Source organism: Canis aureus, chromosome X (assembly GCF_053574225.1).
Source record: "Canis aureus isolate CA01 chromosome X, VMU_Caureus_v.1.0, whole genome shotgun sequence".
Lineage (NCBI taxonomy): Eukaryota > Metazoa > Chordata > Mammalia > Carnivora > Canidae > Canis > Canis aureus.
Genome location: NC_135649.1, coordinates 16,364,827 through 16,502,169, shown reverse-complemented (window position 1 = coordinate 16,502,169; position 137,343 = coordinate 16,364,827). Strand labels below are relative to the sequence as shown.

General features: G+C 42.2%; 2 protein-coding genes and 1 long non-coding RNA gene across 4 annotated transcripts in view; 2 read left to right on the top strand and 1 right to left on the bottom strand.

Annotated features, from left to right (window-relative positions):
- LOC144307597 (uncharacterized) overlaps positions 1–4,269 on the top strand; it is a 7,367-nt gene extending 3,098 nt beyond the window's left edge. For both annotated transcript variants that reach the window (XR_013374410.1, XR_013374411.1), the window contains exons 3-4: positions 1–1,651; positions 2,044–4,269. The exon at positions 1–1,651 is cut by the window's left edge. This is a non-coding gene — a long non-coding RNA (uncharacterized LOC144307597). The remainder of the gene's footprint in view (positions 1,652–2,043) is intronic.
- A 19,209-nt stretch (positions 4,270–23,478) lies between these two features.
- On the top strand, positions 23,479–100,315 carry LOC144307895 (transmembrane 9 superfamily member 2-like). The gene is made up of 17 exons (XM_077887967.1): positions 23,479–23,834; positions 26,529–26,596; positions 28,321–28,414; positions 32,360–32,487; positions 32,912–33,041; positions 46,092–46,219; positions 51,781–51,892; positions 63,790–63,869; positions 67,205–67,310; positions 68,404–68,536; positions 69,559–69,678; positions 70,074–70,131; positions 79,319–79,478; positions 83,357–83,505; positions 85,505–85,616; positions 88,208–88,379; positions 100,126–100,315. The coding sequence occupies exons 1-17, from the start codon at positions 23,643–23,645 to the stop codon at positions 100,191–100,193; spliced, it is 2,010 nt and encodes a 669-aa protein (XP_077744093.1). The 5' UTR covers positions 23,479–23,642; the 3' UTR covers positions 100,194–100,315.
- Positions 100,316–104,053: 3,738 nt separating this feature from the next.
- GPR101 (G protein-coupled receptor 101) lies at positions 104,054–111,741 on the bottom strand. The gene has a single exon (XM_077888095.1). It carries the CDS (start codon positions 111,703–111,705, stop codon positions 110,191–110,193), a length of 1,515 nt encoding a protein of 504 aa, XP_077744221.1. The 5' UTR covers positions 111,706–111,741; the 3' UTR covers positions 104,054–110,190.
- Positions 111,742–137,343: the final 25,602 nt, after the last annotated feature.

Sequence of the window (137,343 nt, the reverse complement as noted above, 5' to 3'; positions counted from 1 at the left end):
GAAGACATGGGTGAGTTCCGTGCCAAGCACCTTCATTTGACCTTATTGCAATATGTGGATGATATCCTGTTGGTGGCGGAGGACCAGGACACTTGCCTGTGAGGCACCAAGGACTTATTCCAGACAATAGCAGCTCTAGGATACTGGGCCTCAGCTAAAAAAAGCCCAGATCTGCAGAGCAGAGGTGAGCTACCTAGGGTACAAATTAAAGGATGGACAGAGGTGGTTGATGGATGTATGGAAGGAAACCGTCCTAAGGATCCCACAGCTGCAAACCGTCCTCCAGGTACGTGAATTCCTGGGGTCAGCAGGGTTCTGTTGATTATGGATTCCAGGTTTTGCCGAGATGGCCAGACCCCTCTATGAGGCTACCAGGCACCAGCAAAATTTTGAATGGACAGAGGCCATGAACACAGCCTTTAATGACCTTAAACAGGCCTTGCTGTCTGCCCTGGCTCTCGGGTTGCCCGACCTAACCAAGCCCTTCTACCTGTATGTGGATGAGAAAGACAAGGTGGCAAAAGGGGTCTTTGTCCAGTACATAGGTCCCTGGAAGAGACCCATAGCCTATCTTTCCAAAAAGCTGGACATGGTGGCTGCTGGGTGGCCCCCATGTTTAAAAATTATTGCCGTGGTGGCCACTATGGTCAAGGACGCAGACAAGCTGACCATGGGGCAAGAACTGTATGTTACCACATGCTATTGAAGGGGTACTCAAACAGCCCCCAGACCGCTGGATCAGCAATGCTCATCTGACCCATTATCAGAGCCTACTGCTAAACCCCACCAGAATTTTATTCAAGCCACCGACAACCCTGAATCCGGCAACACTACTCCCTAACCCAGACTGAGACCCCCCTCTGCATGACTGTCAAGAAATTTGGGCACAGGTGCACAGAATCAGAGCTGATCTCCAGGACCAGCCACTGCTGAACGTGGATGCCACCTGGTATATGGACGGCAGCAGTTTTGTCCAAGAAGGAATCAGATAGGTGGGGGCAGCCATAACCACGGAAATGGAGACCATCTGGGCAGAGCCATTGGCAGCCAGAACATCGGCTCAATGGGCAGAACTGATCGCACTGGCCAAGGTGCTAACCATGGGAGAAGGTAAATGAATAAACATTTACACCAACAGCAGGTACGCCTTTGCCACCGCTCATATCCACGGAGCCCTTTACAGAGAGAAAGGGTTTCTGACAGCAGAAGGAAAGACTATTAAAAACAAAACAGAGATCCTTGAACTCCTGAGGGCCCTCTGGCTGCCCAAGGCACTAGCTACCATCCATTGTCTGGGACACCAAAAAGCAGATACACTAGTAGCTAGGGAAAACTGGCTAGCCAATTCAAAAGCAAAGGAGGCAGCCCTTTCAGTGACCCAGATCTTAACAACCACACTACCCGATCCGGGGGCACCGACCCTGCTGGACACCCCCAACTATACTGATGCTGACTTACACTGGATCAAACGCTTGCCTATGACCCAATGCTTGCGTGGCTGATGGAGAGCCGCAGACTCCAGCATCATCCTGCCAGAGGAACTAGGATGGCGAGTCCTATACAAAATGCATCGGAGTACAGAGGTGTTCCCCACCAAGCACGAAACAGTGCAAATGGTGACCAAAAAGCTGCTGGAGGACATTCTACCAAGGTATGGATTTCTTTCCAGGTCAGATCTGACAATGGACAAGGGTTCATTTCTAAGGTAACACAGGGAGTAGCACAAATACTGGAGGGGGGGGGGAAGGGGGCAGATAGGAAATTACATTGTGCTTACAGACCCCAGAGCTCAGGTCAAGTAGAAAGGATGAATAGGACATTAAAAGAGACCTTAACTAAATTAGCCTTGGAGACTGGCGGGGACTGGGTGACTCTCCTCCCCTTTGCCCTATATAGGGTGAGGAATTCACCATATAAGATGGGACTGACTCCCTACGAAATCATGTTTGGTATACCCCCACCTATCATTCCTACCCTGAAACCCAAGGTGCTTGCTGAGTTCAATGACCAACAACTTATTTTCTCCCTCCAAATGTTACAAAGAGCCCATGAGCAGGTATGGCCTAAGCTGAGGGCCCTCTCTATGAGACTGGGCTGCCCCCGGACCCCCATCGATATCGACCATGCAATTGGGTGTACATGCGGAGACACCAACAGCAGATGCTCCAACTTTGCTGGAAAGGACCCTACATTGTGATCCTGACTATGCCCACTGCTCTCAAGGTCGACGGAATAACTCCCTGGGTCCACTACACCCACATCCGGCTAGCTGATCCACACACCATACTCAAGAACTTTGTTCCAGAATGGAAGAGTCAGCCCGACAAGGACAATCTGTGTCAGGCCAGGGGCTCTGCATAGGCACTCCTCCACGCCACTACTAGTGGCTTTTGTCAGGGACCGGGTTACCAGATTCTGTGCGTTACACAGCCTGTAAACAGTACTGGGTATCATCTACCGCCCCAAAACAGTTGGTGGGCCTGTTCCAAGGGATTAAATCCCTGCGCTCACGGACAGGTTATAAACAGAACTGGGGGCTTCTGTGTGCTGGTTCAACTACTCCCTAGAATCATCTCAATGGATGGACCGGGTACCCACGGGTGAAATCCCATCTCTGTTGTCACCATCGCTACCCTGCTAGGAATTAGTTTGGCTGGCATAGGAACAGGTATTGCTTCACTGGCCACCCAAGCTTCCCACTGCAAAGGTCAGGGAAGGACTGGCTAGGCAAAAACAAGAGCGAGAGCAGCAACAGGGGCGGTTCGAATCCTGGCTCGATCATTCTCCCTGGCTAATTACCTTGTTGCCCTCCCTAGCTGGCCCCCTCATCCTCCTCCTCCTCCTTCTGAAGGCAACAATACCAACCACTGAACTTTCAGGACCCATGATTGGGTCCTGCATTGGGTTCCTCTGAAAAGGGGGGAATGTGGGACCCAAGAAATTCAGAAAGTGTCCCCCACCCCTGGTCCCTACATAAGCACAGACTTGATCCCAGGACCCTGGTATTATGACCTGAGCCAAAGGCAGAGACTCAACCAACCACTGAGCCACCCAGGTGCCCCAAGGGTCAGGTTTTTATGCAGATTTAAGTCATTACCTTCTCCATTAATAAGAATTTCTAGCGATTTAGAGACATCCTTTTCCTGGTACACAGTGGGAGACACCCTAATGAATGGAGATTCCCTTATAAATGTTAATATGTCTGGGCCCCTGGGTGGCTCAGCCGGTTAACTGTCTGACTCATGATTTGGGTTCAGGTCATGATCTTAAGGATCCTGAGATCGAGCCTCACATCGGGCTCTGTGCTCAGTCTGGAGTCTGCTTGTCCCTCTCCCTCTGCTCCTCCCCCCATCCCACCCCTGCTCTCTCTATCTCTACCATAAGTAAACAAAAGACTTTAAAAATAAAAATAAATGTTAATGTGTCTCACAAAAAGGCAACTTCTACTTGGGTTTTTATTTTATTTTTTTATTTTAAAGATTTATTTGTTTATTCATGAGACACACAGAGAGAGAGAGAGAGAGAGAGAGAGAGGCAGGCAGAGACACAGGCAGAGGGAGAAGCAGGCTCCTTACAGGGAGCCCGATGCGGAACTTGATCCCGGATCCTAGAATCACGCCCTGAGCCAAAGGCAGATGCTCAACCTCTGAGCCACCCAGGCATCCCCTACTTGGGTTTTTAGAACTTCTCTTGACTTTGCAGTTCTTAAAAAATAATCATCTTAAAATAACCCTTTTGCCAAAGAGGCCTATTTTGAGGTGGCAAATTCTGCTCCTTCGCCTTCTTTTTTTTTCTTTTTTTTTAACGATTTTATTTATTTATTCATGAGAGAGAGAGAGAAGAGAAGAGACATAGAAAGAGAGAGAAGCAGGCTCCATGCAGGAAGCTGTGTGGAACTCAATCCCAGTACATCAGGATCATGCTGTAAGCTGAAGACAGACGCTTAACCGCTGAGCTACCCAGGTGTCCCTGCTCCTTCACCTTCTACTTGGACTGAAATCAACAGGCTTGAGCAGAGGAGTGATTTACCTGTCTTGCCTCATAACAGTATCACATTGGTCACTCTGTCCAGAATACACTGTAGGGAACAAGAGTGAGAACAGGGACCAGTGAGAAGACTATTGTGATAATGCCTGGGATGAAGGGGACAGCAGTGGAGGTGGTGAGAAGTTATTATGTTCTAGATATACTTTGAAGATTGAAGCAAAAGGACTTTCTGACACAAAATCCAGATGGCATGAATAAAAAGACTGATTCATCTGAATATAAGGGCATTCATTCATTCTCAAATGTCTGACAGGCTCATTCTTTTCCAGTAGGTCTTTAAATATTAGAGTTTTTTCCCTCTTATTGCAGGATCCTCTCACCTTTTCATTCTGTCCTCTCTCCTTAGGTAATGGTATCCATTCCCAGAGTGTCCACTACAATAAATATCCTTATGACTCTGGATTTATATTTCCATGCCAGATCTCTCACTTGAGCTCCTCAACCTGCACATCCAACTTCCTGTCACACATTACCACTTGGCTGCCTCAGGTTCATTAATTCATTCCCTGGCTGAATATTTATCAGATACCTACTATGCATTAGTCACCAAGATTGGGACTTGCATTGTTGGGGAGGAAAAAATCTCTGTTCTTCAAGGTTTTTCTGGATGGTTTAAGAATTAAATTGACACGAGACATATTAACAGGAGAAAATCTAATTTAATTATGTCCCTACAGGGAATCCACTAAAAGAAAAAAAAGAGAGAGAGAGAGAGAGATTCCAAAGACAGGAAAAGGGAAGTAGGTATGTCATTCTAGACTAAGGAGAAGGCTATAGGGGTCTGGGATTTCAAAGGGAAGGCAGGCAGTTCACAAGATGAAAAAGAGCAAATGTTTGGTAAACAAGTGTTTGCCAGGCTATACAGAATCAATGGGGCACAGAATTCTAACAGGCTTCACTAAGTTCCTCTCTGTCTCCACCTAGTTCTGAGTTCTAGTATAGTCACCTATGGTGATAGCTCCTTTCCTGGAGCAGGTCCTCTATTTAGATTCTTTTTTTTTTAAGATTTATTTATTTATTTATGATAGACATAGAGAGAGAGGCAGAGACACAGGAGGAGGGAGAAGCAGGCTCCATGCCAAGGAGCCCGACGCGGGACTCGATCCCGGGACCCCAGGATCGCGCCCTGGGCCAAAGGCAGGCGCTAAACCACTGAGCCACCCAGGGATCCCCTTATTTAGATTATTTTAAGCAGTTAAGGGGCCAATAGAAAAAACTTCCTAAGTCCTCTGGTTTTTAAAAATTATTTAGGATCCCTGAGTGGCTCAGTGGTTTAGTGCTTGCCTTCAGCCTAGGGCATGATTCTGGAGTCCTGGGATCAAGTCCCATGTTGGGGTCCCTGCAGGAGCCTGCTTCTCCCTCTGCCTGTATCTCTACCTCTCTCTGTGTGTGTGCCTCTCATGAATAAATGGGTAGAATCTTTTAAAAAAATAAAAATAAAAACAAAAATAAAAATTATTTTTTAAAAAAGATTTTATTTATTCATTTGAGATGAGAGAGGGAGAACAAGGAGGGAGTATGTACAGAGAGAGAGGGAGAAGCAGACTCTCTGCTGAGCAAGAAGCCTGACATGGGGCTCCATTCTAGGACCCTGAGATCATAACCTGAGCTGAAGGCAGATGTTTAAGTGACTGAGCCACTAGGCACCCTGAGTCTTCTGTTTTTGTTTTTTAATAATCAGCACCTGGCTGGCTCAGTCAGTAGACCATGCGACTCTTGATCTTAGGGTCATGAGTTCAAGCCCCATGTCAGGCATACTTTTTTACTTAAAAAATAAAAATCATCAGCCTAAAGTAACCCATATGCCAGAGAGACACATTTTGGAGTGGCACATTTTGCTTCCCTACAGTATACAGTGGTGAATAAAATGGACTTTGTCCCTGCCCTCATGAAACTTATATTTTAGTTGCAGAGTGTGTGTGTGTGTGTGTGTGAGAGAGAGAGAGAGAGAGAGAGAATGAGAGATATAAAATAGACAAAATAGTGAAAACCACTATGAAGAAAACAGTTGTAGTGAGAGAGAATTTTTTGAAAAATACATGTGTGCAAGGGGTGGAAACCTACTTACTATAGCCAGGGAAGATCTCTCTGAGGAAATGACATGGAAGCTGAGTGTTCTTAACGGTGAGAAACAACCACCCATAGGAAGAACTGTTGGAAGAACATTCTAGATAGCAGCAACAGCATGTGCAAAGGCCCTATGGAGGAAAAGAATTTGATGTGTTTGAAGAACTTAAATGAAGCCCCTTTGGAAAATGGAGATTAAGGAAAATGATGACAAGTGATGTAGTTGGAAGATTGGGAAAGTGTCAGATCATCCAGGACCTTGCAAGTCATGCCTAAGATTTGGGGGGGGGGTTATGTTAAGTACAATAGGAAGCCACCAGAGGACTTCAGTCCAGAAGAAAAACTTGAGCTGATTTGTAGTTTTGAAAGATCACTCTAGCAGCTGAGGAGAGAATGAGTTATAAAGGGGCGAGCACACAGGCTGGAAAACCACTTGGGAGTTTAAGGCAGTATTCAGAGTGGCATAGGACACAGCGTACGCTGGGGTAGTGGTTGAGGAGATAGAGAAACATGGGTAGATCAGAAAGATGGTTAGGAAGCTGAAACAATGCAGAATAGCCTACCTGAGTACTAGACCCTGATGCTAAAATGCTTGGTTTGAAGCCAGGCTTTGCCGTGTCCAAACTGTGTGAATTTGGACCAATTACTAATTTCTCTGTACCTCGGTGTCTTCATTTACAAAATGAATATAGGGCAGCCTCGGTGGCTCAGCGATTTAGCGCCGCCTTCAGCCCAGGGCGTGATCCCGGAGACCCGGGATTGAGTCCCAGATCAGGCTCCCTGCATGGGGCCTGCTTCTCCCTCTGCCTGTGTCTCTGCCTTTCTCTCTGTGTCTCTCATGAATAACTAAATAAAATCTTTTAAAAAATAGCACTTATGAAAATAGCACTTATAAAAATAGCACTTATAAAAAGTGTCAGAATTAAATGAATTTAATATATACAATACATTTATAACATTTCCTAGGGAATGGTAAACATTATATTGAGTGTTAACTATTGACATTGTGATGATTGGCGGGAGGAATCCACGGTGATGCCATGTTTCTAGCATGAGATACTGGATGTCTTTTTGAGACACTAAGGTGGCAAAACCCATCTTGGGTGAAACCAATAATTTACTTTCCCCATATCTACTGGGAAAAGTGACACAATCCGGTCAGTTATAAAATTCCTGATTGCAGACCTCAAGTGATACTTCAGTATTGCCCAGTAATTTTACTACATATCTTTAGCCAATTAACTATCCTACCTACTGATCATTTTCTTTAGAACATTCTCCACTCTTTTTTTTTAAGATTTTATTTATTTATTCATGATAGTCACAGAGAGAGAGAGAGAGAGAGAGAGAGGCAGAGACACAGGCAGAGGGAGAAGCAGGCTCCATGCACCGGGAGCCCGACGTGGGATTCGATCCTGGGTCTCCAGGATCGCGCCCTGGGCCAAAGGCAGGCGCCAAACCACTGCGCCACCCAGGGATCCCCTATTCTCCACTCTTATCTAACCTCCTAACCCAGCACTACTTCCCTCCTGTCCCAACCTTAACAATATTTGACATCGGGGGGCCTGGATGGCTCAATTGGTTAGGTGTCTGTCTTTTGCTCTGGTGGTGGTCCCAGGCTCTTTGTTTGGCAGAGGGGCCTGCTTCTCCCTCTCCCTCTGCCTCCACCCACTTATGTTCTCTCTCTCTCTCTCAAATTAATATATAAAATATATTTTTTAAACAAAACATTATTTGACCTCAACAATTTTTTGTTGATTTTTTGAAGATTTATTTATTTGAGAGAGAGTATGCATGTGCTTGCTGACGAGTGGGGGGAGGGGCATAGGGAAAGAATCTCATGCTGACTCCCAACCCAGCATGGAGCCCCACGCAGGGATTGATCCCATGACCCTGAGATCATGACTGAGAGCTGGTGGCTCAGCCAACTGAGCCACCCAGGTGCCCCAATATCTGACCTCAATTCTTCTTTTGTAGACGAAATAGAAGGCAGTAAATGAGAAACTCCTCATCTTTTGGTTACCAATCATGCGTATCTCTACATCTCGACCCATCCTACCTTCCTTCCCTCCTGCTAAGTAGGATAGAAGCTCCCACAGAGTAGTTAGCCTCCACCCCCAATAGCCCCATTGACAAGGGCTGGGAACTTGTTAGAAATGCAAATTTGCAGACTCCACCTCCAGACTTGCAGAATCCCAAACTGGTGGAGGAAGGGGCAGCAATCAGTGTTTTGACAAGCTCTCCAGGGAACTCTGCTGCACAACAAAGTCAGGGAACCAATGTAATGAAAGAATAGTGGCTCTTCTCATTTAATAAGGCCAGTTCTTCTGCCTGTGTTTTGGACAATGTCCTCCCCTGCTTTCTTGGGGATTTTATGTCATTAATTCTTCTTCTTCTTTTCTTGTGTACATTCAACCATTCCTCAACTGGACCTTTCTCCTGCACATTAAAACATGCACCAGCCTTTCTCATATAGAAAACCCCCACTGGGGTGTGTGGCTGGTTCAGTTAGTGGAGAATGTTTACTCTTGATCTCAGAGTTGTGAGTTCAAGCCCCACATTGAGCATAGAGGTCACTTTTTTAAAAAAATAAAAGACCCCCCCCCACTCAGTCTTTCATTCTGTTCTGGCTACCACTTGATAATTTTCCTCCTCTCCACAGCCAAACATCTTGAAAGAATTGAGCGGGTGGGACAGTGGGTCGTCAGTAGTCGTGTGAGACTCCCATTGCTGGTGGGAAGAAAACTTGGTACAGTCATTTGGGAAGGGAGTTTGGTAGTATCTATGAAAATATTGAAAGGGCAAGCAGTGTCTATGAAAATTTATTTTTTTAAAAAAGTATTTATTTATTCATGAGAGGCACAGAGAAAGGCATAGACAGAGGCAGAGGGAGAAGCAGGCTCCCGGGGATCCCTGGGTGGCTCAGCGGTTTTGCGCCTGCCTTTGGCCCGGGGCGCGGTCCTGGAGTCCTGGGATGGAGTCCCGCGTCGGGCTCCTTGGCATGGAGCCTGCTTCTCCCTCCTCCTGTGTCTCTGCCTCTCTCTCTCTCTCTCTATGTCTATCATAAATAAATAAAAATAAATCTTAAAAAAAAAAGAAGCAGGCTCCCTATGGGGAGCTTGATGCGGGACTCAATCCCAGGACCCGCGGATCATGTCCTGAGCAGAAGGCAGATGCTCAACGTTGCACTGAGCCACCCAGGCGCCCCTCTATGAAAATTTAAATGAACATACCCTTCTTGTTGCCTTCTCTCCCCAGGCCATTGCATATATGGAGTTTTTTTTGTGCAGAATTGTTAGTGACTGGGGAAAAAGGTGGAAACAACTTAAATGACTATCAACAGAGGAATGCTGAATAAATAATGATATACTCGTAGTATGTGATATCGGTAGCACATCTATTAAAACACTGAAGTTGGGACGCCTGGGTGGCTCTGCGGTTGAGCATCTGCCTTCCGCCCGGGGTGTGATTCTGGAGTCCAGGGATGGAGTCCCACATGGGGACTGGATGGAGCTCCCTGCATGGAGCCTGCTTCTCTCCCTGCCTAGGTCTCTGCCTCTCTGTGTCTCTCATGAATAAATAAATAAAAATCTTTTTAAAGTAATACTGAAGTACATCATTCTATACATCATGTTATACTATATGTAAAATAGGTACATGTAAAATATGCATAAGTATATGCGTGTATGTATATGCTTGTACATATGTAAAATTATACTACAGATAACAATAACATGTTAATACATAGAAAGGACAAATACCCACCATTTGCTTCAACGTGGATGGAACTGGAGGGTATTATGCTGAGTGAAGTAAGTCAGTCGGAGAAGGACAAACATTATATGTTCTCATTCATTTGGGGAATATAAATAATAGTGAAAGGGAATATAAGGGAAGGGAGAAGAAATGTGTGGGAAATATCAGAAAGGGAGACAGAACGTAAAGACTGCTAACTCTGGGAAACGAACTAGGGGTGGTAGAAGGGGAGGAGGGCAGGGGGTGGGAGTGAATGGGTGACGGGCACTGGGGGTTATTCTGTATGTTAGTAAATTGAACACCAATAAAAAATAAATTAAAAAAAAAAAAAAAAAAAAGAAAGGCCAGGGAGGACATACCAAACAATTAACAATGGTTACCTCTGGAAGGTGGGGAATACCAGAATTGGTGGCAGTGGTCAGAGGATTTTAGTCTTCTCTGTAATGTTCTAATTTTGATACAGGAGAAATATATTTCTGTATCACTTATGCAATTAAAAGTTAATCAAATTAAAGAAAGAGTTGTCTCTAGCAACTACCTTCATTTCATCACCTGTTACTCAATGCTCAATCTGCTCCAATCTGGCTTATGTCCTGATAATTTTCCCTCAGATAGCTCTCTCTCATATCTGTGTCACCAAATCAAAAAGATAAGATGTTGCCTGCTATTTTATTTGGCCTTTTTTGTTCTTGACCACTTTTTCCTTGAAACACTCTCTTTCCTTGGCTTCCAAGCCCTTTTATATTTAACATCACACAGTTCTGGTTTCCACCTACCTCTTTGTCTGCTCCTTCTCTAGCAACTCTGCAGCTTATCACTTTCTACTAGATCACAAATTGTTGATATTTTTCAAAGACTGGCCCTAGATCCTCTTCTGCTCTCATTCTGTACTCTCCTATTATGTGATTTCTTTCTATCATCCATAAGCCATCAATTTCCAAATTTGTGGCTGGAAATTTCCATTCCAGAACTATATATGCATGCTTGAAGTCTCCTTTTGTGAAATCTTGTCATTTGCAAAGATGTAATGGAGCTAGGGGGTATTATGCTAAGCAAAATAAGTCAGTCAGAGAAAGACAAATACCATAGGATTTCACTCAGATGTGAAATTTAAGAAACAAAACAGATGAACATAGGGGAAAGGAAGGAAAAATAAAATGAGATAAAAAAAGAGAGGAAGGCAAACCATAAGAGACTCAACTATAGAGAACAGACTGGGAATTGCTAGAGGAGAGGTGGGAGGGGAGATGGGGTAACTGGGTGAATGGATATTAAGGAGGGCACTTGATGTAATGAGCAACTATATGCAACTATATGAATTACTAAATTTTACCTCTGAAACTAATCATACACTATGTTAACTAAATTGAATTTAATAATAAAAAATTATTAAATAATAAAAAAGAAATCTCCATTTGTAACTCTCAGGGTCTCCTCAGAATATAACAGTTACAAAAAAAAACAACCCTCCTGATCTCTCTCTGTCACCCCAAAACCTGGTCCTCTTCCAATGCCATGCCTCAGTGAATGGCTCCACCATACAGTCACTTGTGCAAGTCAGCAGCCTATGAATCAGCATGACACTTCCCTCTCCCTCTAATCCCTGATATAATCCATCAATCATCAAATCCTATCGGTTTTAACTTCTAAATATTTCATTATGTCCTTGGTTAACACTAAGTTAATGCTCTAGTCAAGAGGTTCCTCTTTTTAAAATTTTTATTTATTTATGATAGTCACACACAGAGAGAGAGGCAGAGACATAAGCAGGCTTCATGCACCGGGAGCCCAATGCAGGACTCGATCCAGAGTCCCCAAGATCACGCCCTGGGCCAAAGGCAGGCGCTAAACCCCTGCGCCACCCAGGGATCCCTAGTCAAGAGGTTCCTAACGTTTGTTTTGAGAACTCTGGGGGGATCCGGACACATATCTGGTGCTTAAAAGAAGGTGAAAATTTTGCATAATACCAAGATATTATGTGCCTCTTTCTTTCTCTCTTTCTTTCTTTCTTTCTTTCTTTCTTTCTTTCTTTCTTTCTTTCATTTGTATTTATTCTATGCATAATTTACTCCCGGGCCATAAGTTTTTGTTTCTTAGTTTCTTCTGGGATATCTTTTACTTCTGTGCAATCTCCTCTTCTGGTTTAGGAACAATCTGCTCTTTTTCAGTAAGAATCATCTCAATGTGGCAGGGAGAGCTTATGTATGGATTAATCCAGCCATGAGCCCTGTAAATTCTACGTCACATCTTGGGGGCTTTGTTCACCTGGATGTGCTCAATGACCAGAGAATCTACATCTAAACCCTTAAGTTCAGCATTACTCTCTGCATTTTTAAGCATATGTAGTAAAAATTCAGCACTCTTCTTGGGCCACCAACCCTGTGTCCAGCCCCACGGTTTGGCCTGCGCACATCTACCAACTCCACCATTGTAGCCACGGAATGGCACACACTGCTTCTGCAAGGTGACATCTTTAAGATACTTGGGTGGCTTTTTGGATATGCATACCCTTGATGGCCTGGGCAGGTTCACACATGTTCTTAATATGAAAACGAATATTTGAACCTCTCGATTTGCATGATTTTGTAGTTTTCTGGGTCCAGCAAGTAGCAAACAATTTTCGGAGGTCACCTCAGGCCACTTGGGGGAAGAGTATTATATACCTTTTTCATTCTTATTCTCTTTTGAATATGCAGTAATCCAGAGGCTATGTGACAGGTGATATCACAACAAATTGAATGCAGAAGTAAGTAGGAGAATCTGGCTATCTTCCATTAAACCAAACATTAAAGAGATTTTCAAAAATGAAATACAATACCACTTTTCTCACTACTTTCTTTTGTTTTAGAGAATATATGGTTTTTTAAGAACCACTAGGCAATAGTACAGTCAACCCTAATATTTGCGTAAAACCATAAAACCCAAAAGAGCCAAAGCATTCTTGAGAAAAAAAAAACAAAGCTAGAGACCTCATGCTCCCTGATTTCAAAGGATACTATAGAGCTACAGTAATCAAAACAGTATGGTATTGGCATAAAAACAGACACTTAGATCAATGGAACAAAATAGAGAGCCCAGAAATAAGCCCAAATATATGTGGTCAATTAATTTATGACAAGGGAGCCAAGAATATAAAATGAGGAAAAGACGGTGTTTTCATTAAATGGTGTTGGGAAAACTGAACAGTCACATGCAAAAGAATAAAAGTAGATCACTATTTTACATCATACACAAAAATTAACTCAAAGTGGATCAAAGATTTGAATGTAAGATTTGAAACCATGAAAAAAAAAAAAGATTTGAAACCATGAAACTCTTAGAAGAAAACATAGGCAGTAAGCTCCTTGGCATTGGTCTTGGCAATGATTTTTTGCACCTGACATGAGAAACAAAGGCAACAAAAGCAAAAATAAATAGAACTCGAACTAAAACGCTTTTACAGAGCAAAAAACAAAACAAGACAGAAACCATCAACAAAATGAAAAGGAAACCTACTGAATGAGAGAAAATATTTGCAATTCATATATATATGATAAGGGACTAATATTTAAAATATATAAAGAACTCATGTAACTTAATAGCAAAAAAAAAACATCACAAAACCCCTCAAATAATCTGATTAAAAATTGGCAGAGGACTTGAACAGACATTTTCCAAAGAAGATATACAAATAGACAACAGACACATGAAACGATGTTCAATACAACTCATCACCAGGGAAATGCAAATCAAAACCAAATGAGATACCATCCTATACCTGTTAGGATGGGTACTATAAAAAAAAAAAACAAGAAGTAATAAGTGTGGGCAATGATATGGAGAAAAGGGAACCCTCGTACACTGTTGGTGGAAATGTAAGTTGGTGCAGCCACTGTGGAAAACAGTATAGAGGTCCCTCAAAAAAATTAAAAGTAGAACGACCATATGATCTAGCAATTCTGTTTCTAGGTGTTTATCCAAAGGAAATGAAAACACTAATTTGAAAAGATATAGCCCCCCTCCAGTATTCATTGAAGCATTATTCACAATAACCAAGATACAAAAGCAACCTAAATATCCATCAATGATAAAGAAAATGTGGTATAATGTATACAACGGAATATTATTCAGCCTTAATAAAGAAGGAAATCTTGCCATTTGTAACAACATGGATGATCTTGAGGGCATTATGCTAAGTGAAATAAGTCTGACAGGAAAGACAAATACCATATGATCTCACTTGTATGTGGAATGCAAAACAAAAATCAACAACAACAAAAAACAAACACAACAAAAGGCAATAACAAAAAAAAGCTCATGAGTACAGAGTACATATTAGTGGTTGCCAGAGTTGGCGATGTAGGGGTGGGTAAAATGGGTGTAGGGGGTTAAAAGTACAAATGTGTAGCTATAAAATTAAAAAGTCATGGGGATGTAACTTAAGCATGGTGACTATAGGTAATACTGTATTATATACTTGAAAGTTGCTAAGAGAGTACATCTTAAAATTTTTCATCATAAGAAAAAAATTTGTTGTGGGGCGGCTGGCTGGCTCCGTTGGTGGACCATGTAACTCTTAATCTTGGGGTTGTGAGTTCGAGCCCCATGGTGGGTGTGGAGATTACTTAAAATCTTTAAAAAGATAAAAAAAAATTAGTAACTATGTGTGGTGATGGATGTTGACCAGATTTATTTTTGTCATCATTTTGCAATGATTTCTGTAATACAGGGATATATGTGTCCTTTGATAACAAGTTGACAGTGCAAAAATATGATTCTTGGTCAAAAACTAAAACTAGGGATGCCTGGGTGACTCAGTGGTTAAGCGCCTCCCGTCAGCTCAGGGTGTGATCCTGGAGTCCTAGAACGTCGGGCTCCCTGCATGGAGCCTGCTTCTCTCTCTGCCTGTGTCTTTGCCTCTCTCTCTCTCTCTGTCTTTTATGAATAAATAAATAAAATCTTTTTAAAAAACCCTAAAACTATTCCCTTTCCCAGAGTATATAAATTACAAGAGCAATTACTCAGATGGGGAGCCTACCCTTCAAAGTGTTATACCTGTGAAGTCAAGCTCCTTTAATGGCTGCCTTGCTATATGAAAGTGGTAGGTGTGGATGGAAAGAGAAGATCCAGAGTTAACAATTGAATCAGTGCAGGGGTTGGGGGAGCAGGCAGGACTGTAATACAGTGTGAAAGTGACAAATCAGAAGTGTACATAGAATACAATGGGAACATATTCAAGGGACACTCGATCCAACTCTGTGTGTGGGGATGTGAGGGAGTGGGATATGTGCAGTGTAGGGGGTTGTCAGGGAACATAAACTGGGAAAATTAACTTCCAAATTATGAGCTGAAATACAGGATTTCAGCCAGACTGGGGCACTTGGGTGGCTCAGTGGTTGAGTGTCTATCTTCGGCTCAGGTCATGATCCCAGGGCAGAGGAGCCCAATGCGGACTTGATCCCAGCACCCCGGATCATTACCCGAGCCAAAGGCAGAAGCTGAACCGCTGAGCCACCCAGGCGCCCCAATAAATAAAATCTTAAAAAAAAAAGATTTCAGCCAGGCAAAAGATAAGAGAGGGGGTGAGCATCAGCAGAGCATACTAGAGTAAGGAACACCAAGGATCAATTTGTTCAGAGGCTAGGGAGAATGGTGTCTTCATGTAACTAAAAGTGATTCTCTGGAGCAGGATCAGAATGATTGTGGGAGTAGAGCCCCATCCACGCCCCTAGCTTGATGCTGGAGAGGTGTGTGTTGGGAACTGGGGGTTAGGCGGAGCAGGCCTTGTTAAGCAAAATTTGGACTTGACCCTTAGGACAATGGAGAGCCAGTAGGAGAGTTTCTCAATTTTTTACTTTGAGATAATTTTAGATTTACAGAAATACTGCAAAAATAGTACACAGAGGTCTCATATACCCTTGGCTGAGCTTCACTTAATGTGAACATCATACATAACTATAGTACAATAATCAAAGGAAGAAATTAACACCAGTATAATGGTATTAAGTAAACTAAGACTCTATTAGGCTTTCACCAAATTTCTTTTTCTATACCCGGGTCCAATCTAGGGCCCCTGCATTACGTTGATTTGTGCAGCAAAGGATTTTTTAATTTTAATTTTTTAGAAGTAATTTCTAGAGGTGCCTGGGTGGCTCAGTTGGTTGAGCGTCTGCCTCTGGCTTAGGTCATGATCTCGGATCAAGCCCTGCATTGGGCTTCGTGCTCAGCGGGGTGTCTCTCTCTCCCACTGCCCCTCTTGTCCTTGTGCTCGAGTTCTCTCTCTCACTTGCTCACTCTCTCTTTCAAGTAAATAAATAAAATCTTTTAAAAAATAATCTCTACACCCAATGTTGGGCTCAAACTCATGATCCTGGGATCAAGAGTAGGATGCTCTACCAACTGAGCCGGCCAGGCACCCCAGTACAGCAAGGAATTTAAGGGGAGGACCTGATAAATAATTAGATTTACACTATCAGTTTGAAAGAAATCTGTTTAGATTTTGGGGAACTGGGAAGGAAAAAGTAAGTCAAGGCAGGAGGCCCAAGGGATAAGCTAGACTGACTCTGACAGCACACTAAGAAAGGTGTAATGTGGTCTCTGGAGCTGGCACCATGGCCTACCATGGCACATTAGTTCTTTTTTTGATGTTCCAATATGCTTATTTAGAAACATGGCTTAAGTAGAGCATGATTTCACTGGATCACAGTACTCCTTTGTTCCACTACTTAATTTTGGTATGTACACATTGGAGTGAACTGGAAAGAGGATGGGAACTGTCACTTGGATGTCTTTAACTCCAAATGGTTAGAACTGTGGGGAAAATATTAACTATTAAAGACAAACTATTAAAGACCTAATAGTTGTATTCATCTGTTTTGCACATTTTCTTTTTTTTTCTTAAAGATTTTATTTTTTTATTTGAGAGAAAGAGAGAGAGAGAGAGAGAATGGGCTGAGTAGGAAGCCCGTCATGGGTCTTGATCCCAGAACCCTGAGAACATGACCTGAGTCAAAGGCAGATGCTTAACTGACTGAGCCAGTCAGCCGCCCTATTTTACACATTTTCTTTGCTTTTTTAAAAAACATTTTATTTATTCATGAGAGACACAGAGAGAGGCAGAGACAGAGGGAGAAGCAGGTTCCATGCAGGGAGCCTGATGTGGGACTTGATCCTAGGACCACGGGATCACACCCTGAGCTGAAGGCAGATGCTCAACCGCTGAACCACCCAGGCGTCCCTACATTTTCTTTATTGCAACCTGAAGCATCCACTTTGGGGAAGTGCCATTCCTCTCCCTTTCACACTTGTTTGAGTGACACTGCATATCACAAGTTTCATGGTGAAATCTCTCTGTGCACCATTGTCAAGGATAGCTCCTAACTTCAGGTTCACCTGCTTCACTCAATCTTTTACTTGCTTCTTTCATAGTTGATGTAACTGGAAATTTGACAGCTATATCATAAAATGATTTTATTTCCTTTGTATTGCCACTGTGCACTCCCTTTTAATACCATTGTATTTCAGAACTAAATTAGATTTCAGGGGACCTGTTTCCTACCCTTGACTTGGTCTTCTATTAGCTGTGTGACCTTGGACTAGCAAACCAACTACTCTTGGCCTCTGTTCCCTCACATAAAATAACTACCCTGCCTACCTCACATGGGCACTGGGAGGATCACGTACAAAGGTGGATAGGCAGGCAGCCTGGGTGGCTCAGCGGTTTAGTGCTGCCTTTGGCCCAGGGCCTGTTCCTGGAGACTTGGGATCGAGTCCCATGTCAGACTCCCTGCATGGAGCCTGCTTCTCCCTCTGCTTGTATCTCTGCCTCTCTCTCTCTCTCTCTCTCTCTGTCTCTCATGAATAAATAAATAAAATCTTTAAAAAAGGTGGATAGGCAAGAACTGTGTAAAATTTACTACTACATAAATAAAGGGGGGATTATCTTGGTTATCAACATTCTCATCTTTGGATTGCATCCTCTTTTGACTTCTAAATGAGGTAAAATATAGAAAAATCCCTGTGGGGGAGCCTGGGTGGCTCAGTCAGTTAAGCACCTGCCTTTGGCTGGTTATGATCCCAGGATCCTGGGAGCCAGCCCTGCATGGGGCTCCCTGCTCAGCAGAGGGGTCTGCTTCTCCTTCTCCCTCTGCCTGCTGCTCCCCCTGATTGTGTTCTCTCTCTCTCTCTCTCTCTCTCTCTCTGTCAAATAAAGAAAGAAAGAAAAGAAAACGAAAAAAAGAAAAATCCCTGCTACAGTGTAAGTTACATGGCTTTCATTCTTCCATCTTTTCATTTATTTGAATCAATGTATTCTGCTTTTGGGGCAGCAAAATTTGACACTCCAAAATGCATGTCTTTAGCATGTGGATTATTTTAGGTTGATTCTTGTTGTTCTTTTCAAAAATTTTTAAAAATAATTTATTTATTTATTTGAGAGAGAGAGAGAGAGAGCACAGAAAGGAGAGGGAGAAGCAGGGTCCCTGCTGAACAGGGAGTCTGATGAAGGGCTCAATCTCAGAACCTTGGGATCATGACCTGAGCAGAAGGCAGATGCTTAATGGACTGAGCCACCCAGGCTCTCCCTTCTTTTTCTTCTCTCTCTCTCTCTTTATAATTGAGCTTTTTAAAAAAGATTTTTAATTTATTCATGAGACAGACAGACAGACACACACACACACACACACACAAAGAGGCAGAGGCAGAGACATAGGCAGAGGGAGCAGCAGGCTCCATGTAGGGAACCCTATGTAGAACTTGATCCCAGGACTCCGGGATCACGCCCTGAGCTGAAGGCAGACGCTCAACCGCCTAGCCACCCAGGCGTCCTACCCTCTTCTTTTCTTTTTTTTTTTTTAAATTTTTATTTATTTATGATAGTCACAGAGAGAGAGAGAGGCAGAGACATAGGCAGAGGGAGAAGCAGGCTCCATGCACCGGGAGCCCGACGTGGGATTCGATCCCGAGTCTCCAGGATCGCGCCCTGGACCAAAGGCAGGCGCCAAACCACTGCGCCACCCAGGGATCCCCTACCCTCTTCTTTTCAAAAAAATTTTAAAAGTTTTATGTGTTCATGGGGTTTGAACTCAGGACCCTGAGATCAAGAGGCACATACTCTTCCATCTGAGCCAGCCAGGTGTCCTAGGAAGTTTTTCTTCTTTTTCTTTTTACCTTCCCCTTAACCACCTAAAAGAATCTTGGGGCACCTGGGTGGCTCAGTCAGTTAAGTGTCTGACTAGGTTTCAGCTCAGGCCATGATCTCAGGGTCATGATATAGAGCCCTGTGTGTTGGGCTCTTTACTGGGCATGGAACCTGCTTAAGATTATCTTTCCCTCTCCCTCTTCACCCCTACAAAAGAATCTAGATAGAGGACCTGTTCTAGAAAGGGAGCTATAGCCACAGATAATTATAGTATAACATAATCTAGGTGTGGAAGACAGAGAGGAACTTGGCAAAGTCTGTTAAAATTCTTTTCTGTGTCATTGTTTCTGTATAGCCTGGCAAATGTTTGCTTACAAAACATTTACTCTTTTTCAATTTCTTGTGAATTGGGTGGCTTCCTTTTGAAGCTCCAGGCCCCTACTCCCTTCTCCTTCATTCAGAATGACAAATATACGTCATTTTTTCTTGTTTTGTTTTTGAAATCTCTCATGTTTTTGTGGATTCCCCATATGTATGTAATGTAATTAAATAAGATTTTTCTCCTGTTAATCTGTTTTATGTCAGTGTAATTCTAAGACCAGTGAAAAGAAACTTGAAGGGTAGGGGCACTTGGGTGGCTTAGTCAGTTGTGCGTCTGCCTTTGACTCTGCTCCAGTTGTGGTCTCAGGGTCCTGGGATTGATCCCTGAGTTGGGCTCTCTGCTTGGCATAGAGTCTGCTTCTCCCTCTCTCCCTCTCTGTCAAATAAGTAAATAAAAAATCTTAAAGAAAAAAAAGAATCTTGAAGGGTAGAGAAAACATTTTCTTATCCCGTATGCTCCTATCAAGTGTCTGGGTCCATGTTAGGAATATGAAGACAAAAAAAAAAAAAAAAAGGATCCTGTGCTTAAGAAGCCAACTTTCAGTAGAGGGAGAGAGACAAGGAGGCAAATAAAATGAATAATGTATTCTTCACTTTCCACTAAAATATTCCTAATGAAGGGGAAACCCATGTCTCCCTGGAGTTCGGGGCATAGACTACATTAAGAAATTAATTTCTTTGATCTTTTTCTATTTTAAAAGTTTTTGTTTTAATTCCAGTTAACAGAGTGTAATATGAATTTCAGGTGTACAACATAGTGATTCAACACTGTCACACAACACTTGGTACTCATCACAACAGGTGCCCTCCTTCATCCCCATCACCTGTTTCACTCAAACCCCCTTCTTATAACCATCAGTTTGTTCTCTATAGTTAAGCCTCTGTTTCTTGGTTTGCCTCTCTCTCTCTTGAATTGTATCTTTTAAAAGCCTTGCAAATTTTGCACTCCATACCACAATATAGCATCATGTGCTTTGTTGCTGCCTTTTTCCGCCCCCCTCATTATCAAACCAAGTGAGGTTTATTCTGGAAATGCATGACTGATTCAATATTTAAATATCAATGTAATGCATCATATTAATAGTCTTAGTAAGAAATACTGCCAAAACATTGGATAAAGTTCAATATCCAGTCATGATAAAAACGCTCAGTGAACTAGGAAAAGAAAGGAAATTCCTTAACATGATAAAGGGACAAATATAAAAAGCCTATAGCTCTTACCATACTGCATTCAGTTAAAGACTGAATGCTTTCTCCTTGAGATGGAGAACAGATATGGATGTCTCCTCGTACTTCTATTCAATATCCTATTGGAAATCCTATTTAGTGCAAGGCAAGAAAAAGAAATAAAAGGCATAGGGACTCGAAAGGAAGAAATAAAACTATCTCTAGTTACAGGTGGCAGTCAGGCCTCTGGAAGAGGTCTTCGAATTGGCACATGGGGGCGGGGAGCCTTGGAGTTGGGCAAAGCCAGGCCTGCCTAGTGAATGGTTTGCACAAGGCTGCCCTGGGGCTTCTGTATCTTAGGGGTGGTGAGGGTGGGGAGCAGAAGACAACTCCTAGAGTGCAGGCAGCACAGAGAATCCAGCAGAATGAGCCACTTTCATTTCAGGCCCAGCAGGTGGTTGGAGCTGTCGAGGATCACACTGTGGGGACACCAGGAGGGCTGCATCTTATTGCTGAGAATGGGGACGTAGCCCTCGGTGATGCTTCATTTCTTGAGTTTAACAGACAGGGCCCTGCAGGGAGCTTTAATGGAAGACCTCAGAGCCACAGTCGGAGCTGTAGATGAGGATGATGATGAGGGAAAAAAGGATCACGAATAGGCTGACTGCTGCTCTTTCCTGCTTCACTGTCTCTGGCGTCTGCGGAGGGGAGGGGGCCGGCGTCCCGTAGGTGAGCTGGGTGGCACACCGGCCCCGGCGGGGAGCGGGGAAGCGGGGGGTGGGGTGGGGGGGTGGGAGGGGGGGTGGCACCATCTCCCGCGGTTCCCTCACGAGGCGAGCCGCCTTCTCTCGCTCAGTAGGGAGCCCAGTCCCGCCGCGTACCCGCTCGCGGGGGGCTTTAGCGCAGCCGCTAGATGCCCCGGCCCAGGCCGAGGAGGCTGGCGTAACATCCCGTTTATTTTAACACGTACCCTTTTTCCATCCAAAGGCTACCAGAAAGGGGTAGAAATGCAGTGGTGAAGCGCAAGATTTTTATACACGCTCTGGTTCCTTCAAATCGTGACCACCCTACCGCTTCTCGGCTGCCCTTTCCCGTTCCTCTTCACAAACGTGGTGCCCCTTCTGATCACCTTATCCGGTTTTCTAAATCTTTACAAGGGCTGCTCCAGTCCGTGTAGTCAAGTTCGTTCTCCCTTCTCGCACAACGCTGCGAACTCTGATCACTGGTACATTTTCTCCTACAACGTTTCCTGCCTCTCTAGTCCCAAGAGTTCACTCGCTAAATTCTGCAGGCCTCTGCTAACCACCAGCCCTCTCTGCCTTTGTTCTGCCTGCATTTGCCGCCCGCCAATCACCAGAGGACGTAGACCTCTGCGAGTGAGAGACCCTGGACACGCTGGCGAAGCGCAGTGATCTCAGGAAACAAGTGACCTCTTGTTCTCCAAAGCTCTTGACAGACAAGGAGGAAAAATGATCGGCTCTTCTACTATATTTGTTGGATGATACCTACAATACTGTCTAGATCCAAATACAAGCACTTTGCATTACAGGACAGCACAAGGAGCAGAAATTGAGGTCCATGACGATTCTTACAGAGGTCGAAAAACAAGATCCCTGCCGCTAAGAGAAAGAAAATTTTCTTTCAAAGACTAAGAGCCACCCTTCCCTCACCCTCTCTCTTCTTTGGTCTTTTACCCTTCCATCCTCCTTCCTCAGACCTGCGCTGTCCAATAGAAATACAGTGCCAGTGAACTGTAAACTTGTGGAATCACTGTTGGACACCTGGAATCGATGTAATATTGTGTGTCTACCATACTTCAACAAAGATATTTAGGATCAGTCCATCTGGCATTCTCCAGAATGTGATTATTGTGGGGGGCTTTTTCTTTTTGTGTGTGTGTGGTTTTCTTTCTTACGGTGATTTTTAAGATTTTTCAGATTATCATTGAATCATAATATAATAAACATATTCTGCTGAAATCATGAATGTAAAATAAAGGTTGTGTCTCCCAGATAGGAATGATGCCAGAACTTATTTTACATTGAGCGATACATGTATCATCACAGACAGCATAAAAATATTGAATAGCTGAACTGGTTCATTTGTATGGCTGCATTGCTTTGTTTTCCTGTATTATTTTTGCAGCATCTATTTATATTAAAGTTGCCTTGACAGATAAAAAAAGAAATATGATGCAAGCCACATGTCATTTTAAATGTTCTGCCAGCCACATTTTATTTTTGTTTATTTATTTTTAAGTAGGCTACAGGCAGTACATGGGGTTTGAACTCACGACCCTGACATCAAGAGGCTCATGCTCTTGAGCCAGTCAGGAGCCCCATGCAGCCACACTTTAAAAAGAAACAGTTGAACTAAATTTTAATAGTGTTTTATTTAACGCAACTGACTCCAAATATTATCATTTCGACATGCAATCAGTATAAAAACGCAGAGGTTTGCGTTCTTTTATCCATGCTGTCTGTGATACTGGGTGTGCATTTGACACTTAACGGAACATCAGTTTCGGACTGGCTGCATTTCAAGCGCCTAATACCCACCATAATGGACAGCCTGGCCCCGGAATTTCCCCCTCTCCCCCCTTCTTGTCCCACTACCTGGCAGGGAGAAGTGAGGATGGTGGGGGGCGGCTAACACTGCTACTTTGGGACTGTGGCAAACTCGGGGAGGGCACGACAGCCTATGATGCTGTGATGTTGCGATTATGAGACCTCTCAGCCAGTCTATCCTGTCCCCCTCGCCCCCGCCCCCGCTTCGAGAGTCACCTCCAGTCGCGGGAAAGTGCCCGGCTGCGGGTGGGGCACTGGGGGGGGCAGTCTGGGAGGTAAGGTGGAGGGTGGGCTGGGGGAGACTCCGCGGGGAACCGTACGCATGCGTACTGCGTGAGCTCAGAAACAGCCTGGCGTCCTAGCAACGGGTTCCAGGCCACCGTCTCGCCGCAATAACTGGCTTTCCCCAGAGTTCTAGTCCCACTAGTGGTCTCGGCTCGTCCCGGTACGCAGCTCTTCCTTATCGTTTCCTTTTCTCTCCTCTACTGGTTCGATCTCGCCTGTAGTGTGTGTCCCCGAGCCCTGAGCCGGCTCCTCAAATGAGTACTCGTGGTTCCCAAATGGGAACCAACCCTTGCCGCCTCAGGCTCGCCCTCCCAGGGCTGAGGTGGCTCCTGGGGTTGGGCCTGTTTCTGGGGCTTCAGGCCGTCCGCAGCGAGGCCTTCTACCTCCCCGGGTTGGCTCCAGTTAACTTCTGCGAGGCGGCGGCCGGAAAGAATGCAGCCTGCAAGGTGAGGACCAGTGGAAGGCAGTGATATATGAGGGGAGGGGTTCAGATAAGGGTATGGGGCACACCGGGGGAGACCATAGTCGCGAGCTCTTTGCCTCTGACCCAGAACGCCAAAGCCCTCTCTATGACTGGGTGTCTCAATGTCGCTATCTTTGAGCCTCGCACTTGGAGGATCCGGACCTCTCTTTTTCCCAGATTCTCTTTCCCTCCCTTTTGGCTCCTCCCTTTAGTCTCCGTTCGTCCAACTCCCGCTCAGCTCTTCCTCCGTCCTAACTCCTCCTTTCCCCCCAGCATAAAAGTTCTCTTGGCTCTCTCCCTTTCATCTCAGCTTTTCCTCTTCTCCCTCTTGGCTCCGCCCCCCTCCCTCCCTTCCCCTAGGCCCCTCCCCTCCCCTCCCTCCCTTCCCTTGCAGCCCCTCCCCTCCCTCTCGGCCCCGCCCCTCCCTCTAGGCTCCGCCCCATCTCTCTCCACCCCTCCGTCCCTCACTTCCATCACAGCCCCTCCCCTCCCTCTTGGCCACGCCCCCGTATCTCGGCCCCGCCCCTCATTCCTCCCTTCCCCTACACCCCGCCCCTCCTTCTAAGATTCCCCTCTGGGCCCTGCCCCTCCTGCCTGACTCCACCCTTCTTCCTCTTCCCTCTGGGCACGCCCTCTCTTGCTTCCTTCTAGAAGTGCTCCTTCTCCACCGCCCTTAGGTCCTTTTGTTCCGCCTTCCTCTGAGCTCCTCCCTCACCTCTCTCCCTATGGGCTGCTTCTCCATCTCTTTTAGCTCCTCTTCCTCTGTCGCAGCTCCGTACCTTCCCACGCCTTGGCTCTTTCCTCTCCCTGTCTTCTTCCCTTTCCTATTGTCCCCCATGTACTCTCTCCCTTTCAGGACTCACAAACTCACTGTGGTCTTTTTTTTTTTTTCTTTCCGTTTTTATTTAAATTCCAGCTAGTTCACATACAGTGTTTTATTAGTTTCAGTTGTACAATTTAGTTATCCACAGTTCCATGCAAAGACTTGGAGCTCATCACAGGTGCACTCCTTAATCCCCATCGGCTATTTCACTCATTCTCTCACCTACCTCACTGTAGTCTTAGTTACATCCCCACCATGTTTCTGTCACTCCTCACTCCTTCGGTCTCACGCTTTTTACCTCCTTAATTCTTATTAATGCACTTTGTCTCCCCTGGGCCCTTTACCTGCAAACACCAAGATATTATTTACCGCTCAGACTTGTGAGAATAAAACGAGACAATGTTTTGAAAAGCACAATTACACCTAGTGCTTAGTAAGATTTAAATAAATGGTAACTATCATCAGTATTAGATTTTTTTAGACAGAGATTTCTTTTTTTCTTTAAAGTTTATTTAACTCATCTCTACACTCAATTGCAGCTCCATCTCAAGACTCCAAGATCAGGAGTCACACGTTCCTCCCACTGAAGCTGCCAGGTGTCCCTAGGCGAAGATTTTCTCTTTTTTTAAGATTTTATTTATTTATTCATGAGAGACACACAGAGAGGGGCAAAGACAAAGGCAGAGGGAGAAGCACGCTCCATGAAGGAAGCTCAATGTGGGACTCAATCCTGGGAATCTGAGATCACACCCTGAGCCAAAGGCAGACACTCAACCTCTGAGCCAGCCAGGTGTCCCTTTATCTCATGTATTACCAAGTTCATAGTCAGATTTTCCTAGCTATCCCTGAAATAACTAAACTAGAATCCAATCTAGGACCAGGAATTGCATCTCTTTATTATAGTCTGGGGTTCTTATAAAAGAGATCAGTCTGTTTTTCCTGTGCAATGGGCCTTCTCCAGGGCTTGTCTCTTTGCTGCCTTGTGATAGCATTTAGATTGATTTAATAGTTAAAATTTTAAAAAAATAGTTAAACTTGAAGTCTTTGAAAAGTAATTTGAAATATATGTCAGTCTAGGGCAACCTGGGTGGCTCAGTGGTTTAGCTCTGCCTTCAGCCCAGGGTGTGATCCTGGAGAGCCGGATAGAGTCCCACAACAGGCTCCCTGCATGGAGCCTGCTTCTCCTTCTGCCTGTGTCTCTGCCTCTCTCTCTCTCTTTCTGTGTCTCTCATGAATAAATAAAAAATCTTAAAAAAAAGAAATATATATCAGTCTACAAAAATGTTCATCCTCCTGATTTTAATGATCTCACTTAGAATCATATACAAGGTTAGAGACAGATAAGAGATTTTTCTCTGTGAATGTCTCAACTACCTGGGTTTTTTAGTCACATAGTAACCCTCCCTGAAGAGCACCGATATTACCAGGTTTTCATGTGTCCTGCTAGGGACTTCATGAATAAATGAACAACTATGTGTTTATATTATTCTTTTCCTCTTTTTCTTTTTTACACAAATGGGAGCATACTGTTCTCATCTTCATGTGCCTTTATCATTTAACAATATAGCTTAGAGATCAATTTATATTATTGTGTAAAGAACATCCTTGTTCTTTTTTAAAAAAAATATCTTATTTGTTTATTCATGAAAGAGAGAGAGAGAGAGACAGAGAGAGAGAGAGAGGCAGAGACACAGGCAGAGGGAGAAGCAGGCTCCATGCAGGGAACCCGATGTGGGACTTGATCCCAAGACTCTGGGAACATGCCCTGAGCCGAAGGTAGACTCTCAACCGCTGAGCCACCCAGACATCCCTTTATTTTGTATTATTAATGAGTGCTTTCTTTTCTTTTTGTAGTCATCCATACCACTATTTGTAAATAGATTGGATTCAGCAGAATCTGTTCTACCTTATGAATATAATACGTAAGTTATAAGTATTATAATTATATCTGATATAATTGATATAATTTTGGTTATATCATAATTCCAATATTATTGTGTTAAAATGTGTTTTACGTTTTTAAAGACAGTGAATGAAAGCCCCAGATATACTAAGAAACATGGTGGTAATTTTATAATAAGAGTAACAGGAACAAAACGATTAGGATAAAAAGCTTTCAGAGTGAGACAAATGCTTAAAAATTTAGGAAGTTGCTATACTTGATTATTCTAAGAGAAGCAAATTAGAAATTTACTACATTTTGGGCTTTAAGAAATCATTGTGGAGTTGTAGTTTTTTTCTAAAACATGGGATATGAAGGTTTATACTAATGTTTTTAATGGATGCAAGTGCTTAGTTTAGTGGTGAGCCAGTATCACATCATCAAGATCAATATCAAGCATTTGAGAATAACAACAAACAATGTACTTTTTCAAAAAATAATTGTAGCTCCCCTTGGTATTACTTTATTTCCTAAATAAACAGAAGTAAAATCAGATCTAATTTCCATTAAAATACTAGGTTTAGGGATCCCTGGGTGGCGCAGCGGTTCGGCGCCTGCCTTTGGCCCAGGGCGCGATCCTGGAGATCCGGGATCGAATCCCACGTCGGGCTCCCGGTGCATGGAGCCTGCTTCTCCCTCTGCCTGTGTCTCTGCCTCTCTCTCTCTCTCTGTGGTGTGACTATCATAAATAAATAAAAATTAAAAAAAAAATTAAAAAAAATACTAGGTTTAAATGTAGGGTGTTAGCATGAGCATTTAAAATATTACACGAGCCTACCATTGCTTTTTATCTTCTACCATTTTATTTTTTATTTTTTAAGATTTATTTATTTATTTATTTATTCACGAGACACAGCGAAAGAGAGGCAGAGACACAGGCAGAGGGAGAAGCAGGCTCCATGCTGGGAGCCTGATGTGGGACTTGATCCCGGGTCTTCAGGATCACGCCCTGGGCCGAAGGCAGGCACTAAACCGCTGAGCCACCCAGGGATCCTCACTTCTACCATTTTATATTCAATTTTATATATTGACATTTACTTAGAGGTAGTTGTAATTCTTTTCATGTAGTAACCGTTTGATTTGTGTGTGAATCTGTGGGCATGTATTTGAGGAGGGATTATGTTGTTAAGTTCCCCTTTGATCTGAACTAATAATAGCAGTTTCTAATCTCAGGTTAGAAGTAGTACAGATTTGAAACTGCTCTTTGCTTATTTTTATGTTATTTGAAGTTTAACCCTGAAAATACTGTTCGTTTTTTTTAAAGATTTGATTACCTACATTACAAGCATCAAGTACCATGAGCTATTTATTTATTTATTTATTTATCCATTCATGAGACACACACACAGAGAGAGAGAGAGAGAGAGAGGCAGAGATACAGGCAGAGGAAGAAGCAGGCTCCATGCAGGGAGCCCGACATGGGAGTCGATCCCGGGACTCCAGGATTGCACCCTCAGCAGAAGGCAGGCACTAAACTGCTAAGCCACCCAGGGATCCCTACCATGAGCATTTTAAATAATGAATTCATAGCTATAAGAGGTTAAACAATTTAAAAAGGAATCTATAATGAGGTCTTTAAATCATAATTAGACACTTTCTGGGTCATGTTTTTAGAAGTATCTACCATTAATGGTGAAGAGGCTTGACAAATTACAAAGATAGATTTGCTGATTTTTTTTAACCTTACCTAAACTTCTCCTTTAGCTTTGACTTCTGTCAAGCATCCGGAAAGAGAAACCCTTCTGAAAATCTTGGACAAGTACTATTTGGAGAACGAATAACATCATCTCCCTATAAGGTTATTCAGCGGATCTTATTAAATATTATTTTAAATTGAATCTTTTTTTCAAATTTTTTTTATTTTTTATTTATTCATGAGAGACACACACACACACAGAGAGAGAGAGAGAGAGAGAGAGAGAGAGAGAGAAGCAGAGACACAGGCAGAGGGAGAAGCAGGCCCCATGCAGGGAGCCCGATGTGGAACTCCAATCTTTTCAAAACTGGCTACTTAAAGTTGTTGCAGAGTCTTTGTTTTCAAAAGAGGTAGAAGAAAAGGAAAGATAGGTTGTGGTGTTGCCAGAAGAATTCATGAAAATGTGCTCTTGAAATTCTCTGCAGTAGGTAGTGGTTCCAGATAAAGATTTTGCCTTTCAAATTTTATTTTTGCTTTATAAAGAAAAAAAAGTTTACTTTATTGTTCCTGCATATTTTGGGTATGGTGGTATAAGCACATGTCATTGGACTGTCATTGGCTATTGATTTTACCTTCAATATCTTAATAGATATGAGGATAGAGTAAGAATGTTTTCATAAGCAGTATGATTATGAAGGCATTAACTTTTTCCTTCTTTTTTCCAAATTCATTGAAATCTACTTGAAGTACAAAAAACTGCACATATTGAAAGTATATGCTTAAAAAAAAGAAAATATATGCTTTAGGGGAGGCTGGCTGGCTCAGTCCGAGGAGCATGTGCCTCTTGGTCTTGGGGTCATGAGATTGAGCCCATCATGGGGTGTAGAGATTACTTAAACTAAACAAAAAGAAGAAAGTATATAGTTCAGTCAATTTTAATTTATGTATACACTTGGGAGACCATCAGGCTTTAGGTTCTTTTTTTTTTAAAGATTAAAAAAAATTTTTTTAAATTTATGATAGTCACACAGAGAGAGAGAGAGAGAGAGAGGCAGAGACACAGGCAGAGGGAGAAGCAGGCTCCATGCACCGGGAGCCTGACGTGGGATTCGATCCCGGGTCTCTAGGATCGTGCCTTGCCAAAGGCAGGCGCCAAAACGCTGCACCACCCAGGGATCCCCAAAAAAGATTTGGTTATTTATGATAGACATAGGGAGAGAGAGAGGGAGGCAGAGACACAGGAGGAGGGAGAAGCATGCCGGGAGCCCAACGCAGGACTCGATCCCGGGACTCCAGGATCGCGCCCTGGGCCAAAGGCAGGCCCTAAACCGCTGAGCCACCCAGGGATCCCCAGGGTTTAGGTTCTTTTAAAATTATTTATTTTGAAATAATTCTAGATTCACAGGAAGCTACCAAAAAACCATGAACAGGGAGCTGTCATTCATTGTACCCTGTGCCCAAGTTTGCCCAATGATAGCCATCTTGCATGACTGCAGTACGATGGCAAAACCGAGGAATAGGCATTGGTACAGTGCGCAGAGCTTATTCAGATTTCACTAGTTTTACCTGTACTCACTGGTGTGTGTATGTCTGTGTGTGTGTATGTCTGTGTGCATGTGTGTGTGAGAGAGAGAATGAGGGAGAGAGAGAGTGGGGGAGGGGTAGAGGTAGAAAATATTCAAGCAGACTTCCTGCTGAGTGCAGAGCCTGACAACAGGGCTCGATCTCCCAACCCTGATATCATGACTTGAGCAGAAACCAAGAGGCTGAGACTTAACCAACTGAGCCACCCAGGTGCCCCTGTCTCCTCTTTCCCCCATTTTATATTTGGATTGTTTGTCCCTTTACTATTGAGTTTTCAGAATTCCTTATATATCTGAGGTGTGATTCCTTTGTTGCAACAGTAGCATGCAAATTGTTTTTTTCCAGTCTGTAGCTTGTGTTTTCATCATCCTTTTTTTAAAAAATATTTTATTCATTTATTCATGACACACACACACACACACACACACACACACACACAGAGGCAGAGACACAGGCAGAGGGAGAAGCAGGCTCCACGCAGGGAGCCCGATGTGGGACTCGATCTGGGGACTCCAGGATCACGCCCTGGGCCGAAGGCTGCGCCAAACCGCTGAGCCACCCGGGCTGTCCTTCATCATCCTTTTAAAAAAGATTTTATTTATTTATTCATGAGAGACATAGAGAGAGGCAGAGACCTAGGGGAGCCTGATGCCAGACTCAATCCCAGGACCCCAGGACCATGCTCCGAGCCAAAGGCAGAAACTCAATCACTGAGCCACCCAGATGTCCTGCATCATCTTTTTTTTTTTTTTTTAAGATTTTATGTTTGGGGCACCTGGGCTCCCCACTCAGCATTGAGTCTTCTTTTCCTTCTCCCTCTGTCCCTACCCCTGCTCATGCTCTCTCTTGTCTCTCTCTCTCAAATAAATAAAATATTAATTTTTTTTTGTTTTTAACTAATCTCTATACCCAATGTGGGGCTCAAACTCATGATTCTTTTTTTTTTTAATTTTTTATTTATTTATGATAGTCACAGAGAGAGAGAGAGAGGCAGAGACACAGGCAGAGGGAGAAGCAGGCTCCATGCACCGGGAGCCCGACGTGGGATTTGATCCCGGGTCTCCAGGATCGTGCCCTGGGCCAAAGGCAGGCGCCAAACCGCTGCGCCACCCAGGGATCCCCTCAAACTCATGATTCTGATATTAAGAGTAGTATGCTCTACCAACTGAACCAGCCGAGCAGCCCCATATTTTCATCTTAAGTCTTTCACAGAGCAAACATTAATTTTTATAAGGTCCAATAATTAAGTTTTCTTTTTATGGATTGAGTTTTTGGTGTCAACTCTAAGGAGATGTCATAGCCTTTAGGTTTTAAAATTTTTCTTTCATGTTTTCTTCTAAAACTTTATAGTTTTAAGTCTGTATATATTTAAGTCTGTGATCTATTTTGCGGTATTTTGTGCAAGGTATGAGGTTTGGATGGAAATTACAGGTTTTGTTTTTGGTTTTGATTTTCAGGGTCTTTTGTCTTAAATGTGCAGTTGCTTTAGCACTACCTGTTGAAAAGACTCTCTATCCTTCTTCCGCTGAATTGCTTTTGCACCTTCGTCAAAAAATCACACGGACATAGTTGTGTAGACCTATTCTGGGTTCTCCACTGATCTATTCCTTTGCTCTGTGTGTCAGGCATTAGCTGTTTGATAATTAAAGTAGCACAAAATACTCCCATGCAGTACCATTGTCCTAATAGATAAGTGAACTTTTTCAAGAAATGCTGTTCCTTGGAATGAAGAAACATGATGGTATTTAAAAAAAAAGAAAGAAAACAGTGTTCTTCTCAGTTGCCAAGAAGAAACTTTTTGGTTGATATTTGTATGATTCAGGCTATGAGGTGATAACTGTAACTATTTTTCATAGTTTCTTTTTGCTCATTATTTCCTGATTGATAACAGTGCTCCTTTACCCTGATAATCCCCCATAGCTAGACTTGTATATGAGAGGTTTCATAGTAAAAGTATCAAATATTTTATTATCACTTCTTTGGTAACAGCTCTATTGAGAGACATTCATATGGCAAATAATTCATCCACTTAAAGTGTCCAATTTTTTAAAGTAAGCTCTACAGCCAAGATGGGGCTTAAACTCACAGCCCTGGGATCCAGAATTACATCCTCTATTGACAGAGACAGCCAGGCGCCCCTTAAAATGTCCAATTTAATGTTTTTTAGTATAATCAGTGTTGTGTGATCATCACTACAAGGGATTTTATTTCTACTTTTAAGTAAAGGGTTCTATATATATCAAGGTGCTTTTAGGAAGCTACAGTGGATATTATATCTCACCTTATATGTTCTTGAAGAAGGCAAATTCTTCTGCTTAGTGGTAAAAGCATATTATGTGTGTGCATGTGTGTAGTATAATCATTTCAGATATAAATGGAAATTCAAAGGAGATAGTATTGAGGATGATGGTACACTGAAGTCTCTGAGGGAAAGTTTTATCTATAAGATAAAGTGCTTATTTTGTGATACTTGTTTCATAAAATTTACTCAAATCTTTTACTCTTTTAATACTTTCTTAACAGTTCTCTTTTAACAAAACGGAAACATGTAGAAAAGTTTGTGTAAAATCCTATGATACAGAAAATGACAACCACATGAGAAAGCTGGCTTTTTTGAAGAAAGGAATGCAGCTAAATTATCAACATCACTGGTAGGTTTGAGATAACACTGAGATAACATGACTTAATTTTTGAAGTCTTTTCCGAAGTAGTTTTGTTTTTTATAAAGAAGTAGTTTTAATAGATACTTGAAATGGTATACTATTCTTTGTGACTTTTTTTAAAAGATTTTATTTATTTATTCATGATAGTCACACAGAGAGAGACAGAGAGGCAGAGACACAGGCAGAGGGAGAAGCAGGCTCCATGCAGGGAGCCCGATGTGGGATTCGATCCCGGGTCTCCAGGATCGTGCCCCGGGCCAAAGGCAGGCGCCAAACCGCTGCGCCACCCAGGGATCCCTATTCTTTGTGACTTTGACTTAAAATTTGAACTTTAATATATGCCAGAAGATATTGGTACTGCTTGGTGTGAAATGGTTGTTAAATCTTTTATTTTTAAAATATTTATACTTAGGATTATTGATAATATGCCAGTAATATGGTGTCAGGATGTTGAGGATGGAAGAAAGTACTGCTCACCGGGATTCCCGATAGGATGTTTTATTACCAAAACGGGTGTATCGAAAGATGCTTGCATTATCCATGTAAGTGTTGAGAACTTGCTATAGAAATATAAGAATGTTGCTTCACTTATAATTTGCTTTCTATTATTGTCACTTAGCCAACATTAATGGGATACCTACCATTTTCTAAGTTTTGTGCTAGGTGTTGGGAATACAAACTCAAGTACACATGGTCTTTGCCCTCTAGAAGTTCACAGTCCTAAGGAGACAGACCTGTAGACAAATCAGTACAATAAAATATTCTATGATAGGAGACTACAGACAAGGAGGATATAATGGAGAGAATGAAAAAGTATTTGTGAAATAAATGGATGGGTGAGCATTTATAGTAGGGGAAATCAGTGTGATCAAGAATTTGGAAATCTGAACCAGGATGCTATGATTGGGGGACTGTGAGGAGCCGAGCATGTCTGTGGTATAAGGTTTAGGGTTTGGGAGATACAGCTAGAAATGAAGCTGAAACAGAGAGTAGTAGGCAGCAGCCAGGTCATGGAGGGAGGTCCTCTGTGCTGTGGTAAGGGAAATCGTATTGAATGCCTGTTATGTGCCAGGAGCAATGTTATATTACTTTATACAGTGACTAATTTAATCCTTAGAACAGCGCTATTGCTAGGATCTACTGCTGCCATTTTACGGATGATGAAACTCAGTCTCCGAGAGGTTGTGACATGACTAGAGGCATACAGCTAGTTAAGGGGCAGCAGTAGGACTCCAACTCAGATCTTTTTAGCTTGGCAGTCCCAATCTCATTGTTTTGCCTTGTGTTATCAAACAGTCTCCCCCTGGGCGCTAGACTAACAGGAGTGTCTTGGGGTTGTCATGGAGGATGACTAAAAGGCTGAGTGGCCATGAAAGAGCTCAACCAGGAAAGCATTGCTTTTAATCTGTTTTATGTGTGGAGACTCGATGCAGGTCAGCGATGGGGACAAAGTAGACGGGAGAAGGAATAGTATAGGATGACTGCCCAGTTTCTGGCTTGGTTATCTAACTGATGGTACCCTTAGCTATTTCTTTCCAGAGAAAAGGGCAATACTTCTTAAATTTCAGTCATTTATGCACTGTCATCTTGGCGATTTTTGCCAAATCTGAGGCACCTTATATTATTATTTATTAAAAATTTTTGTGTCTATTTTTAGTAATCTCTACACCCACATTGGGGCTTCAACTCTTGACCCCAAGATCAAGAGTCATATGCTCTTCTGACTGAGCCAGCCAGGTGCCCCTGAATTGTTTTTTTAAAGATTTTTATTTTTAAGTAATCTCTATACCCAAAGTGGGACTCAAACTTGCAACCTTGAGATCAAGAGTCACGTGCTCTACCAACTGAGCCAGCCCAAGGCCCATTATTTATCTATTTTTGATAATCCATAACAAATTTACTTAGAAAGGAAACTATAATATCCCAGAAAATATAGGTTTAGTGTACTGCTTATATTTTTTTGTTCACTTTCAAATATGTAGATATAAAAGTAGAGTAGAATATAGTTTTTCACCTGCTACCTAAAATCATCTCATCTATCCCCAGTGATATGTATTCTTCACAATAGGAAACATTGAGATAGGGCATATGGGAGGAGAAGCAGCAAACAACTGCTTAATTGGCAATTGATAATTCTTTTAAAGTAAGGGAGAAGGGGTACCCGGCTGGCTCAGGTCATGAGTTCAAGTCCCATGTGGGATGTAGAAATTGCTTAAATAACTAAATAAACTTAAAAAATAAAGTAAAAGAGAATTGGCAGAAGAGAGGAGTTAATGAATAAGAAATTTTGATTAATATAGTCTGTGTTTGATAGCATATATGAAAGTGGGTTCTTTGGGATGATGTAAAAACCACATCTTTGAAGACCAAGTCTGTGAAGAATAAATGGACCAATAGAATTAAAGAGCTATAGTTGGGGATCCCTGGGTGGCGCAGCTGTTTGGCGCCTGCCTTTGGCCCAGGGCGCGATCCTGGAGACCCGGGATTGAATCCCACGTTGGGCTCCCGGTGCATGGAGCCTGCTTCTCCCTCTGCCTATGTCTCTGCCTCTCTCTCTCTCTGTATGACTATCATAAATAAATAAAAATTAAAAAAAATAAAGAGCTATAGTTGGCCAGGGTAGCAGTGACTTTTATCAAAATTTAGGGATCCCTGGGTGGCGCAGCGGTTTGGCGCCTGCCTTTGGCCCAGGGCGCGGTTCTGGAGTCCTGGGATCAAGTCCCACATCGGGCTCCCTGTATGGAGCCTGCTTCTCTCTCTGCCTGTGTCTCTGCCTCTCTCTCTCTCTGTGTGTCTCTATGAATGAATGAATAAAATCTTTAAAAAAAATTTATACATTCACATTGTGCAACCACCTCCAACATGGTTACAAAATACATGTTTATAAAAACCTCATACTAGGGGATCCCTGGGTGGCTCAGTGGTTTAGCGCCTGCCTTCGGCCCAGGGCGTGATCCTGGAGTCCCGGGATCAAGTCCCACAACAGGCTCCCTGCATGGAGCCTGCTTCTCCCTCTGCCTGTGTCTCTGCCTCTTTCTCTCTCTCTAGGTCTCTCATGAATAAATAAATAAAATATTAAAAAAAACCTCATACAACCCAGAGGTATAAAGAGTACAAAGTGAGAATCTCTCCATAATCCACCTCAATTTTAATAGATTCTTTTTATGGATATGTAATTTCTTAATCTAAGTGGGATTATTTTATATACATACGTAAATAATATATGTATATATTTATTTCTGTAATCTACTTCTTTGTTTTAGAAGTTCATAATGAATTTTTTTCCGTGGTCAGTATCTATCTACCTATCTATTCATATATAGATGGAATACAAGAACAAGAAAGTGCTTATGCTTTTTAGCAGTTTCACAATATTTCATTGTGTGGATGGAACATAATAATTTTTTAAAGGTTCTCTTTTTATTTATTTTTAAAAGTTAATTCACTGGGAGACCTGGGTAGTTTAGTCAGTTAAGTGGCCAGCTCTTGATTTTGATTCAGGTCATGATCTCAGGGTGGTGAGATCAAGCCCATTATCAGTCTCTGTGCTCAGTGGGGAGTTGGAGCCTGCTTGAGATTCTCTCCTTCTCCTGCCCCCTCCTCTATTTATTTATAAATAAATAAATCTTTTAAAATAGTTTATTTTTAAGTAATTTCTACACCCAACGTGGGGCTTGAATTCATGACCCTGAGATCAAGAGTTGAGCGTTCTTCCAACTGAGCCAGTCAGGTGTCCCAGTTTTTTTTCAAGATTTTGTTTATTTATTCATGAGAGAGACAGAGAGAAAGGGAGAGGCAGAGACACAGGTAGAGGGAGAAGCAGGCCCCACACAGGGAGCCCGATGTGGGACTCGATCCCGGGTCTCCAGGATCAGGCCCTGGGCCGAAGGCAGTGCTAAACCGCTGAGCCACTGGGGCTGCCCCAGGTGCCCCAGTTTTTTCATTTTTTGGTAAATATTGAGCCAGCCTCTGGAATGTAATTTTTATCCACTTCATCATGATTAGGTGTTTTCAATTTTTGTTATTTTTTTGTATATTTTTTAATGGGGTTTGGTTTGCCAACATATAGCATAACTCCCAGTGCTCATCCCATCAAGTGCCCCCCTCAGTGCCTGTCACCCAGTCATCCTATCCCCCCGCCCACCTCCCCTTCCACTACCCCTTGTTCGTTTCCCAGAGTTAGGAGTCTCTCATGTTCTGTCTCCCTCTCTGATATTTCCCACTCATTTTCTCTCCTTTCTCCTTTAATCCCTTTCACTATTTTTTATATTCCTTGAATAAATGAAACCATATAATGTTTGTTATTTAATAATGCTGCAGTGAACATTGATTTTTTATTTTTAAAAGCTGTTTTCTTTCTTTAAGATTTTATTTATTTATTAGAGAGAGAGCATGCAGGAGCAGGAGGAGGAGCAGAGGCAGACTCCCCACTGAGCAAGGAGCCTGACGTGAGGCTCAATCCCAGGACCCTGGGACCTGACCTGAGCTGAAGGCAGATGCTTATCTGACTGAGCCAGCCAGGGGCCCCTATTTTATTTTTTTTTAGTTAAAATATAGTTGATACACAATGTTATGTTGGTTTTAACATTGTTTTTTCTCCTTGAGTCTTATCTGTAAAATGGGAATAAGAGTAGTATATACCACATAGGGTTGTTGTGAGGATAGATAGGATGTTACTTATAAAGTGCTTAGAGGGGCACCTGGGTGGCTCAGTGGGTTAAGGGTCTGACTTCAGGGCAGGATCTCAGGGTCCTGGGATCAAGTCCCAGTCGCTCCACGCTCAGTGGCGAGTCTGCTTCTCCCTTTGCACCTCCCTCTACTCCTCTGCCCACTCCCTCCTCTCCTCTACTCCTGCTTTCTCTGTCTCTCAAATAAAAAAATAAAATCTTAAAAAAATGAAGTGCTTGGAGCTGTGTCTAAATATAGTGGGCACTCAATGAATGGTAGTTATTGTTGTACAACCATCTGTATACTCTTGTCTAATTATTATCTTAGGATAAGTTTATGTAAGGGTAATTGCTGAGTCAAAGGATATGGACTTAAAAAAAAGCCTTTTTGCTGTGAAATACAGATATGGAAAACCACATAGAACAGATATAAAGTATGATGAATTATTACAAGGGGGAACACCTTTGTCAACCTCAAGCGGGTCAGGAAGTAGAATGTGGCCAGCCACTCAGAAGGTATCCCTACCCATTTACAATATCCTTTTCCTAAAGTAACCACTATTCTAACTTTTATCCTAATCACTTCCTTAAGTTTCTTTTGTAGTTTTAGACACTATAGGCTAGACTTGAATATATCATATATCTTTTTAAATCTTTTACTATGAGCAATTTCAAACATGTAGAAAAGCTTTATTCATTATATAATGGATACTCATATACCCAGCACCTAGATTCTACCATGAGCATTTAAATTATTTTAGAATTTTATTTATTTAAGTAATCTGTACACTCAACGTGGGGCTCATACTCATGACCCCAAGATCAAGAGTCGCATGCTCTTTCAACTGAACCAGCCAGGTGCCCCCAATTAGCATTTTAAAGTAGTTGATTTATCACACTTCTATCCATTTGTCCCTGTGTCTTTCATCCAAACAGTGCTGCATGTTCTCTTTTATTTCTTGCAAATTGTCAGATGGATCCAGTGGCTTGATCAGATTCAGGTTTGATGGCTTTGGTGAAATAAGGTAGTGATACGTTCTTTCATCAAGAGGTGAATGATGTGTCCTTTTGAACAAATAGATTTATTATTATTATTATATTTAAGATTTTATTTATTTATTTGAGAGAGAGAGATGAAGGGAGCGGGACAGAGGGAGGAGTAGAAGGAGAGGGAGAAGCAGACTCCATGCTGAGTGTGGAGTCTGGCATGGGGCTCAATCCACGACCCTGAGACCATGACCTGAGCTGAAACCAAGAGTTGCACCCTTAACCAACTGAGCCGCCCAGGGTCCCCCCAAAATAGATTTATTATTTAGATCAGTTATAAGTTCAAAGAAAAATTGAGAGGCGGATACAGAGATTTCCCATTGATCCCTTGCCCCCACACATGCATAGCCCCCCTCCATGATCAACATCATTTACCAGATTGTGATACATTTGTTATATTGATAAGCCTTTATTCCTATACCGTTATCACCGAGAGAGCAGTTTTCAGTAGAGTTCACTCTTGTTGGTGTACATTTCAGGGGTTTAGACAACTGTATAATGACGTGTATCTACTGTTACATTATAATACTGAGTAGTTTCACTGCCCTACAAAGCTTCTGTGTTCTGCCTTCTGCCCATTCATCCCTCCCTCCCCAACCTTGATGTCTTTTTGTCTCTCTTTTTGTTGTGACACATGGATTCATGAATTCTTTTTTTAATTTTTATTTTTTTGATATATTTTATTTAAATTCAATTTACCAACATACAGCATAGGGTTGCAGAAGGCCAGGAGGATCCATGAATTCTTTAGAGGTTGTGTCCACTGGTAATGTCTGTCCAGCGCCCTCTACTGACAACATTTCATTCAATGCCTTCTTGCAAAGGAAACATTTTTAAAGGGCCTAGGTAATTTTCATAGAGGTGGAAACAATGAATTTGGAGAGGAGAGGCAGTAAGTCAATGACTGGCACACTTTATACTCATGTAGTGATGAATGCTGGGATGAAAGAGCCCTCTGCATAGCTCCAGAAAGCTCTGTGCAGCTCTCTTCTTTCTGGTAGTCTACCCCACACCATCTCACCCCTGGGTGTCCCTGGACTGTGAACTTTGTCTCTTCCATTCCAGAATACTGCAGGGATCTGCTTGGGTACCCTTTCCTTGCACCGAAGCCTTGAAATTCTCCGTGGGAAGTCAGCATGAATCAATAGTCTGGCTCCCCTTATTTGTTACCTTTCTCTTGGTGATCAGTCTCTCTCTCTCTCTCTCTCTCTCTCTCTCTCTCTCTCTAAGATTTGTTTATTCATTTGAGAGTGAGAGAGAGCACAAGAGAGAGGGGAGGGGCAGAGGGAGGGAGAGAAAATCCCAAGCAGACTCCCCACTGAGCTCAGAGCCCAGTGTGGGAGGCTCAATCCCACGACTCCGAGATCATCAACTAAGCCCAAACCAAGAGTCGATCACTCAACCAACTGAGCCACCCAGGTACCCCAGTGATCAATCTCTTAATGTTCTTTGTTGTCTGAGGTTTAAAAACTGTTGTTTTCATGTATTTTATGCATTTTTTAGTTGTTTAAAGTGAAAGGATAAATCTGGTCTTGCATTAGCCTATCATGTCAGGAGGAGGAAGTCTAACTCCCTTGCTTTCTTTTTGCCTACATTCCCTTGGTGTAGCTTTGCCTGTCCCTTCCTAACTTTTCAGAACCTCTTTGTGTTAGGTGTGTCTTTTGTATACAACATATTGTTGAGTTTTGCTCTGTGGTATCTTCTGAAAGCCCCTTCTTCTTAATAGATGAGTTAAGCCCATTTACATTTACTGATATGACATTTGGTCTCACTTCTGTTATTTTATCATTTATTATTTTTATATTGCACATTTTATTGATTCTAAAACTCATGTTTTCCCATATTTTAACATTTTTGAAATCAGGATGTGTCCCTTTCAGTTGATGGCTTGTCAAAGTTTAATTGGCAATGTTTTTTCTCAGCAGTGCATAAAATAATGTCTTAAAAATTTATTTGAGATAGAGAGAGAGAGAGAGTAAATGGGGAAGGGATAGGGACAGAGGCAAAGGGAGAGAGAGCTCCAAGTAGACTCCCTGCTGAGAGTGGAGCCAAGCTTGGGGCTTGATCCCACGACCCTGAGATCATGACCTGAGCCAAAACCAAGAGTCAGATGTTTAAGTGACTACACCACCCAGGTGCCCCTAAAATAATGCTTTATAATTAGTGGCATTTTAGATTCCATGAAATGGAATGATTACTTACCTCTTTCTTTAGAAGAGCTCATGGAGTTTCATGATTATGTGTCTAGTTATAGATTTTTGTTTTGCTTTGTTTTTAATCTTTGTAATTTTTTGAGTTTCTTGGATTGGTGCCTCTTATCAGTTCTGGAATTCTCAGCCATTGTCAGATACTTTCTCCTTTCCTTTTTAGACTCCAATTAAAGCTGTGTTAAATGTTTTTATTTTTCTCCTCCATGCCTCTTAATCTCCCTTCTGTATTTTCCATTTTTTTCTGTGCTGTGTTCTGGCCTATCTTCTAGTCTATAATTTCTTTTCTTCACTTGTCTCTTCCCGTATAAACATAGACATTGAGGGCACTTGTGACGAACACCGAGCATTTTATGTAAGTGATGAGTCAATAAATTCTACTTCTGAACTAATATTATACTTTATGTTAACTAGAATTTATTTATTTATTTATTTTTAAAAGTTTTATTTATTTATTCATGAGAGACACAGAGAGAGAGAGATGGGGACATAGACAGAGGGATCCCAGGACCCGTGATCATGACCTGAGCCAAAGGCAGATGCTCAACCACTGAACTACCCAGGCGTCCCACTAACTAGAATTTAAATAAAAACTAGACAAGAGAAAAAATGTGTTAATACGGTAACATTCATATCAACCCTATTGAGATTTTGTTCTCACGTTTTCTTTTTTTTAAAAAAATATTTTATTTATTTATGAGAGTCACAGAGAGAGAGAGAGAGAGAGAGAGAGAAGCAGAGGTACAGGCAGAGGGAGAAGCAAGCTCCATGCAGGGAGCCTGATGTGGGACTTGATCCTAGGACTCCAGGATCATGCCCTGGGCTGAAGGCGGGTACTAAACCTCTGAGCCACCCAGGGATCCCTGTTCTCACATTTTCAACCCCTTTGCCATGGTGTCTGATAATCAATTTATAAGTTATTTCATTCATAAACATACCTCGAAAATCCTGAAAAAACAAACCGATAGGCATTTAATTTTCTAAAAGATTTTTATTTATTGAAGAGAGAGACAGAAAGAGTAGCAGGCAGAGAGAAAGGGAGAAGCAGGCCCCCTGCCAAGCAGGGAGTCTGATGCGGGACTCCATCTCAGGACCCCAGGACCATGACCTGAGCCGAAGGCAGAGCCCAACCATCTGAGCCACCCAGGCACCCAGGCATTGAATTTTTAATTTCAATGATTAATTTTCTAATTTCTGCAAGTTTTATTTTGTTCTTTTGCAAATTTGCTAAGTCATGATTTAATACTTTTCTATTTCATACACATGCTGTCATGGCTGTATTTTACTTCTTTTCAGTTTAGTAAATGTAGTTAATTTTAAATCTGCTTTTAATGGGGTTCCTGGGTGGCTCTGTCAGTTAGGTGTCTGACTCTTGATTTTGGCTCAGGTCTTGGTCTCAGGCTTGTGGAATGGAGCCCCAAGTTGAGCTCCATGCCAGGCTCCATGCTGAGTGTGGAGCCAGCTTGGGATTCTCTCTCTCCCTGCCCGTCTTCACCCCCACCCAAGTAAATAAGTAAGTAAATAAATATATTTAAATCTGCTTCTGATTATTCCTGGATCTGAAATTTTTGCAAGTTTGTTTCTGCTGGTTCTTGCTCTCGATGCCCCTTTTCCTTGTGTGCTTCATTATTTTGACTGCACATACATGATTCTTAAAAATTGTGGCGGGGCGCCTGGGGGTCTTAGTTGGTTAAGCGACTGACTCTTGATTTTGGCTCAGGTCATGATCTCAGTGTAGTGAGATGGAGCCTTGCATTGGGCTCTGTGCTGAGGGTGGAGCCTGTTCTAGATTCTCTCTCTCTCTCTCTCTCTTTCTTTTTCCCTCTGCCCCTCACCCCACCCCCCAAAGTGTGTGTGGAGTTTCTTTGAATCTTAGGATCAAAGTCCTTTCCTCCAGAGAAGATTTTCATTTACTTGTGCAAAGCATCTTTGGAAAATACCAGTCTGGGACCACCTTAAAGCAAATTCACAACTTGAATTTCCTGGGGCCCCTTAGGTGATGGGAATCCAAACTACAAATCTCTGTTAGGGCTGGCTTGTGGCCACAAATGTTCAAGGACAGTTCCCCCACTCCTCTTTTCTTTTTTTTTTTTCCCCACTCCTCTTTTCTGTTTATCATCAAGGCCATCTTCCCTACAGTCCTTTGGGAGTGTGGAGAAGGCTTACTTCTGGCTCATCTTTACCCTGAGGGTATTGGTTTGTGAGGAGTGGGTGGTCTCAGCTTAACGTGCAGAGGGTCTCATATTAGCTTTCTCACCTGGGAGGGCCCTCCCAGAGTCCTCTCCTCTTTATCTAATGAGGCTACCCAAACCTAAGTTCAAGTTTGCCCAGAACAGCAGGTGTCCTTAGGGCAAAAGCTGCATCTGTGCTCCCTCACCCAGCTTACCTCTCTGGCTTCTTGCTTTCCTCCAGAAATTTGGCAAATAGAATTTGGCATGATAGTTCCTTACTTTCACTTATTTTTATGTCTTGTTTTTGTCTTTAATTTAAAAGACTATTTTTTAGAGCAGAATTAGGTTCATAGCAAAATTAAGAGGAAATGTACAGAGAGTTCCCATATACCCCTGCCCTCATATGTACGCAACCTCCTCCATTATCAACCTCCATTACCAGGGTGATACATTTTTTTTAAGATTCTATTTATTTATTCATGAGAGACACACAAAGAGAGGCAGAGACATAGGCAGAGGGAGAAGCTGGCTGGCTTCTGGCAGGGAGGCCAATGCAGAACTTGATCCCAGACCCTGGGATCACACCCTGAGCAGAAGGCAGAGGCTCAACTGCTGAGCCACCTAGGGTGGTACATTTTATTTTATTTCTTAAACTTTTTAAAAATATTTTATTTTTAAGATTTAATTTATTTATTTGAGAGAGAGAGAGAGAGAGAGAAAGAGAGAGAGAATGAGCTAGGGGAGGAGCAGAGGGAGAGGAATAAGTAGGCTTTGTGGTGAGCAGGGAGCCCAACTCAGGGCCCGATCTCCCCACACTGAGAGTAGGGCCAAAGGCAGGCACTAAACCGCTGAGCCACCCGGGCTGCCCATTTTTATTCATTTTTTAAAAAGATTTTTATTTGAGATAGAGAGAGAAGCAGGCTCCATGCAGGGCCCCTGACGCGGGACTCAATCCCGGGACTCCAGGATCACGCCCTGGACCAAAGGCAGACGCTAAACCACTGAGCCACCCAGGGATCCCTGAGAGTTGATTTTTAAAGAGCATGAGTAGGAGGAGGGGAGAGGGAGAAGCAGACTCCCTGTTGAGAAAGGAGCCCAAGGTGGGACTTGATCCCAGGACTCCCCGATCATGACCTGAGTCAAAGGCAGATGCTTAACTGACTGAGCCACCCAGGTGCTCTTAAAGCATAATTTTAACATCTAGTAGGAAGGAAACTAACATCTGATGATCTTCTTATTCTGTGCCAGGTGTTGTGCTAGTTCTTTCCCTATAATTTCTCACTTAATCCACTTAACAATTTTATGAAGTAAGTGATGGTACCCCATTTTAAGAAAACTAAAGCCAAGAAAGACTGGCATACAAAAGACTATATGTGGCAAAATCTGAATTGCATTCCAATGTTTTTTATCCAAATTCTGTTCTCTTTGCAACATACCAAACTACCTCTTGTATTATTTGAGCCCCTGCAGGATATTAGCTCTTAGGGCATAATTAAGAAGTGCCTGGTACATAATAGAAGTTCAAAAATATTTGCTGAATGAATGAATGAAGCAAAGTTCCTAACCTTGTGATCTACTGGAGAACACAATTGACTAGGGGATGTAAACATGGAAATACACTGACTACAATGTGGTCAGTGACTGAGCTATGAGCTGAGTGCTATGAGAGCACAGAATAAAGAATTCTTTGTAGTCATGTAGCTGACTCTGGAGAGACAAGCAGCATCCAGATCCTAAAGGGCCTTGTTACCACTTTACCTACCATATTGGGTGCTTTATGCCCAAGAATGGTTGAGATGCTTTCCATGGGTTGATTTAATCCTTACAGCAGCCATTAACATAAGTACTGTTATGATCTCTACATTATAGATGTAGAAACTGAGGCACCGAGAGGGTAAGCAACTTGGTCACACAGGCTAGTACATGCCATACCTGAGCTTTCAGCTTGACTGTGGAGACCACATCCTTAATCACTCTGCTGGGCTGCTTCTAATAGTATATGTCATGGACATCCAATACATGATATACTCTATATTAGTATCTGCAAATCTTGCTGCATTTTATTTCTCTATATGATCACACCATGTTTCATTTAACTATGTTGATAGTCTTGGTGGTTTCTAGCTCTTTGCGATTATGGACAGCACTGCAGTGAGCAGCACTTACTCTCCACCCCAAGCTGATTGTGACATTCCCCCATAGGATCGCTCTCACCTTCTTCTCTATCCATTGTACTAAAGGATCTCTAAAATTCCTTCAAGGCCATCACCTTTAATTCTGGAATTCGCAGAGCCATAATTCTTAATCTAGAAGTCCTGCATATTGTAGATTACTCAATGTGGTAATTGACAAGGTTCATTTGGCCTCCTTTTCTGAAGATTGAAGGGCCTGGGTAATGTAATAGCTAATATTATTGAAGGTTTCCTATGCCAAGCACTGCACTGAATACACACATTGTTCTATTTAATCCTCAACAATTCTATGACCAATCCTATTATGCTCCCCAAATTTTTTAGTTAAAATTTTTTATAAGTAATCTTTACACCCAATGTGGGGTTCAAACTCATGATCCTGAGATCAGGAGTCACATCCTATACCAACTGGACCAGCCAGGCACCCTTATTGTTCCCATTTTTAAAAAGAGGAAACTGAGACTCAAAGAAGTTAAATGACTTGTCTGTGGTCATATAGCTAGTAAACGCTGTCTGATTGCAAAGCTCATATTGCAAAGCCCTTTGTTTTTGCTAGGGCTGTGCTAAAAACACACTACAAAATGGGTAGCTTAAAACAACAGAAGTTTGGGGCGCTTGAGTGGCTCAGTCCACTAAGTGTCCGACTGGCTCAGATCATGATTTCAGGGTCCTGGGTTCCAGCCCTGTGCCAGTTCCCTGCTCAATGGGAGTCTGCTTAAGATTCTCTCTCTCTGACAAGGGGTGGTGGAAGAGGAGGTGGGTTTGGGGTGACTGGGTGATGGGCACTGAGGGGGGCACTTGATGGGATGAGCACTGGGTGTTATGCTATATGTTGGCAAATCGAATCCCAATAAAAAATATACAAAAAAAAGATTCTCTCTTTCTTCTCCCTCTGCCCTTTCCCCCACTGTGTGCACTTGCATGCTCTCTCTCTCTGAAGTAAATAAAATCTCTCTCTCTGAAGTAAATAAAATCTTAAAGAAAAAAATCCAGAAATTTATTGTCTCACAGTTCTGGAAGCCAGAAGTCCAAGATCAAGGTATAGGCAGAGTTGGTTCCTTCTGAGGGTTCCAAGGGAGAATTGGTGGCTGCCAGAGGGGAGGGGAGTGGGGGATGCAAAATAGGTGAAGGGGATTAAGAGGTACAAACTGCCAGTTATAAAATAAATAAGTTATGAAGATAAAAAGCATAGAGAATATAACCAATAATATTATAGTAGATCTCATTTTGATTCAATGGTCAGATTTTATATTTTTTAGTTTCTTGGAAAAGTTCAAACTTCTTTAAAATTTCCATTTCTTTTTGCAGTCTGACTTCAACAAGAGTAATACTTTCTACCTCTTCAACCACATTGATATTACTATTACATATCACAAAGAAAGTGAAAGAAATTGGGGTGTTGTAAGATTGGTTGCTGCTAGACTTGACCCCCAAAGGTAATTATAGAATATCTTTTTAATTAGCTCCTTTAATTTAAAAATTAATTCAGAATGTAGAAGTTCTCAACTAGAATTTTCATTTTTAGGATACACGTGTAATGTAACCTCAGACATACAGTTTGAAAAATCAAACAGGCAATTTATTCTCTTCTACCTATAGTTAGCATTTGAATACCATGCAGTGTGAGGAAGAATTGGTAGATCTAGAAGGGAATAGACTTATTGAGGGCATCCTGACACTCTTTTCCTTGCTGCCATATGACAAAGAGCTCAGATTTAGATTTGTGTTTCATCAGAGGACAGGTCTATTACTGGAGTCTGTTAGGCAGGTATCAGCTGAGTTTAAGGAAGAATCTACTAACAGAATTCTCTAGCAGTTAAATAAGCAATCTCAAGAATTAGTGAGTACCTTATCCCTGGACATTTATAGAAAGAGCCTGGATGGCCCAGCTATTGGAGAGTTTATAATTAAGCATCCATTATAGTGTGTGGTCACTAGTAAGTAAATGCTGAATGAATTTAATGGACAATCAGCATTGGACAAGAGACTAGATAGGTGACCATTAATGTTCCAACTAAGATCCTTTGAAACTCTTCAATTAGAGTTAGAACTCTTCAGTTAAGACAGAGAGGGGAACATAGCACACAATGTATAAAATCATGGTCCATTATGGGAAAAATATTATAAAACCTCAAGTACTAAGATAGAGGAAAGAAGTTATTCCTTGAAACTTATGTGAGTATATTAAAGAAGGCACATGTATAGTTTTCTGAACTATAGGAAAGGAATTTCTAACTGAGGGAATTAGGAAATTTGGATTTTATTCTCATCTCTCCTGGTTCCATTTTGCAAGCCAACCCTAAGTTCATAGAAATGAATCAGATTTCATTGTTTTTAAGGCTAATGCCCTATTTGACTTCAGCCAAGTTTGTTCTGTCTGTCACAGATGGTTCCCAAAGGGAGAGATTAGAGACTGTATTGCACCAAGCTTTTTGACCATGAGTAGGTTAACTTGATGTGTCGTAGGCTTAATTTCCTCATCGGTGAAAGGATAGAACTGAATTAGGAGTTTAGAATATGGACCCTGATGTATCAAACTCTGGAAATTTTTATGCATATTTTATGTGTATTTTTCTAGGCAAAAGTGCCTATGGATTTCATTAAATAGACCCCAAGTGGTGAGGAACACTGGTACTTTCCAACTCCGGTTTGTCTTAGAAAAAGGATATTCTTTTCAAGTTAATGTCTATATTAAGCATTTTGAAGATTATTTACCTTCACAAGGTGTTACACTTAGGAAGTGAAAGAAGAATTAAAGGAATCAGGACATATTTGTGAACAATAGGGAATAAAGATAGCTGCCAAGAGAGGCCAGGAAATACTAGTCATTGTCAAAGGCAATCCCCCATGTGTATGTCAGACATACACAATGTCAGAATGTCAGGATGATGGACTGCGAGGTCCAACTCAGGATGGCTGCTCATATTCAAAATCATTAGGTAGTAAACAGGCAAAGTATGATCATCCAAGAAGCTAGTCTCATCAGCTATATGAAAATCAAACTTAAGCTTTACAGTTATATCTCATATTGTCAGATTCAGGTGAAAAAGCCAAGAAAGTAATTTTTAGACTTGTATTTATTCTACACTGCCCATAGTAACAGTTTATGTATGCATGCAATAAAACTTTTATCTAATCATTGTAAAGGTCATTTATGTGGGTCTCTTGAGAACAAGGACTATGCTATATAATTCTTTTTTTTTTTTTTTTTTAGAATTAGGCAATCTGCTCAAGGTCATAAGTGAGTTAGGCCTAATGGCATTCTAGGCCTACAGTCTTGTGTTTTCTGTTAGGGACTGTACCTAGCTAATTTCCCTGATGGTTACCATTGTTGATAATTTCTTTTCCCTAAAATTACTTGCTTCATTTGGCTTTTGGATTACCATACTTTACTGATTTTCTCCTGTCTCACTGGTTGCTTATAAGTCCTCTCATTTCTCCAACATCTTCATGTTGGAAGGCCCCAGAACTGAGTCTTTGAACTTTTTTCTTCTTCATATATACTAACACATTGGTAATCTTATCCTGTCTCATGGTGTTAGACCCCACAACAACTTAGATATGTAAACTTGTATATGTAGCTGTCTACTTGACATGACCATGTGGATGTCTAGTAGGCATTTGAAATTTTTAAAAAAGATTTTATTTATTTATTTGGGAGAGAGAGAGTGTACAAGTGGGAGGTGGGAGCAGAGGGAGAAGAAGAGGGAGAAGCAGGTTCCCCACTGAGCAGGGAGCCTGACCCTGGATCCCAGGACCCTGAGATCATGACCTGAACGAAAGTCTAAAGCTTAACCCACTGAGCCATCCAGGAGCTCTCCCATCTGAAATTTAACATGACTGAACATGAACTTGTAATCTTTCCTCCAACCTGTTTTTCCTGTTGTCTTCTCCATTTCAGCAGATAGCAACTACATTCTTCCAGTCTTTCAGGCCTCCCAACTATGGCAGCACCCTTGACTCCTCTTTATCATTCTTCACTTATACCCTGTATCTATTCCAATCCTTTGGCAGACCATGGGACTCTACTTTTAAAATATAGTCAAGATACACCCCTTCTCTTCACCTCCACCACGATCATCTGGTCCAGGACAACATTGTTTCTTATCTGACTGATGGCAAAACTCTCCCCAGTCTCCCTAGTACCATCCTTGTCTTCCAGCAGTCTGTTCTCAAGATAGCATTCCTTTTGAAATGTCAGCTTATGTCAATCTCTGCTCAGAATCTTCCAGTGACTTCCCATCTCACTTAGTAAAGGCCAACATTTTGAAAATGGCCCAAAAGGCCATACATAAGGCCGGTGGTTTGAAATAGGGCTTACATTGATTGGAGATCTTAATACCCTTTTTGCGGCATAATCTCTCTCTTTTGAAATGCAGATATTTCCTGTGCTGGGTTCAAGGCCCATATTTAAACAGTAAAACTTGATTTGCATTATCATGACATATGTTATGTTTTTTGTAGATGTTAAGTTTTTATCACAAGCCTTAATAGTGATCGTTTCTTTAATTCATAGCTGTTTTATTTTATTTTTTATTTTTAAATTTTTTAAAAAGTAGGTTCCACACTCAGTGTGGAGCCCAACACAAAGCTTGAACTCACAACCCCAAGATCAAGACCTGAGCTGAGATCAAGAGTCGGATGCCTAACTGACTGAGCCACCCAGGCGCCCCAATTCATAGCTATTTAAAAATATATTTAGGCTTTAAATAAAATTCACCCTACAAACACTTAGTAGGGGCATATCATGTGCCAGACACTAGGGTTACAAAAATGAATAGGAAGAGGGACATGTCAATAACTCCCCAAATTGTGAGTGAATGGTTTTATTGTGCATATACATGTATAAATAACAATCTTGTAAGGACTGCATATTAGTCTTTTTTTTATTTTTTTATTTTTGCATATTAGTCTTTAAACCGAAGTCAAGGGATAAGTTGTATGTTTAGTAAATAATTGAAAAGGGAAGCACTGCTGTTTTCTCCTTTTGATTTCTCTCTCTTTATTCCTCTTTTATTTTTTAAGTGATATTACAGTCTTTTTTTTTCATGAACAGGCACTTGTTAGATTCATCAGTTCTGTCTAATTTCAAACTTCTTTAGTTTTTGTTTTCCACCTTCTATTTTTTATAACCATCCTTTTCAAATACAAAAGGCTTGCATATATTATGTCTTCACTACCTTTCATCAGCTAAGCATGGCATTTTACACAGAGTAGGCCCTAAGATCTCTGGCTGCTTATAAATATGATTCCTGCTTCATCTGTTTGATTTTCTAAGCCTACAGCTAAGATTACAAGATAGGATGTTTAATATATCGAAGAGGGATGAGATGAAAGGTGAGAAATAAAGCCATTTGCTAATAGGACTTAAAAAAAATCTATCCACAAGCAAAGAGATGGTTCTTTTTTTTTTTTTTAAAGATTTTATTTTGGGACGCTTGGGTGGCTCACTGGTTTGGTGCCTGCCTTTGGCCCAGGGCGTGATCCTGGAGACCCAGGATCGAGTCCCATGTTGGACTCCCTTCCTGGAGCCTGCCTCTCCCTCTGCCTGTGTCTCCGCCTCTCTCTCTCTTTCTCTAAATAAATAAATAAATAAATAAATAAATAAATAAATAAATAAAATATTTTTTAAAAAATAAAGATTTTATTTTAAAGTAACCTCTACACTCAGCATGAGACATAAGCTTACAATTTTGAGATCAAAAGTTGCATGCTCTACTGATTGAGCCAGCCAGGTGCCCCATGAGAAGCTTCTTAGGGACATGTTTTCCCCTGCTATCCGTAGGTGAAGTGTTCCTACAAAAGCTTTTGGAAGCTGAAATGCCAAAGTGAAGAAGCAATTGCCATTGATCTATATGGAAAATTTTGTGAGCATTCCCAGACCCCCCAAGTCACCTCTCTTAGGCTTTTTTAAAAAAGATTTTATTTATTCATGAGAGACACACAGAGAGGGGGGAGGGCAGAAGCAGGCTCCATGCAGGGATCCTGATGTGGGATTCGATCCTGTGTCTCCAGGATTACGCCCTGGGCCAAAGGCAGGCGCTAAACTGCTGAGCCACCCAAGGATCCCTCTTAGGCTTTTCTGATACCTTAAGACACATCTTGCTAATGGATACCACAAGATAAACCCGAGAGAAAGCACAGGTACTCACATAGTTCAAAGCTCTGGTGGCTTGATATCAAAATGCTGAGTGTGCCATTAGAAACGACAAATACCCACCATTTGCTTCGACGTGGATGGAACTGGAGGGTATTATGCTGAGTGAAATAAGTCAATCGGAGAAGGACAAACATATGGTCTTATTCATTTGGGGAATAAAAAATAGTGAAAGAGAATAAAAGGGAAAGGAGAAAAAATGAGTGGGAAATATCAGAGAGGGAGACAGAACATGAGAGACTCCTAACTCTGGGAAATGAGCAAGGGGTGGTAGAAAGGGAGGTGGGTGGGGGGTGGGGGTGACTGGGTGACGGGCACTGAGGGGGGCACTTGATGGGATGAGCACTGGGTGTTATTCTATATGTTGGCAAATTGAATACCAATAAAAAATAAATAAAAAAATGATGAGTGTAGTTCCTAGGGAAGGGGCTTGGGGGTGTGCCACTCTCACTGTTGGGGTGTGAGCTGCCTCTATAATGGCTCCCTGCAAAACCAATGCTGAATTTTCTTTTTGATTTTTCATAAAAGTGAAAATCCTCTTTGCCTTTCTTTCAGTTAGTGAAAACAGGTGCAAATGTGAATCTTGCGTAAAAGTGAAGTGGCATAGAGTGGGCCTCAGAAAAGCGAGGGTACCTGTATTCTCTTTTGGGCAGTATATTGACTCCCATCTGTTAGGGGCATTTAGAAACAAAGGTATTTTAAGTCATAAGGAGTTTTAAATATGAAATATAATGAAAGGCGTATTTTTTCAGTCTGCTATCGTTATGAGCCTGAATAGCCATGAATTGGAAATTCACAGTGGCAGTTTGGTCTAAAAATTCCTCCCCCCTCTTTTATTAGCTATAAGCATTCAGATGAAAACAACCTAACTTGCAGTGGACCCCCTATGGAGATTTCTGGAGAAAATACAGAGAAGTTGAACATAACCTACACTTACTCTGTGAGATTTGAAGTAAGTATTCCCTGCCAGCATCTTGCTTTCATTCCAAATCAAGTATTTAAATACCATATGCTTCATTAATAGTAAAGCCTTCGTTTTCATAGTCAAAGTTGTATAACACAGCAAAGAGCCCAAGAAAGTAGTTAGGTTATTTATATTGAAACCCATGAGAGGACAGTTGTTTCAGGAATTCAGTATGAAATCTACCACATTTTAGGAACTGTGTTAGGTAATTTACTTTTCTTTTATTTCACCTAGAGGTTTGAAAGAAGTACCTGGGAAACCAGAGGGATGGTGCCTGGGGTTGGTGGGCTGGCAGGCTGCTTAAATAAAGGACAAATATGTTGTGGAAGAAACAGAGTGTAGTGAAAAAAGCATCATTTAAAAAAAAGATTTTATTTATTTATTTATTTGAGAGAAGGCGTGAGGGCAGGGACAGAGGGAGAGGGAGAGAGAATTTCAAGCAGACTCCATGCTGAGCACAGAGACCAATGTGGGGCTCGATCCCTCGACCCTGAGATTGTGACCTGAGCCAAAACCAAGAGTTGGATGCTTAACCATCTGGGCCACACAGGCGCCCTGCAAAGAGCATCTTTATTGGTCTCAGACTAACCTGTGGTTCAAACTGAGGCTTGGCCACTTACTAGCTGGGTAAGCTTAGGTAAGTCATCTGATCTCAGGTTCGATTTCTTTTCCTCCTGTCATTTCACACTCATTTTCAGAATGATGACCTTAGCATGACACAGAGCAGGTCCCCAGCATATAGCATTCGTTATTGTTCCTACATCTGTCATTTTTCTCTTGTAAGTAGCTGTTTTTACGTAGTGGTCTGGATTTTGGGTAGCTAGATAGATATACAGAGTGACTATTAGCATTCTGTGGAATAATCTATCAGCTCTCTGATGCCCATGTTTCCCAAAGGTTTTTCTGGAAATTCGTTGCTTTGTATTTAATTTATTTCTGCTTTGTATTTTAAAAAATGTTATGTGAAAAAAGGATTCTATGATGCAGTTAATTTGGATAATGCTAAGTTAAACAATATGAAAACAATGGCATCCAGAGTACTCGTGATGTTAAAAGGCACTGTGAATTTTCCAAAGATGATTATAATACGTGGCATTTCATAGACCATGGCAGGACTCATGGGGTTATAGTGTTCTGTAGAATATACAAGGGAAACACTACACATGGTACCAAAAAATATGCAGCTATGTACAGATGAGATATTGCATCTATTGTTTTTACTCATGTGTATGTCATGGACATCTTTCCATGTCAATATATATAGAGTCACATCCTTTTTATTTTATTTATTGCATAGTACATTTATTTTTTAATTTTTTTAAAGATTTATTTTAAATTTATTTTAGAGAAGGGCATTGGGGAGGGGCAGAGGCAGAGGGAGAGAGAGTCTTAAGCAGACTCCATGCTGAACACAGAGCCCCACATGGGGCTCGATCTCATGACCCTAAGATCATGACCTGAGCTGAAATCAAGCTGCACTACCCCGATGCCCTGTACTCCATTTTATTCGTAATTGATTTAGTTAGTGCACTATCAATACGAACAACTCAAATATCTGATTTTTAATTATTATAAACAATGCTTTAATGAATGAACATTCTTACTTTTTTCCTTGTGTGATTATCTCCTAAAGTTAACTTCCTAGCGGTAGGATTAGTTAGGTAAAAGAGTGTACATATTTTGATAACACATTGTCAAATTCTTGTCCAAATTGCTCAGCCTGAGGATCTGCTGTTTCCTCACACACTCAGCAGTACTAAGTTTTTGTCAGTCTTTCAAAATCTTGCTTCAGAATTTTATTTTATTTTATTTTATTTTTTAATTTATTTATTCATAAAGACACAGAGAGAGAATGAGAGGCAGAGACACAGGCAGAGGTAGAAGCAGGCTCCATGCAGAGAGCCCGACGTGGGACTCGATTCGGGGCCTGACGTGGGACTCTATCCAGGGTCTCCAGGATCACGCCCTGGGCTGCAGGCGGCACTAAACCGCTGCACCACCGGGGCTGCCCGCTTCAGAATTTTAATTCTGTGAGCATATCAAAAGAAGATTGATTCATACTAAACAAACTGCTATGGGACCAATGTATAAATCAGAATACCAATTTATTAATTTACATGAAGAACTATATATACATGCCTAGAGGACCACACCATTCATGTTAGCTGGTTAGCACATCTGCCTGTTATAATGATATGTGAGAAAGCAAATATGAATAGAATAGAATAAATGGAAAGTTTCTTGGTGAGCATAGGACCCCCAGAGCAAAGGGAAATGAGTATTAAAAGATGATATTCATGGCACTCTGGTGCTCTTCTTGCCTATGAACTATGGGTTAGGTTCTCTTATCCCCGGACAGTATTAGAGGTGCTTCACCAAAAGATTAACTTTGGGGACTTCCTTTTATGGGGAAAACCTAATTATGATTATATAGATCTATGCATTTCTCTTTTTAATTTTTTAAAGGACTATATCTCATATTTTTGATTCAGCTTTGATGATACTTGATTTTTGTATAAAGGGCTTATTTCTTAAAGCTTTAGATGTGCCTTCTTGAAACCAAACCCTAATCACATTATTTGGGATTAGATCTCAAATTTCTTTAAATATTTACAAATTTTGGGATCCCTGGGTGGCGCAGCGGTTTGGCGCCTGCCTTTGGCCCAGGGCGCGATCCGGGATACCCAGGATCGAATCCCACGTCGGGCTCCCGGTGCATGGAGCCTGCTTCTCCCTCTGCCTGTGTCTCTGCCTCTCTCTCTCTCTCTGTGTGACTATCATAAATAAATAAAAAAATTTAAAAAAAAGTTTAAAAAATTAAAAAAAAATAAATATTTACAAATTTTGCTCCGTTTGTGTCATTTCTATAGATGGCCTGACAACCATTACAACAGGATTTTTTCCTAATCTCATTCTTAAAGCTATTCCGGGTTGGGGATGCCTTGCTTTTGTCCCTGTGTATCACCTATGTGCTTATATCCATTTTATTTTTCTTTAAAGATTTTATTTATTTATTTGAGAGACACACACAGAGAGAGGCAGAGACACAGTCAGAGAAAGAAGCAGGCTCCATGCAGGGAGCCTGATGTGGGACTCGATCCCGGGACTCCAGGACTACGCCCTGGGCCAAAGGCAGACACCCAACCACTGAGCCATCCAGGGATCCCCATGGTTATATCCATTTTATAAATGAGGATACCAAAGCCCAGTGAGAGGAAGTAATTTTCTCAGGATCATAGCAGGCAGAAGGTGGAATTGATATTCAAACTCAGGTCTGTCTAGCCCCCAGACTCATAGCTTTTCTACTCTACCATTCTGGCTTTCTGTATTAAAGGCCTATTCTATTTCCTGTCTGCAGAGTTACTGTGAAGAAAACGAGAAACGTTTATGTTAGAGATGTGTGTGTGTGTGTGTACTTTAGATTGTCCAGCTAGAGATCAGGATTACCTGATCCTACATCCCGAGGTTTACCCAAAGTAGTATAGTCCAGTCAGCCCTCTGATCTCTGGATGAAATACGCAAGTGTAATCTGGGGGAAGAAAGTGAAATATACCCCAAAGAAAGGAAAATAACCCTTCTCCAGTGATTGAGAATATTATTGAGTCTAAGCTACTATCAGCAGTTGATCAAAAAACTGAAGCCCTTCTACATATTTATCACTTATTCATCAGCTGTTAAAAATTTAAATGTAGGAGGGCACCTGGCTGGCTCAGTCAGTAGAGTGACTCTTCATCTCAGGTTTGTGAGATCAAGCCCCACGTTGGGTGTGGAGCCTACTTAAAAAAAGTTAAATGTAGGAACTTTTATGTTTATAGTATAGTAAAAGCCAAGGGAGAGCACATCTAAATTGAGGTTCAGGTTCATACCAGGAGCCTACATGGTATAGTGCTAGTGGACTGTCTGCCTGTCAGGAAGCAACTGTGGCTGTTAAAAGTTGAAGTACAAGTTCAGATGTAGCTATGCCAAAAGGGAGGATTGGGGAAATTTCCTTATTTTGGTTAGGTCCCAACCCCTTGTATCTTAACAGGTCCATATCCTGGAAGCTCTTCCAGAAGAGGGAATTATTTCCCTCTCCCATGGAAGCTCCTTTAGGGTGCTTAGAAGGCCCTTAGCTTCAAGAAGTGGCACTGTGGAAAGAACCAGACATTCCTGAGTTTGAATTCTGGCTCTGACATGTACTCGCTGTGTGAACCTTGGACAGGGTACTTCTCACCTCTTTTTCCTAACCTGTAAAATGGGGATAAAATAATCGCCTCCTGTGATTACTATCAGAAATGTGTGAACTAACATAAAAGGTTTAGCATAGGGCCCAACCCCTAGTAGACACACAATGTTTCCTATTCCTTCTGGTGGATACAGGAACATGTGATTTCTTTATTTATTTTTAAAGATTTTATTTATTTAATCATGAGAGAGAGACACACACACACACAGAGGCAGAGACATAGGCAGAGGGAGAGGCAGGCTCCCTGCAGGGACCATGATGCGAGACTTGATCCCAGGACCCCAGGATCACACTCTGAGCTGAAGGCAGATGCTCAACTGCTGAGCCACCCAGGTGTCCTGGAACATGTGATTTATAAATGTCTCACACAACAGTAGCTCATGCGTGCATCTGAACACCAGAATGTTGCTGTTGTAGGTGGAGGAGGTCAGGAGGAGTGGTGATGTATATTTCTAGTGCTGTTCATTTTATTGTCTTGAGTTGAAAAATGCTTTTTTGACCCAGTGATAATGATAGATATCAACATTTCTCAAAGTGCATTCCCTGGAACACTAGTCAAATAAGTTTGGAAAATGCTACTTTCTACTACTTCCTTTTTTAAAAAAGATTTTATTTATTCATGAGAGACACGGGGGTGAGGGACGCAGAGGGAGAGTCAGGCTCCCCAAGGAGCAGGGAGCCCTATGCAGGACTTGATCCCAGGACCCCAGGATCATGACCTGGGCTGAAGGTTGATGCTTAACTGACTGAGTCAGTCAAGTGCCTTTCTACTACTTCCTTTCTTAGCTTCACAAAGCACATTAGTAAAATATTTAAAAGTCTCCTAATAAAGAAACCTTTTGACTGAGTCTAACTCGGCATTTTACAGCCACACTTGGCTCTGGAGTACTCTTCTGGAGTATAATTTATATTGCATTGTGGTTGCCACTTTGGATCTCCTAAGTGTATATGGTTGTTGCATCTTAGAGTAGCTCACAGAATCTTATTTAACCTATAAGATAGCTTGAGCTTTCAGTAGACAAATAAGAAGCAAAGCTTCATACATTGGTAACTGTAATAAAAAATAAACTGCATTACGGCTTATGAAGGATTTTTTCAACTATTCTGTCTTCATTTGTTGAATACCTTCAGTGGTAATGACTATTTGAAGTGGAAATTTAATTTGAAAACTACTATTTTTCACCCTCCAATTAAATAATCGATTCAGGTCAATGTTATCAATGGATGTTAAAATTGGAGGTGAACGGGGATGCCTGGGTGGCTCAGTGGTTGAACATCTGCCTTTGGCCCAGGGCCTGATCCTGGATTCCTGGGATTGAGTCCTGTATCAGGCTCCTTGCATGGAGCCTGCTTCTCCCTCTGCCTGTGTCTCTGCCTCTCTCTGTGTGTCTCTCATGAATAAATAAAATCTTTAAAAAAAATTGGAGGTGAACAGTTATTGGGAAAACTGGTTACTCTCACAGTGGCAAAGTAGCACTCCACAGATGACTTATTAATCACAAATGGGAAAGTATAAAAGTAAGTGAGTGGATAACGAAATACATGAACATGAGTTCATACCAGTATCTGTGACTGTAAGCCACTGCAGTGTTCGGGCTAGCCCTCTCCCCTTGCGCATTGGTAACTTTTCTTTTCTGACACTGAGAAACCTGGCCCCTATCATCTACAATATGTGGACTTATTTGTTCAACCTTAGCATACATGTAGTGTCAGAACTGATAACCTATACCCCTGTGAGGAACACACTTATTAACGAGAATGCTGCATTTGTATAGCACTTGTTTTGGTAAAGAAATACCTTAGGTTCTCTTATCTTGTACCAAGTCTTTGAAATGTGGCATATATTTTATACCTGCAGCTCATCTCACTTAAGACCAGCCACATTGTGAGTGCTGAATAACCACATGTGATGAGGGGCTACCCTATTGGCAAAGATCTAGACCTTCACATTTCCTGGGAGTTTCCCCTTTGGCCCGTGCTTGCACATGTTTTCCCCTTTGGCCCGTGCTTGCACATGTTTTCCCTCTTTTTGCTGTTTCTCCATCCCAGCACGGAAAATCCTACCAGGTCCTGCAACATGGATTGATTCCTGGCCCTGGGTTGGGTGAACGACACTCTCACCCTCGGGCAGACTGTGGAAGCCTCCCATGTACCTCGGGCACACAGAGTCATTCTCGGGGTCAGCAGGGGAGGAGAGGTGTGATCCTGACACAGGGACCAGGCCCCGGGGGACATGGATGGGAAGCTGAACTTCATGCACGTGTCAAGCCACTTATAGATGTTAGTGCCATGCAGGAGCTGGGGCTCCTCAGCCACCTTGGTTGTGACCTCCATCATTCTGGCCTTCCTCTATCACCTTAGACCTCCTTGTACCTCCCCTGCAGCCACCTGCAAGTTGCCATTTGGAAGCAGAGCCCATGGTCATCAGCTGAGATTGTGGGCCTGAGCCCCTGGTCAGGCAGCCACTAGCTGCAGAAAGGTCCAGAGGCAATATCATTTTTAGTTTAAGAAAGTCTGCCTTTTTGTTTTTTTACACAAGCATTTTGTGCACTTTATGCTTTCAGAAAGTGATTCATTTTCCCAAATGGGTATAAAGTTTGGGGTTTGCATTTCAAATTTGTTCAGCAGTTATGGCAGGATGGGTCATAAAGATTAACATCTGAATGAAAAAAAAAACCATCTGAATGAAGACCTTTTATTCATCCATTTATATGACAAATATTTATCGAGTGCCTATTATATGCCTGGCATGGGAATTTTTGTAAAGTACCTACTTTAACTTTGTTTCTCACAATAGTCCTCTGAAAGCAGGTACTATTTTAAATCTCCATTTTATAGAAAATAAAACTGAGACTCATAGGAGGAAAGTCATTTGCCCCATGTCACCAATGTAAAGGATTATAAACCAAGTTTTGTTTGACTAGAGAGTCCAGGCTCTTAATACTGCATCTGTAATACATGGTGTGACTTTAAAATGGGAAGGCATCATGGTGGGTGAATTGGCCAGGAAGGCTTTATAAGAGAGAGGCCTTGAGCTGGACTTCTTTTCTTTTTATTTTTAAAAATATTTTATTTATTTATTCATGAGAGACACAGAGAAAGAGGCAGAGACATGGGCAGAAGAAGAAGCAGTTTCCCTGCAGGGAGCCCGATTTGGAACTCCATCCCAGGATCCTGGGATAACGACCTGAGCTGAAGGTAGACACTCAACCACTGAGCCACCCAGGTGCCCCACTTACTGTTTTTGTACTACCAACCAAATATTTTTTTGTTTCACTCTAATCCCAGTATTTTTGGCCATGTATGTGAGTTGTATAAGCTTTATAGGTGGGCCATCCTGGGACCCTCGCCACATTTATAGCATTGTTTTCCCTCCCCCTCCAAAATACATTCTTGATTTGTAGGCAGCATGGGCCACTAACTGAATTGAGAAGCGGAAAATTTTGGTATTTTGGTGCTAGCTGGCCTCAGACTCATAATGTGACCTTGAGTAAGTTCATTTGCCTCTCTGGACTTCAGTTTCTCCATAATAAAATGAGAGTGTTGAAATGGATCAGTAGTTCTCAACCCTATCACATTGATGTCCTTATTTGTTTGTTTGTTTATTTATTTATCTATTTAAAAATTTTATTTATTTGCCAGAGAGAGAGAGCGTGTGTGTGTATGCAGGGGGAAGCTGGGGGGAAGCAGACTCTGTGCTGAGCTCGGAGCCCCACGTGGGTTCTTGATCCAATTCTGAGTTCCTGACCTGAGCTGAAACCAAGAGTCAGACATGCTCAACTGACTGAACTGCCCAGGCACCCCTGACGTCCTATTTTAATATCAAATGTTTTGGCAGTTTCCCTTTACTACTGTCAATTCGTATTTATAGGTACTGTATGAACCTGTCTATGTGCATGGTTTTAATAAACATCAGTATAACACTCTAATTATAACAAAATAAAAGGAAAATAATTTCAAATAAAATAGCATGTAGTTCAGTGCATATTTCAGCCCATTTCTGGTGCCTTTGCCAATGTGTATGATCACTGCAAATGTGACAGCTGTGGATGTAGATGAATACAAGACTTGTACATTGGTAGCGCAAGTACCACATATTTCCAAATGATGGCATGATATCTTGAAATGTTGATCAATTTTGGTAAAGTTTCAATCCAGGGGTGCCTGTCTGGCTCAGTCGATAGAGCATGCTACTCTCGATCTTGGGGTTGTGAGTTCCATATTGGGGAGAGAGATTACCTGAAAAAATACCGTAAGAAAAGTTTCAAAGCAAACATAGCACCCTTTCCCTTCAATTTACATGGTAGTTGCATTCCACGAAAAAGTCAATGTATATTAAAAACGTGTAAAGAATACTTTATCTGTGCAATGGAATTAGAATCCAGGCATGGATAATAATCATCAGCAGTTTTTCACTCACACTACATTGGATGGTGCATTTTGGACGTTTTTCTTAATTCTTTGTGGGGCTGGTCTCTGAGGGCACTGCAGGAAGTCTGGCATCCTATGCTGCAAATTCCAGAAGCATCCCTGCACATTTTCATTATGCCCTCTAGGGGGTGCTGCTCCCCCAGTTGAAAACATCTGGACTAGAAGAAGCCTTAGCTAACTGCCCATTGGATTCTTGGAGGCCCTGCATGTTTGTTGAGTAAGATCCATGGTGAAATATTGTGTCAGGACTCGAGTCCTGTCTTTGTTTCTACCTCTGCTGCTTGTGCCTGTAATATAAACAACACTAAAGACTTGTTTACCTCATGGGATTTTATGAGAATTGTTATGTCTTATAAAAGATTTTGAAACTCTGGTGTGTAAAGAAGCAGAATAACTCAGGAGTTTTTGGTGGATTAAGAAGTAGGTTCCACCACTTAGTTATCTGTCTGCATTGATCAATTTGTTCTCAAAGGTGCCTTAGGATCTTTCAGTAGTTTCTTACTTTCTTAGGGAAGAGTAATATGTGTTATGGCCTGTTATTTCCAGCAGATGGCAATGTTTGGTGCAAAAACTGTTAGGTTTCACCACTGCAGATTTCTCTAGGCTTTCTTTGTATTTAAAATCCAAACTTCATGTTGCGTATTTGAAAGTATCTCTCCTTTCTGAAAGGCTTGATATGAGTTATCTTGCTTAAGGCAATAGATAGGCTGGTGAAGAAGATGCCTGTAATTCAGATGGTGAAGAAGATGCCTGTAATTCAGATTCATACAAATCAAGTCACATTTTACTATAGAAACTATATTATAATAGAATGGCTAGGATACATTCTTTTATGCAATGAGTATTTATCCCTTGATTTGTCTATAAATTCTGATTTCCTGATAGGCTTTACATAATAATTTATTTTGAAACAATTTCAGACTACAGAAAGATCGCCAGAACAATACAAAGAACCCCCATAGTCCCTTTAAATCAGATGCCCCAATTGTTACCGTTTAACTCATTTGCTGCTTTGTTCACCCTTCTCTGTGCGTCCATTAGTATTAGCCTTTTTCTGAATCTTTAGAGAGGTAGGTGTTCTATCATTCCTAAACACTCCAGTCTTTCCCCTAAAAAGATCACTTTCCGGGCAGCCTGGGTGGCTCAGGGGTTTAGCGCTGTCTTCAGCCCAGGGCGTGATCCTGGAGACCCAAGATCAGGCTCCCTGTGTGGAGCCTGCTTCTCCCTCTACCTGTGTCTCTGCCTCTCTCTCTCTCTGTGTCTTTCATGAATAAATAAAGTCTTAAAAAAAAATAAAAAGATCACTTTCCTATTAGCATAGCATATAACTAGCACATAACTCTCCAAATCATGCATTGGTATCACATTACCATCTGGTCCACATCCATCCATTCAAATGTCACTGGCTGGCCAACAATGTCACTTTTTCCCTTTGTGGTTTGAGATACCATGCAGGATTATGTGTTGTTTAGTTCTGATCTCCAATCCAGACCAGTTCTTCCATCTTTCTCTGTCTTTCACATCCTTGAAATTTTTATAAAGACTTTACAATCTGCAGGATGACCATTAATCTGGGTCTGTCTGATGGTTCTTTATGACCAGGCTCAGGCCATACATTCTAGACAGAGATTATACTGCAGAAGTGATACTGTACATTAGAAGGCACTTGATGTCAACATACCCTGTCACTGGTAATGTTAACTGCGATCACCTGGTCATCGGGTTTTAACTAAAATCCACTGTTTTTTTTTTTTTTTTTTTTTTTTTTAAAATCCACTGTTGAATTAAAACCCAATGAAAATCTATCATTTAGATTATTATAAATTTTTATATTTTTAAGTAAGCTCCACACCCAACGTGTGGCTCAAACTCACAACCCTAAAATCAAGAGTTGCATGCATGGTCTACTGACTGAGCCAGCCAGGTGCCCCTTAGGGTTGTTTTTTTAAAGTTGTACACATTAAGGACACCTGGCTGGATGCAGCTCTTGATCTCAGGGTTTTGAGTTCAAGACCTGTGCTGGGCATGAAGCTTACTTATAAAAAAAAAAAAAAAGAAAGAAAGAAAGAAAAAGAAAAGCAGTGCACATTGAGTTTCTCCATCCTCCAACTCTAAACTTCAGAAAAAAACACCTAAGTCATTTCAAATACTACTTGGTCTATTTGTACCAGCATTTTCCTTTTGCTAAGAGCATGTTATTGATTTGAGGGGTGATTACTCTGTATTAATGGTGTAAGTATTTACTGCGGATTACCAGTTAAGATTTTCATCTACTGGGGATATTTTATAAGAATGCTACTGATATGGGATGCCTGGGTGGCTCAGTGGTTGAGGGCCTGCCTTCAGCCCCGGGCATGATCCTGGAGTCCTGGGATCTAGTCCCGCATCAGGCTCCCTGCATGGAGCCTGCTCCTCCCTCTGTCTGTGTCTCTGCCTCTCTCTCTCTCTCTCTCTCTGTGTCTTATGAATAAATAAATAAAATCTTAAAAAAAAAAGCTACTGACAGTTTGAATTTGATCACACATCAGGAAAAACAGCCTGATTGTTTAATTGTATTTTTTTGTGGTTTATTCAGTATTGAAAATTACAAAAGTTGAAAACAAAGCATCTTTTATAAACTTATTGCTACTACATCTCAAAAGACTTAACATAAAAATGCAGAGTTGCCTGGCTGGCTCAGGCAGAAGAGCACGGGACTTAATCTCAGGGTTGTGAGTTCAAGACCCACATTGGGTGTAGAGATTACTTTAAATAGATGCTTTGTTTTATTTTTAAAATTTTCATTTATCTGAGAGGGTGAGTACGAGTAGGGGGAGGGGCAGGGGGAGAAAGAGGCTCCCCACTGAGCAGAGAGCCCAATGTGGGACTTGATGTGGGTTCGATCCCAGGATCCTAAGATCACAACCTGAGTTGGAGGCAGAAGCTTAACGGACTGAGTCCTCCAAGTGCCCATAAATAGTCTGTTTTTTTTTTTTTTAAAGAATGCTACTTCTGGTGAACAGCAGCAAGCTAAAATTTGTTTCTTCCTAGTCCCTTTCTGGAATGAAGAAGAATACCAGTTAATAAAAAGAAGATAAAATGCCATGGTATATCTCATTATTCCATGAAGTTAGCAGTAAAGAAATGGAGAAAGTACATGCAGAATAACTTTCTGTCTGTTTTAGCATTATAACTAGCAAGAAGTCAGTGAAAGTTTGGTCATATAATTGTATATTTTTTGTTTTTTTAGGAAAACAAAAACATCAGGTGGGCATCTAGATGGGATTATATTTTGGAGTCCATGCCTCATACCAACATTCAGTGGTTTAGGTGAGTATTTTAGTTATATCTTTTATTTTTAATTTTATTTATTTATTTTTAGTAATCTCTACCCCTAACATGGAGCTTGAACTCACGACCCTGAGATCAAGTCATGTGCTCCCCTGACTGAGCCAGCCAGGCACCCCTAGGTAACATACTTTATGAAATGAAGAATATGTAGCTTGAGTGGGGGGATATATATAAATATATATATCTGTATATATAATACAGATTATATAAAATAAGAAAATAAAATAAATAAATAAATAAATAAATAAAAGATTGAGCAGGGGGAGGGGAAGGAGAGGGAATGTCAAGCAGACTCCCTGGTCAGTGTGGAGCCTGATGCAGGGCTCATTTCCAGGACCCTGAGATCATAACCTGGGCAGAAATCAAGAGTCAGATGCTTAGCTGACTGAGCCATTAGGCACCCCTGTACATATATATTTTTATTTAGTTTTTATTTTTATAAAAGATTCTATTTATTTATTCATGAGAGACATGCCAGGAGCCTGATGCGGGACTTGATCCCGGGTTCAGAAAGTCTGAGCGAAACCGAGAGGGGGCAAAGCAGTGAGCAGCTGGGGTACACGCAGGTTGGGATGCCTAAGAGTTGGAGAAGACAGCCAGGAGAAAGGGCAAGGGATTACAGATGAGAAACCAAAACTCGTCAAGGGGACATTCTGCCAGCAGGTCAGACGACAGAGAGGACTGTGTGGAGATAAGGTGTGCGAGTGAAAGGGGGCTCATTCGGCTGGCCTTCTTGCCCAGGGTCTGTTAGGGGGCTGGGCGCTCTGCTGGGCCCTGGGACAGTGAGAGAGGCCTGCAGGCTTCTGCTCCCACGAAGCTCACTATGTTCTCTGGTGGATTCAGAGTGAAAGTGTTGGATTCCTCAGGAATCTGGTCCAAACCAGAGTGAGACTTTTCAGCCTGAGACAGAGGGATGGACCAGCTGAGAAGGTGGTGATTGGGCATTACTGTGGCAAAGGGCTGAGCAAAGGGCTGAGGTCAGGGTGCTCGATGTGGGATGGAAGATGACTAGAAAAGTAAAACTGTAAGTGAGGAAAGGTGAGTATGGGCCTTCAAGATGATTTTTTTCTATTGCCATTGCGTTTAAAGTGAGAATAGCAGGGTGCCTGAGTAGTACAGTTGGTTAAGCCACAGACTCTTGATTTCAGCTCAGGTCATAATCTCGGAGTCGAAGGATTGAGCCCCTTATTGGACTTCATGCTCAGCGGGGAGTCTGCTTGAGATTCTCTCTCCCTTTCCCTCTGCCTCTCTCCCACCCTCACCTGCACTCTCTTTCTCTAAACAAAGAAATCTTTTAAAAAAGTGAGAACAGCATCTCCCACTCCTATTTTTCTAGATTTGTTCCTTCTCTTCCTGCTCTCCCTCCTCCTTCTCATCTTCATTATTATGGTCATATTGTAGCTTTTCCACAGAGTCTTTTGTTTGGGCAACTGTGAAGGTCCAATTTTGTTACACCCCCAGAAGTCTCTTCAGATAAAATTTATGTAAATGGTTTCTCCAAAGGGACTGTGAAAGCAGAGGGCCTCCAGATACATTGTGGGGACTAATGTCTCGTAGTATTGATATTTATAGTGTAATGAAGAACATGCTTTAGTTTCTGTCGCGAGCTAATTTACTTACATTTAACAGACATTTTAGACATCAATCATCTTTTTAAAAATTTTTAATTGAAGTACAGTTGACGTACAGTATTATTAGTTTCGGATGTACCGCATATTGATTTGACAGTCCTATACTTTACAAAATGCTTACCGTGATGGGTGTAGTTGCCATCTGTCACCATACGCAGTTATTACAATATTATTGACTATATTCCCTGTACTGTACCTTTTATCCCCAGGGCTTGCTTATTTACTTATTTATTTTATTTTATTTTATTTTTTTAAATTTTTAAAATTTATTTATGATAGTCACACACAGAGAGAAAGAGAGGCAGAGACACAGGCAGAGGGAGAAGCAGGCTCCATGCACCGGGAGCCCGACGTGGGATTCGATCCCAGGTCTCCAGGATCGCGCCCTGGGCCAAAGGCAGGCGCCAAACCGCTGCGCCACCCAGGGATACCTTATTTACTTATTTATATCAAAAAGTATAGTTGACACACAATGTTACACTAGTGTCAGGTGTACAACATGGTAATTGGACAAGTTTATAGGTTATGCTGTGCTTTGTTCAAGTGTAGCTGCCATCTGACTCCATTGAGCCCTATTACAGCACCATTGACTATATTCCCTATGCCGTACCTTTCAACCCCATGACTTATTCATTCTATTAACTGGGAACCTGCACCTCCCGCTCTCCTTCACCCATTTTGCCCATCCCTCTAGCCCCCTTCCCCTATGGTAACCACCAGTGACCTGTTTATTTTGTAACTGGAAGTGTGTACCTGCTTCACCTATTTTGGCCTTCCCCACCACCATCTCTACCTTGGCCATTGTAAACCTCAATCATCTTATTGGCACCTTTCTAAAAACAATGCTGGTCTTTTCAGAGATTCCGGTGAAACTTTGTTGATGTGTCTGGGTTTGGCTGGGTGGTGGGATGGCAGAGGCACTGGTTTTGATTTGGGGATAATTTTTAAGTTTTAGTTTTAGATTTATTTATTTATTTATTTATTTATTTATTTATTTATTTATTTTTAAAGGTTTTATTTATTTATTTGATAGACACTGAGCATGCTCGAGTTGGAGGAGGGGTAGAGGGAGAGGGAGAAGCAGATTCCCGGCTGAGTAGGGAGACAGATGTGGGGCTCGATCCCAGGACCCCAGGATCATCACCCAAGCTGAAGGCAGACACCTAACTGACTGAGCCATCCAAGTGCCCCCAAATTTTAGTTTTAGAAATAGTAAGAGCTGGTACGTAAGTTGTCCATAGGATCATTACCCTGAGCTCATAGAATGATAAAGAGAGTACAACCTTGGTCTGTCAGCTAAGAAGTTAGCCATTATTTCAACCTTGATTCCTGAATTTTCATTCTCAGTTCCATACTCTGGAACTGAGTTTCTGTTATTGTTCTTATACACTTCTCACTTCTTTTTGCGAATGTACTCTTAAAAATAATTCTAAAATCCCCTTAAGAATAATAGTGTTGCTTCTACTGCTTTATTTGTAATACACTTTTGTGGTAGAGCTTTACATTCATTTAATATATTGATATATTCAGCACTTGATTTTAAGTTTAACCTTGGAAAACTGATCGAGATAATGATAATTTGAATGTCTTTCTTTTATATGTACACACATTTTCTTTGTCCTGTTCAGGAAAGGAACTTGAGATTTAACTTCTGTCTCTCTTTTTCTTCCTTAAATTTTCCAGTATTATGAATTCCTTTGTTATCATTCTCTTCTTATCTGGGATGGTGGCTATGATTCTATTAAGGACTCTCCACAGAGACATTATCAGATACAATCAGATAAATCCTGTAAGTAAAAATGCACATATTTGATTCAGCACATATTTAAATGCCTACTCTGCCCAGTTGTCAATATAATATATATTGACTATATATAAGATTTTATTTATTTATTCACGAGAGACAGAGAGAGAGAGAGGCAGAGACACAGGCAGAGGGAGAAGCAGGCTCCATGCAAGGATCCCGACGTGGGACTCAATCCCGGGTCTCCAGGATCAGGCCCTGGGGTGAAGGCGGCGCTAAACTGCTGAGCCATCCGGGCTGCCAATATTATATTTTTACTTAGAGTAATACCTTGAATACAGCACATTTTCAATGTCTAGTCACTTTGCCTCTTATACCAAATCAGAAATTATGGAGTTGTATAGATCCTTAAAAAGTACAAGTAAGGTTATTAGAGAAGTATTTGTGTTTTTTTAAATTTTATTTATTTGAGAGAGAGAGAGAGCATGAACAAGGGGAGGGGCAGAGGGAGAGAGGGGGGAAAAAGACTCCCCACTGAGCAGGGAGATGGATACAGGGCTTGATCCTAGGACCCCGGGATCATCACCTGAGCCAAAGGCAGTTGCTTAACTGACTGAACCGCCCTAGAGAAGTATTTGTTATCAACTCTGGTTCTATTCCTTTTTATGTGTTTCTGAACTTCCAAAATATTATTATTTAAGGTTTTCATTAATTTGGAGCATGAGATAAATGTAGTAAACATTGCAAAATACTGTCCTTTAGGTTAAATTTATTTTATCTCATTTATACTGTTTTGACTTATAATCATTTGCGTATTGGTGAATTTTAGATCTCTGTAAAATTGGTTGAATTCCTTCTGTATGTTAAATCATTTTGCTTTCTTCATGAAATTAAGCCAGGTATGTGCCCTATATGATGAACACATTCCCCCTAGTGCAAACCATAGAGCTAGGGAGCAATTTATCTATGGCAGGATCACTTACCTTCCAGAGTATCCAAAGTGAGCTATTGGTTTCCAGTTAGTCTGTCTTTAGAGGAAAATTAATTTTCATCTAATTTTCAGAGTTTTGGTAACTTTCTGTAATAGTGTGTGTTTACACACATACATGTGTTATACACATGTCTTTCTCATATGCAGGAAGACATCCAGGAGGACTTTGGTTGGAAGCTGGTTCATGGAGATGTATTCAGACCTCCAAAGAGAAGAATGTTGCTGTCGGTTTTCCTGGGCCAAGGAACACAAATTTTGATCATGACATTTGTTACCTTATGTGAGTAGGCTAAGATCAATAGGTATTGTCTTAAACATTCTTAGTCAACTGCTGGCATATGTCCAATTTTGATCCATGTGTGCAAAATGACTTTGAAAATACCTAAAGTTTAAGAAAATGTGTGTTTTATAGTACTTATATTTTCATTTTCTCAAATTAAGGATACAAGTCTAAATGTATTCCTATGTCAAGGACCTTTCAGGGCTTCTTCAGTTCTGAATAATTTATTGTAATGTCCAATACACATATACCTTGCCTTGTAAAACAGATGCTTTCTTGAAAATCAGCATGAGGGTAGAAGCATATTTTTTATGTGGACTAAGGGAATTCATAATTAACGACTAGCATTTTGAAATATGGTAAGCCTAGGTGCTGGTCTTTAAATGTCTACACAGAATGGCCTCTTTAGTAGTCTTAGAACAGCTGATGAACCCTGGCTGCCTTCATTTATAAGGTAAAAATGGAGCTTGTCAGTTTTTGATAGCCAGAGTGGTGATTTTCATAAACAAAGCTGCTGTAAAAAATATGGCTTATTAGGTGTTTCACATGTCAGTGATAGTTTAAAAATTTAGCTCTTGAGGTTACATTTTCCTAAGGTGGAGTCTTGCTTTGATTCTTTTTTTTTTTTAATTCCTCACTTCGAATAAGAGGAAGTGGAAGGAAATTTTGGTGTGAAATATGGTTTGCTGTTTAGGGAGTGATAGTGGAGTAGAGAAGAGTGAGTGAGTTTGTTTAATTTGTATTTAAACAGCGAGATTAAAGACTGGACCCAAAGTCTTGGGAACAGACTTCATTTGCCTGCTATTGAAAATCACACCTTTTTTGTTAAGAAAAAAATTGTTGTTAGCTAAGTAGATAACATTCATTCACAGGGTTACTGAAATACTCATACCACAGAAATTCCTTGTGTACTGTTACACATAATGTGTTTAATAAAGTGGACCTTTAATTTATTATAAGGTCTTGTGTGCTTCTGAGGCTGTTATTGTCACTGCTTTGATATTTCTTTTCTGTACCTTTAGTTCTGGCCTGCCTCGGCTTTCTTTCCCCCGCCAATCGGGGTGCCCTAATGACCTGTGCTGTTGTGTTATGGATCCTCCTGGGAACTCCTGCTGGATATGTGTCCGCTAGAATGTATAAGAGTAAGCACTGCAACTGTTATCATTCCAGTTAGTTGGTGTGTTAAATGTAGAAATTAAGAGGCCATAAAGGAAAACATTTAAAAATTGCATGGAGCATTTTAGTTTATTTATTTATTTTTAAAGATTTTATTTATTTCTTCATGAGAGACATAGTGAGAGAGGCAAAAACACAGGCAAAGGAAGAAGCAGGCTCCTCGCAGGGAGCCCAATTGGGAACTCGATCTCAGGACCCTGGGATCATGCCCTGAATGGAAGGCAGATGCTCGACCACTGAGCCCCACCCTGCATGGGGCATTTTAGCCAGTCTCTCAAAATATCATTGTGTCCTAGGTATAAAGTAGTTGTACAGTGAGCTGCATAAATTGCTATAATAACTATTTCTTTTACTTCCCCAGCCCTTAAAGGTGTTAACTGGAAGACGAATTTTTTGTTGACAGCACTATTGTGTCCTGGGTTAGTATTGCTTCTTCTTTTTTCTCTACACAATTAGGCTTTTAGACTCCATCTTGGAAAAATCACTGTATATGATAATAATGAGTAGAAAGGAGATGGGTAACCACTGTGTTTTCTGTAGTGCCAGCATTCTCTCCCTTTGCGGTATCTGCATTCCTTTCATTTATTTGTACATCATAGCCTCCGGTACAAAGAGATGGCCATGGTGCTGCTGTATTTAATTTTGATCTTTGGTTTGGAAGCAGATTTCATAAATGCACATCTTAGTTATACAGCTCACATTATATATTATGTTAGAATGGCAATTTTTTTTAAAGATTTTATTTATTTATTCATGAGACACACACACACACACACAGAGGCACAGACACAGGCAGAAGGAGAAGCAGGCTCCATTTCATGCAGGGAGCCTGATGTGGGACTCCATTCCGGGTCTCCAGGATCACACCCTGGGCTGAAGGCGGTGCTAAACTGCTGAGCCACCCAGGCTGCCCAGAATGGCAATTTCTGTACTCCCTTGTGTTATTCCCCCTTGTCACTGGCTTCTGTGATCATTTCTTCCCATTCCCCTAGTTCCTGCAGTGTCATCAGTGACTGCAGTTCCCAGGTAGAGTCACTGTCCAATTAATTGGGAGTGGGTGGTGCTGCCAGTAGCTCAGTGTGGCCCCTGATTATAGAGATGTGGGACCAGTGGTCACATCAGGGAGCAAGTGTCCGAGGTCACATGGGAAGTCAATGACAGACCCCAGGCTATAGATAAATGAATGTCCCCTCTGCATCCCCTCCAGGGCTCTTCCCACAGAACCTCACTGATGAAATGCCGACTCAGTTTGGGAGTTTCATCTCCTTAGTCAGCCTGGGCTACCATAACAAAATACCATGGACTGGAGTTGGGGTGGGGTTCAAGCAATAGAAATTTGATTGCTCACAGTTCTGGAGGCAGGGATGTAGGAGATCAGGGCACCAACAGGGTCTGGTCCTGGTGAGAGCTCTCTTCCTGGCTTGCCGATGATGACTGCCTTCTTACTGTTTCCCCACATGGCAGGCAGAGATGGTGAACTCTCATGTTTCTTCTCATAAAGGCATCGATCTCATCATGAAGGCCCTACTCTCATGACTCATCTAAGCTTAATCACCTCCCAAAGGCTTGCCTCCAAATCCCATTACATTGTGAATTGGGGCTTCAACATATGAACTGGGTGGGGTGGGGGGGACATAATGTAGCCCATAGAATGTTTCATTTCCAATATTCTTTCCTTGATATGTTATGAAGGACAGGTTTTTTTTTAAGGAAAAATTAGTGGATTATATCTTATTTGTCACGTGGTACTTTAATTCCTATTTGTTATGAAATTCCCATGTCCGTGATGCTAGGAGTATGTCACAATAACTGGAAGAGGTCTTATAATGAAAGTTATACATAGTAAATTCAGTTATATTATATTCTGATTAGTGAAAAAGTGAAAGAAAATGCTTTAATAATGTTCTGTGACTGAGTATCATGCGATAAATCATGCAGTGCAGTGATGGGTTCTGTAGATCCATAATCATTCATCTCCACGTGGTTGGGTTCCCTCAAAACTCCAGGGAAAAAGATATGACATTGAAAGGATTGAACATTACAAGTTTGCACATTAAACAGAGAAACCTCAGAATTTTTTACATATTTAAACTAAGGACACCTTGAATAGAGCCATCTGCTTTTCCTATAACTCTTTTCAAGGGAACTAGAATGGGTGGTCTTTTCTGAGGTGAATGCTTTATTACATTTATGTACAAAAGTGATGTCCTTGACAATACTTTGGATATTTGTTGCTTCAAGTTCAAGACTCAGATGAATCCAAAACTGAATAAATTAGGCACAAAGTGCCATTGTGCAAAAGTCATTATACTGGATTATAATACAAGGGATATTAAATCAAGAGCCAATCAATAAGCCATTCACTATTCTTTGTATTATTTTGTTACTCATTCAACATACTTACTATGTTTTTGTTTTGTTTTTACTAAATTTAAGGCATTATGCTAGGCACTATAGAGGAAAGAAACACAAATTGCCCCTGAAACTCTGCCTTCATGGCTTAAGATGAATAATGACCATTTTTCATCACACAGATGTTCTATCTTATTGTAAAAAGAAGTCATATCATTGAAATAGATGTAAAAGACTTAGAATATGCCATATCACTAAGCTTGATTAGTCAAATTAAATAATTATTGTCTGAAAGGCATTAGCATTTGCAATGCACCAATAGCTGCTTTCATCATGTTTTCTATGGGATCAATTCTGAAGAATGTTTTACACAGAAAAATTTAAAAATTTGAGAAATCCATAATAACACAGCTCAGGTTTACATGGATTGTGAAATGATGCAGTGTCAAGCCACAGCTTTGTAAAAGTAAAAACAATTTTGAATTTGAAAAGCAACTGGTAATGGTGGTTGTGTCCTGGGTGGGTTTTTGGGTGTCTGGGGGACAGTAGTGTGAAGGAGAATATTTATATTAGACTTGTCATTCTTTTTTTAAGCTTTTGCATCCTATACCATATGCACATGTTAACTTTTTATTTTTATCACTATTATTATTATTATTATTATTATTATTTTTAAGTAGTCTCTACACCCTAAGATCAAGACTTGAGTTGAATCAAGAGTCAGATGCTTAACTGACTGTGCCACCCAAGCACCCCACATATTTTTATTTTTTTTAAAATTTAAAATTTTTAAATTTTTCTTTTTTTTGTATATATATATTTTTTAAAGATTTTATTTATTTATTCATGATAGTCACAGAGAGAGAGAGAGAGAGGCAGAGACACAGGCAGAGGGAGAAGCAGGCTCCATGCACCGGGAGCCCGATGTGGGATTTGATCCCGGGTCTCCAGGATCGCGCCCTGGGCCAAAGGCAGGCACCAAACCGCTGTGCCACCCAGGGATCCCTTTTTGTATATTTTTTTATTGGAGTTCGATTTGCCAACATGGAACACCCAGTGCTAATCCCACCTATTTTTAAATAATTTCATTATAAATAACAGTAACAACAACTTATAACTATAAAAGTGGAGAGGTAGCACAAGCTTTAGCATCACACACATATACACGCACATACGCACACACATACATGTGCATGTGTGTGCCTGCATGCACCTATGCTCTGCACTCTGGACACACACAGCAGTTCATTTCCCAGTGCTGCCTCCTTGTAGTTACCAGGTCTTGAGCATGTCGTGAAAAATACTGCAATGAACATAGGGGTACAGGCATCTCTTTGAGATCTTTGCCTTCTATTGTGTTCAATAGATATTTTCTACTGTACCATTTTTATTCCTATGACATTTCTTCTATTTTTTTGAATTATTTTCTTAGTGGTTCCCTCACAGATTACAATTAATGTCTCAATTTATGCCAATCTGGTTTGGGTTAATACCAATTTACTTTCAAGTTTATATGAAAAGTTTGCTTCTATATAGCTCCTTTCCCTCCTCCCTTCTTTTTGCTGTTATTGCCATACAGATTACATCTTAATACTTTGTATGCTTGTCAACACAGATTTATAATGATTGCATTATGCAGTTGTCCTTTAAAGGCAAAAAAAGAGCTTCAAAAATATTTACTGATTATGGGATGTTGGGCAAGTGATTTTACCTCTCTCATCTTGGCTTTCCTCATCTGTACTATGCAAATCATGGTATTAGCTACTTCAAGGTTGCTGTGAGGATTAAATGGGATAATGTGTGTAATGGATTGGAAATGGTGCCTAGCATTAGTGCTAGGTATAAATGGTAGCTGTGGTTATTAGCTACTCTTGACTTCTGCTGTCATGCCTTTGCTCATGCTGTTCCATCTTTTTGTAATCACTTCTTTGCAATCCTCCAATGCCAAATTTCTATTCTTTTTTATGTCCCAGCTCAAATGCCATCACTTCCATGTTCTGGAATGTACAGTGTCTATTATCATTACTATAACACTTATCACAGTGTTCTTTAGATTGGGGTTATTTGTGATATACTTTATCTAATTGTGCATTCTAAAACTCACGAGGGTGAGTACTATGCCTTATTCTTCTATATCTTTCACAGTGTGTAACCAAGTGCCTTATACAGAGGATAAGTGCCTTATATGGAATAAGTGCTCAGTAAATATCTACTGTATGACTGAATCAAGTGAATAATTTAAAAATGCAGAACAGATTCAATTTCCTAGTTCTGTTAGTAGAACTGAATGCTATTTTAAAGCAATAAGGCAGGCATGATACAAAGGACATATTTCCCTGAAGTGGCTTAGGGGCTCTCTTAGGTAGATGGGAGAGAGAATCACAAGGTACTGACATTTCTATTTCTTAGAATGTGGTAGATTGACTCATAGTATATATGCAAGTAGCTCATACACTGCCATAACTGTGCAGTGTAAAAATTTCTTTAGATTTAAAAGTAGAAGCATTTAGGCTAAGGGACACGTATGCTCCCTAAAAGAAATTAAAGAAAGGAAGATAAACCATATACTTTTTTTCATGTAACCCCAAAAGTGGTGTGTAGGAAAAGGAAGAGGTAGCATACTTTGATGCTATTTTACAATTAGAAAGAAGCAAGTCTGAACTCCAGCACTTACTATTAGGCCCTCAATTTTAGGAAAGTGGCTTTGGGAAGTCCTATAACCTTCCTGATTGTGCATTTCCTTGTCTGTCATGCCTGTGTTGCAGAGTCGTTCAGAGAAGTAAGTGAACTAATGGATTGTGAAATTGTTTTGTGAGCTATAAAGGATGTTTGGGGGATCCCTGGGTGGCACAGCGGTTTGGCGCCTGCCTTTGGCCCAGGGCGCGATCCTGGAGACCCGGGATCGAATCCCACGTCAGGCTCCCGGTGCATGGAGCCTGCTTCTCCCTCTGCCTGTGTCTCTTCCTCTCTCTCTCTCTCACTGCGTGCCTATCATAAAAAAAAAAAAAAGGATGTTTGGTCACTCTTCTGTGTTCCTACTGTTCTGTGTTTATCACCTGCTATCGCATTTCCCATGTTGTATTGTAATTTATTTGTTTATCTCTGTCTCCCACTAGGCTGAGCTTTTCAGAGCAAAGGTTTTCATTTATCTTTGAATGCCAGGGCCCAACACATAGGTACTCAATAAATGTTTGATGAATGTGTGGATAAGTGGTTCAGGTAGGAGATGAAACCAGATGACCTCTTTGGTTTCCTTTTAGTTTTGCTGTTTAAGATTCCATGGAAAGGTCTAGAAATAATTAGATATCAACAAAGGAAGAACCATTTAGAATATAAAAACTTGAAACTGAAGGGCAGTCACAGAATTGTTAAACACATATTAACATTCTAGAGTGTACTTTCAAAAGGGAAATTGTTGAGACGGGTTAATTGAGTTTATGTATAAGAAGGGAGGTTATGATTTGTCAAGTGAGAAGTAATTTTTCTTGCCATGGGATGATAACAGCTGAAATGAACCTCTCAAAAGCTAGGAAATTTGGCAGAGGAATATTGTGGCTGAACAAATTCATTAGAGCAGAAAGGTATTAAGAAACATTTGAAGAAGTATGGTTAAATCATAGGAAACCAGACTCCCTTATTAAGATGCCAGAAACTAATGAGACCTAAGGTGGAGGTTTACTGTTGATGCATTTGTTGTTGTTTGAAAGGGCTCCAAACCACAGGAGCAAGTGTGAGCCTTTAAAAGCACAATAGAAGTACCTACTGACATAGGTTTAGTAGGCGGAAGAGATCATATACCCAGGGGGGAGGGTGAAGCAGATATAGTAAAATGAAGGAAGAAATGGCTGAAGTTGGTTTATAATGAAAGATGCAGAACATCCAAAAAAAAAATGATCCTGAATGAGAAATTGGAGAAAAATAGCAAATAGGAAGGCAGCATTAAATCCTAGAACTGGAATAGACCTTGAGAGAACTGCCAACTAAAGAATTAACCAGAGATTCCCTAAACAGGAGACCTCAGTGCCTTACCTGGTGCATCATGATGTGGCTGATGCCACATTCCCTCTCTCTGGTCTTTGATGGAACGTCTGGGGGAAGAGAAGATAGATGTGATTGGCAGGGTGGGTTCCCACCACGGAGGCTTTAGGATAGCACAGTGGAATGGAAACAGCTTGCTCTTTAAAGAATCACACACACCTGAATTAGAATCCCAGCTCTGCTTCTTTTCAGCTGTCTGACCTTGAGCAAATTACTTAAATATCCCTAAAAGATATTAAGAAGCCCGTGTATTAAAGTAACTCCTATTTTTCACGTGCCTGGATTGTTCATCTAATTTTTCTTTATTTTTTACCTGTTCATTTTTTTTCTTTTTTTCCTCCAGTTCTATTGAGAAATAATTGACATCCATTACTGTATAAGTTTAAGGCATACAGCATGATGGTTCAGTTTACATATACTATGAAATGGTGACCACAATAGGTTCAGCTCACATACATCATATCATATAGATACACTAAAAAGGAAGAGAAAGAAGAAAAAGAAAAACAATTCTCTCCTTGTGATGAGAACTCTTGGGACTGACACTCTTAACAGCTTCCCTATCTATCACAGAGCAGTGTTAGCAGAAGGTATCATGTTGTACATTATGTCCCCAGTATGTACTTATCACTGGAAATTTGTACTTTTGACTACCTTCCTCCCCCTACCCTGGCCCCAGTTGTACCTTTTGACTACCTTCTTCCCCCAACCCTGGCCCCAGTTAACCACAAGTCCAATATTTTTTATTTATGAGTTTGGTTTGCTTTTATTGTAAAGATTATTTGAGGGCAGCCCCAGTGGCTCAGCAGTTTAGCGCCGCCTTCAGCCTGGGGTGTGATCCTGGAGACCCAGGATTGAGTCCCACGTTGGGGTCCCTGCATGGAGCCTGCTTCTCTCTCTGCCTGTGTCTCTGCCTCTCTCTGTGTGTGTGCCTCTTATGAATAAATAAATCAAATCTTTTTAAACAAAGATTTGAGAGAGATTAAAGGGTGAGAGAGAGAGGGAGCAAGCGAGTGAGCAGGGGACAGGGAGAAGGAGAGAAAGAGGAAGAGAATCCCAAGCATACCTCCCGCTGAGTGCAGGGGCCCACACCAGGCTGGATCTCACGACCCTGACATCATGACCCTAGCTGAAACCTAGGGTATGAAACCTAGGGTCATGATGCTAAACCAACTGAGCCATTCAGGCACCCCGAATTTGGTTTGCTTTTGTTTTTGTTTTAGATTCCATGTATAAGTGAGATCATATGGTTTTTGTCTTTCTCTAATTCCGTTAGCACAATGCCTTCGAGGTCCATCCATGTTGTTGCAAATGGTAGGATTTCCTCCATTTTTAGGCTGAATAATATTCCTCTGTATATATACACTACAACTACTTTATCCATTCATCTTTCGATGGGCGCTTAGGGTGTTTTCATTTCCTCTTCTCCTCCCCCGCCCTCCTCCTAATCCTCCTCCTCCTAACATTGTTAAGATATATCATTAGCTTTATGTTCCAACCCTTTATTGAAATTTTCATTCCCACTGTCATATTTCCAATTCAAAAGAGCTCTTGTATTTCTCACCAGTCCTTAAAATGTCCTCTTGCTTCATGGTTGCAGTGGCTCCTCTGATCTCTCTGAGGATGTCAATCATAGATTTTTCTTTCTAAAGTTTTTCTTCTGAGCTTTAAGGACCTTCTCTAAGAGACTAGACCTTCAGTCTTCTGCTGGGGCCAGGAAGTTCTTTGGCTCTCCAGGGCGGGGGAGAGAATCTGAAGGTCTGTGAGTGCCTTAGGCTGACTTTCAACCAATCCTACTTTTATCCACTCCTCCCCTCCTGCTTACAGGGGCATCTGGTGCTACAAACACCTGAACCTTTTCTGGAGTTCTGTAGTATAACTTGAGTTGCCTCTAAGCTCTTCCTACAGACAACTTGGGGTACAGGTTTCCCAGTTCTACTACCTCAGTTACTACTTGTCCATTTGCTGTCTGCTTTCCAAAATTTGTTGCTAATGTCTTCTCTCCTGTATTGGACATCCTTATGTATTCGTGCCCCTTTATTTTTTTAAAGATTTTATTTATTTATTCATGAGAGACAGAGAGAGAGAGAGAGAGAGAGGCGCAGAGACACAAGCAGAGGGAGAAGCAGGCCCCATGCAGGGAGCCCGATGTGGGACTTGATCCTGGGACTCCAGGATCATGCCCTGGGCCAAAGGCAGGCACCAAACCGCTGGGCCACCCAGGGATCCCCCTATTCATGCCACTTTAAAGCTTCTTTACTTTTTTATCAGAGTTTTGAGGAGGGGGCAGAACCAAATGTGTGATATCAATCTGCCATCTTTAACCAAAGGACTCTCAGTGCTTCATATCTTTTACAGACATAATTTACATTTTAACCATCACCACATCATACAGATGCTCACCACTATGTACCTAGTCTCTTTGTCTCTAGTTTTTCTTCTCTCAGGTCTGTCCTTGGCCATCCTGCAGATCCATCTGCCAGGAAGACTGCACTATGTACCCCAGAGCTTTGAGTGTAAAAACCCTTCAGCTGCTTCCTGATGTTGCCAGCATCAAGTCGACGTTCCTTACCCTGATGTGCAAAGCCTCCCACAATCTAGCCTCTGCACACCTTTTCAACCTCATCTTTTAGGCTTTCAGAAACACTCACATCCATACCCATACCCATACTTACCTGTAGCTTTGACCAAACTTGCCGGGAACAAAACAGGACACAGTAGCTGGGTGTGCCTGGTGATTTATCCAGTAGGTTGAGCAGCTAGCTGACATGTTGTGTTTGAGTGACTCATTTAAGCTCTCATTTTAAGTGAACACATGTTGGGCTTGAGGCTCATAGCCCATTTCAGTCTAGGATTCTAAAATCTGTTTTTAGTATATGCATGCTCTTAATCATGTTCACTATATTGCCCATTGAGTTTTTCCATGGTGTATTACTCCACACCTTATTTATTTTCTGCTAGACTCTGGAGGTGCAAAGATGAGTAGGATGTGGAGATTATGTCTCATAATAAACTGCTGTCTTATTATATGGTATTGGGTTTAAGCTCCTGCTGAATGGCTGGGTTTTCACAGTGAGATTTAATATTCTCCTAGGGTTTAGCCTTGTCATTTATTATATCCTTCCCACCAAAAAATGTTCTGACATTCACATCAAATATGATTATAGCATTTTCCTGAAGGCGTATTGTTTCCTGATGACATTTTTTTCTCCCTAGTATCGTCTTTGTCGACCTCTTCATTATGAACCTGATCCTTTGGGTGGAAGGATCATCAGCTGCCATCTCCTTCAGTACTCTCATAGGTATCCTTGCGATGTGGTTTGGAATTTCTGTACCATTAACATTTTTGGGTGCATACTTTGGAAGCAAGAAAAAGGTAAATTTGTGAAATACTGCTTTTGACCATTGATGTCTAAAATAATCTCAATGTGTATATACATGTATATACATGGAATGGAAAATATACCATAGGTGAAAACTGTGAAGACTGATCATTTTGGAATAAAAGATTAAAAAAATTTTTAAAATGAAACACAGTAATGCTTCAAAAGACACTATTTAATGGGCTTCCTACTTTATGGATTGTTTATATTTCTGTCTCTCTCTGTTGGATGAAATTAAAGGGATAAATTGTTGGAAGGCTGACTTTAACAAAGTCAGAAAAGTAATAAGATTATATAGCAGGGGAAGAAAGCCAAGATACAGTCCCTAAAATGGAGCTGTTCAGTTTATAGGTTTGAAGTCAGCCTATTCCATGCATAGGGTAAAGGAGCAGGATACCAAAAAGACTAAATGAGGCCACACTGCAAAAGGATTGTACAAAGATATAGTGTGAGTTTGCAGGGGAGAAATCAGACAAGATCAAACAGGAGCTGGAGTTCCACACAGAGCAGAAAAAAGAAAAAGGTCTGAAAACTGACACATTTTAAGAGAAATTCTTTTTTTTTTTCAATTTTAATTAAATTCTAGTTAGTGAACATATACTGTAATATTAGTTCCAGGAGTAGAATCCAGTGATTCATCACTTACATCTAACACCCAGTATTCTCATCACAAGTGCCCTCCTTAATGCCCATCCCCCACCCGCTTCCCTCCAGCAACCCTCCGTTTGTTCTCTATTGTTAAGAGTCTTATGGTTTGCTTCTTTCTCTCTTTTTCCTCTTCTCCTATGTTCATCTGTTTTGCTTCTTAAATTCCACATATGAATGAGATCACATGGCATTTGTTTTTCTCTGACTGGCTTATTTAGCTTAGCATAATATATTCTAGCTCCATCCACATGGTTGCAAATGGCAAGGTTTCATTCTTTTTAATGACTGAGTAATGTTCCATTGTGTCTGTCTATATATATATAAAGAGAGAGACAGATGAATGTCCACTCATCTGGGTTCTTTCTATATTTTGGCCATTGTGGTCATTGCTGCTATAAACATTCAGATGTATGTACCCCTTTGAGTTCGTATTTTTCTATTCTTTGGGTAAATACCTAGTAGTGCAGTTGCTGGGTTCTAGGGTAGTTCTATATTTTTTAAGATTTTATTTATTTATTTGAGAGAGAGAGAGAGAGCGAGAGAGCGAGACAGCGAGAGCACAAGCAGGGGGAGGGGCAGATGGAGAGGGAGAAACAGGGAGCCTGATGGAGGGCTTGACCCAGGACCCTGGGATCATGACTCGAGCCAAAGGCAGATGCTTAACTGAACCATCCAGTTGCCCCGGGTGGTTCTATTTTTTTTGCATATTTTTTATTGGAGTTCTATTTGCCAAAATATAGCATAACACCCAGTGCTCATCCCGTCAAGGGCCTCCCTCAGTGCCCGTCACCCAGTCACCCCATCCTTCCGCCCACCTCCCTTTCCACTACCCCTTGTTCGTTTCCCAGAATTAGATGTCTCTCATGTTCTGTCACCCTCACTGATATTTCCCACTCATTTTCTCTCCTTTCCCCTTTATTCCCTTTCACTATTTTTTATATTCCCCAAATGAATGAGAACATATAATGTTTGTCCTTCTCCGATTGACTTATTTCACTCAGCATAATACCCTCCAGTTCCATCCAGGTTGAAGCAAATGGTGGGTATTTGTTGTTTCTAATGGCTGAGGAATATTCCATTGTATACATAGACCACATCTTCTTTATCCATTCATCTTTTGATGGACACTGAGGCTCCTTCCACAGTTTGACTATTGTGGACATTGCTGCTATAAACATTGGGGTGCAGGTGTCCTGCCATTTCACTGCATCTGTATCTTTGGGGTAAATCCGCAGCAGTGCAATTGCTGGGTGGTAGGACAGTTCTATTTTTAACTCTTTGAGGAACCTCCACACAGTTTTCCAGAGTGGCTGCACCAGTTCACATTCCCACCAACAGTGCAAGAGGGTTCCCCTTTCTCCACATCCTTGCCAATACATGCTGTTTCTTGTGTTGTTAATTTTAGCCATTCTAACTTGTGTGAGGTGATATTTCATTGTGGTTTTGATTTGTATTTCCATGACGATGAGTGATGTTGAACGTCTTTCCATGTGTCTGTTGGCCATCTGGATGTCTTTGGAAAATGTTTCTTCATGTCTTCTGCCCATTTCTTAACTGGATTATTTATCTTTTGGGTGTTGAGCTTGATAAACTCTTCATAGATTTTGGATACTAGCCCTTTATCAGCTATATCATTTGCAAATAATTTCTGCCATTCTGTAGGCTGCCTTTTAGTTTTGTTGTTTCCTTTGTTGTGCAGAATCTTTGTATCTTGATGAAGTCTCAATAGTTTATTTTTGCCTTTGTTTCCCTTGCCTTCAGCGACATGTCTAATAAGCAGTTGCTATGGCTGAGCAAAGAAGTTGCTGCCTGTGTTCTCCTCTAGGATTTGATGGTTTACTGTCTCACATTTAGCTCTCTCATCCATTCTGAGTTTATTTTTGTGTGTAGTGTAAGAAAGTGGTACATTTTCATTCCTCTGCATCTTGCTGTCCAGTTTTCCCAATACCATTTTGTTGAAGAGACTGTCTCTTTTCCAATGGATATTCTTTCCTGTTTTGTCAAAGGTTAATTGACCATAGAGTTGAGGGTCCGTTTCTGGGTTCTCTTTTCTGTTCCATGGATCTATGTGTCTGTTTTTTTTGTACCAGTACCATGCTGTCTTGATGACTACAGCTTTGTAATATAGCTTGATGTCTGGAACTGTGATGTCTCCAGGTTTTCTTTTATTTTTCATGATTTCTTTGGTTATTTGGGGTCTTTTGTGGTTCCATACAAATTTTAGGGTTGTCTGTTCTAGCTCTGTGAAAAATGCTGTTGGTATTTTGATAGGGATTGCATTATATGTATAGATTTCTTTGGGTAGTATAGACATTTTAACAGTGTTTGTTCTTCCAATCCATGAGCATGGAACATTTTTCCATTTCTTTGTGTTCTCTTCAATTTCTTTCATCAATGATCTATAGTTTTCAGAGTACAGATCTTTTACCTCTTTGGTTAAGTTTATTCCTAGGTATCTCATTGTTTTTGGTGCAGTTGCAAATGGGATCGATTCCTTGATTTCTTTTTCTGCTGCTTCATTATTGATGTATAGAAATGCAACCAATTTCTATATATTGATGTATAGAAATGCAACCGATTTCTATACATTGGTTTTATATCTTGAAACTTTGCCGAGTTCATGAATTAATTCTAGCATTTTTTTGGTTGAGTCTTTTGGGTTTTCCACACATTCTGAGAGGACTTTTTGAAATTAATTACTTCATATTGGAATAATCACCACAAAACCTTGTCCAGTCTCTCCCTTGAAACTGATAGGAAAGCATAAACATCCTTATTGTCTAGCTGTGTGCTTTCTAGTATCATGGTCACTAGCCGCATGCGACTTTCGAGTGCTTGAGATGTGGCTAGTTCCAAATTGGTAAATGCTGCAAGGAAGTGTAAAAAAACACAGTGGATTTCAAACAGAACAACAAAACATAAAACATCTATTTAATAATTTTTATATTGATGACAAATTTAACTGAGAATATTTGGGCATGTTGGAGTGAAATGAATATTTCATAAATTAATTTCACCTGTTTCTTTTCACTTTTTAAGATTTAGCTTGTAAAATATTTAAAACTGGAAGTATGGCTTGCATTACATTTCTATTTCACAGTGTTGGTCTAGCCTCTGACCACATGTCCTGTCCTGATTCAGGATTTTGTGTTGTGATTATATGTATATAAATTCACTTCAATTTCATGTCATTCTGATTTTCACTTAATTTCTTTTGGAGCAGTTTAGGTGTCCAGTTCACACAAACCAGATTCCCCGTCATGTTCCTCAGCAGACTTTCTTAACGAAACCACTTTTTGGCATCGTCATTGGTGGCATTTTACCCTTTGGCTGTATTTTCATCCAACTCTTTTTCATTCTAAACAGCATTTGGTGAGTAATGTATCTTCAGAAATCTCAAAAAAATCTTAACTGTTGATCAATTAATTTTCCTGTATTCCAAGGAGATTAAATTCTGGTGTGGTAAAACTTCATTTGCTCTCCCCCCACCAGCTTTATTCAGGAAATAGCGATCTGACCCCATGGGAATTTCTTAGGGAACTCAGACTTAATTCACAAGTTTTAAAAGACACTTTTTGATGGAAATTTCTATGCGAGTTTCCTTTTTTTAAAGTAATAACCTCTTGTTAAGCCTTTCCAGATGACTTAAAATTGGCTCACACTCTACTTCCCTGAGCCTTTGCAGGGGGTGGGGCAGGGGTGTCCCTTGAAAGGAGGCGCTGAAAAATGGGAAAAAGCAGCCCTGATGTGTATCTCTTTTCCATACTGACCTTCCATGCACGATTTCAGAGTTCCTCTGCTAAAAATACTTTGGGTCTTCATCTGTACTGAGCCGTAAGTAATGTTTTTCTGCTTTCCTTTCTGTCAACTGTTAGCTCTGGTGTCAGGATGCCTACTCCTTACAGCTTTCCTCTTTTTATTTGCCACTTTGAACCTGTCGTGGTTTAAGAATTTTGATCTGTAAAGTAAGAACCCGGACTCTCTGATGCAAACGCGACAGCTTCAGCTTCTCCAAGTCACTTTTTTCTTAATTCCTGATTCTTGACTGTATTCTGGTTTCAGGAGCAGGTCGAGTGGGGTGGTACTGCAGAGGGAGTTTTGGAGATGGGGCAAAGGCACCATAAAATCAAATGCAGTAGCCAGCTGTGTTTAGGACATTTTTCATCCCAATGCAATCTTTCAGATACAGCTTTCAAGTAATCAAAAGTTAGGCTTAATCATATCATGCACATTAATTGCTCACCTTTTAAACAACATTGTGCCAAATTTGTTTAAAAGATAAGCAAAAAAATCTGTTACCTTGTCAGCAAATAAATATTTAACATGCTGCAAAATAGATTATAGCAACTGTGTTTTCCAGATGTTTTTGATGGGAGAATAATTTTAAAGTGAAAACTGGAAGTCTTCAGACAAGCTTTGTTTCAATGAAAAAGAGTGTGCAACTTTGTGTATGTTCATTATCTATAGAGATGATTCTCCCCAAGTCCTGTCCCTTGGCCTTGTGCCCAGGTATATATTCTGCAGGAGTTTTTAAAATGGGATATTGATTGGTTCCTCAGTTTCTTTTCTTCAGGAGGCTTTTAAAATTACTCCTCCCAGTTTAGTTAGCTCGGCTCTATAATAACGGAAAAAAAATGGCTTTCTTCCTCCCAAGTCTCACATAAATATAATCCACACATGAAGCTTTAAGAAGAGGTGTGTCTGAAAGTATATTTAATAGAATTATGTGTGCTGTGCTATCAAAACCTATTGGGGAAGGCTGCATGTCAATAGACCTTCAACGGCCAAGGATTTGAGTCTGTGATTTTCTGTTGTGTAACATAGTTGCTGGTATTCATGGTATTTGCAATTTTCCATTGCTAAAGGGAAAGTGTGGATTAAAATGTGCAGAAAGAAAATGATAGAGATAATGATGGGTCTCACGTGAATCCTAAATTGCATGAGCAGGGAATTATGGGTAAGTAGCCACACAGATGCGCACTGGACAAGATCTGGCAGAAGTCTGAAGCCACACGGGTCAGGGCATATGTTTTGGGTACTGGATGTATAGATAAAGGTTGGGAACGCATGGCTAAGGTTCGAGAAGTGTGGCCATGTCCCATGTGGATTCGGATCAGGCTCTCCGTGTATTGTGAAGTTAATTTTAAAGCTGTCATTTTCGGGGGATCCCTGGGTGGCTCAGCGGTTTGGCGCCTGCCTTTGGCCCAGGGCGCGATCCTGGAGTCCCGGGATCGAGTCCCACGTCGGGCTCCTGGCATGGAGCCTGCTTCTCCTTCCTCCTGTGTCTCTGCCTCTCTCTCTCTCTCTCTCTCTCTCATAAATAAATAAATAAATCTTTAAAAAAAAATAAAGCTGTCATTTTCATTTTCAGGTCTCATCAGTTGTACTTCATGTTTGGCTTCCTTTTCTTGGTCTTTATAATTCTCCTGATTACCTGCTCAGAAGCTACAGTTCTGCTGTGTTATTTCCACTTGTGCGCTGAGGTAAAGACCTAAGAAGTGAACGCATTTTCTGTTTCCAAAACTCGCATTATTGGAATTAGAAGCCTGTGTTGAGCAAGAAATTGAAACAACTGCTAACTGCATGGTTTCTACAACATGGGATCAGTTTTATATTGTGTTTTCCTGATGACACATTTTGATTTTGATGCAGCTATCAAGTTAATGCGACTTTGATGGAAGATTTAAACAGAAAGCAATTTCTCTCTGGCTAGTTACAATAATTGCTGCATAATATTCAGTTAGCATAGAAAAATATAGGGAACTGATTTGATATTTAGACATATAAAAGATCTGGTTCAATGGGTTTTTTTTCTTGACAATTAAAATTTTTACCACGTAGGCCAGCAGTGTGTTTTATGGGTTTGAGATTGCTGCTAAAGGCCCTTTCTCTAATTTTCATTTCATTGCCTTTTGGTTACCATGGACATAAATAACTCTGTTTACCCTACTCCACCCCCATTTTTTTTCTGATGTCATTCTGTATAACTAAGGTGGTAGTGAAAATTATTTTCTGAAATCCCCTACATTTTTCTTGTTTTGGTAGTTAAATGAGACTCTCTAAAGGTGACAATAGAAAGTTTAGGGAATGATTATCATATACATGATGTCTTAGAGCGTTTTCTTCTTGAGCGATAGGTAAAAGGATAAAAAACTTGAATTTTGTATATGTTATACTTAGCTTCTCATTAATTCTATGATACATTTTTGTCATAGAAAATCTGCAACAATCATGAATGAAATATACACCCATAGGCATATAATGTATATATTTCTATGTCTTAGGTGGGGTACATGGGTGGCTCAGTCAGTTAAGCATCCAACTCTTGATCTCAGCACAGCTCTTGAACTCAGGGTCGAGTTCAAGTCCTGCATTGGGCTCCATGCTTTATGTGGAGCCTACTTAAGAGATTAAAAAAGAAATGTTTTGGAGGTTCCCAAGACCACACATACATTTGGCGGTTCACTGGAAGGACTCATGGGACTCAGCACAGGGATGTATGCATGGCTAGGGCTGTTAGAGCCAAAGGACACACAACAGTATCAGCAAGGGGAAAAAAAAAACAGGTGAAGCCTGGGGAAATCCATGTACAGTCTTACTAAGCATTCTCTTTTCCATAAGAAGTTACATCAGGTGTACTCCTTTCTTCAGCAGTAAAAAAAAAAAAAAAAAAAAAAAATAGGGATCCCTGGGTGGCGCAGCGGTTTAGCACCTGCCTTTGGCCCAGAGCACGATCCTGGAGACCCGGGATCGAATCCCACGTCGGGCTCCCGGTGCATGGAGCCTGCTTCTCCCTCTGCCTATGTCTTTGCCTCTCTCTCTCTCTCTGTGTGTGACTATCATAAATAAATAAAAATTAAAAAAATAGTAATATATGTGCAATGTTTGGGCCCAAGGAAGCCCATTAGAGACTTCGTATCCAAGGTCTTCATTAGGAGCTGGTCACATAGGCACCCTCTGCCTAGCAACTACAAAAATTCCAGACTCCCAAAAGAAAAGCAAGTGCTCATCATAAATCACAATGTACAGTTTAGGTATAGCAAGCCACTCTTATCAGTCAGGGAATGATTAAATGCCAAATTCCCAGATGTAAGCCAAGGGCCAACCTTGCAAGCAGGCCCCTCTAAAGATAGTAACTTCAGACCTGCTATGTTAACTGTCTTCTGCGCTGTAAGTCCCCTTGACCCTTGCTTTTACAAGTGAAATTTCTTTCTTTCTTTCTTTCTTTCTTTCTTTCTTTCTTTCTTTCTTTCTTTCTTCCTTCCTTCCTTCCTCCCTCCCTCCCTCCCTCCCTCCCTCCTTCCCTCCTTTCTTTCTTTCTTTCTTTCTTTCTTTCTTTCTTTCTTTCTTTCTTCTTTCTTTCTTTTGTAGGCTCCACACGCAATATGGGGCTCAAACTCAACCTTGGGATCAAGAGTCGCAGGCTCGACCCACTGAGCCAGCTAGGCACCTCTCCAGTTAAATTAGTATCAGTGGGAGTCTGTGGGGCAGGGTGAGGCTAACCTGAATATTGACCTCAGTCATGGTTCCATGGGTCCCGAATTGAGCTGGGTAAAATAAATCACATTTGCCATCAAGCTCTATCTGAAATTTCTATACTAACCTATTCCTACCTGGCCTGAGCCCAGTGCGGCTTTGGCAGGGAAATTGAAGCGACGTGAAAGCCTTCCAAGGTGGAGACACTGCCCTGATAGAAAGGATGTGTGCATTACAAGTGCAGACCCCGAGGGCACACGTGGTCTCCCTGGAAACAGAGGGTTTATAAATGTGAAGGCACCCCATGCAGACATATATTAGTCAGTGTCTACCACATTACATTTCTTATAAAACTTCCCCTTTTATTTCTTTTACTCCATAATCTAACACGGCCTGTTTTTTTTTTTTTAAGATTTTATTTATTCATTCATGACAGAGAGAGAGAGAGAGGCAGAGACACAGGCAGAGGGAGAAGCAGGCTCCATGCAGGGAGCCCAGAACGGGGCCTGTTTTGTGTGGTTTGTCATTACAGTAATTGCTAACCCTTTTATAATTAGATTTCACCTAAAAAGTTGTTTTTTTCTGCTTCTTTTGCCAGGATTACCACTGGTGGTGGAGAGCTTTTTTTACCAGCAGTTTCACGGCTGTTTATCTTTTTATGTATGCGGTTCATTACTTCTTGACCAAACTTCAAATCACTGGCATTGCAAGCATCATTTTATACTTTGGGTACATGATGGTTATGGTCCTGATTTTCTTCCTTTTCACAGGTAACCATAGAATTATTTCACACATTTCAGACTCTCTGAAGAGACTTGGAGATAGTCCTAATGTAATAACCATCAATTAGCAATTAATGGAAGGAATAGGGAACAAAGTCATCATGTTCATTTTTATGCTTTGGGGATAAAAGATTGCAAAGCCTGGGGAACTGGAGGGACCTTATGTACTTAGCTTCCAGGTTGTCCCTTGTGAATGTCTTTAAACAGTAGGGATGTCTTCCAAAGCACAGAAAGGGTTATGTGTAATCACCTTTGAATAGCCTCCAAGCATAAACATTAACTGGCTTGAATAACTTTTAAATTAACAAAAATAGATTAAGTAAATGTGTGGTCATATAAGCAATTAGAGGCGGGGGACAAGATGTATACCTCTCAGGATTACTCATTTGGGGTTGTTATTTGGGTTTCAGATGAGATGGCAACTCTCATTTAGATTAATGCTTAACGTAGGCGACAAATTGAATGGTTTTTAAGATGATCCAGTTAGAGAAATAATTAAATTGGAGAGCTTGGAATCCTTTTCAGGATGAGCGAGGCAGCGTTCCACTCTATCTGCCTCACTTTTTTAAAAAATAGAGATTTTATTTTTAAGTAATCTCCATAAACCACATGGGGCTCGAACTTACAACCCCAAGATCTAGGGTCCCATGCTTCACCAACCCAGCCAGCCTGGCGCCCCTCTACTTGCTTCACTTTTAAGTTCTGGTTTTTGCTCAAGTCATATGATGTATGTAGGTCACTTGGACAAATTTCAAGTATTGTCTCTGATTTGAACTCTCAGGTTCAACAGATTCGTAAAAATCAACAGTGGAAATTTGTCAGAAATTAGAGACTTAAGGCAATTGTAAGTGTTACTTGAGAAACCAAAGCATCTTGGAGATGGCTCATTTTTAAATATTGTATTACCTGTGAACTTCCAGTCTCAACTCCTCAGTACACAGAAGACTGTGCAGGATTCTTCTCATCTCTCCGACACTAGATGTTCTATTTAAACCTGAAGGCCTGAGAATGTCTCACCATTCTAGTCTAACCAGGCTCCTCATATGTTTTCCAGTTTTCCTAACTTTGTATTGAAATAGACACACAGAGAAGTGCATACAACATATGTGTGCAGCTCAATGAGTTATTGCAAAGTGAACCTACTTTTGTAACTACTGCCAGTGTTAATAAATGGTACATGATCAGCACCCTGAAAGCCACTTCTCTCCACTCACCTTACTCAAAGGCAACCATTCCCCTGACTCTTAGCAGTTCCCCTGACTCTTAGCAGCATGGATTAATTTGACCTGTTTTTGAATTGTGTGTAAATGGAATCCTATAGGATGTACTCTTTTATGTCTGCTTTGTTTTCCTCAGTATTGTCAGTGCGGATCCTCATGATGTTCTGTGTAGATGTTGTCTACACCCCTCATGCCTTTTTTAAAAGATTTTATTTATTTATTCATGAGAGAGAGAGACAGAGACAGAGACAGAGACAGAAGCAGAGGCAGAGGGAGAAGCAGGCTCCATGCAGGGAGCCCGACGAGGGATTCAATCCTGGGTTTCCAGGATCACACCCTGGGCCGAAGGCAGCGCCAAACCGCTGAGCCACCGGGGCTGCCCACCCCTCATGTCTTTTGTTTTGGATTTCTCTCCTAGTGAGTGACTGGCTTTTCTATTTGGGTGATGTGCAGTTGGATGTGTCTCACACAGTGATTTCAGGCTTCTGTTTTCTTCAATACCGAGCACTTTGACTCAGGTTGCTTTTTTTCTGGGAGTCTTGGATGATGACAGCTTCTTTCCAAAGGTGGATAGACTCTTGAATGGTCACACTGCTGACAGAAATCTCCCATTGGTTGGCTCCACCACTTGCCATCTCTTCTGTCACACCCTACTGAATACTGACTCTTGAAGATTCCCAGTGATCCCTTAACAGATCTAATGGCTTTCTCTAGGTTTCAGTCTCCTTGGCTTCTGCAGCTAACTACTTAGCACCTATTCTGTGAAACCCAATGTGATTTGCATCACTCTGGGCCTTCCTTTGCTTCCCTTCTTCTTCCTATCACCTTCCTCTAACCTTTATACAAGGTTTAATCTTTAGCGTTTCAGTACCCTTTTTGTACCCTCTCCCTTTCAGAGCTCATTAAGTCCCATGGCTTTGTTTACCTTCTCAATGCTGACAGCTCCTAAGTCTGTATCCCAAGATATAACCTCTATGCGGTTAGATTCTGAACATTTGCACGTCCCGTTGGTACTGCCAACTCAAACACCCACTCCAGTGAGTGTAGCACTTCCTTTCCACAAGACTGACTCATTTTAATTTCTTTCCATCTTTGACCATTATCTTTTTTTAAAGATTCATTTATTTATTTATTTGAGAGAGAGAGAGAGAGAATGGAGGGGAGGGACAGAGCGGGAGGGAGAGAAAGAAGCAGACTCCCTGTGAGTGCAGATCCCTATGGGGGGCTCAATCCCACAACCCCAAATTTACAACCTGAGCTAAAAATCAAGAGTCAGATGCTCAACTGGCTGAGCCACCCAGGCGCCCCTTTGCCCATCATCTTTTTTTTTTTTAAAAAGGTTTTATTTATTTATTTGAAATAGAATGAGAGAGCAGGAATGGGGGGGAGGGTAGGGGTAGAGGGTGAGGGAGAAACAGGCTCCCTGCTGAGCAGCAAGCCTAACATGGGGTTTGATCTCATGACCCTGAGATCATGACCTGAGCTGAAATCAAGAGTCGGATACTCAATATTGACTGAGCCACCCAGGTGTCTCATGAAGTGTTTTTGACATCTATTTTCTAGAACTGTTCTTTAAGAAGCCCTATCTACTTATAGACCCTTAAATGGCATCTTTTTACATTTCATCATTGTATGTATTTTTTCTATTGAATTATTTTATTTTTTTCATCATCATTATGTTTTGAGGTTCACAGCAGGAAGCAAGGCTTATTGCTTATGTTCATGTTGTTTCACTTTTGAGGAAGACATCCTTAATTAAATCATTAGTCTTGAGACTATAGATGTACACAAAAGTACAGTTATTAATTGCTGATTACTCTTTCTTGCTGTAGACAAACACTTCTGAGAGGATTTTTCAAAAAAAAATGGCAACTTGAAAATTAGCAATATCCACTCATGTTAAAAATGCTGAGGAGTTTCACACTTATTTAGAATAATTATGCATTCATCCAAAGTTCTTCCTTGTGGTCACCACATTTGTCTTTGGTATTTGGATTCATCTGTGTCATTACAGCAGAAGGATATTGTTCACAGCTGTCATCTTTCAATATTGAGTATTGTGACTGTGTGGAAGATTATTTATATGCTAAGTATATTCCTATGTTGCTACAAATCCTATATTTTTATTTATTTTTTAAAAAATTTATTTATTTAAGTAAAATATACATAGGGCTTGAACTCATGACCTTGAGATCAAGAGTCACATGGTCTTCCAACTGAGCCAACTAGGCACCCCAAATATGAATCGTTTATATTTATCATTTGTAAGGCTGTTTAATATATTGAACAGATTGCTTAACTATTTCTTGCCTATCATACTTTGTTTTCTGTTTTGAATTATTTCCTTAAGATAGTCTGTGAAATGGGATAGCAGGGTCAAAAAGCATAAATGTTTTTATGGTTCTTTATGCTCTTCTGCCATTAGCACAGTGTATTGGGTTTCCCTACAACCTTGACTGGCATTGAGTATTATTGGTGAAAAAACAAACAAAACAAAACCCCAAAAGTGGCTTTCCTTTTTGTTAACACAGTACGTCTAAAATGGCATCCCATTGTTTTCTTCCTCTCATTTTTTGAGCCAAAGGAAGTGATGTGCATTGTGGCTGGTGTTCCTCTACCCAATTTTCATTCGGTAGCACATTTATAGATTTGTAAACAACATGTCAAAGAAGGATTAAAGGGACAGGGAGAGGGAAGATAAGTCATAGTATATCAACAATATCATCAAAGGGTACCAGGAGGGAAACCTTGTATTGTATAGGCTAAGAAAAATAAATTTAAGTGTGAGTGACTTGCCCCAAATCCTAACTGGTTTTAAAAAACTAGTTTAACAGCTGGTTAAGTTAGTTAAAAAAGAAACTAAGTCTGTGCATTACTGAGTAGCTATGCTCTTTTCTGATAGTTTTCCTGTGATTTCTAATAGATGCTCATTGATGGTTCACGTATGGATACTTGGTCTTTTTTTTTTTTTTAATTTATTTATGATAGTCACAGAGAGAGAGAGAGAGAGAGGCAGAGACACAGGCAGAGGGAGAAGCAGGCTCCATGCACCGGGAGCCCGATGTGGGATTCGATCCTGGGTCTCCAGGATCGCGCCCTGGGCCAAAGGCAGGCGCCAAACCGCTGCGCCACCCAGGGATCCCGGATACTTGGTCTTGATTGGAGGGTAGTTAGTGAATTTTTATTTGCATCAAGTTGTGTTTTAGATATTAACAAATGAGTTAGTCTTTTTTTTTTAAGTTTTATTTTTAAGTAATCTCTACACCCAATGTGGGACTTGAATTTACAATCCTGAGATTGAGTCACATGTTCTATTGAACTGAGCCACCCAGGTGACCCAAATGAGTTAGTCTTTGAAAATGAATTGAAAAAAAAAAAAAACAAAAACAAAATGAATTGAAAGAATGTATTTTCATTTTGATAAGGAAGACATAAAATCACAATAACCAATTAAGATGTAACACTTAGGATTCCTTCTTTAAAAGTCTAAAGTGCTAGGTTGTATTATAATAATGGTATTTATAGCCTAATGTAAACCTTGGCATTGCTATTCGGTAGTAAATGAAATCTTTTATGTGATGACATATATATCAGGCAAGCAATGAAAAATGTTTGCATTTAGCCACAGTCTATTATTCAGCCATGGTCTATTATTCTAGAGCATTGTTTCTCAACCAGGGGTGAATTTGCTTCTTAGGGAACATTTAGCAATATTTGAGACATTTTTAATTGTCATGGCTGGAAGAGTGCTAGAGACATCTAGTGGGTAGAGGCCAGGAATTCTGCTAAGCATCCTACTATGTGCAGAACAGCCCTCTACAACAAAGAATTATCTGGCCCAAAATGTCGGTAGTGCCACTGTTAAGAAACGCTGGTCTTGAGTGAACTACTTGTGAACCTCACTTTTACTTAGAAATTAATGCTATTTTCAAAATACTGTTTTGATTGTCTCAAGAATCAAGTTTATGTTTAGAATCTGAGACTCTGAACCACCAAGCACCACGCAGTGATTGAAGCCAGTTTGGTACAAGGAGCTTTTAAGACCCAGAAGAAGTATTAGCCAAGTGCAGAGTGCTTCTCTGGTGGCTTTCTCACTAAGTGTCTGTGCTTTGAATATATTTTTATTCATTAAAAGAACTTAATGAAGCTCAATATGTTTTGAGAATGTCTACTGTGTAATATTTTATCACTAAATTAAAGTGAAGAATCCATGTTCTCACACAGTGTAAAATGAAATACTCTGAGGGAAAAGTCCAATTACCTCAATGCACAAATGTTAGCTGTAGTAGGCCCTTCATGTTTTACTGTATCGAGTTGTCTCTGCCTTATTGAAAATTTCAGTTCTAAAGGCCAAAAGATCAAAAAGGATAAAAATCTGTTAATGCCAACTGTTAACCAACCACCAAATATTTATTAAGCTTCTATGGGCTTGGCTATGTGCTAATAGGGACTTTGGAAACATAGACCTCATACTATTTGCTTTTTGTTGAGTTGACTATATGCCAACTATTTGCATGTATTTATCTCACTTAATTTTCACCTCATTATCTAATTATCATGAGGTGTTAGGTCATATTCTTCCCATTGTATGGATGAGGACACTGAGACTCAGAGAATTTAAGTGACTTGTTCAAGGTCACCCAGCTAGTAAGTATTGGAGCTATGATTCAGTTGAACCTAGGTTTGTCCGACTCCAAAGTTCATTCTTTTAAATACAACTTTCCATGTCTTCCTCAAGAGAGAGGCACTTTCCTTGAGCTGAGGCTAAACCAACAATCAAAGAATGCCTATGGAATCTCCTCTGTGGTCCTCTGTTTGATCAGGTAGACTGCTCTTAATTGGGAGTGTTGAGATTGGTGCACCTAAGACAATGGAATATTGCCCTTGGGAATAGGTGATGAAAACAGAATACCTCCAGTCTTTTTGCATACCCTTTTTTGACACTTGTTTCAAAAAAAAATAGATGCACACTCTTCCAGCTTTTCCTCCATAATAAATTCATTACTTCTTCAATCCCAGCTCGTTTTGGTTTCAATTTACACCTGTGGACTTAAATGCTAGGTGCTGTAGGAATGAGTAGGATGGAATCCTCTCTATTCTCAAGGATATTGAAAACTTGTGGCTCCCATTGTTTTTCCCAGTGCAAGTAGTTGCAGACCTACTCTAACTCTGGTCCTTTTAGTAGCCAGTATTCTAGTTTTGAGTATCATGCTAAAACATTTCAAAGGAAAGTAAGTATCCCATTCCCTAATGGTAAGCAGAATCTGCATTCTCTGGCATTCTTGTGTATTTTACATTCTGTGGCATCTCATACCTGAATTGATTTCTACTCCCTGCACCCCAAGCTTTTCCTGTCCAACTGCTGCTCATTCTTTGAGGTCTTTCTGCACAAAGCAGTTCATGGTCACCTCAGCCCGTGTTGATCGCCCTATCCTAGAGCAATCGGGCAGAGTTGGCTTTGAGTCTTAGCTGTATTGCTTATTGGCTGGGTATTGTAAGGTAAGTCAACAGGCTCTCTGAACCTCTGTTTCCTTATAGAATGGTTAAAATCCTAGTACTTAACTCATAGACTTCAACTCACTCTGATCATACATGTAAGCACTTAGCCCACAGCCAAGCATCTAAGTATTTAATAAACAACAGATATCATTTTCTTTTTTTTTAATTTATTTTTTTATTGGTGTTCAATTTACTAACATACAGAATAACACCCAGTGCCCGTCACCCATTCACTCCCACCCCCCGCCCTCCTCCCCTTCTACCACCCCTAGTTCGTTTCCCAGAGTTAGCAGTCTTTACGTTCTGTCTCCCTTTCTGATATTTCCCACACATTTCTTCTCCCTTCCCTTATTTTCCCTTTCAGATATCATTTTCATCATTATTATCATCATTTATTATCATGAAATACAAATTTCATTCTCCAGCTTATGTATCTTCACTGGCTCCCAGCTGCCTGCCTAATCAAATCCCAACTTCTTAACTTGGCATTTACTATCTGGCTCTCACCTACTTTTGCAGTCTTTTCTCCTATAGGATTTTTATTTTTAATATTCCCTTGCTTCTATTTTTTTTCTTTTAATATTTTAAAAAATATTGTCAAAAAACTTTATTTATTTATTTTTAAGTCATCTTCATACCCTACAGGGGGCTTGAACTCAGACTCCAAGATCAAGAGTTGCATGCTTTTACAACTGAGCCAGCCAGACGCCCTGATGTTCCCTTAATTCTTTGGTCATACACTCTTAACATGCCAATCCCCCTGCCACAGTTCTCACTATTCCTTAGAACTGTCAGGGCTTAATTGTTCCAGACTTTTTTTTTTAAAGATTTTATTTATTTATTCATCATAGTTACACAGAGAGAGACAGAGAGGCAGAGACACAGGCAGAGGGAGAAGCAGGCTCCATGCAGGGAGCCCGATGTGGGATTCGATCCCAGGTCTCCAGGATCGTGCCCCGGGCCAAAGGCAGGCGCCAAACCACTGCGCCACCCAGGGATCTCTGTTCCAGACTTTTATGAGTACTCTTGGCTCTGTCTGGATTACCTGCCTCCCGTCCTCAAATGCCTCTGAGTGAAACTTTAGAGAACCTTCTCTGAGATGCCCTCTCCAAATTCTTGCCGTTCATTCAAGAAGTGTATATTGAATATGTACTGTGTGTCAGGCACTAGCCCTAGAGACTGGGGCTTTAGCAGTGAACAAAACTTCATATAAAGGGATGAAGACTTCTGTCCTGATGGAGTTTACATTGCCATGCAGTTCATCCAAACAGTTCAGTGTAACATTTGTTGTCTCCCTACAACATGCTCAGCACTCTGCCAAGCACTGGGGGGGGGGGGGGGGGGTACCAAACTGAGTAAGGCTTAACCCCTAGCCTCTTGGCTATGGTCTGGAGAGAGAAGGCCTGTGAACAGATCCTTTCCATGCATTGTGACCAGAAGACTAAAAGTGAAGCTCAGGGTCTTGTGAAGGTGCTGAGCAGGGGCGTCCAGCTCAGTCATGGGGAGGGCGAAGGAGGTCAGAGACAGCTTTGCAGGAGAAAGTGTTAGAAGAGTCTTGAGGGAAGACTAAGTCTTACAGTTTGAAGGTGGAATTGACAGGCTGAACAAGGCATGGTATGTGGAGATCTAGATGTGATTTGGGGCTGCTGGAGTTTGAATTTTAAGGCATGGAGTGGCAGGAACAAGTTCTAAAGCAGGAAGCTGTGGCCTGGTCCTGGAGGGCCTTGTGTGCCAACACCAGTGTGGTCTTACATCACATTCCTTTGTGGAAATTATTGAAAACCAATATAGCTGATGCCCAGGACCCAACCCAAAGCCCCAAATCAGAATCCTTGCTGATGTTTATTTTTAACAGCTTAAAAGGTTTCTGATACACTCAGGGGTTTGAGTGCTTTTGCCATGGGGAGCTATTAAAGGTTTGCAAGTAGAGGCATGACAATCAAGTTTGTGCTTTGGAAATCTCACAGTCACTCTGTGTGCAGAATGGGAGAGAGAGACAGACAGACAGACACAGGAGGTAGAGACAAGATTAAAGAGTTTTCTAGAGGAGAGATGAAGAGAATGTGACGTCTGTCAGTGGAGATGTGTGGGATAGCCATCACCTGAGATCATTCCCGGCAAGAGCCCTGTTCTATCCTTCTCATTACCCAGCCAGCAAGGGCCAGGCCCAGAGAAAGTGCTTCATGAATACCGAATCAAACATGACTGAAGGGAGTCAAGGCCCCCAAGACTCTTTTCTCCAAACAAACTTTCTCTTTATTCCTTTGTTTAATGGCTTTAAATACAATTTGAGGAAAACCTTTTGTCTGCATCTTACTGCTGCAAATTCTGAAATTCATGTGTATTGGAATATAACCCCACAGTGGCTGTGGAAAGATTCTATTTATTTTAAAATTTTTATTTATTTATTTACTTATTCATGAGAGGCACACAGAGAGAGGCAGAGATACAGGTGGAGGGAGAAGCAGGCTCCCTGTGGGGAGCCTGATGCGGGACTTGATCTCAGAACCCTGGGATCATGACCTGAGCCAAAGGCAGATGCTCAAACACTGAGCCACCCAGGCACCTCTGTGGAAAAACTCTTTAAAGGTTTGTTCATCTTGAGTAGCATGTGGTAGACATTCAAAATGTTTTCTTTAGCTAGTTTCTTCTTCCTTTTCAAGTGTGCATATATAATGACTGCTTTGGGAAAGCCTTCGAAGAAATGTGTTTTGGAGAGCAGTCCCAGGATCAGGCTGTGAATTCTTTTCATTATAGAATTGCAATTAGGGAAAGGTCGTGGGGAGAAATAGGCTTCTCTGCTTGTCTTGGACTGCCTCATCAAGATCCTGCATCACCTGACCTAATGATAAAAGGTTATGGAGCTTAAAAAGAATCTGGATGTTCCTAGTATTGGTTTAGTATTTTCTCTAACCTGAGGCAAAAGTAGACAGAGACACCCAAGTGAACATTCTCTCCCTTCTTGGCTCATCTCTTTCTGCCCTCAAATCGTAGTACAAGTATTGAGTTGTTGAAAAAAATATTTTCATCTTTCCAGATCCTTTAAGTTGCTTTTCAGTTGTGTGGTTCAGTGGCCCTTAGAAGGCACATTTTCCCACCTCTTTTCATACTTATGTTTGTTCACATGAAGGATGAGAGGGAGGGTGTGCGGGAAGGAGAAAGGCAGGCTAGACCAGGGATTCTGAAACCCTGGTTGCATATTAGAATCACCTGGGGAGATTTTCAAGCTCTTGATTCTTAGGCTGTATCCCAGATCAATTAAATCAGAACCTCTGGGGGTTGTGATCCAGGCAATAGTAGTTGTTAAATCTCCCTAGATGATTCCAGGGTACAGGCAGTGTTGAGGACTACTACACTAATTAAATAAACCCCATGTGACGATATTTTTCAAGCCCCAAATCAGAACATGAGTGCTAGCTCTCAGTTCTTGAGTGCCTACTCTGATGGGCACCCTAATGTATCTTACCTTTTTTCCTCTGGTCAAGCCTGTTATTTGGGTGGGGATAGAATTCTTCTTCATTTAGGAGGAACAAAGGAGATGGGTAGCTTGCTCTATATCATATAGCTAAGTGCCTGCTGACCCCAAAGTCCACTGACTTAGCTCAGCTGCCTGTCAGAACAGTGTGAGAGTTGATGGAACTGTGTTTAGGGTAGGAGACAATTTGGGTATTGTAAGTAAAGCCTCAAAAAGTTGAGAATTCATGGACACTTCAGTAGTTTATGAGGATAGTGTGCAGCAAATTGAAATCAGAAATGTCTTAGATTCAGAGACATGTGTTAGCTAAATATTGTCATCTCCTGAACCTTCAAAGTTGTTGGATTCAGAAAGGGAAGCTTAATGTAGGAATAGGTATTATCATCCCCATTTTTCAGTTGAGAAAACTGAGGTTTGGCAAGATTGTCACTTGGCCAAGATCATACAGCTAGTAACCAATGGAGTAGATTCATGTCAATCCAGAGTCCATAATCTTAATCACTATACTACACTGACTCCTGACAAGGAGCTATAAAGGATGGGAGGGAAGTGGCATGATGGCATACTGGATGGGAAGTTACTCTGAGCTTGAAAACTGGCAAAGGAAAAGAGACTAAACCATGCCTAAAGCTTTCTGTGACTAACATGTTTTCCTAGATGATTGAATTGTCTTGGGGTGCCCCATTAGATTATAGGATCTGGAAGTTTTCTTTGACCAAGTCATTGAACCTTAATATCATCTGAGAATTGTTTTTATAACATGAACATCAATGAAATCCTATGTTAAATAAAAGTTTGCCCAGAATTGTATCACCCTACATATAAAGGGATCTTCTTTGGTCCACGCTGCTATACAGTCTTTAAATTTGTCATTTTTGATGACAATCTTATTTCACTGAGCACTTAGTCCATCATTTAGCTAAGTCACCTATTTGGAGGCATTTGGTTTATTTGTAATTTTTCAATATCATAAATCATAGTGTTAGGAACACCATTTTGCATGTAATTTTTTTCTTCTATGGGGACATTTCTTTAGGGTAAATCTCCAGTAATGGGATTTTTATCAGATTTAATAAGACCAAACTTTGATTTATAAAACTAATGTATGTCCTGAGTTTGCAAGTACATAATGGATTATTGCCACTTGTGTTAATAAGTTGATAATGGTTATTTACATTTTCTAAATTGAAGCAAGTTATATAAAGTTTACTATATTAGAAACTAGCCTTGGACCTCTATGTAACCTTTTTGAAATAGAGAACTTAAGCTACTCATTTTTTATTTTTGCTTTGGTTAGAGACCTGCAGCGTTCAATCAAATGGATTCTCACATCTTGTTGCAGGTGGCTGCCTCTAGCCCTGCTGCTCATCCTCTTTGCTCAGCAAGAAAGCCTGGTGATTTTTTATTTGATAATGTATGAGTCTTGAGATTTAGAGAATCAGTAGCCCACCTCAAAACTGACATGCTTTGCATTTTTGAGAAAGCTACTTTGATTTGATATAGTCTCTGGTTAACAAGGATCTTTTTCATTTTGTTTCAGGGACGACTGGATTTTTTTCTTGTTTCTGGTTTCTTATTAAAATCTACAGTGTGGTGAAAGTGGATTAAAAAATGTTCCTAAAGGCTTCCAGGCACATCAACGTTGCTTTTGAATATATACATCTATATCTATGTGAAAATCTATCTATATGTGTGTGTGTGTGTGCCTCTTAGTACACATTTTAAATATACAGCATTAAAAAATCTCATTGTCTGGTCTCGGTTTGTATGACACAAAATACTGATTATGTGGAAAAAACAGGTTGATTTGGAAACAGGCTTATTCTAAGTCAGACTGTCCTGAAAAGATACCATAAAAAGGCTTAATTGAAAGCAATTAGAGCAAGTGAGACACATTTCTTTACGAAATGAAAGCTGAGCACACGGGCATTTCAGATGACATGTTTTTTCTTTTCTTCTTCATTTTGTTTACAGCATCAGAACTTTTGCAAATAAATCTTAGGTAAAATGGGAATTTTTCTAACCTAAGTGGATTGTACAAACTGTATTCCACCCTTGTATTTGGATGACCATTTTATTTTTATGTATTTATTCATTTATTTTTAAGAGACTTCTTGATTTATTTTATTTTTTAAAAAGATTTTATTTATTTATTCATGAGACACATACACACACACACACACAGAGAGAGAGAGAGAGAGAGAGAGGCAGAGAGAGAAGTGTGCTCCATACAAGGAGCCTGATGTGGGACTCGATCCTGGGTCTCCAGGATCAAACCCTGGGCTGCAGGCAGCGCTAAACCACTGCGCCACTGGGGCTGCCCTTATTGATTTATTTTAGAGAGAGAGTGGGGCAGAGGGAAAAGGAGGTGGAATCTCCAGCAGACTCTGTACTGAGCGTGAAGTCTGACTCGAGGCTCGATCCCATGACCCTGAGATCATGACCTGAGCCAAAACCAAGAAGTGGACGCTTAACCCACTGTGCCTCAGAGGAGTCCCTATTTTATTTATTTTTAAAAGTAATCTCTACACCCAACATGGAACTCAAACTTACAACCCTGAAATCCAGAGTCACTTGCTCTACTGACTGAGCCAGTCAGGTGCCCCTGGATGACCATTTTAACAATGCACATTGTTGTTGTTGTTGTTTTTTTAAAGATTTTATTTATCTGTGAGAGAGAGAGTGCGTGCAGGGTGGGGGGGAGGAGCAGAGGGAGAGGGAGAAGCAGGATCCAAACTGAGCAGGGAGCCCTAACTAGGGAGGGGCTTGATCCCAGGACCCTGGGATCATGACCTGAGCTGAAGGCAGACACTTAACTGGCTGAGCCACCTGGATGCTCCTGCACATTGGTTTAGTGTATAGAGTTTACGAAATGCTGGGTACTGCTGTCTTGTTCCTCAATTAAATCTGCACATTTCTGGTTATTGGTTTTCTTTTTCTGTTTGCTGTCCTTTGAAGGCTGAGAATGTTCAAGTTTGACCTAGCTGTGTGTAGATGAAAAATCTTTGGAGTCAATTTTCTTGGATTTATTTGCTTTGACTAAACAATAGTCAGGTATCATAACTCCCAAAATGTCGGGAATTCATACAGCAAACATCCTCCAAGCTTACAAGTTTGGGAGAGCAGCCATGAAAATCATACATTTTTTTGTGATACATTTGATTGATAAATATTGGCCGCATTGAGGAAAATGTTTGAGAACCATGTAGGCACAAGCTTCAATTCATGAACATTTTCAAACCTGTCCGTAAGCTGACGAGTACTTGTTTCTGTGTGTGGGAATCAAAGAAGCCCTGTAGCTCTTGATGGGGAGATTGGGATGGAGAGGGATGGGGTCACAGAGTAATTCTCTAGCCCGTAGGATGCCTTTTTCTATATTCCAGGATCGGAATTCAAACCCCTGACAAATAGGCCTGGGTCCTGGAACAGACCTGTGAGAGAGAAAGTGGCTGTAGAAAGTCGGAGGTATCTACTGATGGTAGAATTTTCAGATCGTCTCCACCTTCTCCCACTTACTCTCAAAACCAGGCTGAGCCCCGTGCCCTGCCTCGGAGGGATCACTGCTGTTCTGAGACTCACTGGAACCAATTCCATTCTCCTCTAACTACTTTGAACTAAGCAGAGTTATAGTGAACTTCGGGGGGACTCTTCTCACCCGGTTGGCTGCCTGAGCATTTTATCTAAGCTCATAAGCCTTCCTATTTGCATTGATGGTTGTAGTTTGCTCGAAAGGCGAATGTGTTCAAAGGATGAGCTCTTGCCATTTGTGACACATGGCTGGACCATGAAGGTATTAGGCTAAGTGAAATAGAGAAAGGCACATACTGTATGATTTCACTCATATGTGGAATCTAAAACACAAAACAAATGAACAAACAAATGGAAACAGACTCATAGGTACAGAGAACAAACTGTTGGTTGCTGAGGGAGGGGGTGATGGGCGAAATAGGTGAAGAGGTTTAAGAAGTACAAACTGCCAGTTATAAAATTAAGTGATGGAGATGAAAAGTACAGCATAGAGAATACAGTGAAGAATACCGTAATAATGCTGTATGGTGACCGATGGTGACTATACCTATTATGGTGAGCAGCGAGGAACATCCAGAATTGTTGAATCGCTATGTTGCACACCTGAAACTAACATCGCATCGTAGGTCACCTGTCCTTCCATAATAAGTATTAAAAAGAAAAAGAGAGGCAAATTTATTTTTGCAGTCGGAAAAAGTCACTGCCTAGATGGTATTCATGGATTAAGGTGAAGGCAGCTGCGTGCAGTTCTCTGTGCTGCCATCTTTGGACATCTTGAAATACAATGTGCAAGTCAGTATTTAGCTGATTTTGGAGTGAAAAATGGAGAACACTTTACTTCAATTGAAATGGAGATGAATAGCTCCCTGAGCCTCTCTGAGTGTGGGCCACGAATGTCACTTGGGGAGCATGAGGTGTGCAATTCTTTGAACTGCTGCTGAAGAGATGACAGAAGACCTGATGTAGGTCTACCTACCTACGAGTAGGTCAAGCACATCAGCTCCAGAGGAACTTGTGGCCTCTTACATCTTAGACATATTTGACTATCTTGCCTGTGTCCTGTGTGTACATATGTCATGGGTGGTGGGCAAGGTATAATCATTTTCTCACCCCGGGCTCTGGGGAACATGCGTTGGCCCTCCAGTTCTTCCTCTTTTTTTAAAGATTTTTATTTATTTATTCATGAGAGATACAGAGAGGTAGAGACCTAGACAGAGGGAGAAGCAGGCTCCCTACAGGGACCCCGATGCAGGATTCAATCCCAGGACTCCAGGATCACACCCTGAGCCAAAGGCAGGTGCTCAACCACTGAGCCACCCAGGTGACCCTCATGTGCCCTCCTGTTCCATAAACCCTGGTGAATTGGGGTTGAGCTGAAGTGGCTGGCACTGGATTGTACCCCGGGAGGTGTCCTCACCCTGAGTGAAGGGGCAGCAGGGGCAGGAGCCCAGTGGGGGTGATCTGGGGTGCTGGGCAGTACTGTGTCCTAAAAATGAAGGCTCTTGCCTCCCCACCCCCTGCTCAAACCTCAGTGCCTTGGTAACAAAGACTGCCATTTGGGAATCCCAACAACCACCTGGCCCTTTTGCCACTCTGCCCACCCCACTGTCACTTTGAAATCCTTTTCGTTCATAGAGGAATAAGGCACATGCCTATCTTCCACCAAGGCACAGCTCATCAGGATGACTCCCCCATCCTTTTGCATATTTCTTGTATTGGGCAGCACGTTGTGAAATCTTGGAGCCCTTATATTTCATCCAACCATGTAATACAGTTAGTTTATCCCATCTCTTCCCTTCTGGCAAAAGAGACCCAGTTGTGTGTGTTCCTCACTGTTTTCCCACCCACCGACCTCAGCATAATAACCAGATACGCACATTAAAATTAGACTTTATTTAGTATATTTAAGAAGAATACCAAGGACAGATTAACAGCACCTATTTAAGAAACAAAAGCATTACTTAATAATTTTTAGTTAAGCCACAAACATCAATCTCTCTGCCTTCCCCAAGCAGGAGTCCGTTATTCCTGTTCAGTAAATAAATAAATAAATAAATAAATAAATAAATAAATAAATAAATAAAAAATAAAAATGCATTGTAACCATTTTAGAAAGGATCCAATTACAGTCAACCCACATATGAAACCTTGTCCTTGGGCAGAGTCTCTGTGACTACTGGCCCATGTAACAGTATTGATTGGTGAATTTGATTGGGGTGTGAAGGGTTTTCTCTTCTTGCTGGGGCAGGAGGACCAAGCCCACCCCTTTTGCGCACCTGAACGTGAGCTGTGCCAATGGGAACTTGGCCCCAGGATTGTCATGTGGCAATCCTTTGAAAAGGCACTTTTAAATTACAAATTTTTTTCAAAGGAAAAGGAAAATGTTAAATTCAAAATCGAACAGATTAAAGAGGACTGTTTTTGACTGAAAGTATCTATTGTTTTCAGTCTCAAAGCAGCACATAAAATTTGGTTATAGAGGCAGTTTTAGAAATTACTCAATGAGGGTATACATATATACATAGTCTTCTGTTTTAATATTTTTGTTCTTAAAATATAATTAACTCAGAGTTCTCTTTGTCTGATGCGAATGCTGTTGAGAGATGACTGTGATATTCTCAAACACCTTAGCCATGACACCACTACTTTATTTACCTGTCCGTGCTCTCTCTCATCTCTCAGGCAACCGATCAAAGGAAAACTTGAGAGCAGTCTTTTTCTGGTTTTGGGTGCTGCTCTAGGAGGGGAGGAATTGTCACAATATAGATCTGCTAAATATGCATCCTGTCAGTTCACAGTCAGGGACTGGTTGGGTCTTGAGAGTACAGTATTTTTTTTATCCTGTGAACAGGACTCCAATAGCCTATCCTGGGGTCTTTGCTCTTTGAGGGGGAAAGGATTGTCTTTTTTTGATTTTGCATTCTGTACATTCAGCTAATGGACAACAGGCATACCAGTGCCAAGCGTTATGTGGAGAACTGCCATTGAGGACTTTGGCTAAGATGATTAATTCCCACTAGTGATCAATTGGACCAGAATAAGTTCTCACCTGTCAGAGACTACCAGAGACTTAAGGAATGAAAGGCACCTGTACCTGCCACCTCACCTTGGAGCCATCTTATACAGCCTGTAGTATACACTTTAAAACTGAAATTTTAAAAACGAATGTACTATGTTTTACTTCAGAAACTGACCAAGGTGTGGGTCACACATAGAATTCTGCATGCATTTTATTAACTTTACATGGACGTACTATCCATTTTTGAGGATGACACTATCTATGAACACATACAGTCTAATAACTAGCACCTTACCGCCAAGAACACTGGTATTTTATATACAGTTACAGCTTACATTTAGGAGAACTACTACAGAAAGGAACACGCCACTGAAACAGATAAAAATATCACATTTTTAACATTAAAGTTGTAACACAGATGAAGCAGGGGGGAATCCTTTCAACTTTAAAGCACCAAACTAAAACCAATCTCGTTTTCGACTACATTTTGGAATAAGGGAGATCCAGTAATGAGTCCTCAAACATAGCGAGCCTCTTGTGAGTGTAGAAATTACGTGGTTTCCTCTTGGTGTATGTACTTTGAGATCTAGGAGCTTTGGGAAGCAATGATGGGAACGTTTGACTCCTATTGGCAATCCTCATTTACCTGGAGGATTCTTCTACTTACCAAAGAGCAGTGAACTTGCCAGTGACATGGCAGTCAGTGGTCAAGTTCTGTGAATTTTCACTTTCCTACCTCTTCCTCCAGCCAGTCTTGTTGCTTTTAGCAGAAGACTGCTGTAAGCAAGCTGGGCACTTGCCATAGAGGAAGAGCTTGTTTTGTAAGTAACTGGAAAGAATTTCTGACAAGGGCTTCTTTTCTTTTCAAGGTTTAGGCTATGGTCTGCCGTTTGTAGCTCACTGCTCTGATTTCCTCCTGTATGAGCTGGGAGGGGCTCAAGAGCACCTGTCCAGTCCATAGAAAATGTGAAAGATGGAGATAAGGAGGGAGAGGGTTAAAAGCCATGACTGACCAGATTTTCTCTCCTTATCTTGGTAACTGGCTGGCAGCCAACTGTTCCTTTAATCTTTTGTGTGCTCTAGAAGGAAAAGACATTTTGCTTAGAGAAGCCTCTCTTGACAGTATGGGGTTTGTCTTAAAGAGGAACACAGCATAAAATATTACAAGGGGAAAACACTTCTTTTGATATTTTTCCCCTCAAAATATGGGAGAGGGAGGTTATGTGAGAGAGAGAGAGAGAGAAAAAAAAAACAGTTCAGTAGTTTAAATTGTGATTCTCTGTGTTTCATCCCCACAACCTCTGAGGGTTTTTTATTTTGGAGTGTTCCAATTACCAGCTGATGCATAATTCTTCTCTTCCAAATGCTATGTTTCAGACATTTTTAAGAGCATTTTGGCAAAGTCTAAGAACGCCTAGTTTAATCTTGTAAATTATTCTTCAAGGTAGTATGAAAAAATCTTTTGAAGTACCTTTAGCTTAATTGGCTAATTATGTATAAAATAAGGCAATGTTAGGCACCTTATAATTTTATAGGTAAAAGGATTTTTAATGTTTTTTTTTCTGCCATAAGTGGACAGTATCTACAGGATTGGATATGTCCCCAAAGATGGGTTGTGTTGGGTGCTTTTGGGGTAAGAAACGAGGGGCCTATCTCCTAAGTTATAAAATGGCACTTTTCCTTACCTGTTGGATTTGAGGTTGATATCTCATCATCTCTAAACTGGATTGGAGTGGGGGAGGAGACAGAAAGATACTTTTGACCGCTGGTCACTCCTACCATTCACTTCTCTCCTTCCCTGCGAATCTGTCAGCTCTGGGTGCAGGGCGGCGTGTGGGGGAATCAATGAAGGAGGTGAGCACACAGAGCTTCCTGGAGGGGCATCAGGGAAAGGAGAGGAGGAGCCTGATGGCAAGAGGTAGGCAGGGAGCTGCGACTTGACTTGTGGTGCCTTCGTGCCTTCAGAAGATGGACCCTTGAATCACAGAAGCCATAGAAGCCTAAGGCTTGCTCTTTATTACTGCCTTCCCAAGCTTTTTGAAATTGGTGTGTTAGTGAAAGCACCTGCGACTCCTTGGCAAACTAGATGCTTTATTATTTTTAAATAAGGAAATCATTAAATTGGAAATCACATCATTTCAAAGCCTGGTTTGTCTGGCCCCTGTACTTTAATGGGATTTTTACTGCACATATGAAGTGGCCTTGGCAAAAGAACACCTCTTTTAAAAACATTTAGGGAAAACGATTGCACATGAGGATCTGTGAGGCTAATGATGACTTTTTTGTGTGCTTTTGGATTTTTCAATGACAAAACAGTATGTGCAGTAAAACCTCATTAAGTTGATAGTGTTTTATTCAAAATAGCACAAAATTTGAAGCAGTCGCTATCTCAAGCTAACTAGAGGCCCTATTGTTCATTAAGTAGGAAATGTCAGCAGAGTACTCTTAATTTAAAGGTCCTCTTTTCCAGTCTCCTATTTTCAAAACGTTTTCACCTTTGAAAAATCCAATTTGCTGTAAGTACGGACAATGACTGAAACATGGGAAAAGAGGAACTTTATCAAGGAAGTGGGTGGGTCTTGGTGCCCCAGAGAATATTGTGTGTGCTGTTAAGTGAACTTACCACACGCATACGGGTTCTGGCTCCATTTTGATTTGGGGATTTGGCAATTTTCTCTGCTATGCTTTGAATGGGTTGAGCTTTAAAAATAAAACAAGAAGTTCAGTTTCAACAAAGTATTTGGAGACACTTGTGTTTGAAATTCTCTTTCCTACCCAGGTAAGCATGTCTGCTCAAAGGACAGGCTATCACTACTTTGAACTGTTTTGACCATGACAGATCTTTTAGGCAATAATACCCCTCCCCTCAGAAGGGGACTGGCCACCCAGGCCACTTCTCCACCCAGATATCCTCTGACAACAGGTCAATATAAGAGTTTGGCAATAAATCAGTATAATAAATTTATGACTATTAATTCACTTTATACATTTTAGTAGAAAAATAAATGGTAGGGCAAGCAGAAACATCAGCCCACATGTCTTGTCTGAATGACCACATGCTCCAGGGTAACAAGGTTGGAACGGATAAGATTTTCACGGACACACTGGGTTGACAGGCCAGCTCAATACTGTCTGCATCTATACCCCTCTCCTTCCCTAAATTCTCAACATGGCAATCCCAAACTTCCATGTAGACTGATTCACAGCCCACATGCACTGCTATTTACCTCTCCCCCTTGAGAAGCTCATGTTGGAATCTGTGAGGAGGAAGAGATAAAGAGTTCAATGAGCTGGGCATTTACATGAGTGAAGTTTGAGTTATAATATAGACATGGCAATCACACAAGGATGAGGCTAAATTCTGAATATGGCTATCTTTATGTACAACCACCTGATGAACCATTTCTCAACCAAATACCCCCTCTGCTCCCTCCACCCACTTTAACGTAAGATTTCTGCATGAACAGGTGACCGACCGGCCATGGAGTTGCTTTGATTTGATCTTCACGAGGATTGAAAACACTGTCTTGGCCATTTGTGTGTGTGTGTGTGTGGGGGGTCTATGTGAATTCGGTCATGTCCATGTGGTCTGTGCCCTCAGAAATACATAAGTAGATCCTGACCCAAAATGATTTTGGGGTTTGAGATAAGAAAAGCCCTTCCTCTTTATTGACCCTGGGGATAATTCAGATATTGAAAAATCTTTCCCAAAGCAATGTATTTCAATAGCAGTAATTAGGATGTGCCTGACCTGAATGCTTCGAGTTTAGGATCATTTGAAATAGGTCGGATGCTTGCCAGGTATTGCAAAACCACCCTCTCTGCTATTTATGACTCTCTTGTATTTCTCTTCCACATCTGCAGGGAGCTTAAAGGTTTTAGAGAGGGCCACAGGTGGAAAAGACTCATGGGTGTGCCTGGAGGGAGGAAAAATGTTTAGCTTGCCTTACTTGTTCCCATGTGGAGGTCATGTTTCTTGTCTGAGATCCCATGGGCACAAACGAGATTTATGATGAGCGCTTCCCTCTTGATTGGCAGTGTGAGTTTTGTAAACTCTTTCGGCCACCCCTAGTTGCATTGTTTTTTTTTTTTTTCTGGAAATATTGTTTGACCAAAAAGGCCTATTTGGGAACGCTTCCCCCCCACCCCCATAAGTGACGGACAGAGGAGATTTGGAGGATTCTTTTGAGCAATCACAAAGGGAAAATCATAAAATTAGTGGCATGATTTCTGTCCCACTGTTAATTTGAATAGGATACAGAAAGCAGTTTTAGTGTCAATTGACAATTTTCCATTTGCATGGAATGGCACGGGTCCTAGCTCCTGCATAAACTCAGGGTTTTACAGAAAAAAGCCAACTGTTTAGCCTCATAGATGTGTGTTATTTCTCTAACCTTTCCCTTGGACTACCTTCCCATTTCAAACATGCCCTAATATCCTCTTCTGCTTTTCCAGATCCCTTTAAAGGATCTAGAAACCTTGGTATTTTAACTACTCGATGCCCTTTGCCTTAGTTTCCATAATAGTCTTTACACCAGATTGTGGGTCTCGTGAGTTCAGATCTTGGCTCATGCATTGATCAGTCAGTTGGGTTCTGCTTCTTGGGCTCCATGAATGATTTGGTCCGCTGCTTTTCTTTCAGTTAAACACAGACTGTAGCCCTTTCCCATAATCTCTTGACCCGAGGGCCTAAAAGTCCGGCATCATCTTCCTTCTTCCCCAGAGCAAAAGCCGAAATGCTGTAGCTCTGGGGAGACAGACACAGGTCCAAAGTGGATATCCCTTGTTGCTTTAAGAAATTTAGAGCCTAATAATTTTTCGGGGGGATATCTCAGCCAGAATCCTCAAGTCTGGGCTTTGAGGGGCACACCTGTCAGGGAAGACTCCAGTTCCTACCTCTTCCATATATTTCTCTATCTTGTGGTGAGAAGGATGTGTGCAAGGCCTGTGCCTGAAATGGTATGGGTTGGTGTTACCGGGATTGGGGGTGGTCCACGTCAAAAAAGCTGTTCCCGTTTCTGCACTGTGCACAGTCCAAGGTTTGCCTTCGAACTAACTTCAAGGTGAAGTGGCAGAATCATTAGAGGGGACAATCTTGCCTCCAGTCCCACCCTCTGTACCTGCTTCTGTTCCGGGCAGGTCCGGGTGGCTGTCTTCTTTGGGGGGCTTTTCCTTGCAGAAGAACTTCTTTAGCATATCCTGGATTTCTTTCTTGATGGTCTTGTGCATGTAGCCATAGATGTAGGGGTGGATGCAGCACTGCAGGAAGAAAAGCCAGATTATTATGGTGATTACCCACTGGGGTACCTTTGTTTGGACATCCACCCACACGGCCAGAACTGCTAGAAAGCAGTAGGGCCCCAGAGACAGCACATAGGAGAAAATGATGAGGAAGATCACTTTCGCCGCTTTGCACTGATAACACCTGGGCAGAGGAGGGTCGCTGGTGCTGTTCCGCCGGCTGGGTGGGAGACTTTCTGGAATGTTCACTGCCTCGATGTCATCCTCACTGAAATTGATGTCATCCTCACCAAACTCCACATCATCTTCACCTAAGTCAATGTTGCACTGGCTGACCTCGACGTGGCCCTTGTCTGCCTTCCTGCTGCTGGCAGGTCCGGTGCCTTCATCCTTGCCCTCCACGCTGCCTTTGCCCAACATCAAGCTGCTCTCTCCAACGTCCTTGCTGCCCTTGGCCGCTGCACTACCAGCACTGCTGTCCATGCTCCCGTTCTGGGCATGCATGCTGCCTGCCTCTGCCTCCACGCTGCCCTCCTTGGCCTTGACCTCACCTCTGTCCTGGCCATGGAACACATCCTTCTTCTCTCCCTCTTCAACCTCATTCTCCACACGGTCCTTGGCTCGAACCTCCAGGCTGTGGCTCTTGACGTTGTACAGCAGAGCATGCTGCCGCCGTGCGGCACCAAACACCACGGAGTAGCAGGCAATCATGACAACCAGTGGAATGATGATGAAGGACACGACGCTGAGGATGGTGTAGCTGGGGCTGGCCCCCCAGATCATGGAGCAGAGGGCATTGCGCTGGTCGAAGGCAGCCTGGCCCCAACCATAAAGCGGGGGGGTGCTCTGCAGGATGGCCACGATCCAGGTTCCGTAGAGGAGCATGTAACCCCGGCGCGGAGTCATCTTAGCCGGGTAGGAGAGAGGGTGAATGATGGACAGGTAGCGATCCACGGACACCACCACGATGGTGTTGACGCTGGCAAAGGCGAACAGGTGAGTAAGGCTCACCAGGGCTGTACAGAAGTGGCTGTTGAGGGGCCAGAAGAGAGGCACGGAAGTGGCCACCACCCAGGGGGCCACGAGTGAAATCTGCAGCAGGTCAGTGACGAGGAGGTTAAAGATGAAGCGGTTGGTGACCTGCAGCAGCTGCGGCTTGCGCTGCAACACGAGCGCCAGCACAATGTTGCCAACGAAGGAGGCGGTGAGGAAGACGAGCAGCACGCTCGAGCGGATGATGCCGTGAGCCAGACTGATGGGCATTTTGGAAAGGGGCATGCACGTGTGGCTGCTGTTGCTCTCCCTGGTGTTATTGGGGCAGGTGGACGTCATGGCGACGCAGGGCGGGTGGCGAGGGGGTGCACTGACCGTAATCGTGCCTGTGCTGGGGACGAAAGAAACACCCGGGCCAGGTTAGTCACCCCGCCTAGGGGTGGGGGGGCCCCGCTTCGGGCACTCCCCGCCCCCCCCCCGGGACACCCCCACCCCCCGTGTGGCCCGGGTCCGCGGGAGGGCAGTTATTCCGAACCTTCTCTTTCCCCTCCCCCTCGCTCTCTCAGGGTCTTGGGGTCCCCCGCACCCGCCCCTCCCGTGGGTGTGCGCGCTCCGCGTCTCTTCCCCATTGTCTCTGCATCTCTCCAGCGATCTCTCGGCTGGCGCATGCGCGTGCGCTGTCTATGCCCGCGCGCTGTCTCTGCCTGTTTACGTGTCGCTCTGTCTATCCCCAGTGTCCCTTACTAGGGCACTTGTCCTGTGTCTCTTGGGGCGTGTGGCCATGTCTCACCGTTTTTCTCCAACTCTCTCGCCCGGGTCTCTCACTCTGTCTTGTCTCTCCTTCCCAGTCTCTCGCTAACACGTGCGCACTGTCGTTCTCAGTCTGTCATTCTCCAGCCGCTCTGTTTCCTTGTTACTCCTGTCTGTTCCTCCAGGTCTCAGCCAGTTTCTCGGACTCAGCTCCCCCTCTGACCACCCCCCCAACCCCGCCCGGTTACTCTCTCGCCAGCGCACCTTGTCTGTGGGTGTGTGCGGACCTCTCTCTCTGTCCCTCCCAGCCCATCTCCCGGCCTTGTCTGTCCTCGTCTCTCCCTCCGTCTCTGGCTGGTGCGCTCCCATCTCTCTGTGTCTCTGCCTGTCAGGGTCTGTGTCGCTCGCTAGTGCGTGCGCTTCTCGGTCTTTTCCCGGTGCAGCTTCGTGTCTCCCTGTCTCTCACAGCCCATCTCCCTGACAATCTCTGTGGGTCCCCAGTGCACCTGTTCAGTATTCCTCGCCGCCTGCGTGTCCCTGTCGGTCTCCGTGGCTCCTCGCGTCTCACCCTTCCTCGTCTCCCTCTGCCTCCCGCGTGTCTCCCTCCGGCTTCTGTGTCCCCGCGCACTAAGTTCCCTCTTTGTCGCTGCCCGCCCATCTCTCGCTGCTGCCTCTGAAGATCTACTGCTGTCTCTCCCGGTTGTCCCTGTTTATCGTGGCTCAGGCTATCTCGCTAGTGAGTGCGCTTACAGAGCCGGGTTCTCTGCCTCTCCCTCTGTCCCCAGGACTCTCACAGAATACTTTGTACGTTTCGGTGCGTGTATCTGTGTCTCTCCGTGTGTCTCCGACGATCCCTCCCCTCGGTTTTTCTCTGGCCGGATCTCTCTCCAATGTCTATCTCTGGGTTGACTATTTTGCCATGGAAACCAGCTGCCGCCCTGGCTACCGGGGCTCTGGCGGATAAATCTCCTAGTTTCTCAGCGGCGCAGCGGCGGCTGGATGCAGGGAGGATGTCTCCTGCGACCCCCTCCCAATTCGGCCCCCTCCCGGTATCTTCCAGCCCGTCCTGGATGTCTCCTGGCTGGCCACGGAGGTGGGAAAGGGGAGGTCGAGGAGAGCAGGAGAGGAAGCAGGGGTGCCGGGCTGGTGGGAGAGTTCAGAGAGAGGCAGGGCGGGAGATACTGGGAGGCAGAAAGAGAAAGAGATGGGGGAGGAAGAGACCCGGAGAGACAGAGAGAGAATGAGAGACAGAGACAGGATGACAGCCACCCCGAGAGGCAGAGAAAATGCCGGGAAGAGGAATGGAGAGAACGAATGAGAGACAGCAGGCTAATGAGAGGCAGGAAGAGACGGAAACGGGAAAATCGAAGAGAGACTAAAAAAGAGGGGATGGGGAGCAAGGGGAGAGCGGGGGGCCGCGCGCGATAAGTGCGAGGGCAAAGGTGAGGGCCGCGGGCAGGCGAGAGGGGCGCAAGGCGGACTCGGGGCGCCCCAGCGCGGCTGCCGTCGGACCCCGGCTGAGCGGGCGTCCAGGGCCAGGCAGGCTTGGGGGCTGCGGCTCTGGGAGCGGAGCCAGGCCGCTTACCTGTTGCTGGCTGAGGCGTCGCACGGCGGGAGCTGCGTGCCGCTCCCTTGGAGACTCGCTGCGATCGTCCGGGCTGACTCCCGAGGCGCCAGCTGCTGGGAGCTCGCGGCGGACGCGGGGCGCGGAGGGAGCGGGGCGCCTGAGCCCGCACGTCCGACCGGCGCGCCGCGCTGCAAGCTCTGAGCAGCGGCGGCGGGGGCGCACGGCGTCTTAAGGCGGCGCGGGGCCCTCACCTTGCGGCGCCCCCCTCCCCTCGGCCCCCGCCCTCGCCGGTGACGCACGAGGCCGCGGGCGCCGGGAGGAGCCGGGCTGGCGGGTGGGGGGCGCCACCGCGGACCCCGCTCCCATCTTCTCACCCCGCGGCCCCACCGGGACGGCCCGAACTCGCCAACAGCTCACAGACTGGAGATTGTCGCCGCGTCGGATTTTCGTGTAAACCTGTACCTTCCTGCCTCCAGCCCCCCACAACGCCGGATTTCGGGTCATGCCCCGGCCACAGACCTGCACGGTTCTTCCAAAGAGGAGCAGAAACCTGAGCCCGATCCTCCTTGAGCCACGACCTTTGAAGACCCCCCTCATCTCCACTCCCCTAAAGTAAGAACCACCCGTGGGCCCTAGAGAGGGATCCTGACTTTGTGGTCACCAATTTCCCACAGTTTTTTCTAGCTCCCAGCAAGGGCTAAACAGTAGTTTGCTTCCTGTGAGTTTGGGGAACATCTCGTTGAAGAGAAGCTGCTTAATTAGCCACTATATTATTTGATTGAAGTCTATCTATAAGTCTACACCCCCCCTCCCCAGGTACTGTGGTACTGTGTTAAGCCGTTTACCGGGAAAACACCACCGAATCCTTACTTCAGCCTCATGAGATAAGTAGTGCTATTATCTTCATTATATAGAGACAAAGAGTGATTACCCTACTTGCTCAAGTTCAAATGAATGTTGCATCTGCTTTATTAACCAAGACTTTCTGGTCTCTCCCAAACATATATGGAGTGTTTGCTCTGTGTCATGCCTGGGCAGATACCAGGGCATAGGCATGTTCCCCCACAACCCCCCAATAAGAAATGGAGGGCCAGGCCTGGAAAGGTATCCCATATCCCAGTCCAGAGGTCATTTGCATCTGGTTTCCAAGAGATGGGGAAACTTTTTCTAGGCAGAAACAAGGGAAAAGGAGACACAGTGACAGAGATAAGGCTTCTGGAGGGAGCTGGGTGACAAGAGAGGCTGCAGCATGGTGAGTGTCAGGAGGTGAGCTGAAAAAAATGGGGCAGGGGCCAATCCTGAGGGACCTTAAATGCCAGTATAGGGACTGGGAACTGTATCCTGAGATACCTAGAAGGCTGGCGAGTATTTGTTTTATTATGAAAAATTTCAAACACACAAAAGTGTAGCAATAATAAAGTAAACCCCCATGTTCCCACCGTTCAGCCTTAACAATGATAAATATATTGCTGTTATTGTTCATGGATTGTTTCTGTGCAGGGTGATGTGATGAGATTTCTGTTTTTCCAGGGTCTTCTAGAAGCAGGGCTGAGTTGGGAGTGTGTGAGACATTGAATGAAGCAAGAGCAGAAAGGAGGCTGTGGCAGGGGACAAGTCTGGTCTTGAGAGGTCACATGGAGGGGGCTCAACAGATAGACCCACAGACAGGCAAAATTGACAGAGGTGAGAGATAAGGGCAGGAGGTGTTGGAGAGGGTTTAGAATGAGCACAAGCTTCTGAGTCGGTTGATGGGCTAGAGAGAGATGGCCCCCCACTCTTGCACCCCATGCCTCCTGGACAGGTAGACAAGGCAGGTGTCTTATCAGGCTCCAGGATGCTCTTTGGATTTTAAGTCTTACATTTGCTGTAGACCATTTGTCTTTTTTTTCTGCTAGGCCTGATTTTATCTTCCCAAGGTTGAATGGTATAAACCTGGTCGTTTTTCCTGGAGACAGTTTCCATGATAATCGCTCACAGTTATTAATTTCTAGCCTCATGCTGGCCGTGGTGCAGAATCCTGGGTGGCATGCACTGTCAAGTGGCAGTTCACTCAGACTCTGATATTTTAGCATCACTTGGGAGGCAGTCAAGCTGTGAAAAGTGGCCAGAGATAAAGGGCAGGTCAGTCCATCCTGCCCTCTCCTCCTTTCCACTGTGGTTCTGAGGGTTCCCTGGACTGCTGGGACCCGTCAGGGACAGGGCGCAGACCTCGAGGTACATATTAAAAGTGGGTGTCTCAGATGGAGGGCACATTGAGTCTGCAGCTGCACCCCTGGCCACTAGGTGGGATGAGGGGGAGTGGAGGAGCCTGAGTGGGATGAGGCCTCTGCAACTGAGGCCAGTCCGCCTACAGGAGACAGCAAGAAAGCTAAGGAAGCTCTAGGGAAGAAACTAAAGTCACTTTTTTGTACACGGAGATATTAGAAGGTTGTAAATCCTCAGGTGTCTGTTTCCTTTTATTCCCTCCAGGCATGAACAGAGTTGGTGTCCTTGAATTTCAAAGGCATTCAAGTATCAGCATCCCAACTGGAGGTATGTAGGGGGGCCTTGGAGAATGTGAATTTGGCTTTAGGCCCTGCAGGCTCTAATTCTGATGGCCTTGGAAGAGCCCTTCAGCTGACAAGCTTTGTTAGATTCTGGAGAGGTTCTTTGTGATGAAACAGGGAGAGTTTGGGGTAATGGCACAAAAAACCACCTAGTCCTTTTCCCCACCTTCACAATTCTGTGGCAGAAGAAGTAAGCTTGGGATAGTGGTATTAATGAGGCAGGGCTGGAGAGCAAGAAGCTACTAGAAAGGGCTCTAGGGCCTGATGACAGTTACACACTGCAACGTTGGCCAGCAGCATGCCATCCTGGTCTTCCCAGACTTGTTCCCCTCATCACACTGCCCTGAGGGATGTACTAACTGCTAGATGAGGGAAATCACAGGCCCACGACCCAGCCAGGTATTGGTTCTGGTAACAACAGAGGTGCAAGGGTCCTTGAGTGCCTACCGTGTGCCAAGCGCTAATGTTTGCTTTATCCTCTTTAATCCCTGAGGAAACTCTGCAAGTTAGAGATTCAGACAGTATTTTTAGAATCCAAGATATCATATATCATTAAGGAAAAATAGCTGCAAATTTAACTGTCACATCACTCAGCAATATACCTCTTGATTTCAAAGATGCTAAAATGCAAAAAAAAAAATTTAAAAAAAGCACTTTAGAATTGGTGTATAATAGTACCATCCCTGTCCCTACAGAAAGGTTAAATCACTCACCCAAGGCTGCACAGCAAGCAAATGTTGGAGCTGATAGTTAAAACCTGTTCTAACTGACTCTACCACAGGGACATTTCCTAGATTGCTTCTGGGATGGCTCAAGAGATACAGCAGAAAGGCTCCCAGAGCCCCAGCTCAGAAAAAAAAGTTTGGAATCCAGGTGAATTGCCGGAATTACGGGAAGACAAATGCAGGCACGGTGCTGATGACTTCTCTTAGTAGGATACATGGCTCCCACAGGTGGTGAAATGACTAAATTAGTTCATCTATATTCGAAGTCACTCTCCTTTTTGCTTTGTGAGTTCATAATAAGTCAATGGGGAATAATATATGGTCTTGTTCTGGAGTGCCTACCCAGGGGACGTTTTAAGTTTTTTCATGTTATGAGCTGCTCTGGCATTCAGTTTAGGTCAACCCTAGTGGTTGTGTTTGCAAAATCCAAAGGGAATTAAATACTATCTGGGTGTGAGCCCACTCTGTGGGCTTGGGCAAGACTGAAGGTGTGGATTTCAAAGCTATGTCTATCCAAATCAAATGGTTTGGAAGAGAATATTGGCAGAAAATAATTGGATGGATTAGAAATGAAGAGCAGGAGACCTGATTTCTAGTCCTAGTTCTGTGGCTAGCTTGCTGTGTGACTATGAGAAGATCCCCTTCCCTGTGTCATCTCAGTTTCATTAATCCACCAAATGAGGCCAGGGTGGTGTTCGATAATCTCTAAGGATCTTGCCAGTTTCTGACTTTTGATTCCATCTACTTTCTATCAGGGTATTATTAAAAATCCTCCAAACTAATCCAACTCAAATATTTAAAAACTGAAATCTGGACTTCTGCTTCTGGCCATGAAAGAGTAAAAAAGGACTGGATTTACCCTTCCACCTTAAACAACTAAAAAAGTGGACTAGATATATGAAATAATGATTTCACATGCTGGAAAACAAGAAGTACAGGACAGTGATCCTCAGGAAAAGAGAATTAAATGAGATGAGCCCAGTTTACTATATAGAAAGGGTTTCCAGGTGGGGAACTGAGGCTGAACCTGAAAATCTGCCTAAATAGAGGAGAGACAATTTAGAATTCAGGGATGTGAGGGTGGTTAGAATTTATAAGGTAATATACTAGAGAGGGGCTTGAGAGAGAGAGAGAGAGAGAGCACATGTGAGCACACGTGCACCCCAGGGATCTGTAAAAGGTACCTCTCAAATTTTTTGCCCAAACATTGATTAGCACATCTGTGTGATAAAACTACCTATGGCTGGGGAAAGAATGACTCAAAAGGAATAGGTAGAGTGATTTCTAGAATTCACATATGGCTGGCTATAGCTCAGTTTCCCAAAAGCCAGAGAGAAGACACTTCATAACATTTAGGGCATCAGACTGAGTACTCAGAAGAGCATTGCCTTAGTGGTGGAGCCAAATTAACCTTAGTCTAAAGTTTGTTCTGATCCTACACAGCAAAGCTTAAAATCAAGCTTTGAAAGAATTGAACAGTTTTCAAATATCTTTACCACAACCCATAGCAAGACTCAAAAACATTTATTTTTAAAGATTTTATTTATTTATTCATGAGAGACAGAGAGAGAGAGAGAGAGAGAGAGAGAGAGAGAGAGGTAGAGACACAGGCAGAGGGAGAAGCAGGATCCATGCAGGGAACCTGATGTGGGACTCGATCCTGGGTCTCCAGGATCACACCCTGGGCTGAAGGCAGTGCTAAACTGCTGAGCCACCCAGGCTTCCTGACTCAAAAATATTTATAGGAGTACAGAAATTATTTCATACCCAACAAGATAATATTTGCAAAGTCTAAAATCCAATAAAACGTTACAAGGTAGGCAAAACAGGACAGTATGACCCATGAGAAGAAAACTCTTTACATAGAAACACAGATGATAGGATTGGTAGACAAAGACATTAAAATAGTATTTTTTAAAATAGACTTCATATGGTCAAGAAGGTGGGGGAGAGCATGCACTTGTTAAGGAGAGACACAGAAGGGAGAAAACAGAATATTAATATTAAAGAATATTAATGTCTGAGATGAGAAATGTGCTGGATGACCTTATTCCCATGTTAGACACTGCAGAAGGAAACTTTAGTGAACTTGAAGACATAGCAATAGAATCTGTTCGAGATGAAACTGAGAGAAAAAAGAGAAGAAAAATGAACAAAGTGACAGTGAGCTGTTGGACAACTTCAGGTGTAATTGAAGTCCCAAAAGTAGTTAGGGAGACAGAAATATTATGTGAATATATAATGGCCGAAACTTTCCTAAAGGTAATAAAAACTATAAACCCACAGATCCAAGAACCTCAACAAAATTCAAGCACATGGAACAGCACATCATAATGTGTGTTTCCGCAGATAGTTAATGAGGACTTGGAGAAACTATGACCTTCTTGCACTGCTTTTGTAATGTAAAATAGGGCAGCCACAGTGGAAAGTGGGTTTGGTTAAAAACATGTTAAACACACACTTACCGTATGATCCAATCTTTCCACTCCTAAAAGAAATTCGAGGGATGCCTAGGTGGCTCAGTGATAGGGTGTCTACCTTTGACTCAGGGCGTGATCTCGGGATCCAGGATTGAGTCCCGCATCAGGCTCCTTGCAGGGAGCCTACTTCTCTATCTGCCTGTGTTTCTGCCTCTCTCTCTGTCTCTCATGAACAAATATTATATGGTCCCATTCATTTGGGGAATATAAAAAAATAGTGAAAGGGAATAAAGGGGAAAGGAGAAAAAATGAGCGGGAAATGTCAGAGAGGGAGACAGAACATGAGGGACTCCTAACTCTGGGAAACGAACTAGAGGTGGTGGAAGGGGAGGTGGGTGGGGGGTGGGGGTGACTGGGTGACGGACACTAAGGGGGGCACTTGATGGGATGAGCACTGAGTGTTATTCTATATGTTGGAAAAATGAACAAATAAATAAAATCTTAAAAAAAAAGAAATTAGAAGGTTTGCCCATGCAGTGGTGTACATGGAATGTTTGTAGTTCCTTGATTTTTAATAGATAAAAACTGGAAACAATTCTAATGTCTGCCAACAGGCGGATGCTATCTTTGCACCTTGGAATACTGTTCAGCTAAAAGAGAACAAATTGTTGATAGATATGACAACATGGATGAACGTCAGAGTAATTATGCAGAGTGAAAGGAACCACACAAAAAAGAGTACATACTGCATGATTCCATTTACATAACATTTCAGAAATGCAAATGAATTTATTTTTTTTAATTTTTATTTATTTATGATAGTTACACACAGAGAGAGAGAGAGAGAGAGGCAGAGACACAGGCAGAGGGAGAAGCAGGCTCCATGCACTGGGAGCCCGACATGGGATTCGATCCAGGGTCTCCCGGATCGCGCCCTGGGCCAAAGGCAGGCGCCAAACCGCTGCGCCACCCAGGGATCCCTGCAAATGAATTTAAAGTGACATAAAGCAAGTCAGTGGTGGCCTTGGGATGGGGAAAGGAGGGAAGGGGAATGAATTACAAAAGAGATACGAAGAATCTTTTGGCGGTGATGTACAGGTTCATTATCTTCACAGTGGTGATGGTTTTGTGGGTGTATATACCTATGTCAAAACTCATCAGGCTGTACTCTTCAGATATGTGCGGTTTAATCTACATCTATTATAACTAAATAAAACTGTAAATACAAAAGAATCCCTGGAAAAAAAAACCCAAGGCCAATGGTTTGTGTCTGCAGGATCCCACCTCAAGCATTAATACACAGGCCTTTGTCTGAGGGAACCATCAGGACTCCCAGCATCCCTGTCTTGGCTGTCATCAGAACACCCTTGTGTTCTAGTAATCAGTGTCTTTGCCCCACCTTCCTTACATGATGGTAACAAAATGTGAGCTCTTCTCAGATGCTTGCAGAATCGTGTCCATCCCCTCATGGTAGGCTCACAGCACCCATTTACTGAGGACTTACAGTGTACCTAGCACTTAATGTCTCTGAGCTCACTTAATGAATGCCATGAGACAGGTGCTACCATTAGCCTCTTCTTTTTTTTTAAAGATTTTATTTATTTATTCATGACACACACACACAGAGAGAGAGAGAGAGAGAGAGAGAGAGAGAGAGAGAGAGGCAGAGGGAGAAGAAGGCTCCATGCAGGGAGCCCGATGTGGGACTCGATCCCGGTTCTCCAGGATCACGCCCTGGACTGAAGGTGGTGCTAAACTGCTGAGCCACCGGGGCTGCCCCATTAGCCTCTTCTAATAGTTGGGGAGCCAAAGCCTTAGGAAGGAGCCATGACTTACTCAAAGTCACTTGGGAACAGGCAAGCCTAAAATTTGAATTTAGGACAGAGTCTGACTTTACATTGTGGTAGCTGCTACATGATTTTCCTTCTCAATTGTAAGCAATTTTTAAAACATTTCACTTATGTGCAAGGAACTTTATACACCTCATGTCATCTAATTTCCCAACAGTCTTATGAGATGGGTATTGCCAGTATTCCTTATCTTATAGATGAGAAGACTGAAGTTCAGAGAAGCTAAATAATTTGCTCAAAGTCATCCAAGTAGCATGTGGACAACATCAATGCTCACTCTTTGGTAGCTGCTTTGCTCACTGTCACTCCCAGAGCAGGAAACCCTCTCATCTTTGGAACCACACTTACTCTTCTTGAGTCAACTTGCCCAGAGGCTCAAGACATTCACAATGTGGCTTTGCTGCAGTATCAAGGGGACAGGGGCATTGGGCAGGCCTACCCCATTCTACAACATGTATTCCTTGGGTTGAGGGCTTGGGTGGTTAGAACTGACACATTGCTAATTAGTAGTGAATATTCAGAGTGCCAAACACTTCAAACCTCCCATGACTCTGCATTAAATATCAGGGTCTTTGGGGTTTTCAAAGGCTGACTTACTTTTTATTTGTCACTGAAGTAAGGCATTTGGAAATTTGACTTCATAAAACAGTACAGACACTGAGCTTGATGATAGTTAAGAATCAGAAGAGAGCCCTGGAGCCAGTGTGTTGACCAGAGAAAGGGAATTCTAGTGTGCTCATATGCCTTCCTTGAATAGTTCATGTTGCTTGTGGGTTGTAGCGACGTTGCCAAAATGCCTCAGAATGGAGTCTACAGAAAATAAGAGTATGTTTCCACATTTAGGAAAATATTTCTGCCATGCTCAGATATCAGCATTAGAGGGGGAAAAATCAACCTCCTCAAGCCAAACTGTAATGGCTATATATGTTTTTGAGTTTTTGCCCAAGTGAATGCAAAAGGTAGCACTTTTCTAGAAGATGCTTCTGTGAAATTCTTCAAAAGGAGTGCTTAGTGGTTACAGTGAAGTACCTGGAGATAGTCTGTTCTGGTTTGTGAGAGCCGACTGTTACGTGTTCAGGAATTTGCAAGTGCTTGTTAAAAGTGAAATTATATAAGCCTACAGTTAAGTGGAATTACATTCAAAACACGGATAATAAAAAAAACACATCACTTCCTAATTATTTTATCACCTTTTACTATTACCTGTGATCTGGAGGTTATTTATGTCCATTCTATCTGTAGGGTGCAAATATGTTACAATGGTGTGCTTCTACACATCTCTTCCTAGCACTGCAGCCACTGATACCACATCGGTCACTTGAAATGGGCCAAGAGAATATTTTCACCATGGAAATCATCAAACACTACAAATTTGGACGTTTTTCTCTGAGATCCAGATGTTAAACATTTACCAACACATCACTTTCTGTAGAATGCATTACATTTTTTATATAGGCTTACTGAGATACAATCATCATGCCATACACACATTTAAAGTGTAAAATTCAACTGATTTTAGTTTATTCACAGATATGTGCAACCATCACCATGGTCAGTTTTAGAATATTTTCATGACCTCAGAAAGAAACCCCATACCCTTTAGCTAAGAGCCCCATATCCCCCACTCACACTTCTCAGCCTTAACCAACCACTAATCTCCTTTTTGTCTCTATAGAGGTGTCTGTTCTGGACATTTCATGTAAATGGGAGTATATAGTATGTAGTATTTTTTGTGACTGGCTTCTTTCACTTAACATAGTGTTTTCAAGGTTCATATATGTTGTGATATGTTTCAGCACTTTGTTCCTTTTTGTGACTAAATAATGTTTTGTTGTATGGATAGACTACCATTTGCTTATCTGCTCATTAGTTGATGTACACTTGAGCTGTTTCTATCTTTTGGCTATTGCAAATAGTGCTGCTGTTAACATTCATGTACAAGTTTTTGTTTGAACACTTGTTTCCAGTTCTTTTGGGTAAATGTCTTGGAGTGGAATCAGTGGGTTGTAGGGTGATGCTGTTTAGCTTGGGATCTGCCAGATTGTTTTCCACAAGAGCTGCACCATTTTACATGTCCACTTGTAGTGCGTTGGGCTTGTGATTTCTGCACATCCTCACCAACACTTTTTATTTCCCCTTTTTTGATTCTGGCCATCCTTGTTGATGTGGGGTGGTAGCTCATTGTGGTTTTGATTTGTATTTCCCTAACGATCTTTTCATGTGTGTGCTGCCATTTGTGTGTCTTTCTTAGAGCAATGCCTATCCAGATCCTCTTGTGGAGCACTTTTAAAATATCCCCAGTCCTCATAACAACCCTGCATGATTCCCATCTTCCAGTTGAGGTAACCGAGACCCTGAAAGCTTGAGCAACTCGCTTCACTTGTGCACAGCTAGAAGTGGAGGTGGGATATGATTGTGTCTAGCTTAAAAGCCCACAGTCCTCCAGGACACCACATTGTTTCCATGATCCTGATCTATTACTGATGCTTAAAGAATAAATGCTCATGTCCAGATCTTCTGGTTTGAGTCCTGGCTCTGTCCCTTCTCATTCCCCAAAGGAGGAATTGGAGTAGATGATCTCTATGTCACTCCATTGATCTAATAGCACAATTGGCCCTTTCATTTTGTATGCAGATGTCCCGAGGATTTGTACAAAGGAGGCTTGATTGCTCCGTGTGTTATTTTGAGTGGTTAATGGGATTCTTTTTCCCAGTGCATTATGTTGCACTTGCCTACACTGACGCTCACCTGCTACTTTTCAGCCCACTCACACAGCCTCTCAGCATCTTCCTGCAGTTTAATCTAAAGAGCTTAACATATTACTACCCAGAAGGGTTGGGTGTTGCCTGGAAACCTGAAGTTTTTACTAGGCTGACTTTCTTCCACAGAATTTTTGAGTAAATCAAATAAGTTAGATCTTCATCAGTGTTCAGGAGGAGGCCATAGAGTCTACACTTCTCCTTAGAGAAAGTCAGGTTTATCCCTGTTTTCTGTCCCCGTGCCCATTGCTTATTCATGATACAAACATACTCTCAGTCCCAGAGTGATATGGCCCCCTATCAAAAAGGTTCGTTTTCACATTCCCTTTTTATTCATGCTTTTCACTGCTTATTCCCGTTTTTACTGCTTAACAATTTCTGATAGATTGGTCAGGCATGCCTTCATCTTGTATAAACTGTTGTCTGCTGAGCTCATTCTTCGTTATAAAAAGTATGTATTTTCCAACCTGTGCCCTGGGGCCTCTTTAGGACTCTACCTTAAGAATGGAAATCATATTGTCAATGTGCAAGCCTTTGTCATGGGAGGCCCTTGGTGAAGACAAATTGCAGCTTCTGATTTGTCCCCGGCAGACATTTTGCCCCTGAGTTCCAGTGAAGGCTGTACTTTTAGCCTACTCTGTAGGCCTTGGACAGCCACAGCATTTGACCCTGTCTAGTCTAGCTCCTTGAGCACTTCTAGTGAGAGCTAGGGAACAGACGTCCCAGTGATATCCCGTGTGGTATCATCTGTTCTCTTCCTGGCCTCCCAAGCATGGCTCTTATCCCAACTGTCAATTGTCCTTGCTGATCATCTTGCTGGCGTTCTTCCTAGACCATTCCTCAAATGGCTCTTGCCTTTGGCTTTCAGGTGCCTTGGCTGGTTTCTCTCCAGTTCCCTTGGTCCTCCTGATTGTTAATTTGCCTTTGTCCTGCCACTTTTGAGTAATGTCTTTGTTCCCTTTGCTTGAGCAAAGGTGACACATTTCCATTGGGGAAGGAGCGCTTTTCCCAGTGCTCGTCTCTCTCTTACTTGGCTACTTGTTGCCCGAAGATAGTTCTTTCCAAGTTTCTGGTATTTTAGATTTTTGCCACATACTGCCCTGGTTTTCCAGTTAGATATTTTCTAACCCATCTAAAGGCCTCTTGAGGTTCTTGAATTACTTAACTTTTTCAAATTCTCTCCTAACAAATGCTCACATTGGGTCAGGGCTCCCTTTGCTGGAATGAAGTAAATAGGTGTCAGAGAATCTGACTTCTGGCCTGTCTCAGGCCCAGTTTCCCTACATGAGAGTTAGAAGGCCATTTCCCTTCTCTGGGCTCACTTTCCTCCTTTTCCTGAGGGGACCACCCACAGGAAGGACAGAGACCTATAACTGTGGTTCCAGTGACTTTTAATCTGTGCTCTTGTCTGTGAGTAAGGAGTTTGACTGAGTCTTGGGCAAGAGTGTTGAATCCCTCCAGTGTGTGAACCTTGGAGTCAGCATTTCAATCTGGATTGCTGGCTGTGGTTGAGCTGTCTGGCTCTGGTGAAAAGGGTCCTGAAAAAAAAAAAAGAAAAGGGTCCTGAAATACCATTCTCAGTTCTACCAGGACCTGCCCTGTACTCTGGCTTTCCAATCTTTTTCACAATGGTCCGAGAAGCACCACCGATCAAGCCTATGTTTTTTTGAGAACAGTGTTTCTTAACTTTTTTTTTCTGGATCAGAGACCCCTTTGAAAAGCTGATGAAAGCTAGGGACCCTGTCTACCGAAAAGCGCACATTCCCACATCCACACCCATGCACACACATGCACCAGTCAGAACCCAATTGTAGAGTGTTCATGATGTTTGAAGGCAATCCACTGAGTCTGGAGTCTAGGGCGCCTTGGTCAACCTCTGTCCTAGACAGTGGCTCCTGGCCTGCACTGAATTCAGCATCCTCCCTTGCAACTTGCTTGTGCTCTGACTTTATGCATTGGGACCAGTGTGGGTGATCAACAAACCACCGAATTAATCTAGAGCCTTGACTGTAACTGGAAGGAGACATTTCCTCTGGAACAGTAATTCTGTAGCTGAGAAGTTGTGCTAAGCTCTGCCGACAATAATAAGGAGAGGGAATGAGGGCCAAGTGGGCAGATTCTCACAGCATCTCATCTTGGGTCAAGGGGCTTCTCTAGTGAGAGGCTTGCTGGCAGGTGTGGAATGGCTGGGAAGTGCTCCTGTGGTTGGCAAACTGAGGAGGAGTATCCATGCCTTCTCTTATACCAGCCAAAATCTGTGGGAAAAAAATGGCCAAGTAAAAAGTAAGGTAAAGAGGGAGCTGAGAGGGAAGTGTGTTCAGATACAAAGTGGCTGTTTGAATGAGGGCAAAGGACTAATGGCTGAAATAGTAGACTTAGAAAGCCAGTGACCTAAAAAAGAAGCAAGCAAAAAAAAAAAAACAAAAAAAACAAAAACAAACAAACAAACAAACAAAAAAAAAAACAGAAGCAAGCTATGTACAAGTAAATGGTGGTGGGGAGGGAATTTTTTTTTAAGATTTTTCTTTTAAAGAGAGGGAATATTTTTAGGCAGAACCTCTCTCACACAGGTATTTTATTTCTTGATGGAGCTGTCATGATTTCCTTTGGGAGAGCATGCTCACCTGTGCCGTGGAGCTGTGGAGAAATGTCAGGGGGATGTTGGGATCCAGGGACAGAGATTAAAAGGTACTGGTCAAAGGGCGCTGGTGTTGCTTGGCATGTGCAGATCCACCCTTAAGGTACTTGCGTTTGGTCCATTGTGAAGCATAATGTTCATGTTGGAGCCTGAGCTGCGTTGAGGGCAGGCTGTACGCACTGTCCACGGTGAACACATCTGGAGAGTAACTATCTGAGATACGGGAGCTTGTGAAAGAGCCCTGGCTGGACTAGCACCATCAGAGAAAAGCTCCTTGGGAGCCAATAGAGAGAAGAAAAGGGGGCCAGCTAATTGGAATTAATTGTGTCAGCCTTGGATATTGGCTTGACATCATGAATTTCCCCTTGGCATTGACCCAGCCGAAGAGCTGGAGTGGTGGCTGGAGTGTGACTGGCAAGGGGAAAGTCCTACTTCTCCTGTGGTGTATTCAAGTGGGACAAGCCAATGGGGCTTGGAGGCTGAATAGCGTTTTTTGCTCAAATGCAGCACTTTCCCTGCCTAAGGCAACATGCCGTTTCTGTGGGTGGTTGTAGGTGTGCTCATGGGGTGATAACCAGGGAAATGTTTATAATCAACCACTTCAGAGGCGGTAGGGGTGAACTGCCACTGCTGAACCCTTCACCATCACTTTCTTGCCCCACTACAAGCAGGCAGAGGCAGTTTGGGTTGCCCGGAAGCTTTTTTCTCTTTCTTTTTGGGCCTCTCTTATCATCTTCATGGTCAAGGACTTTCAGGACGAGACTTTGAGAGTTGGTCACCAGAGTGAAGGTGCTGAGGACGGGTACCAGGCCTGCTGAATTACTGAACCCTCCAGGTGGTGGGGGCCCTTTGAATATCTTTAGTTGACATTTAGGTCCATAGGCCTGTTGGAAGACTTTGACTTGTTCTTTAGCTTTTACTGTCCAGTGCTAGACTGGGGTACATGCCGTCACTTTTGCTCATTCTTGTTGCAAGGCCATGCTCTGAGTCTCAGACTCAACTGCCAGAGCCACATGCAGAAATATAACAGCTCACATTATGTTCTATGGGCAATAGGAATGGGGGCAATACAGAATATGCTAGCATTTGCAGTACTGAATTTCTGCTTCTGGCCCAGATAGCCTATTCCACAGCCCCCTTCTCAGGGAACTAGGCTTATATCATTATGTGTTTTGTTTTGTTTTTGTTTGTTTGTTTTGATATGGGCTGCTTGGACCACGAATGGACACCTGGGGATCCCTGGGTGGCGCAGCGGTTTAGTGCCTGCCTTTGGCCCAGGGCGCGATCCTGGAGACCCGGGATCGAATCCCATGTCAGGCTCCCGGTGCATGGAGCCTGCTTCTCCCTCTGCCTATGTCTCTGCCTCTGTGTGTGTGTGTGTGTGTGTGTGTGTGTGTGTGACTATCATAAATAAATAAAAAAAAAATTAAAAAAAAGGAATGGACACCTGACCCAAGAGTGGTCCTTACCTAGGTTGGCACCAAGGGCTTGGCCCAAGAGTGGCCTTTGGGATCAGCCAGGCCATGCAGAAAGTGCCCTCTGGGATTTGGACCAGAGAACATCAAGAGGCTTGGTCAGTTGGTCATTAGAGGGGCATGGGCAAGAGAGCAGAGGCACCAGGAGAGAGAATGTGGCATATGAGAAAGAGAAATGGTGAGAGTAGCAGGTCCTCAGAGAAGCCTTAGTTCCTGATGACTTTCAACTTCCAAGCTCCTCCTCTCACTTTTTAATTATTTTTTATTGTGGAAATTATCAAACATATGCAAAATTGAAGACAATCGTTTAATAAACCCCATATACCCATCACCCAGCTTAAGCAATCATCAGAGCCAGTCTTGTTTTGTTTAATTTCTACCCACTCCCTTCTTCTATCCCCTGGAGCACTAAAAGCAAAATGGCTTTATTGAGGCATAATTTACAAACTATAAAACTCACCCATTTTAAATGTAAAACTCAATGGTTTTTAGTAAATTTACAGAGTTGTACCAATATCACCATATCAAGTTTTAGAAAGTTTTTATCACCCCAATTCCTTGTGCTCATTTCCCTGCACTCTCTTTCCCACCCTGAGCCCCCTGCAACTGCTAATCTGCTTTCTTTTTTTTTTTTTTTTGGACATTTTATATAAATGGAATCATATAATATACAGATTTTGCATCTAGCTTCTTACACTTAGCAAAATGTTTTTCTTTAAAGATTTTATTTATTTATTCATGAAAGAGAGAGAGAGTGAGAGAGAGAGAGGGAGAGGCAGAGACACATGCAGAAGAAGAAGCAGGCTCCATGCTGGGAGCCCGACGTGGGACTCGATCCCGGGTCTCCAGGATCAGGCCCTGGGCTGAAGGCAGCGCTAAACTGCTGAGTCACCCGGGCTGTGCAGTAAAATGCTTTTGAGGCTGTAGTAGTTATCAGTAGTTTGTACATTTTCTTTTGTTGAATAATATTCCATTGTATATGAATATACCACATTTCGTTTATCCATTTACCAGTTGATGGAAATTTGGATTGTTTCCACTTTTTGGCTGTTATCAATAATACTACTATATATATTCACACCCAGAACATTTTCAAGCAAACCTCTGATATCATTTCATCTGTGAATAGAACAGTATGTATCTCTGAATTAAGCACAGAAACCTTTAAAAAAAAGGGCAGCCCGGTGGCGCAGCAATTTAGCGCTGCCTTCAGCCCAGGGCATGATCCTGAAGTCCCAGGATTGAGTCCCACATCAGGCTCCCTGCATGGAGCCTGCTTCTCCCTCTGCCTGTGTCTCTGCCTCTCTCTCTCTCTCTCTGTGTGTGTGTCTTTCATGAATAAATGAATAAAATATTTTAAAAAAGAAACCTTTAAAAAAAACCATAAACACAATGCCATTATCACATATGAAATAATCAACAGTAATTCTTTTATATCACAGGCTATCCATTGAGTATTAAAATTTCCACTTATCTCTTAGATGCCATAGGTTTTTTAAAAAAAATTTATTTATTTACTTAGGGAGAGAGAGAGAACACAGCAGGGGGAGTGGCAGAGGGAGAGAGAGAAGCAGACTCCTTGCTAAGCAGGGAGTCTGAAGCAGGGTTGGATCCCAGGACCCTGAGAGCATGACCTGAGCCAAAGGCAGATGCTTAACAGACTGAGCCATCCAGGTGCCCTGATGCCATAGGATTTTTAAAGTTATACAGTTTGTTGGAACCAGGAACTAAATAAGGTCTTCAATTGTGATTGCTTGATAAGCCTCTTTTATCTACAGGTTCACACATATCCTCTCCCTCCAATTGATGTGTTAAAGAAATGAGATCATTTGTTTTGTAGTGTTTCCCACAGTCTGGATCTTACTGATTGCATCCCTGTGATGTCTTGTAATATGTTCCTCTGTCCTTTGTGTTTCCTATAAATTGGTAGTTGGATTGATGCTTCATCAAACTCATGTTTGCCTTTTGGCAAGACTCCTTCATAGATGGTTGTGTGCTTCCATCAGAAGATGCATGGTGTCTCTCTTTGTGATGTTAACAGTTACTGGGGATCATTAACTAGATTTAGTTATTCACGAGGTGGACCATTTTCTGAATGGATCCCGAATGAGACCCTGTCCTTTTCAACAAAAGTACCTTAGCTGGTTTGAGGAACTCATGTTCAAGCTGAGACAGCAGCTCAGCAATATTGGGGAGGGGGAGGAATCTGGAAACTCTGGAGCTTTCTTAAGTGCGTGTGCTTTGGATGGAGCACCATACCATGGTCTAGCAAGAAGAAGTCCCAACTCTTTAGGCCTTCCTCTGTGTCTTAGTTTGGGCTGCTATCACAGAAGAGAGATTAAACAGCAGACATGTATTTCTCATAGTTCTGAAGGCTGGGAAATCCAAGATCAAGGCAGATTTAGTGTCTGGAAGGAACCCATTTTCTGGTTCATCAACAGGACCACGATGTCTTCTCATTGTGTCCTCACATGGCAGAGAGGGTGAGGGAACTCTCTGGAGTCTCTCTTATAAGGGCATTAACCTCAGTTCATGAGGGCTCCACCCTCATGACCTAATCACCTCCCAAAGGCCTCACTTCCAACTACTGTCACATTGGGGATTAGGATTTCAACATATGGATTCTGGAGAGACACAAGCATTAAGACCATAACACTCCATCTCTTCACTTACTGGGCTTTGTAATATCCATGCTGCCTTGTTGCTTTTCCAATTTCCAATATCCCCTCTACTCTTCTGCCTTTTCCATCATGTTCCTTCATCAGTCCTTGCTTTCTCCCCCTCACTGCTCATCTTTCCGTTTTTTACCAGTAACAGCCAGTTTGGGTACTGCGTTATGGGGAAAAGAGAGAGAGAGAAAGAGAGAGAGAGATCCAGCCCAGCACATCTGATTGCTACACAACACTACTCTAAGCACATTCTAGCAAATGATGGGGAAAATGGGAATTTGCCAGACAGCAGTGTTTCCTGTTAGTATTAATTTGTATCTGGCTTTCTATAGCATATATGCCTACCTGTTATCAAAATACAGTGCAAAATAAAATAAAAAAAAGAGAAGAGGGAGGGAGAGAGGCAAACCAAGAAACAGACTCTTAACTCTAGAGAATACTACTGGTTATGAGAGGGGAGAGAGTGGGTGGGGGAAATAAGTGATGAGGATGAAGGAGGGCACTTGTGATGAGTACGACTGATGTATGAATGTGTGGAATCACTACACTCTACAGCTGAACTCATATTACACTGTATGCTAACTAGCTGGAATTTAAATAAAAACTTTAAAAAGAGAGACAAAACAGGGATCCAAACAAGAAGAGAGGATGCCATGAACATGGTATTGTGTGAAGGAGATGATTCACATTTTCACAATTACTGTTTTCTTTTTATAAACTATACCTGTCAGCAGGCCTCACTGTTTTCAGTAAACAAACCTAAAAACTAGAAGGAAAAGCAAACAGGGCCACCTTGTTTAATTGGTAGAAAGTAATAGATGTTGTAAGCAGAGATGCAGTCATAATTCAATTTCACAACTCCCTGAGAGCCGCTGCGTGCCCAGGGCTGACATGGCCTCTGCTCTTGTGGTTCTCGCCAGCTCAACGGGGAACGAATACACACATGAGAGAATCAGAGAGCAGGAGGTGGAGATGAGCAAGTTGCTACAGAATGGCTCCTACAGTAAGTGCTGCAGGGAGGTCAGAGGCTGGAGAAGCTAACGTGGGCAGAAGGAGCTGGTACAGCCTTTTGGAAGGAGGTAAGACCCTGGCATCAGCAGCTCATACCCGTGTGCTTGGTGCCACCTCTCAACCACTGGATGCTTTTCCCTTATGCTGGGCTCTGGAAGCAGATCTCACAAATGCCGCCAAGAACACATGCCTGAGATTCTGCAAGAAGAGGCTCTAGGTGTCTGAGGCCACTTGTGGCTCTGGTTGTGTGTGATCCCTTCCTCACTCAAGTGGGGACATTTCCTTCAACTGATGGGAGACACACCACTGAGAGGGCACTGGAGGAAGGTTTGGAGGGTTATTTCTAAGTGAAAAGGGATTAGAGCCTGAGTTATTTTTAGGAATTCATATGCATACTTCTAGCTCTGATATTTCCTGCTGGCTTGAAGGAGTGTGTAAGCAGCCATTTGGACAGCTGTGTTCCCCATCAGGGAAGCCTTGCATACAGTGAAAGAACGTGGTTTCTGTGTGAACTTAGGTTGTACACCCGGTGAGTTGTAGTTTCCCCAGCTGTAAAGTGGGGCTAAGGATGCCTTGTGGGACTCCTTTGGGGATCAAGTGAGATGATCCATGTGAAAATACTCAGCAGCGATGGCAAGTAGAAGGTGCTGTTTTGATGTCTGCGCGGCGGTTCTGTGGCGTCCTCCACAGGAAGCCCTCCTTGGTATGGGGCACCATTGTATCTCTAAGGCGGAGTGTACCTCAGGACCAGAGCCAGCCCTAAGGGGTTGGGAGGTGCCCCGGGAGGGGGTCTGATGGCAGCTGCTCCTGCTCGGCAGTTTAATATGACATTTGGTTGCGCTCCCGTAGGTGTTATGGATGCTTCCCCCTCCTTCATTTGCGTTTTGCTGGGTTGTCATTAGATAGTATCTGATCGGGTGTTCCGGAGAAGTGCAGGACTGCTTGAGGCGGCCTGGGAGTGGTGCAGGCCAAGAGCGGCGGTTTGGGCGGGCTAGGGGAGGCTCATTCAGGTCCCCACCGTCCCGGAGGCCCCCAACACCCCGACCCTGCCCAGCTCATGGCGCAAGCAAGCCTTGCGTACGGCGCCCTCTGGTGCCCCCGCGCTGTCAGTGCGCCGGCGCCGGCGCCCGGAGCTGGCCAGACCCGCAGAGAGGTAACTGCGAAGACCTTGCCACTGCCCCGCGCCTCCACCTCCACTCCGGAGTCCTCCGGGATGCACAGAACGCCGACCCGAGGGACGCTTCAAGGCTTTCATTTCATTAGTCAAAGTGTGCCTTTGACAGGGCGCTCCCTGGCCGCGGGGCCCGGCCGCGCCCGCCCCCAAGGGCGCCATCTCCTGTCGGTGGCAGAGCCTGCAGCACAGCGCCGCCAAGGGGACCCCCGCGCCCTGAGCCCAGCGCGACCGCCGGCCCCCATCTCACGGCCCCCCAGCGGCTGTGGTCGGTCGCCCCCACCACCATTTTTGTTCGGGGAAGTACGGGGAGGAGAAAGGGGGGCTTATCGCTCTGCAGCGTATTCATAACTAAATGTCAGCTGCAGCCCCGGGCATCGCCCCATCTCTTCGGAAGCCAGGAAGATGCCCGCGTGTCCGTAGAGCGTGGGCGCTGCTGGTTAGAAAGACCGGTATTTGATCAGACGTAGAAATTGATTTCCACCCCCGCGCAGCTTCTGCCTATTGCATGGCAAACTATTCAAGTAAACTGAATTTAACAAAGGGAAAATAAATTTGCAAGGGCCTGCTGTGCCGAAATGTGGGTTGCTCTCGGCACTGGAGCTTAATGAGGTCTGAATTATTGTTAATACGTGGACAAAATTGATCGTGCATCATTAATACTTTTGAAAGGCAACATTCCAGCCGTTGTTACCTCTTCCCTTCTGCAAATGTGGATGAGATTCAAAATGTGTGCCTGGATCGCCTGTGCGTTTTGAACGGCAATCTAATTATCATTCGCCTCTGAATTTGGCCACGGGGCTTTGTAACACCGGCTTTCATTTCCCTCTTGCTCATTCAGTGTTCTTAACGCCACCGAGTTCGCTCCCTCCTAAGGAGTTGTGGTATTGAAGAGCAGAGACTGAGAGGATATGTATTCATCACTTCAAATGTTAAAATGTTTTTAACAGCAAAAGTAAGAAGAATTATTATTGTCTCAATTATGGCATTATCTTCTCTTACTTGATCCCCCCCCCTTATATAAACTCAGCAGGACAGGTTTATCACAAGTAGAGCGTTCCAATTCAGTACCCATCATCAAGTGTGTTTTCTGTGAAAGGCAGATCTGTAAGATGCTGGAGAGAGAAAATGATAAGAAAAATACAATTGCAAGAAACAATTGCGTGACACATTTAAGAAGCACTTGTATTGTGTGTATCTTCTTAAATCTATTTCTTCTTTTATTTCTTACATAGCCCCTATATTTTTAATTTTATTGTTGCACATGTGCAAACTTCACAGTTCAAACTTGATTTCTTCTGCCAGTGTTCAAATGCTTGCTTCCCTTCATAACTGTGCAACCTCCTTGTAATGGGGAGAACTAGGAGGGAATACCAGGCTAAATAGTGAGGAACATACCCACTGCTCAGGACTTAGCAGAGGCCCATATGCCTTTAGACTAGAGGGACGTGGGCAGGACCCCTGGCAGAAGTAAGTAGACAGCCCAGGGGGTAGAACTCTGCTTTGGTTGTTTGTTCTGTTTACTTGGTCTTTTTGGAAGATTGGATTGGTTGGGAAAACCTCAGGCTGGACTCCCAGAAAAAGCCACTGGGTATTTCCTTGATATTACTAGTACTTTTAAAGGTGAGAGGGATGAAGGGAGTGGTCTGGCCTCTCCGTGTTCCTGCTCTTGATCTCTAGGTCTGATTGTGGGGGACTGGAGGATACTGGGGACACCTAGGAATTAAAGCTTTAAACCTCAGTTCTGCCAAGTGCTAGTACTGCAAGTACTTCTTTGATTCTGACCTTAAGTTTCCTTATGTGGAAAAGGAGCACAACAACCTGTTGAACTGAGTGGGGATCAGAGGGGTTCATCAAATTGGCAACTCATAGGGAAGGTTCAAGTTATTTTTGTTCTTTCTGCTTTGTTGAGATGGTAACTCCTGAGAAGTTGGGCATGCACGTGTGTGTGTGTGTGTGTGTGTGTGTGTGTGTGTAGGAGAGAGGAAAGAGGATAAAAGAAGTCTTCCATTAGAGGAAAGACATACCATGCTCATGGATTGGAACAACTAATATTATTAAAATGCCCATACTACCCAAAGCAATCTACAGATTCAGTGCAATCCCTATAAAAAAAAAAACCAATAGCATTTTCCACAGAGCTAGAACAAATAATCCCAAACTTGTATGGAACCACAAGAACTCCTGAAAAGCCAAAGCAATCTGGAGAAAGAACAACAAAGCTGGAGGTATCACAATCCCAGGTATCAAACTCTACAAAGTTATAGTAATCAAAACAGTATGGTACTGGTACCAAAACAGACGCATAAATCAATAGAACAGAATAGAGAGCCCAGAAACAAACCCACACCTATATGGTCAATTAATCTACAACAAAGGAGACAAGAATTTAAGATGGAGAAAAGACAGTCTCTTCAACAAATGGTGCTGGGAAAACTGGACAGCTACATACAAAAGAATGAAACTAGACCACTTTCTTATGCCAGAAGCAAAAACAAACTCAAAATGGATTAAAGATCTAAATGTAAGACCTGAACACATGAAACTCCTAACTGAAAACATAGGCAGTGAACTCTTAGACATTGATCTTAGCAATATTTTTGGATCTGTCTCCTTAGGTATGGGCAAGAAAAGCAAAAATAAATAATTGGGACTACATCAAATCAAAAAGCTTTTGCACAGCGAGTGAAGCTATCTACAAAATGACAAGGTAACCTATTTAATGGGAGAAGATATTTGCAAATGATATATCCTATAAGAGGTTAATATCCAAAATATACGAAGAACTCATACAACTCAACACCAAAACACAATCAAATTAAAAAAATGGGCGGAAGACCCAAATAGATATTTTTCTAAAGAAGACATCCAGATGGCCAACAGACACATGAAAAGATGCTCAACATCACTCATCATCAGGGAAATGCAAATCAAAAACACAAAATGAGATATTGCCTCACATCAGTCAGAATGGCTAGTATCAAAAAGACAAGAAATAACATGTGTTGTTGAGAATGTAGAGAAAAGGGAACCCTTGTACACTGTTGGTGGGAAGGTAAATTGGTGCAGCCACTGTGGAAAACAGTATGATGTTTCCTCAAAAAATTAAACTTTTTTAAAAAAGATTTTATTTATTCATGAGAGACATACACAGAGAGAGAGGCAGAGACACAGGCAGAGGGAGAAGCAGGCTCCATGCAGGAAGCCTGATGTGGGACTCAATCCCAGGTCTCCAGGATCAGGCCCTGGGCTGAAGGTGGCGCTAAACCGCTGAGCCACCTGGGCTGCCCATCCTCAAAAAATTAAATACAGAACTACCCTATAATCCAGCAACCCCATGTCTGGGTAAAACAAAAACATTACTTTGAAAAGATAAGTGCACCCCGTATGTTCATTACAGCATTATTTACAATAGCCATGATACAGAAGCAGCCTAAGTGTCCATCCATAGATGAATGGATAAAAAAGGTTTAGTACATACATACACACACACACACACACACACACACACAGTAGGATATGACTCAGCCATGAAAAAGAATGAAGTCAGGCCATTTTCAGCAACATGGATGGAACAAGAGGGTATAAAATGAAATAAGTCAGTCAGAGAAAGACACATACCATATGATTTCACTTATATGTGGAATCTAAAAAACAAAACATGAACAAACAAACAGAAACAGACTCATAGTTACTGAGAGCAAATCAGTAGTTGCCAATGGAGAGGGAGGTTAGGGGATGGGCAAAAAGGTGAAGGAGATTGAGTTACAAACTTCTAGTTGTAAAAGAGAAGATGAAAAGTGTAGCATAGGGAATATAGTCAATAATATTGCAATAGCTTTTTATGGTGACAGATGGTAACTAGACTTACCGTAGTGATCATTTTGTAATGTATATAAATGTTGAATCACTTTGCTGTACACGTGAAATTAATGTAATATTGTATGACAACTATACTCCAACAATAGAAAAGAAACCTTCCATTAAAATTCCTTTCAGGGGGATCCCTGGGTGGCGCAGCGGTTTGGCGCCTGCCTTTGGCCCAGGGCGCGGTCCTGGAGACCTGGGATCGAGTCCCACGTCGGGCTCCCGGTGCATGGAGCCTGCTTCTCCCTCTGCCTGTGTCTCTGCCTCTCTCTCTCTCACTGTGTGCCTATCATAAATAAATAAAAGTTAAAAAAAAAAAGAATATGGAAAAGAAAAAAAAAATTCCTTTCAGGTAGGAAGTGAGGTGCAGTGTCTCCTAGGAGAGAGAGAAGAGCACTCATGTTCAATGGGGACTAAAGCCAGGGTGAGCACTGTGATAGAATGGAAATATTTCTGAGTTTATCAACCCATGGGCAAGGCTGGATTAGATTGCTGAGAACTTTTCCTGAAGCCAACAGGATGCTGAGCC

Bases quoted from the DNA above. Each gene is read 5' to 3' on its own strand.
- LOC144307895 (XM_077887967.1), top strand. From the start codon at position 23,643: ATGAGTACTCGTGGTTCCCAAATGGGAACCAACCCTTGCCGCCTCAGG. The intron at 33,042-46,091 runs GTAAGTGTTGAG...TTCTTTTTGCAG, and splicing joins AAGATGCTTGCATTATCCAT to TCTGACTTCAACAAGAGTAA. The intron at 63,870-67,204 runs GTGAGTATTTTA...TAAATTTTCCAG, and splicing joins ACCAACATTCAGTGGTTTAG to TATTATGAATTCCTTTGTTA.
- GPR101 (XM_077888095.1), bottom strand. From the start codon at position 111,705: ATGACGTCCACCTGCCCCAATAACACCAGGGAGAGCAACAGCAGCCAC.